General features: G+C 38.6%; 2 protein-coding genes across 3 annotated transcripts; both read right to left on the bottom strand.

The window, feature by feature from the left end:
- Window positions 1-6,441: 6,441 nt before the first annotated feature.
- Window positions 6,442-73,317, bottom strand: CPB1 (carboxypeptidase B1). Of its 2 annotated transcripts, none has more exons than XM_027811831.2 (11): window positions 73,220-73,317; window positions 27,534-27,609; window positions 25,770-25,894; window positions 23,223-23,322; window positions 21,210-21,311; window positions 19,799-19,900; window positions 17,331-17,441; window positions 17,142-17,232; window positions 16,187-16,389; window positions 7,886-7,970; window positions 6,442-6,669 (listed from the first exon to the last, which is right to left on the bottom strand). In XM_027811831.2, exons 2-11 carry the CDS (start codon window positions 27,537-27,539, stop codon window positions 6,482-6,484), a joined length of 1,113 nt encoding a protein of 370 aa, XP_027667632.2. In that variant the 5' UTR covers window positions 27,540-27,609; window positions 73,220-73,317; the 3' UTR covers window positions 6,442-6,481. The 2 variants fall into 2 exon arrangements, with proteins under 2 accessions (XP_027667632.2, XP_005443709.2); XM_005443652.3 differs by lacking the exon at window positions 73,220-73,317 and adding an exon at window positions 27,716-27,820.
- Window positions 51,869-73,324, bottom strand: AGTR1 (angiotensin II receptor type 1). Its single transcript, XM_027811832.2, has 2 exons — window positions 73,220-73,324; window positions 51,869-57,390 (listed from the first exon to the last, which is right to left on the bottom strand). Exon 2 carries the CDS (start codon window positions 57,335-57,337, stop codon window positions 56,258-56,260), a length of 1,080 nt encoding a protein of 359 aa, XP_027667633.1. The 5' UTR covers window positions 57,338-57,390; window positions 73,220-73,324; the 3' UTR covers window positions 51,869-56,257.
- Between the last annotated feature and the right edge of the window lie 48,572 nt (window positions 73,325-121,896).

The following is a 121,896-nucleotide window of genomic DNA, read 5'->3' as shown; positions in this document are numbered from 1 at the left end:
CTAAAGGCTTCAGAGCGTACAGACAGCTGTGACCGCCTTCCGCATAGAGGGTCAGGGTGCTTTCCCTGCATGTGTGGCACTGTAACAAAGCTCATCGTTTTCCTTTTTTTTAATGGTTATGGCAGACGCCTGCACTGTTCAGGAGGAGCATCATTACAGCTGTTAAGTCTGGGAGAATTTAATCTGTTCTGTGGGTATACAGATGGAACTACATGGGGTTTAGTCTGGGTTGAAGTTAATGTGAGGATTCTGGCATCTTTATTTCAGGTTTTGGTATTTCAGCTTTTAATAAATTTGAAGTTAATATTTTAGTGCACATAAAATGCAGAATAGCTTCTCAGTAATTATTTTTTCACTGTTAGTCAGAAGTTTATACTGGGCTATGCAATTTCACAATGAAGTTCTCCTCTGTTAGCTGCTATCATTACAATCCCAAGAAATTAACTTCTTCGTGATTTCCAAAATACACAGGTACCTGAACAAAGTCCAGTGTAAGTATAGTGTAATAGGGCTTTTTTAAAAAGCAAGTTTTAATTAATTTTTTTTAATAATTCTGACCTGTAATGGATTATCTCATTTAGAAAGCATTCAATTCAAATTCAATTTGTGTTGAGGACCTTTTAAAATAATACATTATTTCTACACATTTTTTATTGCTGAATATGCTGTTGCCACAACTGATGTCAGTGACAGTATAACTTACAGCAGAGATACGGGAGACTGAAACTGCAAAGGAATAGTGGTGACAAAAGGTAGAAATAAAGTATCGTTTTCTATTCAGCCTTCCTTTTAAATGGAGGAAAGGTATTCCACATTTATAAGGATTATATTGTTGCTTTTCAGACGTGATTCAAAGATACATATTGAGAGAAGGAAAGTATAAAACATAGTTGTGTCATTAGGAATTCTAGTTCCATTCAAATAGGAAATGTTCTATTTATGATCCTTAGAGAGAGCCTTCAGATCATGAACAGCATTTCCATTTGTGGAGAAAAATGTAAGAATAGTTTTCTGAAGGTCTGTATAAAAGGAACATTCTTTTTTGAACCCTTTATTCATTCGATTTTGGGGCACATTTAAAAAATCATTGAAGAATTAATAGAAGCTCTGTGAAAAATAACATTTAAAACCCTCAGTGAAATTCCAATGTTTTTTTGCAGTATTCACAGTTTCATTTTTAAGTGAAATAAGTTGATTTCAATAGGTCTGAACTCATTAGTTACATATACCACAAGAAGGACCTGCTTTTCCTTTCATTCACTCCAGGGTGGATGAAGAGTGAATTCACAGACCTTGGTGGCATTACTGTGCATAGACCTGGGAAGGGAATGGGTGAGCAGAGTATCTGCTGTCATGTGCAAGGGATATTTTTTTAAGAGACAAGGATCTCAGTTTCTGGATTTGAATGTACTCTAAACCTGGATATTAGAATATTTCTAAGTGTTTTGAACACTTGAACTTCTAAAACATTACATGTGTGAGGTTATTATCTTTATGCATGCTCATCCTATGGACAGGGGCATGAAAATATCAGTGAAAAGTAGGCTTTTTGCATCTCCTACTGTATTTACAGTTTCATAATCTGAGGATGTTGCACCTTTGCACTGGTGGAAAAGGGACCACACTGATGAGTGATGATGATGATGCAACAAACATGTCAACAATGATGTCAATGCTGCATCACAGCATATTTGTCTTTTGAAGTCTTTGAAATATACTAGCATATCTTGATTTTTGTAGCAGGTTGATTAGATTATGGACTAACTCTGGTAGGAACAGAGATGCTCTGACCTGTATCACTTCTGGATGTGAACTGGTTGATCATTGTGACACTGAACTGTACTTTGTGGCCTCACTCACTCATGTCAGCAGCAGCACAGGGATCTGCAGGGATGACACCTGGTTACTCCTCAGCTGTTTTCCATTTTTCATCATTACAGTCTTTATGCTGGTGCTCATGGCCTAATGTATCAGTGTATTAAAAAGAAATGTGGATATTTGATTTTTCCCCATGAAGCTAGGGGAATTCGGAGTTTATTTAAAGCAATGTACTTCATACTTTTTTTAAGAATTGCAGGGTTAAGCATCTTAGGTCTTCTGTTAAACATAGAAAGAAAACACTTAATTGTTTGCCAATAAACTGGTATGCTTTGTTCTAAAAAGATTCGAAGAAAAATTTTTAGGTGTTTTGCAATATTTCCCTATTTCCTGGCTAAGCTGCATATATTAATTTATTAATAGCAAATTCTCTGTTTTCTGTGGTTGCAAAATTTACTGTGAGTAGCCTAGCATCCTTCCTGTAAAGGACAGGGATGCAGTCCCATTCTCAAAAGTGGCGTTCGGCTGTTTCCTCTCCTCTTGTGGTAAAAAACTATGCAGCTGTAATGCAGCTGTTGTGACTGCAATGGGGAGCACAGAGACAACCTGCTTCAATGCACAGCCCACATCTGTCCTTGGAAAAATTCAAAGTGACAGGAAGCATGCTGAGGCCATATGTCAGCAAAGCCGAGTTCGGAACAGGCTGCGTTGTAAGCAGAGGTTTAATTTCTAGCACAGTTTTTGAGGCACTTGAGTCCACAACATTAAGAACAAGTTTCCTTCTCTGAATTACCACTATGTGTCAGCAGTTGGTTGAAAACTTTGAGCAGAATCTTCCCCAGAAGTGCGTGTTTAACTCTCTCACAGCTGTCAGGACTTACGGTACTTCATTCATTTTTGTGTACAAGTTACCTGCCTTGTATGTTAAAGAATCCGGAATGTCTAAGTGCTGCCTTTGCTGGGCCTTTGGAGCTGTGATATGCACTGAAGGGACATTCCTCTGTGAGGGGTCTGGTATCTCCAGTATCACTCCTGGGAGACCTGGCACGTGGACAATACATTGTCTTTAAAACTCTTCATCAGTTCTTGATCCCTTTTGAGTTTTGGAGCACTGAAATGAATTGCTTGTTTGAATGTATTGAGTGAAACAATAGCTTAATATGAGAAAGATGGCAGCTTTTTGATGTGATTCTTAACCAAGAAAACAGAATTCTCATTTTCCATTTATTTAATTAAAGGAGCAGTATAAATCAAATAGGAAAAGCTGAAATTGTTCATCTCAGTCCTTGGCTGACCTGCATTAGGCAGACATTAATTTCACAGGATCACAGAACAGTTGAGGTTGGATGGGACCACTCGTGACCGTCCAGTTCAACCCCCTACTCAAAGCAGGATCACCTAAAGCAGGTTTCCCAGGGCTGTGTTCAGTCAAGTTTTAAAAGTCTCCAAGGCTGGACACTCCACACAAAATCTGTGGGCAAGCTGTTCCAGTGTGTTTGGGCAGCGGCACCGTAAAAAAGTCTTTTCTTGTGCTCACATGGAGTTTCATGTGCTTTAATTTGTGCTAATTACCTCTTGTCCCGTTGCTGAGCACTGCTGAGAGGAGCCTGGCTCTGTCGTCTTTGCACCCTTTACACCATCAGGTATATATACTCATAGATGAGTTCCCCCGAGCCTTCACTTCTCCAGCCTGAACAGTCCCAGCTCTCTCAGCCTCTCCTTGTACGACAAATGCTCCAGTCCCTCAATCATCTTTATGGTCCTTCATTGAACTTGCTCCAGTGTGTCCCTGTCTCCCTGTATGTACTGGGAAGCCCAGCACTGGACCCAGCCCTCCAGATCTGGCCTCGCCAGGGCTGAGCGGAGGGGAGGATCACCTCCCTTGTCCCATTGGCACCGCTCTGCCTAACACACCCCAGGACACCGCCGACCTTCCTTACTGTCAGTGCACGTTTACTGGTATTTCTTTGATAGAGCCTTCCATTCTTCACAAAATTCCCAGGTATGTCCAGGCTGCAGAGTTACTCCCCTGTTGTTTTCATGGCTTATTTTTTTTTTTCATAAACATGATTATGATTAAAAATATTCTTATATGCTACAAAACTGCAGTGTAGGCTTATAGTTTTCTCAGTAAAGACTCAGCTTAAACTGTGCAATTAAAGAAAAATCGAAACCACAGATCAATTGTGAGGTGGATTCTATTTATATTTTAACATTGGTAGAATATTTACTGTTCCTTTACAGATTTATTTGGTTTCAGAAATGAAGAAAAGATTCAGTTTGGAGAACACTGGGGATTTTTAGAATTGTTGGAAAAGCCCACCCTTCACAAATGTCACAATGTACCTCCATCATCTGTATAATATGTTTTTATTTTTTGTGTCTGTCCTGGTTCTCTGTAAGAACTTTTTCATAACTGAGGAGCTGGTTCCAAATAACTACACTGGCGTCTTTGAAAATATGTTATCAATCAGTGTTGCGTGGAGGTTTTCTATGTTTTTTGAAAGCAATGCTCAAGTCTGAAGCATTGTGAGTTGTTGCTGACCCTTTGCTTCCTCTCCATGTTTTCTTTCAGTGTCTCAGCCCCAACAGCTTACCTCCTAGCAGAATGTCCTTTCCTGCTTCAATTTCTCCCATATATTCTTTGTTTGATGTTCCAAGCTGCATGGATGACATATCATGGTTAATTGCTCTTCTTCTCTGCATGTATGTAGTTTGATCAGAGGCGCTAGTGAGACGGCACAGAAAAGCTGCGTATCACTGCTTTGCTGTGCCTTGACTTCGTGAATGTCAGTGCTACCAAATGACAGCGTGTGCCATGTTCTGCCTTGGAGTCACAGTTTTGAGTTAACTGGGGTGGCCCTAACACTGCTGAGCTGCTGGGCGCCGTGACCTCCCCCTCAGCTGCACTTGTAACTGTGTGTTTGGTTGCCTGCAGTCCTACAGAGAGCCTTCCTAGTAATGAGTGGTGCTGAGTATCAACAATTCACCTTGCAGTCGGTGGTAAGGCCTCCGATATCTCTCTAAATAATACAGTTATAATTAGGATAGTCCCTGGGTGGTTGTTAATACTTAGTTAAAATTAGCCAAAAATATTTTATATTCTGAGTAATTTATTTCCCTGCCCTTTGTGACATGTTTGGCTCTGGCCAGTATGTTCTGTTTGCATCCTGTGCTATTTTTAGTAATGCCGATTACCCTTCCCCCAACTTCTGTTGCAAAACAGAATGACACGTCTTTTCACTGGTACGTGCTATTTTCACACAGGGGTTCAGTTTCACCAGTGATCAAAAACAGATGGATCAGTCGTGTGTGAGGACTAGTTCAATCTGAGCACTGCCGAGCTAATTGGAGTGGGCTAGTGGATGTGTTCCTTTCTTTTTCTTATACATGTAAATGAAAGTGTCATTTTAAATATAAGCTTGCTATTATATTTAAAGCTTGTCTTTCTGTCTGCTTCCACAGAGAAGAGGCAAAAAAGAACATGTAGTTTCTGACAGGTCTGAATTTGGTGATTTTCTTGGAAGAACCATTTTCTCTGTAAGATGCGTTTCATGGGCTGTTTTGAGTCAGCTAGAGACCTGCCAGAAACAGTGCTGATTCCAGGAGCATCAACAGGCAGCGGAAATCTCTGTTCAGAGCTTCCAGAAATGGCAGGGAGATCAGCCAGGTTCTGTGTTGACATAAGGTTTTTCCCCATCTTTCTGCAGACCGTGTCCCGTATTAGCCAAGCTCTAAACAGCATTAATAAATGCCAAACACATTTTCTGCAGCTGCATGAGAAAGCTGCCCAGAGTGGCTATTTATCACTCTCACTCACTCTGACCCAATCAGACCCACATTACCTGTACAGAAAATCGATTGGAGGGGGATAATTCTTTACAGCTTCTCATGAAAGAAACAGTTAATCATTTATAACCAGACTTGGTCTTTATGGCTGTTTATGATTCTTCTGTTCATGACAGTAGGAACATGTGGGGCCCCAGGAAGCACCAGGGCGCTGAGAATATTTTGAGAGATGCTACTGTAGTGAGAACCTTAAATGCAGGGTAGTTTATAGCATGATTTGTATCAAGTCTCGGTCTTTAAAACTAATAGTAACTATAAGCTTCAGTGCCGATTTCAGATCGGACTAGCAGTGACCTCAGATCCAAACCAGTTTTCAGTGATGGTGCACATCCAGGGTGGGTTTTGAGAAAATTCACAAGAGCATATCACAGCTAACGTAATTTAAATAGTATATGATGCGACCCTTCCTTACTACTGAGGCCATTAAGGCAATAAATGGTTGGATGTGAATCACCTAGCTGGTTTTGTTTTGGTTTGGTTTCCTTAATACAGCGTTCAGACTGTATAAGTTCTAATGCTTTGCCTGTCTGCTATGTGTACAGATAAGTTTAATTATTAAGGCAACCTTTACCTTAAGTTGATTAAGCTTCTTGTGATTTTTTTTTTTTCCCTAGACCTTCCCTGACCCTATCAGTTGCCTTAATAAAAGATGTAATTCCTCTTGACAAACTTGTAGTTCTGTTGATCTATGATGGACTAAGGAGGGTATGACTGAGAACATTAAGTAAAGAGAAATAAAACCTATGGTTAGGCAAGAATAAAAAGGAAGGCATCTTTGAATAAAGCCTTCTTTAATAGTTTTTAGAACTCCATTCTAATACAAGTGCTCAAGGACATAATTGGCAATGTATTTAACAGCAAGTACAGTCTCTTCACAGGTTGGCTTTATCTGAGATTCAGGGAGAACAAAACCATATCTACCAGTGTCTCGGAGCTCAAAAGTGAAAGAGTACTTGATGCCTTGATCGTAAGCCCAGTCATCAGAGCCCCCTGCAGCAGGATCTGTTGATAAAGAAATAAAATAAAGCTTAAGTGGAAAAGTGTGGCTACGCATTGAAATGCGATATACTTTGGAGTCAAGTCACGTAGCCAGAAATGCAGAAAAGACAGATAAAAAGGAAGAATCAGTGAATCAATTGTTTTTTCCTGCTTATGGAAAAGCTTCTGTGATTTTAGGCCATTTGTGAGCTTTGTTCCAGCTGATGTGTGCAAACTAATGTAAACAAGCTAAACTGCTCCCTCCTTGTCAATATTGTGGGGAGCCCATGGGAGGAATGTCCAGGAACAGAGAATGGCATGCTTGCATGGGTTTGTTTAGATAGATTTGGTATCAGAAGCAAATACCCTCTCTCTGGGTAGCTTTCTGAGATTCATACAGATATGAAAGAACTGCAGATCTGGGATATTAGCTCCATCTTTCTTCTGGACAAATGGTATCCTCCCTTTCCAGTACTTTGGTACAATGTAGAAAGTCTCTTTTGCTATGGAAGGAAGGAGCCTCCAGAATTGCTAAGCACCACCAAAATATTTTTAAAGGAATAATCACCATAATACTCTAAAAAATGGGAGAAACTGTTTCTTAAAGGTTTTTTACATTATTTAAGGGAAGAGAAATAGGGAAAAGAGTAGTTTACATATTTAAGTAAATTAGGAGATCTTAAATACAGGAGATACTGAAGCTCTGGAAATCTAGATTTGGCAACCTCAGCTTGGCTTTTGAACTGCAAAGGCCATATCCTGACAGCTGAGTTTCCAAGAAGGGTAGACAAATGGAATTGTCTTAGACTGTAATGCAAAGTAAAAGAAATAATTATCTGTGTGGCTATAGTAGTTGAAGCCAATTCTTTAGGGTTCACATAATCTTTTCACTTTGACTTGGAGACACTGAAAATGCAGAAAGTTGAGATTTTTATGTTTAAATCTAAGCTGTGTGTGATTTAGGAATTCACGCTTTGCACATGAGTTCCTAAACACTTGGTCACATCACTTTACCTTCCGGGGTGGGGTGGGGGGGCGGCGGCACACTCCCTGGGATCTTTAAGGAATATATCATCCCATATTTTAGAAATGACAGATGACATGTATACCTCTGAGTATATGCATGTGAAGAAAGAAGGGGACTACTTAGGAAGGGGAACAACAGTCAACTAGAAAACTGCATTTGATAGTCTTAGTAGCGCTTAATATAGATGGCTAGTATGTTTAGGCCAGTACTTACAGATTGTTGTAGCTCCTGGGCCATATGTATATTTGGTATTATACAAACTGGCCAGCTGTTTGCATGCAACACGAGCAACAGAGTTCTGTAGGAAAAGGAGAATGATAAATGCAGATTTTCAGAAGCTTTCGGAGTGAATCTAAGCAAATACATTGTTAAATAAACTGAAGAGCCATGCTTGAGAAGTTTTTATTTGACAACTGTTGTTCACCTCTCGGTATGACTAGATCCCAGTAGCTGAGAAGACACAGCTTGTTATGTTGTGAAGAGCTTATCAGTAAAGAACTCGCTCTCCAAGCTTTAATGGAGTATTGTCCAGTCTGTGTATTGCTGTCTCTATGTACAGCTATTGTCCAGTATAGTTTGGATAGGTAAGGGGACAATAGGTAACAGGATTTTCTGTATTTAGAAGAAATTTGTACACGATTAAAACTAAATAAGGAATCTTAATTAGAGATAAGAGAATCTAAGAGAATAGTAGTAACTTCATACAGTAAATTGTGAACATGCAACAGCCTTTTCCTTCTATTCAAGCAGTATAAATTCAGAGCAGAGTCAGCTTAGTCAGTGGAGTTGAACGCTGATACAAGTGGAAGCAGATTAAGGTCTTATAAATATTAACAGCCAGAAAAGGCATAAATTACCCTGGAACCATATGTAGGATCATTAATTTCAATTCATTTCCTGTGCACAGAGGGACTCATTCAACTCCCACTGATTTCAGTGAGGGTTGGATCAGGCCCATCAATAGTACTATGAAGCTTTATATGTTTGCATCAAGGAAAATTACAGACTTTTCTTTGGAACATGTGGTATTTTCAGTTCTTCATTATACAGCATGTTGGTAATAAAACATGAAAACTATTACTAACAGATGATAAATATGAATGATTTTTGAAAGCAGATGTTCAGTATAAGAATAAGCAATGGGTTGCCATATCTTTTGTTATAGCTTGCAGCTGAATGGCTTAATATTCCAGGAATTTCCTCAAGCTCCTTCTTTCTCTGTAGGTTATACTCTGGCTTACTTCCCAGTGGAAGATATATATTGAAAAATATTCTCTTTTCATCCTTACGCTTCAAGTGTTTCTGTGAATTACTTGAAAAGGCAAATTGGACAATGTGTTTGGAAAATCTTAGTTAAGTAAGAGAGCTTTCTCAACTTCTGCAACACAGCATCAAAATGTTTGTTGCATTAGCACTGACCACCTATTTTACTGCAGAACAGCAAATGTCTCCCCATTCCCAAATGTTGGATTTTGAACATCTAGAATTATGGGAGTTTGCTGTAGGAATTTGTGGTCATTCAGCATGCTAAGAATATTTGAACAAGGCAGAGCAGTATTTGAAGCTTGTCCTTCCACCGATAACATTGGCTTTACCTAACGGGGCGCTTGGCTTCTGGACTCTCTGTGGTCCAAACAGAAGCAATTGTAGGGAGAATGTTGTTACTTTGCATTTCACAATGTTGGATTCTGAGCGACTGTGATAGCTGAACTACCAGCTGCCCCAGTGTGGGTTTTTCTTTTGTTTGGTTGGGGTTTTTTAACCCCTTAACAAGCTGATTTTTCTAAAATTCATAATAATTTTTAACACATTTTGAGGGAATTGTAGAGGTTGGAGACTACTGATAGCAATACCATGTTTTCTTTAGTCCTCTTCTGTTTATATCTTCATTTAATCAGCAGCTGAGATTGAGTCAAATCTCTCAATAGTAAATGAATTTTTTAAATGTAAACTAACTCTTCCTCTTTTCAAATATATGTGAAGTGGATATTAAATTTGAAAAGGTAGTCTGATACTACAGATGGACCTGTTGGTAACTAGTATGTGCTCTCTCTTTAGTAAAAACTGTGTGTTAGGGACAATAGAACAGCAGAGCTGCCCTTTTAGAAGAATAGGGCATTTCTTTCACTCAGCTGCCAGATGATGGCTTTAAATCATACCGGAACACATACCAGAAAAAGTATGTCAGGAAATCTTTTTACCTGAGGGGTTTTTTATTATTGGCCAGGTAGCTGTAAAAAGAGGTATTTGTAGAAAGAGCAGTTGAGATTTCCAGCTGTTAAGAGCCTGGAACACAGATAAACAACCTCCTCAAGCTCTCCAGGCTGGAGATCGAGGTGGTATTTTAAATGACCCTCTCTAAGTGAAAAACATGACTGAGCATTTATGACTTCATCATGAAATAAAACTGAAGTTTTGAGATCAGATTTTTTTTTCCTTTAAGTGACTCTCTACCATTTGCTTTTCTAATAATTTAGAGTACAAAACCCAAAGTAAAAAAAAAATAAAAATTCAACTTTATAGGAACTAAAGTCACCTTTAAATAATAATAATAAAAAATATAAACCAGCAAGAATAATAAAAATTAAGTAAATAAGTGTGAGTATAAATACAAAATATGAGGAAAATTTTTTTCTTTTTAAAAAAGTAGTACAATTACCATTTGTAAAAGTAACATGGAGATTTATGCACAGGTATATAAATAATGCCCAACATTTTCCACATGGGCAAGTGATATTTAGCATTTGAAAAGTGGTTTGGATTTTCAAGCCTGTAAGTTATTTGGAATACGTCTGGAAAGAGAAATGTTGGTATCTTTTTGACCTTTGAGGATGTTCTTTTCTGTTGAGTGATTTTCTAGATCTTTGCACAACTGGGTTAAGTGAATTGTTGTGGTTTGTTTGGAGTTTGTTGGTTTTTGTGTTTGGGGGGGAAGTGTTGGTTGTTTTTTTACTACTAATAATACCTTTCTTGCAAGGAAAATTTTGCTGAGAGCTATAGTAGCAGAAAAACAACTGGTGCCGTGAAGCGTGCCCTGAAGTCCTAGAAACAACTCCAAATTAATACCTTGTAACTGGAAGCAGAAATGGCTTTTCAGCTTCTGACTTGCAGCTGAACTGGCAGGGCTGGTCATTTCAGCAGAAGGTAGTATTCCCTGAACTGATCACCCATCTGTGTTTACACAGCAATTACGAATATTTTCCTTGATCTTGTGTACAGAGTGCATGGGCTGGTGATACAGCAGAGTTCTGTTCTCAGTTCCCATTATCTTACATAATTCACAACCTTTAAACCTATCTTCCATTAAAAGCTAATAACTGAAAAAATATGTTATGGCCTCTTCTCACCACATCTGGAGTTTTGACCTAATAAGATAAATTATTAGGCTAAGCATCTTCTGTGTGATAATAGGTAATATTTTGGGGAGCATGTCCCTCATTTTACTCTTGTATCATCAGGCTAGATTTGCCAGCAAATTGCAGCTGTTTAGAAACACTTCAGGGATGTTGATTACACAGCTGCTGCATGTGGACAACTCCTTTTGCCCTCACAGTCTGACAGTGATCTGCAGAAGCCTTTTCACTAATTGATGGACCTCTTGCTCTCTTCCCTCACTGGACTGCAAACTGATTTGCCCAAGGCTGAAAACTGCATTTTCACTTCACCTCAGTCTCATGTGCCACTTATGTGATCCTCAGCTTCCTCTGGAGTGAAAGGCTGTAAATGAGATACTTGCAAAGTTAGCTTTAGCCAAGTGAAGTTAAATTTCTGAGGCTCCTTGTTTTGCTAATACAGATTCCCCTCAAAAGAGTCCAACTGGTGGACTGATGTACAACTTGGTTCCTGATTCTGTTGTTGCTTATAGTTAAGCATATCCCCCAAGAGTCCAGGGAATCCGGATAACTGGAGGACTTCACTATTTTGCTTCTTTTTTCTTTGCAAGCATGTTTCTCTGTGGCAGTCTTACAGAGTATTTAAGAAATTGATCCCTGTTGAGAGGGTTTCCAGTGTGACTTGAGTTCAGGTAAATGTGCCCTACACCTGTTGGAGATTTGTTTTTCAGCCAGATTTGTACATCAGCTTCATCTGGAGGATGCTGCTACTAAAAATCATCCTTTTCACAACTGTAAGACTGTCAGTACAGAACAGTTCTGTTGTGGGACATCTGTTGCGGCCAACTTGGTGGAGCAGCTGTCAAGCTAATTCCAAATACTGTTTTTCTGCCTCCTTTGCAGTTTGTTGTGCTTCCCAGTTGACTTAAACAACATTTACTTGTAACAAGTAGTACAGTCACAGGAGTTTGCAACAGCACAGATACAACAGCGTAGGTTGCAACTCCTCACTGCTATGTCCAAGTCTCTTAGAGGATAGGGTTTTGGCTGTTCAAATATTCTTACCCACGGGTCTTCATGTATCTTAAACATTCAGGACCCTGCTCCCAGGCATCAGGTTAAATAATCAGACTGATATTCAAAAAGTCATGCAATATATTTGAAATTCACTCTTGCAGGCTGCACAGACTCCAGGCATATCTTTACTTTCTACTATATCCTATTTTAAGCACTCAAGAGGAAATGAAATGCTAGACCAATGCAATATGAAAGGTTAATTTCAGTGAGCTGAAACAATAACCAGTGTGGCCAGTATGCATTCAAGTAATAAAAACTGAAATCCTGTGTCTAGAAAATTATCTTGTGTTGTAGATGAATATTCTGCAGCCTGCCAAACTGTAATAATATACATACATTAATCTGGCAGTGAGTATGAGCTGGCTGCAGACATGTATTTGGCACTGAGTTTGTTATTTAACTGGGAGATGGAATTGAACCTGAAAAGGAAGGAAGGGCATGACGCACATTCCTCTGCTCTATCAAATTGTAGTTCAGAGCCAATTTGGATACAAATAAGAATTGATAAAGCTAGATTTGTCTGCTGAGAATGAGGAAAGCATAGGGTGACTGAATAGGAAGCTAAGGCCAAAATATGAACTGATTAAAAAGTATGGGCTGAACTGTTTATGAAAAGTGGGATTAAATACAGAGTTCTTTATTGCCAGAGGACAAAAATGTGAATAGTAAAATGAAGATGAAAAGAACCTTTTTGGGGCGTGGGGAGATACTGGTCTTGCCAAGCACGTTTTTAAATTGTGAAAAGCTAATGCTTTTGTTCTCTGTAGGAGATGGATTCAAGTGTGTGTTCTGTGTGCAGGGTAACACACCAGGGTATAGTAAAGAATGAGTCAATAGGATTATGGAGCAGGGAAGATGTGGTTCACCAAAAGGAGTACATATTTCTTTCAGGGTGTCATCCCAAGAATATTGTGTAACTTCTGAGAAATTCCTGACCTAGATTTTACTGTCTTGGGTGTTTTTGTTTTTGTTGTTCAAGTATTGTTTGGATAACAGTGAAAGTTTTGTGCAACATCTGAGGGGGACAAAACAACAACCCTCAATAAAGGGAGAAAAGTTTTTGGGAAAATCCTTGTAAGCTGTGTGGTTGAGATTGAGGATCCTCTTGTGTCTAAGGAGAAGAGTGGGAAGGAAGGAACATACATGACTTTCATCATGTTTTATACTCCAGAGCCAGGGGTAGTTGAGGGATAGTTCTAATCCCTGACTCAGAGTAAGTTACAGTAACTTCGAGGTTGTTCTGATTTGCTGTAGCAATGCAGTGGAGCATACAGGATGTCTGGGATTTGCAGAGTGCCCTGTTCTACCTGAGAAAGCAAAACCAGGACAGTTTTATGCCTTCTGGTGATTTCTTAAGGCTGTGAACAGCAAAAGTGTTTTGATCTGCAAGGACATGCTGTTCAGTACACTCGCAGGAAAGGGATATATAAGTATTCCCCAGATCTTTCTCTTCAGCAGACTTCGATCTCAAATTACCCAATTTTTGTGCCCTTCTATATCTCAGACATCGGAATGCAGCATAAGCCGCACAATATTATGCTACTTTAATTAAATACAATGGAACAAAATGTTGTTAATAATAAGCAGTCGTGAGGTTTTGTTTAAGCACATGTCCAGTTGCTCACTGAAACAGATAAGAAATTGCAACTATGTTTCCTTTAATTTATTAGATGTGTCAGAATAAAAATAACAGCTAAGATAATGGCACTATACATTTTGCTTCTTCATTTGCAAAATGCTTCATGATCCTTTTATATGCCCAAACAATTTCTGTTAAAAATTGAGATTCTAATTGTTCAGCATTTCTCTAAATTCTGACCTAGACATGAAACACAACTGGCATAAAAAATAATACCTCTTTTTGTAGCTGCCTCACTTCAAGCAAGCACAAATGTTGATTGAAAATCTTAAATTTTCTTTAGTCACAGATTAAATGAATATGGTTTAGTTATTTGAACTAACCTGAAAAGCTGCACTTTCAAACCTGACCCAGAGCCTGTTAAGTCAGTCGTTCTATTTAATTCACTGCCATTGGAGTGAATTAGGCCCCCTCTGTTTAATTATCCCAACTACCGGCAGTGTTGATTGGATGATATCTGATCTCATTCTCCAAAAGAAGGATTTTTGGCAAGGAGTCTTCCCTTGTTAAAATCAGATACTGCACATGTTTAACACCTCTGGGATCCTGCTGTCTTTTTGTTGGGATCACCAATAGAGGAAATATTTTCCCTTAATTAAGATGTGAAAAACACTGATAAGGTCACCTTGTCGTGGTGGTGAGATTTGTCATTACTTTGTAGTAGAAAATAATGGAACTCCCTCTGGGATCAGTGTGCCTGATTTAAAATAGAGGATAAAGTGATATTGGAAAGACTAACTTACAAAGTGAAATCAAATGGTTGAAGAGAACTATATAACCTGCATTCCTGAGCTATTTATTTTTGATGCTGAATGGTAATAGCAGAATTGTCCTGTAGGGCGGGACAGTTTTTATTGATAAAAATTGCAGAACCTTAGTATGGGTGATTCATTAAATTTTACTGTGTTTTATAATAGAACATTGCTAATATACAATTTTAATTTCATAAAGGAATTTTAAAACCTAGAAAAGCACACAGGTTCATTCTTATTCTTAAGGATTGTTTTAATAATGAGCTGTCAATGTAAACTTTTTCCATTTAATACTGTGAGAAACATGCTGTACTTTTAGTTATGTTTCATCACATTTGCTCTTGATTCAAAAAATTGGGCAGAACGTCATGCAAATTTTTAACACATGGGAACTTTGTGATCTTGACAACAAAGCAGCTTCAAGGGGTTTGTGTTGTTTTATTACTTTAGACTGAACTGCAATGTGTGAAATGTGAAGCTTTTATAAAAATTGAAGACAAGAAATTACTGCAGTTCCCTGGCATAGATACAACTAAAAATTTCTGGAAATATAAATCAAGAAAACAAAATCTTCATCTTAATTTCATCCTCTCTTTAAAGCTGTAAAAAATGTAACACGGAACTTCACTGTTGGCCTGAGTTTGTGTTTGTGCTTCAGAATGGTGACATCTATTTGGGAGCACTCATAAATCTGTCAGACCTGCACAGCAGAGCAACACACAGTGTTGTTGCCTTGGACTTTTGGCAGCATTCAAGAAAGCGGGGGAATCAAGACTTGTTTGTTTTGCTATGTTGTTTTCCCTGCCAACAGCTTCTAAATGCTAATATGCCAGAGAACTGAAGTAATTTTATTATTCATGACTGTTGATTTTTGGCCTTATAAAATGTTTATGAATTTTGTACACATTTAATAGTTGTAACCCCTCTCTCTGTTTTTAAAGATAAAAAATATACATTCCAGACCTTTGTTATCTTACTTAAATGGCATTAGAGTGTGGCCTTTCTCTAGGATGAATAAAAGCAGCGTTGTCCTTTAAAACACCACATTAATCCTCTCTTCTTCCAAATAAAAGGTGTGTTTGAGTCCATGCCTGTTCAGAAACGCCTCAGATATGAAAATTTTATCTGGTTTGTGTCTAACTGGTTTTAATTATACTTTTGAACAGAAACTGCCTTATTGTCCTGAACCTGTATTTATAGGAGTTTCACCAGTTTACTTCAGTAAGAACTTCAGTAAGAACTAAGGTTCGGTAGGAAAAGGTAGGCAGATCCTTGTCTACTATTGATGATATCAGTTCAGTCATTTCATAGTTATTACAATCTATCAAGCTGTTAGCTTGAGTTAGAGGGCATAATGTTCTATGTAATGTATTAAAGCTACATACACAGCAACCTCTTCAGTTGGGAAGAAGCAGTGCTGCACAGCATAGTGGATTTCTGTGTAGCACGACTGGAAGACAAACCTGACCTTGTGGCAAATTCATTGTGTATGTGGAAATTAAAAAAGGCTCTAAAGTTTATCCTGTGCTTGAACTATCTTGAAGTCATCATGGTTTCCCTTGTTCTTGCTATGAAAGACAAGGATTTTCAAAAAACTGTCAGTACAGATTCTTTCCAGATGTTAAGGAAACTGCTTCAAGTTAAATGGACCTAAATAGCAAGTGATGATTTTTACTTATTCTTTTCATTATGTCAAAATGACAAAAAGACTTACCAGTTCCTCGTAATTCGATGGTAATTTGTAATTATATGAATAAGGAAACAGTAGCAGCTGGGAATAGGAGTGAACTGTCAAGTATGCCTTGATTGTAGAAAGATGTTCACGAATAAAATCAGCCAAAGCCTTGGTCTCCTTTTCAGACTCAGGTGCAGAGCCACAGTAGGTGGAATCACAGGGGTTTTTTGAGGCCCCAACAGCTGGGAAGAAAGGTGAATTTAGTTAGTATTTAATGAAAAAAGTTGGTTGTTAGGAGAGTCATGTTAAACTGCTTTTGTAGATAAGCCTTGGAAATCGTAGTGACACACATGCTGTATCAGAGAAGAGAATGTTTTATTGCATAGTTAAAACACTGGGCAACATGACATAGCATTAAATAAATATGCCCTCTGCAGTGTGCATAGTTGGAAGAACGTGAGTATTGATGTAAAGTCCTATGTTATGTGACTTGGGATACCGATTTGCTTCAGTACTTCACAGCCTGCTCCTTGCGTATCTCCTCTGTTTCTAGGATGCTTCCAGGAAACAGCCAAGTGGAAACCACTCGAGAGACCCCTCTCCCCATAGTGAAACCAACCAAAAGGAAACTCTTTTGGCTTCTTTTCTGAACTCAAAGAAGTGTGTGTGTGTGTATATATATGTGTATACATCTGTGTAAGTGTATATAAGTATAAGTGTATGTAAGTATATATAAGTGTATATGTGTGTATATACATGCATGTATGTGTGTGTATATATATGTTCATAGAAGTAGCCATACCAATGACACTAGTCTGTTTTTTGCCCAAAACAGCTCCAAGAATTGAACACCAGCTACTCCACAATGCTATACTGGCGGTCTTGACTCAAGCTTGAGCTGGACCAACCATCAGGTAGGGAAAATCCATAATTAAGTGTTTTGGCTATTACATGTCTGTATGATCACTTATAGATACTGTTAGGAGACACTTACTGCACCAGCCAGCATTAAAATTCCTGTTGGGATCTGTACCAATGCAACGCCTACCAGCATTTTTAGAACGTGTCTTTCTCCACATGCGGTCCTGAAATAGAATGGTGAAACATAGATCAAAACTAAGAGAAAGATCTAACGGTTGGCTTTTCCAGCAATACTCTTCTTGAGAAAGAAGAACGTACTTACATTTGTCCAAGTGTAAACGTAACCATCAATGTTAAAAACAGGCAAAACATAGAAGTCCAATCTGTTGAGAAGTGTGGTCATGACAGGATCTTTTCCATAGGTCTTAACAGCCTAGTTGGAGAAAAGTAGAAAAAGCTGATGATGCCTTCAGAGATCTGTATCTCCAGTGTGTATTTAAAGGCCTGGGTCTGGATCAGGAATTAGTGAATGGGGTGGGCAAAGTCATCCAGGTCACTCCATCACATGAGATGACAGCTTTGTGAAATGGGGTGGGCAAAGTCATCCAGGTCACTCCATCACATGAGATGACAGCTTTGTGAAATTACATATACTTAGACAACTCACAGTGACCCAAACCACATTGCTGTTTGTTAGAAAGTCATCTCATTCTGGTAGATATTATATGGTGAAGCAATGTTGATTTTGAAGAGGATAATAAATCACTGAAAAGAGATTTCCATCAACTAGCTTCTTGTTTACAGAGAGCAAAGTTCCTGTCCATATGTTCTCCCTACATTCTGTCACCTTAAAGGTTTGGGTTTAATTTATGCAAGAAGGAAAAATCATTATATTATTCCCATTTTTTAAATTTGTTTTTCAGAGAAATGTCATCAATGACCGATTATAGACAATAGTTCCAAAATACATCCTTACACATTTCCAGTCATAATGCTGTGGACGCACATATTCATAGGGAGGCAGATTTTCCCCTGCACTTTTCCAGACATATATATTGAATAACAGACATAAGAACTGCTTCCATAAACCTGTATATCCTGATTGTTCATAGCCTGGCAGTTTGTATGTTTGTTCACAGATACGTATCAGTGTCAAGGGAGCATGCAACGATCATGGGAATTTGCTCTAAGTATGTTGCAGCCATGCTTCCTTTACATGGACGTGAAGGATAACACAGGGAGCAATGCAATGGAGAAAGGCATCTTTTGTCCTGTAACTAGCAAGTGGGAAGGTTGTGTTTAGAATCTAGAAGAGCAGTTTCAGATCACTAGAACTTACTGTTTCCTGGTTTTTTGTTGGTTTTTTTTTTTTATGCTTGGGTTGTTCTGTTGTTGGTTGTTTTTTTTTTTTTGGTTGTTTTTTTTTTTGAGATACATATAACAATCCATGTTGCTTGTGTTTTTCTCTAGTTTTGCTTTTCTTTTATGTCTAGAAGCAATCCCAGGTGAACCGCTGATGACACTTAGAGGACTATGCTTTTAAAACACTTCTGCCTGTCCACACTTGGATCTATTGAGCAGAGCCCACTGCTGGTGTCAGGTATACCCATGAGTTAAGTGACCAGACAGTGAAAATGACAGCTGTAGTGACGTGAATTGCTAAGAGAAAAATGGTAGCACATACTGTCTGCAGCCTTATTAGGAGATAATGAAATCACATTCCCATTGACTCCACTGAGATGTCACTTCCAATTTCCCCTCCTTCCTACGCAAAACCACATGGCTGTCTGATAAAACAGATTATACTTGCCACCGATGGCTCTGCCAGCATGGCTCACTCACATACTTTGGCTTTCCTTTACTTGGGTTTTAAATTCCAGCTGATGCCTCTGGTTTTGTTTTGGTTGGAGTTTTTTGCTGTTGTTTGGATTTGTTTTGTTTTGTTGATTGTTTTCATCTTCAAGCAGGAATTCTTACAAAATTTGGGATTAAATCAATGAGTCATTCTGCTAAACTGAATGATCTTCCCCTGCTGAGGGGGAATATACCTCTTCTCTGTAGAGAAGACTATGCAGCATTTGATTGGTCCCACCTGCTTTGTATTGATGGTGAGGAGAAGGAAAAGACAAAGGAGATAAAATTGTTTAATTCAAGGCCTAAAGTATCCCAGCTTGAAGTGAAGCTAGTTTTACCTGTGCAGCTCTTTCCTCAATATAGTTTAATGTTTTAGAAACTATTCCATACAATTTGAAGTGGAAGCTCAAAGGGGTGTATATGCATTTCACTCTTCCTGAGTGGAGTTCAGGGAGCTTCATCTATAGTCTTCCTTCTCTCTTGGGTACATTTCCTCTGTGCACTCTGTGCTTAGCTGAGGGTAGGTTCCCACCCTGTCTGTTGTGCTGTTGAATTTCCTTATTCCCTACTCCTTACCACTATGTAAAGGACATGACTATGTTTATAGTGTTACTAGACTTCTTTGCTTATCTCTCACCTTTCTCTGGCTACAGGTGTAAAAAGGAGTTTATAGACTGGTAATAACCTTTGCAGTGGTCAGTCCCTCTTACACGTGCTTTTACATAGTCTTAAGCTGCTGAAAGATTGCAGGTCCAACCACTAAGATCTGGTTTAACTAGTTACACCCTCACCACCTGAGGTGAGAGAAGGAATGTGCAGACAGGTATTTAGAGGTAAAAAAGCAATCTGCAGTGACCTCAGCTTTTGCTGCTCACTAAGATTTTCTTAAACATAGTTGCAATTTGTAAGATTTTTTTTATCATTAAGCTTACTGACTTCTTTCACAAACCACTGGCAGAAAGCAGGGGAGATCCACTCTCTTGCATGGAAACCACAATCCATAAAGATGGCTTTCTTATTTGGATGACTTTTTCCCATCTAGGTAAAAAGACAAGAAAGAAAACAGGTCTTGAACAAAATAATTTGTATTCAGAACAAGTCAGCTTGCTGACCTAACCAGTCAAACTTTATACAAATACAGCATTCCTTGATTAAATGGAAATCTATAGAGTGTTCTCAGCTGTAGCTGACCATGATATTCAAGCTAAAATAACAAACTTCTAATAATTTCATTTTTATTAATGTAGATAAGCTCCCCCCCATCCCCTCCAATTATTTCATTATTCTGCAGTGTTGATTTATTTCCTGTAGTGTTTCTTAAAAGCTGATCTTGTTTGCTTCAATAATGTATTATTGTAAATGCTTATGCAATTTTGGGCACGTAATCTTTATCCTTTTGCCTTTATTTGAGGCATTGTATCTACTATATTTGTAAGACTTATGCTAAAAAAATTGCCAGGGTTTAACCCCAGCCAGCAACTAAGCACCACACAGCCACTTGCTCACTGTCGGCCCCCAGCAGGATGAGGGGGAAGAACTGGAAGGGTAAAAGAGAGAAACCTCATGGGTTTGGATAGGAACAGTTAAATAATTGAAATAATAACAACAACAACAATAATAATATCAAAGAAATAAAACCCAAGAAAGACAAATGATGCAAATGAAAACAGTTGTTCACCATCAACTGACCGATGCCCAGCCAGTCAGCCAGCAACCGTCCCTCAGCCCACTTTCCCCTTAGTTTATTGCTGAACATAATGCCATATGGTACGGAATATCGCTGGGGTCAGCTGCCCTGGCTGTGTCCCCTCCTGCTCCACTGTCAGGGTGGTATGAGGAGCAGAAAAGCCCTTGGCTCTGTGTGTAAGCACTGCTCATCAGGAACTAAAACATCCTGAAACACGAACGCTTCCCAGCACAAATCCAAAACATAGCCCCATACTAGTTACTATGAAGAAAATTAACTCTACCCCAGCCAAAACCGGCATGAAATTACATATAATGAAGATGCAAATTCGTTGCCTATTGCTAGAAAGACTGACATTTATAGATCTTTTCAGAGTAAATGGGTTTACAAACAACAGATGGAAAGAACATAAAGGTCATTCAAATAGCTCTCGGGAGTGTGGTTGAATTTATATGACTGAACTTCGAATAATTCATTATGCCCCTTTTTAGAAAAAAAAACCTTAAAGGTTGAAAAAAATCATAGAAGTAGTGAACAAAATGTATTAGATTTTCTGCAAAATGTATAATACTATCTCAGCATCGTTGGTGTTTTAATAGATGTCATACTTTTGTGAAGGTTAATAGAGGAAGTCTGTCACAAAGAAATGAAAGCACTTACTTTGAGAAGGTACATTGGCCGTCCTTCATATGTTTCCCCAATTACACTGCGAGAGACAAGGTCTGGGTTCTGAGCAGCAATATCAGCAGTCCAAGCAGCTATCTGTTTAATAAAGAGGTTAAATTTAATGAATCTCTGTTCCTCAGGTCCAGACTAATTGATTCACAGAATTCAAGCCAGAATGGTCCTTCAGGGCATCTAACTTGACCTAATATTTAATACAGTTTGTAGATTTCCAAGAATTATTGAGTGTACCCTCAGCAAATTTGTTGATGACACCAAGCTGTGTGGTATGATTGACACACTGGAGGGAAGTGATGCCATCCAGAGGGATCTCACAGGCTTGAGAGCTGGGCCTGTGCAACCTTCAAGAAGTTCAACAAGGCCATGTGCACACATGGATTGGGACAATCCCAAGCAGAATTACAGGCTGGGCAGAGAATGGATTGAGAGCAGCCCTAAGGAGAAGAACCTAGGGGTATTGGCTGGTGAGAAGCTCAATATGACCTGATAGTTGCACTTGCAAGCCCCGTATCCTGGGCTGCATCAAAAGAAGTGTAACCAGCAGGTCGAGGGAGGTGATTCTCCCCCTCCACTCCGTTGTCATGAGACCCCACCTAGAGTAATGCATTCGGCTCTGGGGCCCCCACCATAAAAAGGACATGGACCTGTTGGAGTAAGTCCAGAGGAGGGGCATGAAGCCATGAAGATGAGGAGAGGGCTGGAACACCTCTCCTATGAAGACAGACTGAGAGCTGGGGTTGTTCAGCCTGGAGAAGAGAAGACTCCAGCAAGACCTGGAGTCACTCCTTAAACTCTCTTAACAAAAACTGATTTTCTTTTTAAGCTACGTAGACCGAGTGTCTTAAATCTTCTACATGTTGTAGTGTTTTTCAGTGTCATGGCTCTTTTATTCAGCATAATTTTTGAATTACTGACAGAAGTGCTGGACAGGGATTTATAGGAACTGTTCACTAATGTCAGATACAAAATAAAGAATATCTCCTTCATTCTATTTAAGGGAAGTAGTAACAGCATTCATTATCCTAATATTGGACCAGATTCCCTTTGTTATAGGGGCCTTCAGGAGCTCACAAAAAAGTTGTCACATCCACACATAAAAGCATTCCATGCCCAAACAGCTATCTATAAACTAAGGAAAAGGCAGGAAACAGCAGACAGATCTAGACAAACTGGCAAGGAAATATTAGAAATAATGGTTGACATTATAGATGATGGTGGGTTTTTGCATGCCAATAACCTCTGCAGAGTCAGAAGAAGTTTTGTTCTTATTTTTAAATAGCCTTGTAAAAGGAGACTTTTTCTTTTTTTCAGAGAGTTCTAATGGAAGAAAATTGATTAGTTCTGTATATGTTCTAAAGATACCACCTGGAGACGAAATACAAATTTTGTTGTTTGCAAATGTAACAGGTGCTTAGTGGGCAATGATCGGCACAAAAATGAGAGTTTTTTGCAAGGAAAGGCATGAAAGGGAGATCGTCATACTTGCAAGTATAAGAACTGTGATGCAATGGATGATAAGGAGCCACTGCAAAGATGTGAAGAGTGACATGGTCAAGATGCTACATGTCAGGAAAAATGAGCATGGCTGTGAAAAAAGTAGGGAGGATTGGAGAGCTTATGGTGGAAGATGAAGGCTAGCATTGGGGCAGGGAATGGTATCAAGATTTTTAGCAGAGAAGGTGGGAGGAGTGAAAAGGAAAGAGCAAATCAGTACTGAAGCATGGCAGCCTGGTCATTGGATTTCTGCTAGTTTCTTTGCAGCACTGTGAGCAGAAGTAGAGGAAATAGGTGTAGGGGGATGGGTTATACAGATTAAGTCAGTAATGAGCAATATAGGAGAAGAGGAAGGAAAGTTTAGAGAAAGAGTTATCATATTGATGGATGGAACAGAAGAGGAAAAAGAAAGAGGGCTAGAAACATATCAGAAGCTGTTTTTACTACAGAGGTTAAGGTACCAAGCTGACAAAGTGGTAAACTTCTAGACTTTACCGTTTCCCAGTTGTTGTACTTTTCATAGCTGTGTCTGGTGGTACGAGCTTTGCTGTCAAACTGGGCATCCAGTGCAGCCTGCAGGTTGTCAATCAAAACTCTGCAAGGCACCAGGAAAAGCGTAAAGAGAAACATACAACTTACTAGCAGGAAAGGAAGCACCAGGTGGACATTTCAGGGTCTTCCTGGAATTAAAGCTGCATGGATTGTGAAGTGAAATGCCGGGGGTGGGGGATGGTGATGGGGTGGTCTGTTCTATGCATTTGAAAATAAGATATATTAGGTTCCAGTTTCAATGTACTTCCTGCCTCAACTTTGCCACCAGAATGATCAGGGAGCAATAGATTCCCCCTAACGAGCACCTGCCTACTTACTCCCATACTAACAAACCTCCAGGGTGGCAACAGTTTGGTTTAGGAAGAATGGCAATGCTAAGACAGAGTGCGTGCAGAAAATGAGCTCTGGGCTGACCTTGTATTGCCAGGTTGCTTCTGCCTCAATAAGAAAAGGGGCTCTCTCTTGAGCTTATGGCACTGAAGGAGAGTTAAACTGCAGCAAAGTAACAGTCCCATGCAGCAACCCAGCAATGTTCGCCAGATTAAATTCTCTGTCAAACCAAGCTTCCAAATTTTAGGTGTGGTTGGACAACTCTGTTGCAGGTGGCATTATCCATCCTCCAAACTACTTTACTGCATGTGAATAGGGCTATTAAATTAGAACACACAACAGTGAGAAAACACCAGCATCCTGTCTGGAGTGGCTGGATCTCTCCTGTTCACCTTTCCCTGGGGCTGACACAAAGGCACAGCTCATCACTGAGCATGCTCTTGAGGACCTTTTGCTTATATTTTAACCTTGGCTATCAAAAAATGAAATCCTCTTGTTTTTCTTTGTCTTAACATTCTTACAAATCTTACTCATCCAGGATATGTCCTTGATAATTTCTGATTTGGATAGAAGAGTAAGAGGCCTTTTTGTGAGGCACCACCAGCCTTCAGAACAAACAGTGCAAGTGACTACATTGACATGATGTCAGGGCACCATAGCTGCACTTCAAAGGAGTTGTAGCAGCTTGGGTTGTCACAAGGACGCTCCACTCAAGTTTGTCAGGGACGCCTTCCAGACATTCTGGCCTTTGCTGCAATCAAAAGATTTGTGCATGGACCTGAGGGAGTTCATGAGTATTATAGGAAAAACTAAAAACATGTATAGTAACTCCTCCTTTGCCAAAGAGGAAATTCCACTGAAATCGGATTCCTGTGCTGTATGTGGGCTGTGACATTATTGAACACGATTTCTTCTAGAGTGTTTTTAGATTCTGTTCCCCCAGCGGCATCCAAATCAGACATGGTTAATATGAGGCCAGTAAATTTCGGGTTGGATTACCCTTGGATTTAGCAGATCATAAAAGTTATGTGTCATGAGATCTGTGTGGTGTCCAGTGAAGCGTTTGATCTGGTGGCAAAAACAATGGGGCTGGAAGACAAAACCTCTGCACTCAGTCAGTTGAACTTGTGAGACTGCGATCAAGTCACAGTGACTTTCAGTGTCTAAGTACATGATGATAGAATATCCATTACACATCAAAGAAGCCTGATGATCAAGCTGGGCTCAGCCAATTTGCAATGCTCAGGTGAAGCTAAAATGAAGACAAACAACCCCACTCCACCCCAGCCCAAAGTCAACTTCTCATTCTCAGTTAATGCTTGCATAGTGACTGGAAGATATGAAGTATAAGCAGCTGCCTGGTCCTGCTTTTTTCTCTCCTCACTATTCCATTAGTGCTATTCACCACACTGTTTCTGTTCCCAGGGATGTGTAATGTGGCAGTGTAATCTGTTCCCTCCACTTACGGGTAGTTGTATTCGGTTGTGGAAACTCAGGGCTTTCTTCTAGGTAATATATTTACAAAATATTTAAGCTAATTACGAGCTTTCTCACTGGAGAAATCCTTGCCATGCATCTGCTGTGCAACTTGAGTAAGCCCAAGGCTGTCCTGGAAATCTGTTCTCCCTACCCCATTGGCCCTTCACCTGATAACTGTCTTCTCTTTGCCACCAGCTGGGCGCTTTGCTCCCCTAGCTATTATTCTGCAGTTAGAGGACTCAGTGGGAAGCCCCTCATGGTGGCCCTTGAAGCTCACCATTTTCTGACTTCAGTTCCCCGATACTATATGCCAACCTGTCTGGTGTACTTTGTGGCTCTTTCTAGACCTTTGCTACATTTCACCTTTAGTGGGAAATCTTTCTCATCCCCTCCATACTCCAGCCTTTGTACTGCAGTGAGCTTCCACCTCTGGGAGGTTCCTGGTAGTAAGCCTTTGCTTCCTGCCTCTTACCTCTGTCAGCATTCCACCCCACACCTTTAACGTGGAGCACCTACAGTCCATTGGAACTGCCTGCCATAGGGAAGCTGAACCCAGCAGAGGCATCCACAGGAGGGGTGAAGTTTGTGACGGGAGGATCAGTTGACCAATACAAAAAGATCAAACACATTTTCCTCGTATTTAATTTCTTATTCAAAATAAAGTAGTGAGAACAAACTTACCTATATTCTACTCCATTTTCTTTCAAAAGACCTTCAACCTCAAAGGACTTGTCAGCTTCAACTCGGAAATCAACTTGCATTTTTGGCCTTACCAGTGTGACAGAGTCTGGCTGCCAAAAGTCAACCTGAAATAAGGTCGATAAATAAACAAATACATACGTATGGCTGTGATTTTTAGGTGGGTGTATGTGTCATGGTGATATTGATTGTGATTAATATACCAAATTTTGTTCCTATCCTATTACACTGACCTGACTGTGCTTGCTAGAAGTATCAACCTAAATTTTAACTGGAAAATGATTAAGAAGATTTTATTAGGCCCTGCAATTTATATGGCAGAATTCTGGAGATGGCAGTGACAGTTTCACAAATGTCAAGTATTCTACAGCGTCTGAATGCATACACTTATGAATATTGTAACTATCCTTACAACTTCTTTCGTTCTTTGTACATATTTCAGTGGAGGCTTCTGTCTCTAAGTGTTAGACAGAGACAGACTCCTGACTCAGTAGCAGAGGGATGCTACATGAATACTTCATGTCAATTAGCTGGGAAAGACTGTTGTCTCTATGAGTACTTTTAAGACTCAGTTCACTGAAGTTGGTACAAGGAACCTGTGCCTTTCAAAGGTGTTTAACTCTGGGTGGACAAACAACAGTGCTATTGCCGTATCACATATTTTTGTTGAAGTCAGCTTCCAAACCTCTGGATTTAGCGCCCTGTTAAAGGCCAATGAAAGCAAAGCTGGTTTGCAAATCTAGTGCCTTTTAAGCCTTTCTTCTCGTGAATGTAAAGGAAATTGGGGGCTGATGGGCATATTCAAGAACTACGTGTCTTCAAGTGAGATGACTATTCCAGAATATACTACTATATCAGTCCTAACTGATTCCTTTATATAACAATGGTAGTTCAGGGATCTTTTCTTTACTTAAAAGAAAAAGAAGACAAGCAATCCTTTTATACTACACACTTAAAAGCAAGCATGGTATGTTAGCTTTCTTAATAAGGGTAGCACCATTCCAATAGTATATTCTTCTACAGAATACTGTTCCAGCATGCTATGCTAGCCTGTTGATGATAGTTCTCCACATCTGTACTTCGTTAAAAATACCATCCTTTCATCCTACAGATAATGGTGTCTTTTTCACCAACAGCTATTTTACAACATCAAAGCTGAAGAAAAATATTGAAAACATATTTGCTATCTTTATTGTTTTTCCTTATGTCATTGTGTCATCATATTTCTACATCAAGGTCAGTAAGAAACATGCAGCTTGGTAGGAGAGAAAGGAAGCTTTAAAAGAAAGTCAGAGAAGAAAACATGACATGAGCAACTAGAGGCCAAAGAAAAGTTCAGTTTGTTGGGAGTGTGGAATTTTAGATTTATGTGAGCAAAATGTTTTGCCTACAATGGTAAAAGTTCTTGTAGCTGAAATTTCCATGTTTTATCTAATATATTCTTGAAAGTACCCCACACTGAATACAGCATTTCAGATTAGTTTATTAATAAATTCTGGTAGGCCCTTTGATATTCAGACTGGGTTAACTAGCTTCTAAAAAGGTATCGTAATGTATTTGTATAGCTCTAGCTTTATCACCTTGTCCTGTTCCTTCTGAAGAAACACTACAGCTTAACTTGAATGGAATCAAGATTAGGTCTTTAATTCAGTTGCATGATTATTTTTTTTTTAGACACACATTAGTTGAACAAGAGGAAAACCATTCCTTTCAAATACAATAGAGTCCCTTCCCCAAGTTCTTTACCTGCATGTTGCTGGCAAGGGAATTGATGATTTCCACCTGCTCATCATTTTGTGGAATCACACGAAACACCTTCTGCCTGAAAGGGGAAGAGAAAGACGGGGTTTGAAACGGGTAAGTCAGTTGGAAGGTTCTGCTCATGCAGAAGAAATTGTGCAAATATGAAACTTGATGTCTGTTCTTACCCATCAAAGGCAAGATTCTGCAGGTGAGCAGAAACAGCTGCAGCACCTATTAGAAGTAAGAGCACCCACATGTTTTGGTTTTTTTTAAGGAAACCCCCCCAATGTTTTTAGCTCTTCCGTGCTGCTTTTATAACCTGTTTTGTCCTGCTTTTTATCAGCTATACAGCAGAACAGCTCAGTGATCAACTGATAGATGACCTTGTTTTATTTGCATACCTTTTATAATGTGTGTTTTACTCCACACCTGTGAAAACAGCTGAAAGTCTCAAGGGGGGTGGGCTGGCTGAAGGATCTTGCTACTTGAGTTGCATAAACACTTGACATGAGGAAGTGAATTTAACTTACTTTGTTCTTTTCTGTTGCATGTGAATTTTGATTCATTTTGGGTTTTTTGCACTCATTTGGTTGCTGGATACTTTATTGTTACATTATGTAATGGTAGATGTCTTATCAGATGTTGTTGCAGTATAACTGGTCTTAATGGCACAGTATCGTCTCTCTTGCTGAATTACATGGGGCTGACAAAGCAAGAGGAAACCCAGTCGGCATGTACCAATTATCTTTTATTCCCCAATAGAGAAGTACTGGACTTGTTCTTTCCTCAGTCACTTCACTGAGACTTATGAGTAAGGCAGGTGCCTGCAGAACTAAGAGTGTAGAAATTTCTAGTAGCAGCAGAGTTGTACATATGCTCCACATAATACATTCATTGATCATGTAAGGATCAGAGGTAAATATCTTTAAAGTTAAGCACTACAGTGGGCATTATATGTAGGCTAAGAAGATCAAATGAAATATAGTCATGCAAAAGCATTTTTTACTTTACCTTTCATGTTTTGCCTAAACTATCTGAGAAATGGTAGTGTGTTTGCATCACTGCACTTGCATCTGTTTAGTTTTCATTAACAAGTACTTGGCATTAAATGTAATATTAATTGTCTATTGATGCTGTGTCCTGAGGTGACTGATGTTTTCAACAGGGAGCCTCTAAATGAATCAGTGTATAAATATATAAAGAATTGAATTTATGAGCTCAGTTCTGTTTTCTGTTGTGCCTAAGTGACCAGACAAATTAAGGGGCTCAGGCACAGATAATCTTGAAGATGTTCTTTGACTCCATGTCTGCTATTTTGCAGAAATATATATATATATATATGTGTGTGTGTGTGTGTATCATATAATATGTAAAAAAATATTGGAAAATTAATGTATATTCATCTCAGATTAAATACACAGTTACAGTTTCAAAGTGCAGAAATTTGAATTATCAATGACCATTTTAAGCATGAATGTGGCATTAGACTCTGCACCTGATTTTTTATGAGGTTCTCTGGAGTTAGCTCAGTAAGGCTGTAGCAGCCTTATATACAGAATACCTAGAAATACATTATTAAAATAAAGGTACCAAAAATGCAGCAATTTATACTTAACAATATGACCCATGACGAATATGTTCCTAAAAGGAGACTCCAAAAATGCACTGAGCCTATTTATCCAAAACCGTCTTTGCCAAACCATAGGGTTTGAACTTACTTTACAATTAATGACCTAATTTGTAGCACTGCAGGCTCTTGCCCCGCAATAAACTTACTTTGAGTCACGTCTCCTAAGAAGGATGACAGCAGGAGTTATCCTGACAGAGTGCCAAAACAATACTGCAAAGTCTTCAGAAGTTTTAACTTTACGATGATGAGGTCTACAGTATCAGATAAAATAGTCTGATCCCATGAACACTGCTAAGACAATAACGTGGAGATGATCAAGCCCAGATCTCACAATGAATAAATGATCACAAGAAGTAATCAAACAAATTGCAGATGTCATCATTCCCTGTCGAGCACTGAGAAGCATCTTGGAAATAGTAGACTGCCAGATTTCAATGCTTGAGCTTACTTTTAAGAAATTCTTTGCTTTTTCATGCAGTTGGAGATGATGGGATTTTTTTATTGTATGTATGTTTTTCTCCAAACAATCACTGACACAGCATTACTGCCATCAACGGCTGAGCTGGCAAGCATTACTGAATACTATAATTTCTAATGACAGTCGTTGCTGTTTCCATCTGTCAGAAAAAAAAAACAATGACCTGGAATCCTACTTAAGTGATTTATTTTACATCTCAGGATTGATGGTTATTCATCAGATTAGCTCATAAACTAGCTCTAAGCATTGTCTTGTTTTTCTAACTGTATAATATAAACGTTTAATATTTGTATGATAAAGGGGTAGCATAAGGATAAATAAAATAGCAAATTAAATTTGGTTAAGCCATCTGTTCTTTTTAGCAGCTGATTACAAGCCAAGAGCACATCAGTTGGCCATGGCTGAGTAAACCTAGGCCTTTACTACATGATACTGAGTGCAGAGGCTAGTATTACCTATCTCTTTGAAGAGATTCAGAAGAAAAATTTAATTTTTTTAATCAAAAAAGTAACAAAACCAGCTGAATCTCAAAAGGAGAGTGTGTAGTAATTTCCTTCAGGACATGTATTTTGAGCACAGCTGAGAAAAAGCAGCAGTTATTGTAATTTTGTTGCAGTTGTTTGCTTTTTTGATGATTAAAAATAAAGTTTTCTATGATGTTGTCACTCACAAAGAGTATTCCCTGTGTCTAGTGACATGAGCTCTAAAATGTTTTGATGCTAATAATTGGCTATATTCCAGCTGAAATTCATTTTGGTAGTAATTTCTTATTTCAGTTTTAGAAATAGAAGTAACTCTGGTACTCCACTTTGAAAAGCTTATGAAGGCTAACCACAGACTGATAAATGGAAAAAACACACATCAATGTTAGCATTTCAGAAGCCTCCTTTATCCTATGAAGCCTTTCATCCCATTTGTTATCAAACCGAGTCCAAAACTCTGAGGATAAATAATGTCTTTTTCTAGGAGTTTCAGTAGATACAGAATTCCTGAATAAGGTAGTTTGTTGAGCTATATTTTAAAAAGTCTGCTATCTTTTAGTCACAAAATATTGCCAGTTCTCATAATCCTTGATTGACAATTTGATCTTTTCAATATTGTTTTATATTTATTATGACCTAAAAGATCAGTGAGAAGCTGCTCAATTCCAAATCTTAACACTGCTTATGTATGTAATATAGCAAAATCCTAACATGTGCCCCAGACCAGACACATGTGTTTGAATTGTGAGGACCCCCTTATCATAATTCATTTGTTAAGGTAATATGTTCTAACCTTAGTTTTGAAGATTAATACTATTTAATATATTCTGAAGATTTTTGGCAGTACTTTGAAGAGGTCAGGATCAGCAGAATCTGATATCCAGCATGTGCTCCAAGCTTTCTTGGTACTTTTTTTGCCTTTATATATTATTAATATTGCATCTTTTAAGTCATCAAAAGCTTTTTCAGCTTTAGTGCTCTGGGACATGTTTATATCCTACTATTTTTGTATCTATGTGTCGGTATCTTTTTTTTTTTTTCCCCTCCACATTTGCGGATGCTACTTAATGTGTGTGAACAGGAACTGGATAAGGAGAGGAAAGAATGGGAGTGATAAGATCTAGGGTATGGAGCAAAAAAAGGTAGCTCTCATGACTCTGGGATGTGTTTCTACTTCTGCTATTGACGCATCAGGTGAGAAACAGTGAAATGTGTAACTGTTCTTTTGTAGGGTTGGTGGATCTTGCCAAAGTATCTCCTGTGAAATAGAATTATAGAATCATTTAGGTTAGAAAAGACCTTTAATATCAAGTCCAACCATTAACCCAGCACTGCCAAATCCACCACTAAGCCATGTCCCTATGCATCACATCTGTACCTCTCTTTAATAACTCCAGGGCTGGTGACTCAACCACTTGCCTGGGCAGCCTGTTCCAATGCTTGACAACCCTTCTGGTGAAGAAATTTTTCCTCATGCCCCATCTAAACCTCCCCTGGTGCAATTTGAGGCCATTTCCTCTTGTCTTATTACTTGGGAAAAGAGACCAACATTTATCTCACTACAACGTCCTTCCAGGTAGTCGTAGAGAGCAGTAAGGTCTTCCCTGACCCTCCTCTTCTCCAGGCTAAACTCTAGACCCTTTACCAACTTTGTTGCCCTTTCTTTGGACATGCTGTAGCACCTCAGCGTCTGTCTTGTAGTGAGGAGCCCAAAACTGAACACAGCATTCGAGGTGCGGCCTCTCCAGTGCCGAATACAGAGGGACGATCGCTGCCCTGGTCCTGTTGGCCACACTTTTGGATACAAGCCAGGATGCTGTTGGCCTTCTTGGCCACCTGGGCACACTGCTGGCTCATGCCCAGCCAGCTGTCACCCAGCACCCCTAGGTCCTTTCCCACCAGGCACTTCCCAGCCGCTCTGCCCCAGCCTGTAGCGCTGTGTGGGGCTGGTGTGACCCCAGTGCAGGATCTGTCACTTCTCCTCATTGAACCTCATACAACTGGCCTCGGCCCATTGGTCCAGCCTGTCCAGACCCCTCTGCAGAGCTTGCCTGCCCTCAAGCAGAACAACTTCCACCACCCCCACCCCCACCCCGACAACTTGGTGTTGTCTGCAAGTTTACTGAGGGTGCACTTGATCCTCTTGTCCAGATTGTCAAGAAAGATCTAAAATGGAGCTAGCCCCAGTACTGAGCCCTGGGAACACCAACTGTGACTGGCCACCAACTGGTTTTAATTCCATTCACCACCACTCTTAGGGCCTGGCCATTCAGCCAGTTTTTTACCCAGCAGAGTATCATTTTTTTACCATTGATGTCTAAGTCATAATTAAGACTGAGTGTATTGCAGCTTCATTACATGATCAATGCACAGATGCTTAGTGTTTAGAAAGTATTTTATATCCCTAGCTAGAAGCTGTTGTAATACCATATACATTCAGATTTTTATTTGCTTGAAAAAAGTGTGAAATACACTAAAATAAAAGCAGTGGATAAAGGTATTGGCAGTCCCAGAATTGCCAGAAACCAAGCACCAACAATCTGTTCTGTGCCAAACAGAAAAAAAAGATATTTAATGAAGCAATGAGAAGGACTGACCTGACACAGGACATCTGCTTAATTAGCTTGTTCTTGGGATGGGCTTTCTGTCATGCACAAGTGTGGCAGGTTCTCATACTCAAGCCTATTCTGTGGCATCTGTAAGGCTAGCAGGGTCATGGGAGGACTCAGCAACAGCTCAAAGATGCAAAAAAGCATAAGGTCCTTCCCCTTACAATTTTTAAAGCACTGAGATGAGCACGTGGTAGTTAGTGAGGGATCACACCTACAGGAAAAAGTTTATAATCTAAAAAAGTACATGAGCAACTAGACACTGGCTATTCTAACAGAAGCCAGTTAAACTTTAAACTCTCATCTTCATGCAGTATCTGATGGGTGTAGGAGTTTCTCTTCTGGTGTAGATCAGCACATTTATGCCTAGATAATGTCTCCAGCAATGCAAGAACCAGATGCTGCTGAGGCAGTGCTAGAACTATTCTGTAATGAGATACAGGAGTATATGCCCACTGTTGAGGCCTCTCCAGGATATCAAATATGGGTTGTTAGCACATTGTCATTCTCAGTATTCCCCTAGTTCCCATTCTGGACTCTGCAGGGGCTGAAGGTAAATCAGGCTGTCAATGTGCAATCATTCACCTCCAGTTTTAACAGAAGGATTTAGACAGACAGATGAATCTCCATTTCATCCAGCTAAATATGATCCAGATAGTGATGCTATACTAGAGTTAACACAGCACAGCAGGATCACTGTGAGTGGGACTAAAGACAGATGACAACAGGAGAGTCCAGGTCCATAAAAAAACATCAGCAAGTGGACTGAGCAGATTGATTCCACACTTTGGCCTAACTGAAATTTCTTTTACAGATTGCTGGATAATCAATCTGTTCTGTTTTGGGTTTTGTATGTGTTTGCCTTCATGGATCATGTAAATGGTGAACGTTCTTCTCCTGCATAGCTTGTTTTTCATCTGTAGACTTGAAGTTTGAAGCTTAGCACTTGGATAGTAACCTTCCACTCTGAATGATTTTGATATCTGGTGTCCTTTGCTGAGAGGCAGGTTGTATCAACTGCTGTTGTACCTGGGCAAAGGTCAGATAGTTCTGCCATTTCAGAAAAACAAGACCATTTAGAAATGAATAAAATTTTCAATTTAAAATTATTCAAGTAACCCAAATTCACAAGCTGAAGAAGAACATAGAACTCCACTATGATCAAGTAGAACTTCAGCTAAATCTCTGCCTTCCTCCCCAACAAAACATATATATTAAAACATCATTAAAATTAATTCCTGTTTTACTTTCTACCAGATTTTGGAGTTACATTTCATGTCATATTGTAAAAAAGGAAAAAACAACAAAAAAATCATGTAAAAACCACCAAACCAAAAATTCCAAACAGATTAATCGGGTATTCTGCACATCAATTTGTTCATGTAACACTTTTCCAGAAGACTCATGGTTCTTAGTTGATCAGAAGTATTCATAAAACTCTTCCCAAAGCAACTGGACTATAATCTATGCTTGAACAACATTATTAAAACACTAATTGCAAAAACTATAGGGAAAGCTCACTCATTATGAGTATGGGGTAGCAAATTAAGTTGAACGAATTAATTTTGGCACTCTTTGTTTCTCTGTGAACACGTAATAAAATGAAGTTCAAAATGAGTGGAGAACCTGTCTGACTTAAGCAAGTGTATTAGCTATTTGTGAGACATCACAGGGAAAAAATAATAAATCAAATGCATGCTACTGAAATCTGTGGAATCAAATCTGACTGAGGCATGGATATTGTCTACGTGAAAAGTTCCTTTTATTCATAGAAGGAAGTCAAATGATTAAACATGAAATTGGACTTCTCAAGAAATTAATAATTTTCTATTTCCATAGAAACTGGACTTCTCAAGAAATGAATAATTTTCTATTTCCATAAATAGTAGGTTTCACGAAACAAAGAAAACCATACAGAGTGCAAACAATTTCATCATGTAGCCATAGTCTAATCTCACTTTCATGAATTTATCTGAAAATTAATTGTTGGACACACCTCTGTTAAACTTGTATGAAAAGGCCTTGACGAAGCAAAAAAGCAAGCTGCAGAACATAAACTAACACCATTCTTGGAAAATAATTTTGTCTGTACACATGGAAATGTTTAGGCATCAAAGATAAGATAGCTGCTTTAAACTCAGTGTCCAGATTCTGCTGTTACACCCATGCAAGTCTGGATGTTTAAATTCAATCATTTTGCTTTTTTGCTTGATAGAGCATGATCAAAACAGTATTATTTTTACCAACTTGATTGCAACCAGTTTGTAAAATTAGTTTGTAATACAGGTATTTCAAGCACTGGGACCATGCAGGTCCAGTTTTAGACAGAGGCTTTTTGCTACTAATTTATGTCTCCTTCTTACATTTCTCTGCACTTCTCAGCTTCCAACCCTGAAATCAGATCTGCTGGGAAGGTGTGAAGGAGGAGGAGAGAGAGAGAGACCATGCTTTGATCCACTGCCTCCTGAACATCACAGCTACCTGAAATCCTTACATTTTCTGTGAATTATTTAAAACAGGTTAAAAAAAAAAAAAGATATATTTTGATGTGGAAATGTTGCTGTAGTGCTTCATGGAAATGGTAGAAAAGGTATCCCAAAGCCCCATGCTGTATTCTGCAGTCAGTATATCACACCTGTGATGTTCAGTGATGACTAAGGACTCCTGCCATGCAGTGCAGCAGCTTAGCTGCTGCTTTGGTGTAATGTCATCAGAGGATCTGGTCCAAGAGCCTGGCCAAAGAGAAGAAAAATGATACTAAAATATATAAAATTACAGAATATAAAATCAATTTTATATGTATAAATACTATTTTTTTCTATAAAACCCTGTAATACTCCTGCCTTGAGATGTTCCATAGCAAAAGGTGAAGTTCCTTCCCTGATGTGATTATATGGGTTTACTACTGTGCAGCAGAATGTTTGTAGAAGGGTTGGGGAATTTTTTCCCCCTTCTTCTGCTGCCAAAGGTCTTCCTACCTAAGCAAAACTGCCTCTTGGTTTGTTCACTATGTTGCTCACATTTGACTTTGCTTTCTCACAGGAAGGCTTACAACAGAATATGTAAAGTTTAGGATTTTGCTTGTTTCTGATTCATACATAGTTTTTAATTAAATATTTTGTCTGCTTTATGGTGCCTTTGTCCCATCCTATTTTCTGAACTAGGTAAACTGCTGGCACTGCTCACACATTTGAAGAAACTGGTAATTATTATTCAGTCCAGGAAAATAAGAACAGGTCATGATGTTCAGTACCTCCCCTTCACTGAACAGCAAGCTTCTGGAGCTTGAACTGAGAGGTTTTGTCAGGGCTAAATAATAAAAATGAAACCCAGTAAGGCTGTCAGCCATATCCCAGAACCCTTGAAATGCAGAAACTTTCCCCTTTCCCTCTGGCCTTTTTAGGGTCTTTAGATGGATGTTAGAGCATTTGCTAATGGGAAGTTCTGTTCTTTATTATTGATCCATGTGGAGTAATCCAATGGGGTATACATTATATGAGATAGACTATGCTAATATTTAGTAGGCATGAAAAGTATCCTTGTTTATGCAATCCCAAAATAAGCCTTCTAAATTATGCTAAATGTAAAGGTATTTAAGATTAAACAAGAGGTCTTTTTTTTTTTTTTATTACTTGCTTTACTGGTGGTTATTTGATTTAAACTTGGAAGTGCAGAGTTGATTTTGTTAGAGAGATTCATGATACTTTTAGTTAATAACACATGCAAATAATTTATTAATGGAATATATAATATTTGGATTTTAATTTTAATTTAATTTTTTAAATTTATGTTTAAGATTTACAGTTCTTGTGATATATAGGCAAGGGCTGTTATATACTCAGTGGCAGTGTAATTTGTAGGAGAGGTTTGGCTAACAGCACTGCTGGAAGAATATCTAGGCCCAAGAGGAAAAATTCTGCTGTTCTCTGATTTCTATTTTGGATGAAAAATCCAGTAAGGATTCATTGGTTCTGCAGTGCAGAACTCCATGATATTTCATGATATTTTATAGAGGAGTGGATTTATAGATTTTCTAAGACTTTTTATAGATAGAAAGCCCCCAGATGTCCTCAAGGGGAGTTGCTGTTTGTACTTTCATGCTCGGTAATGTTTATAGGGGTCTGTTGGACTGTTGACATTTCCAAACCCATTCAAACCCTTGGCACTAACAAATGGAGCATGGAGCAGTGTTGCCTGATATTTCAGGCTCTTGAGCTCATGAGGCTGTGTGGCACAGGCAAAGCAATGCAGATTTGCTAGCTTAAGTCCTGATGCAAGCTTGCTGCGGGTTTTTCTGCAGATTCAGGGTAACAGATAACATGCTTGCTGAAACTGATATATTAAAGGTTGCTGTAATATGCTCTCTCTGCATTTCTGTTCTATAATATGGCAGAAGTGAGACAATTACTCTGACTGAGAGCTTTCCTATCAGTAAATGAGGATATCTGAGCTGAAAAAATGCTGTTTGTGAAAGCAAATATTTTATGTAAGATTTGGCATCAAGGTATCAGCAGCGTCATGGAAAAGCAATGTTTCAAATTGGATGGCAAAGCAGTTCAACCAACGTGCTGAACAGAAGTTAGAAACAGTCTTTAAAAACTGAGGCTGCTGAGTTCTACCCAGATTTTCTTTATCTCCTGGCTGATCAGATGTAAAACAGAGATAAGAAATTTTGAAGGTATGATAAAAAAAAAGTGGGAAGCCAGGTTGAGCATAAGAGACGATAGGGAGACTGGAATTAGAAAAGTCTCGTTCTATCTCTACTGCACTATCAGCAGGCTTTCGATTTATTAGTAGATGCAGTTCAATCTAAAAAATTTGGTTGTCATTAGTAAAGATTTTATATTTACATGCTCAGATACCCTGCAAGGTATGTGTGCTCACTTTACTTACTGTATGTCTAAATATTATTTAAATAAATGCTCCCTTAAGCTGCCAGAACAGAGTAAAAGCAAGAAAAAAATTTAAATTTATAGACCACCAAGATGTTCACTGTACACTAAATTTGGTCTTGTATCTATTTCTCTTGACATTCCAGTTTAATGAATGTATCAAGACCAGGAGCTGTGTAATGCAGTTTGCCAGGGGAACAAGATCTTTGTGCTTGAAAACCAGGTTTGCTCCTTGCTTGCTCAGGCGTCACACTGTTACTCTGTTCACAAACATATCAAGTGCCACCTTAGGTCTCTTCAGCCCAGGGACCCCACTACTACTGCTGGAAAACTGTTTCTGATCGTCACGCTTCTGATGGTTGGAAACTGCCTTTTAATTTATAACCTTAATTTGTTCAAGATAAGCTGATTCTCAATTATTTATGTATCAGCATTATCCCTTAGCTTTAGAAAAGCTTCATTTTTGTTTCTGTGATGTATTTATGAGGAATAATCCTATGTCATCTTAGATTTTATTTTGCTAGACTAAACAAACTGAAGTATTTGCTGGATTAAAGAAGCCCTTTTTAAGAGGCGTGCACTCCATTCCTCACTGTCTTGCTCTGTGCTGTTTCATTCTCAAGTCTTGCTTCTAACTGTAGGTAACCAAACTAGCATTCCAGAGGAGGAACCACTGGAGACTTTGCTTAATAGCAAAGTGCTTTCCTAACTCCTGACAGCACTTCATGTCACACATTGTAGCATTGCAATGGCTTTTCCGTGATGGCATTGCACCAGATGCTTATGATCAGCTTGTTCTTGACCACAACTGAAACAAGTCTGTTTCTGCAGAACAGCAACTTGATCAGCTGATAGAGAACATGCAGGGCTGAGTGCTTCAGTCAGTCTTATGCTTTAATCTTTTCTCTAGTTAACTGACACTTTGCATAGCTCATTACCTCAATGAGCAGTGCCACTGGTTGCTTTCTGACTTCCATTTTAAAATCACATGGATACATAAATGAAATTTCCTGGAGATTTTGAGTTTAGGCTTGAGAATTCAAATGCAAAAACAACCAAAACATTCACAATTATTGGTACCAAGTGAGAGCAATGGGCCTTGAGTACTTCCTTTATCAAACATCTGTTTAAAGGTGCGTATATATTTCATTATGAAAAGTGAAAAAAAAAATAATAATACAGCACTTGTAGGAAAAATGTTTGTTTGTGGGGTTTTGGTTTGGGGTTTTGTTTGATTTTTTGTTTTGTTTTGTTTTTTCAGATTTACATTCTCAACCTCAAAGTTCATGAAACAAAAGTGACTAGTTTGCCTTACTGGAAATAATTCTAGATCAAGTAAAAAATTTTATGCAGAATGAAAGATGAGAGAATGCTCTTTTCATCAATGTCCTCCTTCATTACATTCTACAATGTGACTCTTAACATCCAAAATAGTTAAAACTGTGTTCTGTCTGACTCCTGTATTTCACTAAATTCTGATGGCATGAGTGGTGAGTGGGTGGGAGCTGGATCACTTTGTTACAAGGAAGCTTCATCACATTTTGCAGGGAAGTTGCTTGGAAGAAAAACTATTTCTTTTGAACCATTTGGTAGAACTTATTCTTTGAAGATCATTCTAGTTTCTTCATAGCCACAAAAGAAAGGAAATACCTGCTTGTTCATTCTTCTCACACACCTGCTAGGTAAGCAAATCCTAGTTTAGTCATTGCACTCTGCTGCAGATGCACAGGAATGTGTGGTGGAACTGTTCACTTAGATGTCTGATTTTACTGCTGCTTTTCCTCTGGGACCAAAGAACCACAGAAAATATTGGGAAGAGAGATTGGAAGTCAGAGACATCCCAGACAGTAACAGCAGCACAATGAAAATTGGAGACCTTGGATGATAATAAAACAACTGAATTGGTAAAAACTCAACTGATGGAGCTCTCATGTGGAACATACTGTGTCTACAATGTTACAGGTCATTTCCTTTGTCTTTCTCTATAAACATGTTTTCCAAATTGGTTTCAAGTTGATCCAGCTGCTTCAAGCACAGTATATTGAAAGCATATTAATATGACAGATAACTAGCAGCTGTTGTTGGAAAATTGACAAAGCAAAGGGTAGATGTTGCTTTGGAGGAGGAACTTGTGCTTTCAGGCAGAACATCTTCCTTGATATTTTGCTTCTCTATGAGTTTTTCATTGCAAAGGCTGGGCCAGTGATACTAAGAGATCACATTCTTTCCACATTTACTTCTAGCAGACATACCCATGCCTTATAGGAAACAGATATGCTGCTGGACTCATTGTTCAACGCACAGAATGACAAAAGAAAAGGTTTTCTTAGTCTCTCTATAATTGATCTCTCTGTTAAAGAGAGAGTGTCATCTATTAACCCTGCCTCTGATCTATTCGTACCCATAGAAGTGTTTCCATATTGAAGATTTGATGTTTAGCAATACACATGCTCCTGGTGAAAGTCTGTGTTCCAGAGGTGATCTAATCCATTTAACCATGTCCTACCTCCTACCTCTTTAATTCAGGCTTTGTTTTAAAATTATTCCCCCCACCCCTCCCAAATACAGTTTGGTTAAAACACGGGGGAGCTGCATTTTCATGACTACAAGAAATACCGTTTTCCTTTCTAACCATTGGGCTTTTTTGTTTCTTGTCTAAAACACTGCATGCTTGGCCTGAGAAGGAGAGAAAAACACCACAATCCATTTAACTGGCAACATTACATTCTTATTTTGTATTTAAATCTATCAAGACACATACTGCTTCAAGTTTATTGCTGTTATGATCCTACAAGTTTCACACAATTCACATTGCCTGTAGCTGTCAAATACCGTGCAGCTTCCTTAATAAGAAAGAATAAACATTCACATACTTTGATTTACTTCACTGCCTCAAAGTTTAAAATGCACTCTGAGAGCTTTTAATGGGATTTCAAAAAACAGTTATTGAGAGGAGTAATTATGAAAGTAGTAATTTTCTCACTGATGTTATTTTTCTATAATTGAGAGTTAGGTGGCAAGAGCATGGTGTTTCTTTATATTTTTTTTCCCCACAGTGTAATATACATGGACTTTTGATTTATACCATTTTTCTTTTATAATTCACTCTGCCCTGAGGAACTGCAGTCAGCCAGAAGGCTAGGAGACTTGAATAATGCAAACAAACTATGGAAGCATATATAAGCACCCTGACAAACACAAAGCATTAAAAAAAAATATAAAAATTTGCATTGCAAATAGACCTGCATCAGGAGTTCTTAAGCTTGTTTCTGGGCTAGGCCACATGGTTAGAAAAAGATTGCCTTGTGTAGTCTGTTTCCACCCATTCAGAAATTGTGCTGACCTTCATTCCTTTCATAATTTTCTAGCATTACAGAAGCAATTACTTACATGGAAAAAGGGTTTAATGTATGTTACACTTCTTTTAATGCAGTTTAGCATCTGGCAAGTTGGAGGAAAGATTCTGCTTCCTAGGGACCACATTTGAGAAATGCTGACTTAGGCCACAATCCCATGCAGTCACAAAGATGAAGCTGTATGGAGCTCTTTGCAGATTATTACAGGGGGCTATATAATGTTACAAGTTGATTTTTTGAAGTTGCATTAACGCTTAATATTTTGGGTACTTATTTGCTTTTCCCTCCCATTTGTCCCAAATTGCATATTAATAAAATAGCTGTTTAAGGTTTGTGCCCATTTAGGAAAAATGTCATCGTGTTGTTAAGAAGTAGCCTTGCAGTTATGAAGTGCTGAGAAAAAGGAAAAAATTGTTTATTTTAAAAGAAAAATTGAAGTTCTCTAAATAACAGAAGTGAAATCTTTTTTTTACTTTTTTTTTGTCTTAGATCCCCTGAAGTCTTGTTTCAGTATCATTCAGAAGTAAATTCTTTCAGATTGTTGTTTATAACTCTTGTATGGATCCGGAAAGGAGTAATTTCTGATTTGTTTGCCAGCTAGACCAGGTTTTTAGGGCTGGAGGAGTGAATGGAGTTACATATTACATGTAGAGTCAAATAAATCACATTTTTTTTTAATCTAAGAACATTCTTCATTGCAAATCTGCAAGGTTTGAAGAATTTTATACTTTTTTCAGGTCTCTAGCATCAGTGTTTCCAAGGTTTTACAAGCTCTGCAGGGAAAATGATGAACCTTGTAAAGCACACCTGTTCACAATACAAATGGTTCATCATAAATATAAGTCACTGTGACTCATGCCTCTTTTAGAATGTACAAATAACAGCACAAAGCAGAGTCCCTCCTGCCATGTTTGTACTGTATATCTTGCTATGAGAGTTTGTAAGCTGTCTGGTGGGAAAGACGGCAAGTTCTGAAAGAATCAGGGGTAGTTCAAGAGTATTGCTCTTAAAGATTTCCTGTGACACACCACCTATTAGAGGAACACCATCCCAAGGGACAAGAAGCCAAAAACCATCTCCAATTGTGCTGAAGCTCTGCCAAGGCCTTTTCTAATTGTTCCGAGCTTATCACAGACTTATTTGTCTACTGTGTATTAATGTTGTTGGTATCACAAACCGCGACCTTAGCACAAGGCCAGCCCTGTTTCTAATAAATGGCAGTGACTTTGCCTGCTGTTGTGAACTGCAGCAAGAACTAAGAAATCCAGAGCTGATGTCTGATAAGTGAGTTATTCCATCACTTTGCTGTCTGCCTCAGAAGTAGCCTCTGAATTGCTGGAAAGTTCCTCACGAGTTAGCTAGTCCACCGCTCTGACCCAAAGCTGGATAAACTGTGCCATGCCCGGTAGCTGCCCAAACCACCTGTTCTTAAAATTTTCCAGGCTACTGATGCCAACATTTCCCCTCATAGGCATTGCAAAAGGTAATGGTAACATTTTGACAAAAAAATGTTAATGTATGGATAAAACTGGTTGAACTTTGAAACGTGGAAATGGTCTGGTTTCTGGTCTAATGAGCACAGAAGAAAATGGTCAAGGAGCGGAGCTACAGGTTCAGGGCTGCGAGCGCCCTGCTGGACCTGCCTGCTGAGGGGGTTTATCACTAAGCCAAGCCAGACTGTGCTGCACATTTCTTCCCTGCCTGGTTTTTTAATGCTTATCAGGTGGACTAGGTTTAGGAGAAATGTTTGGTTTATCTTAAATCACCTTAAATCTCCAACTAAACTCGGGCTTGCCCCCAGGGGAGACGCCGTCTTAAAAAGCTGCTAGATGCTAAAACAGAATGAAATAATTTTGGCAATCCCAGCCAAAGCCCCCACCTCATTACGAATTCTGAAGTGTGGAAAACTTTTACATCCTGGTCTCTACTACAGCTGGCTCTGGGCCCCAGAGACCACGACCAGAATAATTTCAAACTTCTCAGCTTTCCTCTTTCAGGATGGGCCTGGTGAGGGCCCCGTGGCCAGACACAGCCCAGGATGGCCAGGCAGGGCCGTGGACATGGGGGTAGGCAGGGGGTAGGTTGGGCTGGGACAGGGATGGAGACCAGAGTCCTTGAATGTCACTGGGGCTGGGACAGACGGCTCCAGACTGGGCTGAACCCAGGTCCTGGGCCAAGGGTAGGGCAGAGACATTACAGGCGGTGCTGGTCAGGGCTGTTAAGGCCCTCAGGTTGTGAAGGTGCCCTCTCAGAGCCCTGAGGTAGCTCTCTCAGGTGGTGCTTGTCAGACTCATTAAGGCACCCTCTCAGGGTCCTGAGGTGGCCTTCTTAGGAGCCAGGCTGCAGCAGGCTGGGAGGGCTTAGTACTCAGGCTGTCTCCCCTCTGTGGTGGGCACTTGTTTGGGCTGGGGTCTCTGTGAGCCCTGTGCTGGGTGGAAAACAAACTCCTTGTGCTGTGGGGAGTGGAAGATTGGTGTAAGCACATTCCCCTTCGGCTGCAGGCTCGTGCCAGGCCACAGGACTAAAGCCGCAGCCTTGGTGGCCACTGGCTGCCCAGCAGTGAGAGGACAGAACCATTTTCTGGGGTAAGCTGGTTGTTTGGTGGGCTTTGATGTGACAGAATTACTAAGAGATCCTTGCCCTTTGTGCTGATAAATGAAGTGAACAGGCAGTCTTATTTCATATTTTATTGGTCAGTGTCCTGGTGAGAAGCAAACGTGCTCTCTGTGAGCCGTATCCAATGCAGGGAACGTGAGCTTTGCCAGCAGCGAAGTTACGCTGTGGCCGGTTTGTCCATGCATCTGTAAGAATTTATATTGCGAGGATCATGCTTGTTGGGCCCGGAAAGAAAGTATGTGGCCAAATCCTGATCTCAGTTGCACGTGTGTGGCTCCCAAGGCAGTAGGGCTGCATCCTGGCTCAGCACATGGACTAATGAGGTCTTGCATGATTGCAAATAATGTGGATGGCACACTGGAGAGCGAGCGAACAACTGTTCCTTGTTTTGCTGTGCTCTCTGCACTGCAGCATCTGTTTTGCTTCATCATTTTTTAAAAGAAAACCACAAATATTTTTCTCTAGGGAGCTGATAAATAACAGTACTTACATTTTTTAAAAAGTTTTAGGGGGGATAAAAGTGATTCTTCTGGTGTATAAAGTCCTTATGTTTGGATTTGAGCATTAATTCACAGATTGTCTCTTATTATTTTGTTCCCAGCTAGGGAAATCCTATGGGGTATTCTCCCTCAGGAAATCACATGGGGCGATGTCTTAGCTTGATTTATTTTTATTTGTGTATCTAACTTTGCACAGAATTGTCTTTCACAGCAGCATTTTTTTTATGGAGTTTTGTATTTCTTGGAAAATTTGGCAAACTGGGAAGTATTTAACAATTTGTCAACGAAACCTGAAATTTGTTGTGACTTTGGATGGACTTGATGCTGGGTTGATGGGTACGATGTAGTAAACTAAGCAGCCTATTTTAAAGGTTGTGGTTAAAAGATTATATTATGGTTTCTTAGTCTCAAAACAGCTGCCTGAGAGGAAATGTATTCTATCAAATGGCAGGCTACATGTATAAACAGAAGTAGGGTTATCCTGAGTCTAATCAGTACTTCTCTAATACTTTGTACTTCTGTAGTTCTTTCTGTACTTGCTTCTAAATGCATGTTTCATGTGGTAGATGACAATCCTTGTAGAGAAGTAGTTTTACCTCTTCTGTCTTTTCTGTTCTTGAGATGACAGAAAAGGTTTAAAAATAATCTATCAAAAAGGGTATTTAAACTGTGGAAGGGGTCTATATAAAAAGAAATAATCAGAGGTTCATGTTGACTTCAAAGTTATGACTGAGTAGGTTCTGAGGTAAACTCACTTTTGTAATAAGAAATGATCTCTTTTTAAATATATATTTATATCTAGTTTTCCAATGGCTCAAATACAAACTGTCTTTTTTCTGAGTTTCTTAAGATCAGTTTATTGTGTTGTTGTTTATCCAGCATCTTAAATATACAAATGAATTTGCAGAGCAAATGGATGCACTTGTCTCCCTTGCCTGCATAACATTTCATTTTAAGGTGAGACATAACAAGGAGGTCAACAACAAAGCAGGGGAAACAGGATACACATGTCACTTGGAGGACAACAGAGAAATCGGAGCGCTTTGCTCCGGTGGGGCTCTCTATCAACTCCATGCAGCTCTGTGCCCTCACTTGGAAGAGCAGAATGGGAAAACCCTGCTCCTTGTGGAAATTGGTGGCATAAGCACAGGAAGGTGGTCACCTCTTCTAGATAGGGAACGTGGCCAGCAATACTTGCTTGTTTGACAGACGTGGCTGGTTATTTGGGATGGGGGCTGCTGTATTTTTACCTGGCTTTATGGTTACGTGCTGATGGTGGGCTCTGAAGTGGTGTTTGGAGTAAGCTGGTCGTCTAAAGTTTTGAGCTATTTTTTGAAACAATTGGGTTGGGATTGGACCTTTCAAAGTTTACTGAAATAATTTGATTAAATCAAAGCAAAGATCAAGAATATTAAAGAATACTAAGACAGAGGGCCTTGTCTGGGGAAAAAAAGGGTTATACTTAAATAAATAATAGATTAATTGGAAGAGGCATGTGAAATGGAGAATGACAACAGACCATGGGATCTGTGCTTTTTCTAAATGAGAAACCAATTGTAATAAATGCACCCCCTCCATGTGCACACCCCCTGCCCACAAACCAAACCAACAAAAATTAAGACACACCACCACCACCATTTTACTGATGAATTTACAAAAATTGTTTCACAACTCTTTTTCTCCAATAATTCCTTCACTATAATTGGATTGTGTATTTTCCATGGTTGTGCAGCATAATGTAAGTACCAGGTACTGAAGTACATGTTATTACTTTAAAAACCCTGATCGAGTGACAAGAATTAATTAAAATTACAAATCATTACATAAGTCCTCTATTCCACAGTGGGCGCTTCAATGAAATGCTGGCACTGGATAATTAGCTGGTGCTAATCTGTGTGTTGGATAGTCCAAAGATTTGATGTTTCCTTTCCCGAAATAAACAAAACCAGCTTCTGAACTGTCAGAAAATAACAGTAGTTCTTAAGGGCTAATCATTACCAGCCTTTGTCATGGGGTTGTAATTGCTTCATGAATTCTGCTTCAATCAGGGAAAAATATGCTTAAGTGCCAATAAAAGTTTTTATGCTGCTATGATTTCCTCCGGCCTCATCTTCCTCCTCCCAATTTATGGCTTTATTCCACTGTCTCTGTTACTAAGCAACACTGTACATGTTTTTAATGCAAATGATTTCAAACTCTCTGATAGTAAGGCAGAATAACATCAGGTTAATTTCCTGATTAATATATGCTACGAAGAAGTGCTGTACACTATAAAAACCAAAGAAGGTGGCTAGGAAGCTGCCTCATAGCATGAAAATTAAATACCTTATTTCCTTTTGTATTTTCTAGATTCTTGTCGGTATTTAAAACCACCTTTCCAAGCAGATGGATCAAATTCTTGGTTCCGTCATTTTGACTTAATCTATTTTGTGCTGAGCTGCCCATCTGATTGCACAGTGCATATGCCATGATGATGCAAATAGTTCTCTTGTGGTTGCATGCTATATTTTAACCTCTATACAAGAGGAAATAAAATGATTGTTCAGATGCTATTTTTACTCTGTTTCTAAAATTAATGGTAGCATGTGAGACTTTTTAGAACGGAGTGTTATTCATTCAAGCCAATAGTAAAATTCCAGCTGACGTCAGCATGAACAGGATTCAACCAGTGTTCATGCTTGTTTGATAAATTTCTTTTTCACCACAGTACCGCTCCCTGTATTCTTAAAGCTCTTCAGTATTGTTGCATGTGATTGCATTTTTCTCTCTTCCCCCTCTCCCCAATCTTAAAAATGTAAAGTCTCAATTAACAGGCTAGCAATTTATAATCCTGTCCATACAGCAATACCATTTTTGATGGAAATAAAACAGATTTCAGTACTGCACTACAGAAATCTTAGGAGAGGTGTTTGGACTGCAGTGTTTGCTCACACGAACAGCTGCGACAGGTTTATGGCCAATGTTTGCAGAACTGCTTTGACTTCTCTAAATCAATGGCAATGGTTGCTATTAAAAGGTGGAATTTGAAAGTCAAAATGTAGAATATCAAAGGATTTAAAGTGTACTTAAATGCACGCTTGCAACTTTGATTCTTGTAATGCCTGAGGATTTACACTTTTCAAACAGCCTGCAGTAATATTGAGCCTCCAGACAACTTCTGCCTTTTAGATAGGTTCTTAGTTTGAAATCTACCCACTTTTAATGAAAGTAATAGTGTGTAATGCAGCTCTAGGAACCACACATGCATTGACCCATCTTCAAATATTTCTTGTTCTGTGTATTTTGTGATTTCCCTCTACTTTTTAAAAAAATATTTTATCTCCTGTTACTTAGAGGTACTCTGAAGGAGGAATACATACTGAAATGACTGCCAGCAAAATCCTGTCAAATGCACAGTCAGCAGAATGAATAGTAGACCAGAAGTCTAGTTTAAATTAAAAAATGTTTAAATCATGATTCGGAACTTGTGTGTAAGAATGTTTGCTTGTTTTCAAATTTGGTAGAGACCTCCTGAGAGAATTGCACTATGGTTTTGGGAAATCAGACATTTCCTAAATGTAAACCATATAGAGAAAGTCTTAGATTCCTTTGTTTTCTGTGAAAACACACATTTAACAACAATGTGGGATTAATGTGGTTATGAAGTGCATCCTTAGCACTACCCATGTGTTTTTCTCCACTGTTATAGTGAACTTAAAAGCTATGCATGAAATATCCTCTGTGAGTTGGGACAAGAACATACAGTAGGAAAAAAAAGTTAAATGTAGACATGGTTAATTAAATACAAGGCTTTGCCAAATAAAACAACCCATAGCGTATTTTAGTGCATATTTGCAGCATGCTGGAGTGTAGCAGTGGCACATATCGTATATGTGCCGGATAGCAGTATTATGTATTATCAGTAAACGTAATACTGCAAGCATTTCAGGTATTTCATTGTGGGGGAAATTTAAGGATGTCCCTATCTACAGTAGGTTTTTTTGGATATCTGTGCCTCCATGGCTGTATTGGGCCAAACGAGTAAACTTTGTTTGCAGTAAGTGAAACTGGGTTCATTAACATGTGCTGAGCACACTAATATTCTGTGCAAGTTTGTACGTTGGGGGTGATGATCTGCTTGTAGCTGGAAGTTATGGAGCTTTGCAGTGTTGATCAGCTTCTCCTGTGATACGGGCAGATCATCAATCAAATGATATCGCAGGAGAGAGAAAGGCATGTTCTGTCATGGAATAACCTTGTCAAAATACTTGAATTAACTTGACAGAAAATTTAGCCGTTAAACAGCTCCAAGATAAGCAGTGAAGTATAAGGAAAATTTTATCTTGCACATGAAGTTTGCGGTTGTCTTCTGGGCTGGAGGTAAGATGTCAAAATTGGAATATGCCTTTAGATTTTTATTTTTTTAATGTACTGTATAATTTCCTAGTGTCTTGACACTATCGTGATTCAGTTCCACGTTTAAATCTGATGTGGACTTGTGGATCACAGTAATGAATGTTGACATTTTGGCACTGATCTGTCAAGCTCTTGAAACATTTGAAATGCACATTAGTGAGTGGTGAGTCCCACAAGAAAACTGAAGTTAGGTGCTTGGAGACCACAAGTGAAAGAACTATAGAAGCATATCCCTTCATAGAATATTATCTAGACTTATTAGGAATAAGTACAGTATTTTTCCAATAGACATTTAAAATTTTCTTTAATTAACAAAATATTGAGTCACAAACCTTGTTTGATCAAAACAAAACTACATGCAACTTCAGAATTTCTGGGGCATGAGCTGTGCAGATAATTTACATTTTCATTTAGAATCCAGTGTTCTTGTCAGACTTTGTTCTTTTGTTCCTCATCAAACCTACAAATAACTATCTAACCATATGGTGTGAAGATTAAGTTAACCCAACCCTTACTGAAAGTTATTTTGGATTGTTTATTTTTAGTATTTCAAAATACTATTGGTCTGGTGTAGATGTTTCTTGAAAAATGCTTACTTTTTTTGGCACAGTTATTCTAGACAGAAACCTGTCTAAAATGTGATAGTTTTTTTTCTGAAACAGTGGTGCATATCTACTGTCTCTAAGCAGAGAAATTCAAGAATCCCAGACACACAATTTTGCTATATTTAACAAGTGTTGTATAGTACAGTCTAGTATATAATGTAAAGCATGCCTTTCTGCGTACTACTTTACATTTCCATCCAGAGTAATCATATCATAAAACTCGGGTTCAACATTAAAAATTCTCTAATAAGTGAAATTACATCATGTATACATTTATTTATGCTCTGTCTTTGACAGGTATCCCACGTATCATACGCATTCCCTCACTTTATAGGCGCTCTAACACAGAGAAAGGGCTTTGGGTCTGCAAATTTTTATCATACTTGGGAGTTTTTTTGCAGTACAAAACTGAATCCTTATAAAAGCTTAAAAAAGCTACTTAAATTAATAAAACCTTGTGAAAACAAACTTTAGATCCCTTAGTGTTTCATAGGTGTTCAGCAAAATTAAATATACATAGCACTACTATAACATATACTATATTTCTGTGAAATTATTCTATTTTTGTTTTGGTTTCTGGTTTGTTTTTTTAGGGTGGTTTGGGTTTTGTGGGGTTTTTTTTTGCATTTTTTTGGGGTGTATTTGTCTATCTTGCGATAAACTAAGCATGAGGAGTTCAGGCTAGGTAGGCAAAACTCATGGAAGCCTATATGCAGTCCATTGTCTTCCTTTTCTGGGCATGTAATTATCTCATGGGTTTCTAATGCATAATTTCACTTTTTTTTTTTTTTTGAAGGAAAGTTCAACGGTGGCAAATCAGCTGCTAATCACTTATGTGGCCACTGACTAAACATTTGTGGTTATTAATTCAATTTCATAAAAATGGTCAAGTTTAAGTTTGCTTGAGAATATTAGTTGGAGATGCTTGAAAGTCTCCGTGTGCATGTGTGGGGTTGTTCCTAACCCGTAACATAAAAACTTTCAGTATTTTCTTTTCTACTCTTTTTGTTTTCTTATTGTCAATGAGAGAGAAGCTTTTTGGCTCACTTTAAATTAAAAAACAATTTTATTTTTTTTAAACTAATGGCAGAGTGAAATATCTTCACAGTTTTGTATTTGTTCAGCAACAGTCTTTGCTTTCAACCCTATGCTAACAATTGTCACCCTCCAGTTAGGCTGCAAAGCTCCTTGGGATTGTGTGTCTGTCAGGGTATGTATACCTCCCCCTTTACTGGGGCCTGTGCTTGAATGTAGGATCACAGCACTGCCAATATATAAATTTTGGGAATAACTAAAATACACAGAAAATAAGTAAGGTATTCAGTAGATAATCTATAAGAATTTCATAGACCCAGCCTTTAACTGTTTTTCACTTTTTCCAGTGTGTGACACTATAAAACAGAGTATGAAGTAGGGTTTACTAGGGATATGCAAGATTAAATTCAATTTTATTTTCATACAAGTTCAAAATGGAAATATGTGATCCATTTTACCATTCTTCTGACAAACAAAAAAGCACTGATTCCCCTCTTAGTATGCTGGAACCTGATCCCATTTCCACTGAAGCCCCTGTACAATGTGGCACTGCATAGAAACACCAAAGCTTATTCCAAGTAAGTAGTTATATTTACAGCGAACGCCCAGCTACAGGCAGCCTGAGCCTGGCTTTTCAGGGTCATTGTTCATAATGTAGCATGATCCTGTATTTGACACGATATTCTGCGTAAGTCTGTTTCTAGAATTTAATTTAGCTTCTAAAAAGCTACACCTAAATTCTACTTTAAATTCTAACCTGTATATAAGAAAATTAGCAATTTGTTAAGTATCCACTCAAAGGAAACTTCAGCTTAGCCAGTTCTGGCAAACACAAGTGAATTACTGCACTGTTGTTCTACACATGGTTTTGGAGCTAGCTAGGTATCCTTTCCGCTATGAATTGCAGACACAGCCTGTTTGTCTCAAGAGTTTAGGTGGAACTGGGTTAGACTTTGAATTAAAAGGAATGAGGAATGGTGGTATAAAATATTACAGAATTAAATAAAAATAACTTGGTAAGGATGTTATTGCCTAAGATACATAGCTATAGATACACTGATAATAGTGTAGATACAGTAATACACAAACATATCTCTTTGCTTTGGAGTCGAGATGGCTTTCACAAAGACATCTGTTGACGATATGTATGTTTTTAATAATACTTCAGACAATAAAAGTTCTTATATAATAGTAGTGAACTTCTACAATATAAAACTATCTCTACTGAAATAGAAAACATTAACATCTACCACTTCACAAACGATTCTGTGACTCTATGATAATATCTAGTTCTTGTTACTTAATTTACCAAGTACTTCTAAAGCTGCAGGCCATGGCACTACTCCACTAAAAAGATCGCACAATGCTGTTCTTAAACGTGATCTATACCTATTTCTTGAGTGTCTGATCACATCTGCAGAACTTGCCAGTGACAATGAGCTTGACAGCTCTGCCATTAACATTGAGGATTTGTTAGTTCAGCCTTGGCAGTGAGGTTGCTGTTGAAATGGACTTGATTGATAGAACAGTCTGACCACTTTGCACAAGCTGGTGGGATGATGGTCTGGCCAAGCCTGTAATATCATGTAGAACAGCAGAGCTGGGGACCCTGACCTTGTGAGTGGGGCAAGAATGGTCTGATATGTTCTAAACTGAGCAGGACATTGTTAAGAAACTTCAAAAAGCCTCTCAAGAATTTCTGGAAATTTTTGCTACTTAGCTGAAAAATGTATTCTTAGGTTCTTTTTTTCTTTTTTTTTCCCTTAAATCTGTTGCAAAACTAAAATTAAGTATTTACATTTAACACTAAATATTTCCAAAATCAGTAAGTCCCTGCTTTAAGCCTTCTTCCACACCCTCCAAAGTATTTGTTTCTCCTTTCCATGTCAAAATTCTCCCTGGGAATACTTGCACTCTACTGAAAAAGGAGGTCAGTAAAAGGTAAATCATTGCTGAAGCTATGCAAGCAAAACTAAACCAAACCTGGGAATCCTACTGGATTCTTTGCTGCTGTCACAGTTGCAAGTAGATGATGAAAACCATCACCTAAATAGTAATTCGGTTCAAGGACTTTTGGCCTCAGGCTTACTCTGCAGTCTCTTAACCATGTAAACGTGAGGAAATTTGTAAAACTGAGAAGCCAAATTAAGCCCCATTGTAACTGTAATGGTTTTGTTGGAATTTGGGTGAACCAGTGCAGATTATATAGTACCCTTTAGGACAGGCATATAATGGGCAAGCAAGCAGAGAGATGAACATGAATCATATAAAGTACTATCACACAATAAATATAAATAAATATTATGCATGTCCATGTCAAACATAATGTGATTTAGTAATTATTCTGCCAGCAGAAAGAAAGTATTCATTCAAGCAAGTCAACAGAATTTAATTGTGACAGAACAGGAACTGTGGTGCCTGTATTTAGGGCTATATGCTGTCCCCATTAATACTAACTTGAGTTCCTCACACCAGGAAAGCACAAGGACAGATTAAGGATTCGTCGAGTACTTTTATTTTGCTCACCTTGAGAATGAAATTGGATACTTTTAAAAATAACAGCACACTTTTGCATCTTAATTAACTTTATGTTCTTCAAGATAATGGGAGTTTGTTCATAGCTAGTTCTTATTTTGATATTGAGAGGTCTCAACCTGAAGTTGCCCAAAGGTGGCAAAGTCATACAGAGCCAAACCTTATTCCTTTCTCTGTGAGCAAGGAGTAGGTTCTTGCACCAAAGGATACTCTGGCCATCTCCTACCTGCCCCTCAGTTAGGGACCTTACAGCCAAGGGTCCACAAAGGCCAGATCCTGTATTCTCTTACACTGCTGCTCTGCATACCCCATGCACAAGTCTCTCGTACAGTATTTTCAGCAGGCAGGTGGGCAGGGGCATCTAATGTGCAGCAATGTGTTTCTCAGCACCTGCACTGGTCACAGGTAGATGCATGATGGAAGTGGTGTGGGTATGCAACAGGGACTCTTCCATTAGCTGTGAGGTCGGGACTCTGTGGGGATGCCTGAAACTGCAGGATGTGGCTGTACACAGTAACTCTTCGCTCCAAAAGCATCTGCTCTCTGCTGCTGCCCAGATAGAGCTGTTGGTGAGTTTTATCTCTGGAAAAAACTTTTTCTTTTTTTAGGAAACACTAAATTAGGATCCAAATTATTTGGCAGCTGATGACCTCTTTCCTACCCCTTAGGAGAACAAAAATGTCCCAGCATTATTTAACAGCAGCTTTGCCTTCCACTTTCTTTGCCTGTCAGCTCAGGGTCAGTCTTGCCTTCAAAGCACACCAGCTGCAATCCCTTCCTACCTTTCCTGCAGCAACCCAGCCAAATGTGCATGCTCATGCTTTTTCCCCATGAGGCAGACAGGCACAGGTGGCACCAGCAGCCTGGGATACAGTCTCTTAAAAATGCAGGATCTGGCATGAAATGATCAAAACCACTAAGCAATGGATTCTCTGCTGTAATACAGTCATTTTTATTGTTTGTGGTCACTACTGGTTTTTGCTGTTTCTTCTCGGTGATAAATGAGTCCTTTCAGCTAAATACTCAGTTATCACTTGCACAAATACGCTTTGATTTTTATTTTTATACTTACATATATTTCTTCCCTTTGGGATGGCTTTTGTAGTAATGCAATCAATGTTTTGCAAATGATCTACTTCTGTGGTTGCTGGGGACACTGGATTTCAGTGACCAATGGGATCAGCAGGTGATGAGGAAATGCTAGCTTAGCCCCTGTCAAGGAAGTGTAAGTGCCTCCCAGATGGCCGAGTTTGTATTTCATTTCCACAGGAGTTTTGCCACGGGTAAGGATCTCCAGAGCCATCAAGAGGCAGGGGAAATATTTCTATCTCTTTCTGTAACAAATTTTGAGATGAGAAACAAATTTGTGGCTGCATCCAGCAGATGGCAAGCACAGCACGCTGCATTATGTCTGAGAGCACTGTTTCTGCCATGGGAAACTCCCGATGCTGCTCAGCATGTGTACGCAAACAATATCATACAGATAAATGGCAAGCTCTGTCAGTCCATCGTCAGCTTACAGGGTGCTGAGACAGTGGTACTGTTCTGTATGCGACTTATAATGCATGTGATTATTGCCATATTCATTTTTAACAAATGGCTGTCTCACATGTAAGAATAGATGTAAACTACATATAAAGCATTCTATATAATAATTTAACTGTGTCATTAAATGACACCTTCAGGTTTCAAATTCTGAGATGCTAGCCTGCAATTAAATTAATGCACTTTCATTAAAGGTTTAAAGTTTTTTGTAAGATACAGCTTTAGAAGTCTTACTGAATCCTCACAGTGCCTTGTGACATATATAAATAAAGATTGTTCCAATTTTGCAGCTGGAACAAAGGCAAAACTGAAGACACTTGCCTTAAAATAAGTGAATGAAAGAGCAGGAAGAGGCAAAAGATTCCCAGACACTGCTGTAGTCTTTTTTTTTTTTCTTTTAAAATTATTAAACTATAGAAATAACATTTTTGTTGTTTTGATTTAAAATAATTCCCTAAAGTAAAAATAATTTAAAATATTTGTGCATATGCAAGAGACTGATAATCAGAAAATATGGATAATTCAACCTGAGACAGAGACACATTAGATATACAATTGTCTAGATTATAAATATTGCAGCGTCTCAAGGGTCATGAAGTTGTCTGTATTCTTAAGTTTTGTTATGGTAAAAAGCATTTATGAACTCATCTATCTTTGAAGACAATAAATGAGTGTGACTCAAGAATAAGTATTTTCTGGAGTTCATTATTGGAGGTAAAAAGGATGTATGAGGATATCATTAGTTGAAACTTCCTACAGTGCTTATCACCTTCCCCCCCCTCATTTGTATGGGTAGTTTGAACCAGACTTTTGTTCTGATTTATGCTAGTATAAATTTGAATTTTTTCCATACATATAAAAAAAGGTTCTACAGGAAGCAAATTCTCTAGGCTTAGTTATGTATAACAGAGAGAAATTCCATAAATTCGAAGAGTAAAGTTTGCTCTCGGATGTTTTGTGATGTGACTAAAAGCATTATTAGTTAAACCACAATGAAAGTATTGTCACAGTTTTGCTTATCATAATGTGAGTTTATTAAATGTCCAGGAATTTGAAAAATTGAGTAGTATTGGTTAGCTGGTAATTTCTCTCATTGAGTGCCCTGGTTATTATACAAAAATAGTTTGCAATTTTCTGATCACCTCTGTCCCAGAATTCAGTTTTCAAAAACAGACTTTAATTCACACAGGGTATGGAATCAACCCCCTCCATAAGTAATGTTCTTCAAAGTCAGCATGGCATATTATGAGGAAAGGTTGAGTGAACACCATTTTTGTGTGTCTGTGTATATATATATATATATATACTTTTTTAAACCACTATAAAAATACCCACTGGGATATAAATGTAAATTTATGAAGCAATGGTTGAAATCTATGAGTAGGAATATAAATCTAAAAATATCTTCTATATTTAATAAATATGCATTTAATGGAATATATTATTATGAAAAAATTGTCATTTTAAAAATGAGAAATAGTAGCATAAATCAGAATAAGACCAATTTCAAGGGCCTTAAATGTCCATTTGAGTTCAAAATTGGGCCCCTCTATATGGCATACATTTGAAAATATATTATAAATAAGATATTACATTTATGTCATTAAAAAAACCCCAACAAAACAAGCAGCGTAGCTCCATCAACTCCTTGAACAAAATTTGGAATATCTCATGTAAGTGCATAATGGGTCACTTATAACTCATGTAATTTATACAAGCTTTTCCTTTAAAAAGACATCTGAACTTAAGTTAGGAGTTTTTTCTATTCTTTTGTAGTTCTGAGTTAACAGCAGGATGCTGGCAGAAACTCTGGCGTGCCTGTCCACCATTATAAACAAAATGAAAACCAAGCAATCCTCTTCACAATGTAAAATAAAAGGCCACTGCTAAATCTTTACAGTGTGATTTCTCTGAGGTGATCTGATGTTTCTGTAATGAGCAGTAAGCTGTGATGGTCAGGGCTGCAGATGAATTTTGTCGTTCTTGCTGCTTCGTTCACAAGGTTGTCAAAAAAAAAAAAAAAAAAAAAAAAGTATGTTACAAAACACATCACTCTGTGTCGAAAGGCCCAGCAGTCTTTTTAGTGTGCAAGCGTATATTATCTGGTGGCCTATATGAGAGTGAGCTCATTTTTGTTGTTAGGCTTGGATGTGCACTGACATTTGGTGGAATGTATTTTATTAGCTGAAGAAAGTATTTTTTAAAGTTTTTTCCAAAAAAAACATAAAAAAAAGGATTCAAACAATTGTTAAAGTAAGCGATGCAGATGGTGAAGGGCATAGCTGTATCCACAATATCAGTGATTTTGCAGTCTGTTATTACATGTAATTGAATTAATACATCCAGAAAAGTGAACACTTGATGAGGAATCCAGGAAAAGAAGAAGAAAAATACTATTGCTACAATCATCTTAAAAATATCATCATTTCTGGTCTTATGTTTTTGAATTTGATATGCCTTCTTCAGGGTCTTCCAAATTAAGGTGTAGCTTGTTAATATGATCAGAAAAGGAATTAAAAAGCCCAGCAAATTTTTGGATAAACCTAACCCCACCCGGAGCGTTGTGTTATTGTTGTCATACCGAAAACCACAGACTGTCATGTTCAAGTTCTCCGCAAAGAATATATTACGGTGAATGATGACGGGCAAACTGGCCACACCGGCAAGAAGCCAGATGGCAATGCAAGTTATTCTGGCAACAAACATGGTACGTCGAATTCGGGACTTCACTGGATGTACTATGGCTAGGTACCGGTCAATACTGAGGCATGTGAGGAGGAACACGCTGGCATACAGGTTGAAACTTATCCCTGCTGATGCTAACTTACATAAACAGTTGCCAAAAGGCCACTGGTACTCCATGGCTGTGTAGGCTGCCCAGAGTGGCAGAGTTATTAAAAAACACAAGTCGGCCAGTGCCAGGTTTAAAAGAAAGATGCTGGCTACTGTTTTTAATTTCATGTAGCAGTAAATGACAATAACGACCAGGCTGTTCCCAAATATGCCTATGATAAAGATGATGCTGTAAACAGTTGGAACCATAATGTAGATGTAACTGTGCCTTCCTGAAATGGGACAGTCGACATGGATTCTTTTAATGTTTTCTTCAGCAGAGTAATTTGGAATCATTTTGATCTTTTCAGCTGTAACCTAGTTTCAGGGAGAAATTATGAAGTTTACACCTAGGAGGGGAAAAGAGGAAGAAAATATTATTCATTACAAGGATTAAAATTTTTTAAAGTTTCAATTAAATGTCAGGTTTTTGTGTTTAACGCAATGTGTCAATGTCTTTGAATTTAAGATATTAATTAAATTAATTAAAGACTTGAAGCCAGCTTCAAGTGTTTTCTTTCTATTTTAATATAGACTTTGCAGAATAAAACTGAGGTAAGAATGTTATGTATTGGCTGATCATCATTCCATTCTTTTTAACATAAACAAAATCAACAAAGTCCTTTCAATTAACAAGGTTCTAATTTAAAATAAGACCGGTTAGTGAATGTGTGTCATAAAATAATAGAGATTCAAAATAGCAGATAACTAAATTCAGAAGAGTCTTTAGGTTATTTTCTTTCCATAAATAGGTGATATATATAATGAGCAAAGTTACTCAAATATCTCAGAAACTAAACTTATGCACTCTGAATACTATTTCTTTCTGTAAATGCAAAGTGTAATGCATTAAGAGAATAAGTGAATTCAGGTTAGGTATGCATTTTGATCTCTGATGTGAATCACTATAAATTATTTTTTTAAATATTTACCTTAAGTTTTTGAGACTTTTTTTTTTTTTTTACAGTGAAGACACTCACACAATCTAGTGTTCTGTTGTACCACAAATACCTTAAAGATTCAGAAGTTACTTAACTCCCCATCTGGCTTGGAACTATGGTATTTAACTACTAGTGAGGGAAAAAAATAATCTGTGATGTGCTGATCTGCTGCATATTAATAACTGTAGAAAGAGTTTAAGAAGGGCACAAGGGGGAACAACAATTCCTCTTACCTGTTCAGTTACCGACAAAATTTATGTATCCAAGAGTTTTAGTCTTAGTGTAGGAAATTTTTTTCTGAACTGTATTAAATGAATGGCAACAGTATGAAACCTCCTTTACAGGGCAACTGTTCGGTTTGCCAGGCCTTGTGTGTTCTGCAAGAACGATTTCCTTATTAATGACTTCTGACTTTAGGAAGAAGGTAATAGGCTGTGAGTCTGATACTAAATCTTTTCCAGACTCTAAAAATAGACAATCTTTTCTCAAAAATAGTGGATATTTAAATAATAATTATAGGGAGTTACTATTGCAGTGTTTATTCCTGTCTGCAGGATCTTGACAGCTGTCAGACAAACCCAGCTCGTGCTGCCTCAAACAGAGATGAAATGAAATACAATTGCTTTAAAAAAAAAAAATCAACAAAACCCCCAACAACAAGCAAACCCCTTATAAATGTAAGTCACTTTTATATATAGATAAATATACACACCCTAGGACCCTGGGTAGTACAGATGCATTCGGTCAGAAAAGATGCCTGTCATTATAGAAATATGGGCTATGCTGTTATGGAGGTGGTGGCTCATTATTTCTGTTGTTCAGTACCGATGTTCCAGTTAAATGCAGAATGCTACTTTAAGTGTCTGACATGTTCTTGTTCTGAGACAAACCTTATTCCAAATGGGTTGACTTTTTAATAGGGAAGAGGCATGGATATGTCTTGGCAAAGCCCATGCAGGAAGTCTGAAGAGAAGCCAGGAACTGAACCCAGAATATGGGTTGAAGACAGCACCTTGTGAGCAAGGTCACCTTCTGGCTCTAAATTTATGGTTTTAAAAGACTCAGTATTTCTCTATCTTAGCTCATGTTTTATTACCTGTTTGCATTAATAACCTGAGCTTCATAATAAATGAACAAAAATAATTCGTTTCCATAAAGGTAGCAGGGTAATTTCAAGATTTAGGTTCTTGATAATTCTGTCAAGTTAGGAATATCTATTGATGCAAGTTTTATTAGTTGCATTCAAGATGTGCAACACAACACATCCTAGTCTCTCCAATTAATTCTGTGAATTAGTCTTGTTGCCTCAGTTGGTACAGATACCTCAAAATGACATCAGCTATTTTTGCCACGTTTATGAAGTTAACAAGTCAGGCAAATACGCTGTCACACATGATCAGAATGTTGTACATTTCTTAGTAATACATCCTGAGCAAAACTTCCTAGCTTTCAAACTGTGACAAATCTAGAATATATGGTGTTTGGCTCTGTAGAAGATCATGCTATCTGTAGGACAGGGAGAACAAAAAAAAAAAAAAAAAAAAAAAATCAGGATAAGTCCTCTTATCTCATCCCTTGGTTGTGAAAGTACCCACAGAAATTTGACAGTGACTGATACATTCTGCAACATCAAGGTCTGACAGTATTTGCCCTATCCCAGCTACATACCAGTGCTGCATGGTCTATTCATTATCATAGCCTTCGCTCACTTACATACCCACTGAGATTACATGCCAGAGCTTTGCACTATGAAACTGTAGTGAAGTCTCTACTAAGAAAATCACCACTGCAAGTTAGACTTGCAGTAAAGTAGATCAGGGCCCAGTTAAGGCTGAGCAAGACCTTTCTCTGTGACTAGATGAACAAGCTGGTGGTGCTATTTGGCAAGTGCATCCTGCTCTCTGTGTACTACCTGGCAGACTCAGTTGCTAAGACTAATGTAGCTGATGGTGAATATTCCCCCTTCAATGGGACTGTTTCTGTGCAGTGCTAGGTACCAAGGCACTTTTCTTGGCCAATTCATCCACCCTTGGTGTAGTGTGTTTCATTGTCTAACTTCCAGTTTCCCTGTTCTGCCTACATGGTGGCCTGTACTTTTTTTGTGCCAGTAGTAGCTTTAGTTGATGCAATTAATAGCATATGTACTTTCAAGAAAGTGTAATAATGATTATATTATGTTTTCAGAAATGTGATAACTGAGTTGGGTAAACTTGTGTCTGACACTCTAAGGTATTGAATTCCCTGAGCTTATTTTAGAGTGCTTGGGAATTAAAAAAGGCAGAACAATTCCCATGAAGAAACAGAAAATTGGTCAGGAAATAGTATGATACTTCAATTTATCTGTGTAAACCTTCCAGAATTAAAAGTTCTGGTAAAACACTGAAGTCTGTGGAATTGTGCACAAGATGTGTTTTTTATGTTTTCAGTTTTAAATTATACTAAAGAATTACAATCAATAAAGAAATTATCACTATTTTCAGCAAGTGAAAAGGAAGCACAAATGCATAATGTAGTTGCTTTAGTGTAAATAAATACAGATTGCCATATGTATATCTGAAAACAGCTTGAATGTTACTGTGAGAATGAACCTCATGAAAGCCCTACATTTGAAGCACAGTGAGGAAGGCACCAATAATCCCAAGCTGAATTTCTAAATTTCCTGGAAATTTTAAAGTTTCAGAGCTAGCCTCAGGTAGATCTGCTGCCTTGAGGATATCTGTGACTTCACAGCATTAGGAAAAGCTTCAACACAGGAGAAGTCATCATTTGTTTTGGAAGGCAAGGGACCATAGCAGTGCACAGTGGTGCGACAGGGCAGCCATGGTGATGTGAACTCCTTACAGGCAATGATTTCTTTTCTATACCACTGTCATTTTTGCTGTTATTCTCACTTGCCACAGCTTACCTGCTTGTCCCAGGATCATGGTTATACACATTTTATGCAAAGCAGATACTTCTACATTGGAAGTACACAGATTGTTTAAAAACATTACAGAAATAGATGGCTGGTACAGCTTTATGCTGCCAGAATTCACCAGAGCAGCTTAAACCAGTTAAATGCAAGTTTTGAAACTGTGTGCATTGATAATTCCATTTAAAGAATCTCAAATGATCTGAGTTAACGTAATAATAATTGGATCATTTTAAGGCTGATACACATGGAGCTTTTTCTAGGAGGATTGAATTGATGCAACCGTGAATGATGTGGCAACATCAATCTCAAAGCAAATTATCTGGTGAGCAGCAAACCCCTGTTGTACGTTACTGTCCTGTTTGACCTTTTATCTTTTTTAATTACAATGATTATAATAAGTCACTGATAATGAAATGCTTCAGACTGCTCTACCAACTATTATTCACCACTCTGTTCATTGCTTCTGTTGGGTGAACATGCGTCCTAATTAAACTGCCTGTGGAAACGACAAGGGATACTGAGCTCATGCAAGGTAAACAGCACTTTGCCTACTGAAAGATAAGACAGCACTGATTGTGGCTTTCTGTGAGAGCTTAATCAGCTATAAATAGGTAAGCAGGTGTCACAAGTCAGATTTTAAACAAAAATGTGGTTTTGATATTTGCTTTGACAAAGGCTAAATAAACTCAGGCTGAGCAACCCTGCCACAGTTTAGCCACCTCGCCATTAGGTAATATGAGGATTTTTTATTTCTGATGGTAGGTGGATTATTTGCTTTTCTTACAGATGAGAAGATATTTCCGTGTTTGAGGACGACTCATTCTATTTTTATATAAAATTACTGCACAGGGAGAAGAGAGGCTGAAAAATGTTTGGAACAATGTGTTCAATGTATTAGCTATGTTTATTTCTTTCTGGTGGCATAAGCTTTTTTCCTTTATCTTGAGAGTTTAGTCCCATCCTCCCTCTTTCCCAATTTCTTCTACCTTCTTCTAATTGCTGAGAAACTAATGACACTTCCCACATGCTTTATTTCACAGCCTTTTTTATTTTCCTATCCAGCAGAATCACCCCCTTTATCCTCATTGCCTTAACGATTATAACTACTTCTACTTTGTATGCCTATTTCAGCATCATCTCTGCTTTTCTGGAGTTCCTGAGCAGTACCACTGTGAAGCCATAAATTTACCTTTCTTCTACCCCTTATTTCTGCTGCCTCTCTCCTTCTAACAGTCTGTGTTCCCCACTCACAGCTTTCCTAAGTGTTTTTAGTCCAGAGTTGATAGGTGCATTGTGGAGGGTGAGAGAAATGCAAACACTTGGGTAAAAAAAGGCACATAATTCAATCTACTGTGGCCTTGCAGTGTGCTTAGGCCTGCTGCGTTCACTGCCACTATCTTCCACAGAGGTCAGTGTCTGACTTCATGGTAAACGACAATAAATCAAAATGTTACTGAAATGGAACTGCAACAGGCAGTATAGGACCAGAGCACTGTCTGTATATCAGGTCATGAGCACCAAGAACGGAAAGCGAGCTTCAGAAGATCTGTATTAGTAACTGTCAAGCTGGCTGTTGCTTTTCCAGTTTTGGATCAGGAGGTGGTCTGACATGAGAACAAACAATTTGCAGGACCTTGTACTGGCCTGTGCTTTTTCATTTAATAGCTGTCCTCCCGGTCAGTCTTCCAGGAAGCAACTGCCAGTCTATTGAAATTGCTGTTAATTTTGTGGTGTAGGTTTTTTTGTTGTTGTTGTTGTTTGTTTGTTTGTTTGTTTTTGAGTAAAGTATTTTATCTTTAATTCTCTAACCTGTATGTGGATTCTTTGTGCCTTCCCCTTGCAAGAACTGAGGCTGGCCTGCTTTGTTTCTGCTGGCTCTTTATACCTGGAATATAAACTGCCTATGTTCTTTCTAGGATCTGGTTCTTCTATAATATCAAAACTCTAAATTGCTTATTAACTTATTTTGTGCTACCAGAGCTAACTGCTTTATGTACTCTGACCTTCCTCCAGCATACTTCAAAAGAGTCTGTCCTTCTGTTTATTTGTGGGTTTGACAAACCTTCTGTGGGTTTGTCATTTATTCTGAAAAGAATGAACATCTCTCTTGTGTTTGTTTTCATAGACTGCTCTCATTAACTTTCCCTTCACTTCCCAATTATCTTTCAACTGTACTCAGTTTGTGTCATAACATTTATGTGAGAAAAGGACAGATGAAGGGGCTTTTTCCTCTGGGAAAAATCAATGCTGGTGGGATGACTGAACGGTGGAAGTGTGTGTGTGATTTTGAATGATGGGGGCGGGGTGGGGGGAATGTAAAGGAAAAGGAAAGTAACACAGTTAAGCACAGTGACTTTTAAATCGCTTGGGTTTAACTCATATATTTTGACCACTAGAGGTCTGTATTTCCTATTTTAAAATGATAGATTTGCTTTATATTCAAGTACCACCACTTTCAAAATATCCTCTTCCTTCGAGATTATTTCAGATGCAAACACAAGGCAAAATACCCACCATTGAACTTCTACATTTATATAATGTACTGGAATGAACTATTTTAAGTTTATTTTAGTATGTACTAGCTTATATCTAATTTCCTTTATTCTAGTGCATTCCTGGTTTGGCTAACCTTCAGTCCAGTTCTTGTACCTGTAAGTCATGGAACAAGTTCCTGACATTTTTTCAAAGACATATGCAACTTAACCTCTCCAAAGTTTCTGAGCCAAATTAAGAATATTTTAAAACTAACTAGGCATGTTGTTAATCATACAACTTTTTTTTCCCCAAGGATCAGCCAGGGAGTATTCTTTAAAGTAATTCTAGGCAAGTCTAGGTTAACTTGACTCAAACATGTATTTCCCTTTTTGGAGGAAGATACTGTTATTGTTAAAAATATAATTTCAGAACTACTTCTGATCCCTGCCCCTCTTCTCCTCCCCCCCACCCCCCCTGCCTTTTTAAAAGGGATTTAAGGAATTTTTGGAAATTGAAAGGCAATGTGGGCCTACACATTTTTTATCTAAATTCCAAATGGTGATTTTTAGACTTCAGGTGCTGTATATATTTCATGAATTGTACATAATTTCACAATTGGAAAATATAAGCATCTCTAACACTTTTAAGCTCTCTTCTTCTCACCTTTTTTACTAATATACCTGAGTTTGTCATTACTCCTTTGGTCAGTGTCTGTTACTCTGTCTCAAATTATTTTTTTTTTACCTAAATAGTTCTCTGACGCTAGTAAAGGCAAACAGCTTTCAATCCAGATAGAGAAGGCAGGTGTTACTGTAACACTGTTATGGTGACATTTATTTTATTGAAACTAGTAGATGAGAAAAGTAGAACAAAAAAAAAATTATATTAACAATAGTCTTGTGCCAGACACGTAGATATAATCAGTGTCTTGTCCTATATTTATGTCAAATGGCTTCTACAGTGTCAGCATATCTATGCACTTCAGGGATGTTTGAGTATGAGCATATGACATTTGTATCTTGAAGCTGCTAAAAATAGGAGCATTTACAGGGAATAGAAGTGATATGTAGAAATAGAAAACTAGCAGGCAGTTGGCTAGATTTAAAATGCAGAATAAAGAAAACAAATCTTCGCACGCTCAAGGACTTTGTGTTAGAAATGGATGTGGCAAAAAATGGTGTAAAGTGAAAGGCCATCTCTACAACGCTAATTTACAGGGCTGTGCAGAAATAACTAAAATCTGAGCACTTTGGGGGGACATTAAATGCTAAATAATACTACAATGTAACACATGACAAAATTTTTGCATGCTCTTTGTAACAGCCCACAGTGTAATAATGTCACAGTTAGAATTCTAGCAGTTGCAGCAGCAGTGAAAGTTTGGTAATTTTTGTGTACTCTCTGTACACACTCTCATAGTACTTACAGAGTCCAGACACATTGAAAGTATTTCTTCCTGTTACTTAGCTCTTTTGCCAAAGTTAACTCTGCCAATTCCCTTCTCGTGTATGGTTTCTTTTTTTTTTTCTTCCCAGAAATCCTTGGGAAATCCTGATGTACATATTGCTATAAAATTTTACTTGCAGATGTTAGTGCCAAGGCAGGATTGCTCAACCTCACTAGAACTTAGGGGTCTAGTGAATGCTAGCATACCAATGATTAAGGGTTTTTTTGTACAAAGATTTGTTGACTGGTTGATCCACACAGCACGCATTATAGTTAGCCAAAAGTCTTTCAGTTGACAGTAAGTTCCAGTATTTTAGTTTATAGGTTTTATATTTCAGATCCTTTAGGTCTAAAAGTAAACATTGTTTTCTGGGAGTTTTTCCTCTATAAACATGTAATTTTTTTCTCTGCTAAGGGGATGAAAAACATTCTTAAGTTCAATAAATGTAGAACTGGACTCCAAAACACTGAGGGATTAACCATTCTCGACACGCTGTGTATTTATCTAATGTCTTGGAGAAGATCGGTGAGGTGGTGGTTTTAAAGATCACTGGTTCTGGCTTGACAGTGTACCTGATACTCCAGATATCTTAGATTTTTTTCCACACAATTTTCTGGTCTCTTTCTTTCATGTTTATCCATCAGAGCAATCTCTGTTTTCTTTCTTTGACCACAGCTGCACAAATGCGTTGCAAACCCTCTGGTGTTTAATATGTCTTAAGAAATGTGAACATAAAATTATCTGCACTGCAGTTAACTTAAAACTGGAAAGATAATTAAACAAAGTAAAATATATTTCTAGCTTAATATTTCTAGTTCAGTACTTCTGAAACTGGACATGAAAACACTGAGCTTCAGAAAAGACTCCTGAAAGGTGAATCTCCACGTGATATCCCCTTGTGTCAGTCACATCAGTTGCTCTGCCTTGACAGGAATGATGATCGCCTTTTCCTTATCTAGGTTATTAAACCTATAGCTGAATGAGGTTTTTAAATATGAAAATTTGTTATATCAGGATGAAGTTGCTCTTCTTGTTTATACCCCAGCATAAAGAATTGCCTCTTTCTCAGAGGCTGAAGACACTTGGACATATTAAGACTTTGAAATGAAGGCATTAACGATTATCATCAATCTAGCATGGATTTTTGCAGCTCTGTTCTAGCCATTAGCTTTACCAAAAAGGAAATTTATGCCCTCCTAGGTGATAAAAATGATCAATAATCAGCAGGCTATCCTAAAGTCTGCCTACCAAGGACATGTCATCTCCTCATATTGCTAACAATGCTATTTATTGCACATTAGATTCCAGGAAATAAAAGATAAATCTATTCCAGGTCAAGGTCGGACTAGAATTTCTAAGGTTTTTAGCACTGACATGAAAAGCTTTTTTTGAAAGACAACACAATACAAGGTACTGTTTTATTATGAATATACAGCTTACTGCACATTTGTAACTTTAGATTTGATGCTTGGTTATGTAGTATCTTTAGGGTATTTGGATGTACCCAAAAGAGTTAACACTTAACAAGAATTAAGCCATCAAGTCCCAGAACGAATAAAAGTGAGATTAGTTTGAGCTGTGAAAGGTTACGTGCTGCATGGTTACTTTCTCTGAATGATAGTAAACAAATGGATTAACACATTTCCTTTATTGCAGCTGGAATTGCCTATATAAAATATAGTGTGCCCCATGTGATCATTTTTAATAAAAGACAGAAATCAAATTCAGGTTTGTTAAGCGAGTGAAATAATTTGATGAATTTTAAGTTTCTATTCTAATAGCTTAGTTCCATGGAATAAGAAGTTTTAAAGTATCCTTTTTTTAGTTACACAGCAATGTACACAAATGTAGTTTCTGGATACCTAACCACACACCCAAAATTTCTAGTGCTCCCATTTTTTCCATATGGAATGAACCTTAAGCTTCTACTGTGAACTCCTCCAACCTGAGAATAAGGGATTTTATATTCATTCTGCGCTTGATCCAAATCTGTATTGCAGCCTTTTGTATTAAAAAGGCTGTGGAGAGGGAAGAGAGCAAAAATCTTACTGAAATAAAAGGCACTGCTGAAAGCCCTTATGCCCTCTTTAACAGAACAGATTGGATACAATGTGTGAGATATCTTACCTCCTTTCAGATGATATATAAAATCACCAGTTGACCTACTGGACATTTCATGTACCTATTAATCTGCCTTTAATGTTATACAGCTGTCTTCACTGAAGCTTGTGGGTGCCTCCAGAAGTATACCAAAATAGCAGTAACAACTGTTCCTCCTTCCCAGCTTGTAGGAGAAATACTGTGTTATATTACTGTGATTTCAAGCACAGAGCTTAATAAGGGGTTACAAGACATTTTCCATGCTGTTTTGTCTCTGGTCATTCTTATTTCTTGCTGGAGTGACTGTCTTTGTGCAATCAACACTGAAAGAGTTCTTAGTTTCACTGTCCAGATAATCTCAGTATTAGTCAATGGCTTCACCGGTCAGTAGAAGGTAGCTATCACCTGGAGAGTGGCCTTTTGAGAGGAATAAAGTCTGTCTCCACTAACTGCTACGAATGTAAGATGGACCCCTTCTCTTCTGCTGTTCAAGGAAGAGGTGATGCTCTGAGCAGCACAGAGATGTCTAAGCAATTAGCTTGTTGCTTTACTGGTTTTTAACTACATCTGAATTTATAGAGACAAGTTTCAGTTCTAGATGCAATTTGTGCTAAGAACTGCTGAAGTACTGGCTTTGACAGGATCAAACAGCACTCGCAAATAAAGATCCTTTACAGAACTGAGGATCTTTAGTTTTGTAAGCCTATTTTGAAATTCAGAACTATTGAAAAGGTGTCAATATGATTATCAAACTGAGATCACCTCCAGTGCTCAAGGAAAGGCAAGGCAGGTTTCCTGGATTTCTCTTCTTATAGGCTGATCTCCTTCTGTGATTAAACCAGCCGATTTGTCTGTACTTCAGCCACTTGTTCCCTCTCTAGTTTCACTGAGGCATCAAGACACTTGCCTTGCAGCAATGCTGGGGCTAGCCTTTTGATGGAACATGTTCCCACTGCGAGCTTTTTATCTTTAAAACTTCTTGAAAAGCGTGGAGTGTACAAACGTAAAAAATCCTCTAGCAGAAATGCATCATTTCTGTTACCAAAAGGCACAGTCTGTTGTAAAAAGGAATCTGCTTTTGCTAACTTAAAAAAAAGCACGTAGTTACTATGTGTTTTTACCATGTAGATGTTACAAAGCTCCTGAAACTCGGCCAAACTTTGGGAAACCTACCCTCAGTGGAGAGGATGATGCAGCTCCTACTAAGGTCACTACAGACTAGGTCAGGCAAATGCTGGAAGTCTCTCATGTAGATTGTTGCTCTTCTGGTGTTGTGTGAATGAGTTTTCAGAGAAGCATGATATTAAGGGGATAGGCAATATGGAAGATGCAGACAGAACATTTTGGATGGGTAGAGGAAAGAGACTGGGCTTTGCTAAGGAATCCAGACACAAAGGTTTTAATGAATTAGATGCATTAGGAAAGAGAGAGTTAGATCATCTTTTGTTAAAAGACACAATGAAAATTCACAGAATATGGAAATTATTTTTATACAGTAGAAAGAAGTGAGAGGTTGGTAACCTCATGAATTATGTATCTTACTTTTGGGAGCCAAATGAAATCCTTGCCTCTGTAGAGGTTATTATTTGGTTATTGTTTGCATTCTGGGATTTATCATTTGATGGTCACAGTTATGGTGTAAGTAATGTTTTGGGATATTGAGAGTAACAGCTATTTACGTAGACTATGGCTTACAGAACTGAGACCCAAAACATTGTGTCTTATGGGGAATCCTTGCTCATAGACTGTTACCGCAGGACATGAAGACATGTGTACATATTGGCTCTTCCTCCCAGTTTTTGCAGCATATAAAACTCTAACATTGTATTTTAAGTTGAATGCTAAAATATTAGAAATGTGCATCACTTAACATGGCTATTGGCCAAAGCAATTTCTGCGACACAGGCTCTTCTTCTACAGGGATGCGGTGCTACTTCCACAGGCAGCTGTGAGAAGCAACAGGTACACAGTTCACTTCTCTAGACTCCACTGCCTCCCGTGATGAAGACTCTCCATACTCACTGCTTTTATTGATTGAGGTAAGCCAATGACAAAGGTAAATGGTTATATCTTTTAGTTTACTATGGGTAGCTGTACTGCAATGGAGTGTGTCTGAAATGAAACACACTGTGCCATGAAACCTGGGCCTCTTCTGCTTTTTGGTCCAGGGAGGAAAAAAATGCGGTGAAGGATAAAATGCCTCTAAAATTATGTTAAGAATGTAAAAATAACAAAATTACATGTGCCATTAAAGATAGAAAATAAGTATAATCATAGAGAGGCAGACAGAAAAAAAATAAAAATACCAGTGTAGCCCGTTAAGGACTGACTGTAAGAAAGGGTCTTACAATCTACTCTGAAAGTCCAGGTACTGAGTGAGGTCAGTAAGTATATGCTTACCAGCCTCTGGGTGAAAACAGGTAAAATTTCCATAAGTTTACACTCCTGGATACATTAGTGGTTGTTGATAATTTAGCAGAAAATGGGATTTCATGCATCCCAATTAGAAATGATAATGTTCTAAAATGGTTAATGCATGGTGACATGCTCACAGCAATATCCAATCACTGTCAGAATCTTATCTTTCACTAGCAGAGACCACAATAAAAAAATGTAACAGAAAGGCCAAAGCTGCAATTGTTTCCTCATGAAAGAAATTGCCTATTTCTGGGACAAAAGGATTTTTTGTAATCTTTTTCTATTTTATAGCTTTACTGTGAAGGACTCAATCAGTGGTGTTACTAGTATAAAACTACTGAAAGTGATGTTTTAATTAGGTTTCCGCTGCTTCTTCTAGGCAAAGATGTTTGTAGGAAGAAGGGTATGGGACAGTTAACTACTTTGTAGACAAAGATGGGAGGTGATAGGACTTTGTGGAACTTCAAGTTAGTCCAAATAGAGGCTTCCTTGCTTTGTCCTAGTAGTTCTGTTTACTCAGGGACAAGGGTGCTGTCTTGCCTACTCTCCCACAATCATGTTACTCTTCTGCTAAGCCAGAAGATGCAGACGCAAAAATTAACATTATGTATGTAGCTTAAGATACTGAACAGCTTTTCTTAGTTAAAAGTGAGATAATAACCTGACGAGCAATGAACTCTGCAAGGTAACATTACTTCTGCTTTTCTGGTACAAGGAACTGCCTTTCCGTACTTTCTTGTAAAATAGTAAGAAAGGTGCTACGGGAAAGCTTATGTACATGGATTTGCTCCAAGTTGTGCAGCAAATGGGTAATGTTTTGATGGGCTTAGAAACATTCTGATGTGTGTGAGGCCTTACCTATACATTAACCCTCAAAAGACGTTTTCCTGCCATGAAGCCAAATCATCAAGGTGGAGCCACGATGCACCTAAGTGGTCTAGAGGCTTAATATGTAATCTCTTCTGCAGAATGTGCTTTTTATTTTTACTCCCCCACCCTCCCGCAAAAATAGAAGGCAAGTGTAAATTAATGAATAACAAGCTTTAGACATGCACTGTGCAGAGCAATACAGTTAAATCTGCCAGAAAGTGAGAGAGAAAAGAAACACATAAAATTCTCTGCTTCTGCTCCCGGAAATTGAGAGATCTGTCTCCACAGTGTTCTACTTTCTAACCTAATGGAAATTAGATGAGTTGGATGAGAGTAGTTCATGTTGCACATTGTGATCTAAAAACCTCTAACAAATCACATCCCTGTTTCTTACCTACCACCAATGTGGTTGAAGTGACTGATAGCTTTTGTTCCGAGTAATGAAAATGTTAACTGAAAAAGAAGCAAACACACAGATGCAGCATGTCTACGTGGACACAGACACACCAGTGTCTAAAGTATCTGTCATGTTAACTAAACCAACTAAAGTGGAAGTTTTATCATTACATTTCTAATACCATGGCTAGTGATTTCCACCTAACTTCTCACTAGCCAAAGTGTTATGGCTTTGGGAAAAATCAACTTCATGTTGAACATTTTTTTTCTTTCTTTTGACTTTGTACTGAAAAATAGCATTTGGCTTACTGGGGAAGCAAAAGCAAATGTATTGTGGATTTGTGCAAAGAAATGGATGTTAGGTTTCAACACGTTTTGTTCAGAGGAAGCTTTGTCTTCCATGTGTCATAATTCAGCCATACGTAATAGGATTTGGTTCACTGTGTCTGATTGAAACACTTGATTACTTTCCTTTTATATAATTAATTTAGGTATCCTTACAGTGGGAAAATATCACACAATGGCAATACGCCTCAGAAAAGACTTTTCTTCCTTGAATGAGAATATTAGGAACAGCCTGGAGGGAAAAGTTAAAAGATTAAAAGCAAAGGATCAGCATGGAGGCTTCTTAATGAATACCTCATTAGGGTCAGAGAAAGGGAACCAAAGGCAGAAAGGAAAGAAAACAGCATGAGTAACTGGTAAAGTACAAGAGTTTATTCAGACCATCAGACCAAAAAAAAATCTTTTAAAATGGTAATGCAGCTAAGCCCAAGAGAAGTTAGTATCATTGTAACTGTTAGTAAGTATAACATGGAAAACAGAGGCCCAATTGTGCTTTCACTTGCACAAAATTCCTGTTAAAGGCAGATCATTATGAAGAATAGAAGAAAATTTGAGTAGCCAAATATAAAGACAAACAATGTATCTGACTTTTGTACAAGTCAATTGGACTAGTGAGATGCTAAGGGGTTAATCAAAGAGAATGAAAGGTCAAATACAGACACCTTAATCCATGTCAGTGTGAAAGGTATCACCCATGGAAAAAACAAGACAGTGTGATCCTTCGTGCTTCATCTGGAAGGCAGCACACTTAATAGAATGATACCAAAATAGATTTTCTGTCAAATTTGTACAGCTTGCTTCCTGTTTTTTCCCCAAAGTAAAATATATTGCTCCAGTAAAATAAAATTTATTAGTGTGAACCCTCTTTACTGTCCTGGCTCTGAGACATTCCTTGTGGATACTAAGGACCAGCAACAGAGGAAGCAACCCCCCCCCAACTTTGTTAAAAGCCGGAGTGTGAGCTAAGCTATGATACTGTAAATCAGTGCATCCCCAACGAAGTGCAGTCTTAATTCTCAAGCAAACTGCACAGATGCCTGGAAAGGGTAACATGGTGCTCTCCAAAAGGTGCCACATGAGCTTTACTTTAATGCTAGGAAAATTACCGACTGAGCTGAGCAAATGCTTGGATGTATGGCTGTCCTGTCCTGACATTACTTTTTTGGATGGTATGTTTAAGAACATGGAACAGCATTATAAAATATATCTGAAAGCAAAATATTTTTGAACCCTTTTAATTTGAAGTGCTTCTTAGGAAGGCCATGGGTAAAGAAATATCTTCTACCTGAAATAAAGCCTGATTTGAGAAAAAGAAAAACTGTCTTACCATGGTAAGCTGCTAATAAGAAAGCCAAAAGGAAAACACTATAGACAGAAATCTAACAGCAGAACAAGAGTCCCACTCTGAAAACACATGTTGATTCCTGTCCTATGCTTTTCATTTCTGATTGTTGTACATTAAGCAAAGAACCTGAGGAGGGAGGAAATCCTGAGCGATGTGAGTGGTAGCAGCCTAACTCTTAGGCTCAATGTACCTCAGGGCTGGGGGGGTGGGGGGAATTGTAAAAATTTTTAGGCTTGGATAACAAGAATGAGGGGAGAAAGGAGAAAAGGCACAAATCAATAGAAGTTTATACAGAAGAACATTAAAAGGTACACATCCTATAAACTTGGATTGGGAGGGGTATGCATGGATCCTCAATAAACAAGTTCAGGCTGCATCTTTGTACGTGCTGCCTGCTTCAAGTGAAGAGTCTGACCAGGCTGTACTGATGCTAAAGCAGGGTGAAATGGAAGATAACTGCCAAAAAAGCGTCTTTTAAAGGAAGTAAACGAGTGAATTTTCTCCCTTGAATAAGCCCTCTAACATAAAAGTACAGCTGTTCAGTGGTTTTCTGTAATGTGTTACTATTTGTTTGGGTCCCTCTGAGCTAGAAATGCTAAGGCACAGTACTCTCATTCAGTGTATCCCTCTCAATTTTCAGAAAACTGAGGGGACTCAGGAATGGTGTTTTATTTTCTATTTCTGTTCCTATACTTCATCTAGTGAGCATTCATTCCACTAGCCAACAATCTATCAGTAACTGACAAACTTGTATGACCTAGAAGTAAAGAAAGGAATAGGTGAATTAGCTGAAATTAGGTGTTTGGTTAAATCATTCTTTATTCTAGCCATAACTCTAATTATAGCTTTCAACTCAAACAGTGAAATACAGTCTAAATGTTGACCTTGCCCAAATTCAGTACCAGTTTCTTTAGATATTGCCAGTTACCTTTTGCTGTAGCCCACTTTTTGTCTTGTCTTCAATCATGCCACTCACTGATGCATTGCCAATCTGATCTCGCCTTCCTGCTGTGAGGTCGGCTTCAGTTATTACCCATTTTCTGTACCTGTAAGAAAAATGCTACTCAACTACAATAAAAGGAGATAAACGCCACAAATAGTAACCAAGCATTCCAGCTAGCGTTGTTATATAGCAGACACCTGGACGGTTTTGCTATCAAACAAAACCTAAATGGAATGAAAATTGTAAAAGACACCTGACAGCCCAAAATTTGTAGTTCTTTCAGATGATGGTGCAACAGAGAATACTAACAGCATGCCATTTGGAGCGTGATATTTTCCTACCTTTAGTTGCAATTCACTTGAAAGCTCAAAGTAATTTTAGTATAATCCATCATTTCTCTGAAGATAAGGCCATAAATTATTAGACCAGCCATTCTATTTCATATGTGCTTTGTCTCAAACAATCACTGCTGTTAGGACTTAGCCAAGATAACCTCTTTTCACTTGTTTGTTACAGCTGAGGTAAAAAAAAATATCAAGTTCAAGTATCATAACTCCCCTTGTTTGTCAGATTTGTTAAATTCCCTAAAATGTTCATAAATGACATAGATTCTTCTAGGGTACATCTGTCAAATTATTTTTTAGAAGATGGTACAGAACATGGTACAAGTGGTCTGAGCACAATGACTGTCTATTGGTGAAAGTGATCTTAGGAGACAAATTGTTGATGGAAAGGGAACTAAAAGAAATATTGTGGTTAGCAAAAGCACACTAGCTTGCTTTTCAGACCAGAAGGAGAAGACTGAAAATGATACTGTGATAAGTAACTTTCTGTGCAATTGTGGCTGTATATAAGAAAACAGCTCTGCTGGAGCCTTTCTGATCTTCAGGCTGCAGCATCTGGGCCTCACGCATGAGCTCTATACACCTTTAAGATCAAAGAGTAAATGACATTGCCACCCACTCAAACTCTCCAATGTATTTGAACTCGCCTCATGTATACATGCCAAAATTTTAACTTTACATAAAATTTTAATTCCAGATAAGTAGCTGAGGTTTAATTATCGGCAAAGCAACCTGTTTATTCCTGTTAGTATGGTGGAAATTAATACCACATTAGTGAACAGAACAAAGTAAGTCTTACTTCCACTTTCTTTTCATAAGTGATCCATGTTTTCCATTTTGTTTACCGAATCCCACAAGAATTCTAAAAATTTATTTGTGATGCTCTGCAATTTTCCCTTACCCAGGTTTTCAGACTTGATCCTAACAACACAGAGGCTGATTTATTAAAAATACCATAGTCTCTCTTAGGAAAAACTGTCCAAAAATCAGAACTGCTATCCAAGAATACTGCAAAATTATTAATTAGTATTTGAGGAACACATTGTAGGTAGAACACAACATTTGTGTCACTGTGCTTCTGCTGGAATTATTGCACAACTGAAAGCATGAGGCACAAACACCAGCAGTAAACTAAATAAGGCTTGAAAAACAAATTATCCAAAGGCTAGAGATTTTGCTAAACATGAATTGAGCCTACCCCAAACAGACTGCTGTGGGCCTGTAGTGGCCAGGCTATACCCTGACCCAGTTCTCCCAGCTGTAATCTGTAAATCTTACTATGCTTGCAACTCTGAAAGGATTCCGATATTATACTTCCCTTTCTGGAGAAAGATGATAGTTCCTGAGTTGCTACTGTTACTGTCAGAAACAGGTGAGGCATCTATTTTTCATTGCCATCTGTCCCCCCTCCCCTGATTTAGCTATTCAGCAACTTTCTTTGGTGTATCTAATACACTGTGCAAGCAGTTCTATTCATATGCTAATGAATCTTGATAACCACTTTCCTCAATTCAGTTTTAGGTATAACATACCCAAATAAAATTTCAGTCTTTCTCCTCTTACTGATGTGCCTCCCGGAAGATAACCATTACATTCAGCTAAAAAAAGCAGATCAACCACCTAACTTGAGTCAGCCATAGTATTTGAATAAAATAATGCATAAACATCCATGTTCTCTATCCAAGTCAAGACAGAACATGATCTTTCATGAACTCACCAAGGCAGAAAAGGAGACTTGGAGTGAAGAGAACACAGATACATGCCAACCACTCAGAAACAATTGGATGCTTCTCCCAATGTGATTAGATGCCCTAAAATTTGGGCAGTAATAGCCATGGGAGACATTATGTATACTCCTCATGACTAATAGTTTTTGGACCTCAAGAAAGCCCAGAGAAAAAGGAGAGGTAGTGAGCAAAGGAGAGTAATTTATGACTGCTTAAACATTTCAACTAATATTATACTTCTGTATAAAAAAAGAGTTTAACTAGAACAGTATATTGAGAGTTTGTAGCTTACATAACTTTACATTACATATTAAATACTGGACCTGTGGTAAGGAACCATAGGCAGTGCCAAAGAAAAGGACTACCTAAATGTATTCCTTTAACAAACACTGAGGATAAAGTTACCTTGCAGAAAACTTAGGAGTGTAAGAAAATTCAGTGAGTGCCTATTATCTGAAATATTTTTTTAAAAACATGCAGAATTAACTCTGACATATATCTCCACATCTGCAAAGATAGTCCATGCATTTCAACAGAATTATGCTAGAAAGTATAAATAATCACCATGTTTACATTCTGTATCTGCCTCTGTTTTTACAGTATTATAAATGGCAAAAAAATGCGATAAATTTTCATATATTTAATAAAGTTACAGATAATATTCATTCAGTGGGTAACACAAATAAAAATCATGCATCTTCTTATTGTAGGATGACTGTAAAAAGCAGGTTGTGGAGTTGTGACATTTTAAACTGAAAGGCAGCACTCCTCACTTCTGCAGTGCTGTGGATACTGGCATTTCAGGCTGGTATTTACTGCCTTTTAAACCAGTATCTTCTCGTTGCAGTTTCATGTGCTGTCCAACCCAAACAAGGTAGTGTTTCCAAGCAAGAAGGCAAGACACCTCACACCATCAAAAATGGGCACGCTTCTGCTCTGCTCCAGCGTGAGAATTAACTGTTTCTCTCTACTACCTTGACACAAAGTAAGGGGAGAATGAAACCAACTATATTAAAATTTAATGATAAACATGACCTCTCTTAATTGTACAGGGCCACTTTGCTTTCTCAGTTTACCAGCATAAACTAGGAAGCACTCCATAGTTGTAACTGAGTTTTCTCTGCTGTGTAGTTCAAGTTGTAGAGAGGAAAAGCACACAGAAACCACGTTCTTTCTGGAAAGGTATATAGTTAAAATTCTTAATACATCAGTGAAAGCTTAATTTGTGGGCACTTCATTGTATTTTTGAAAGATGCTGTAATTTAAAAGATTATTGTGGCAACAAGTAAAATGGATTGTGTATTCCAAAGTGCGAAACATTGGTCTGACACTAAAACAGAGCTAGAAGAGCCTTTCTAGATCACCATGGTAATTACCTGCTTCAGGCCATACTCAGTCCTCCTATTCAGGCAAAAATCTAATCACGTTGGCAGAGAAGACATCCCCTCTTAACAAAAATCCCTCTTTAACCCTCATCCTTTTTGGGGGCTTGTGGTTTTGCTGAGCCCATTTACTAGCCTGTCCCATGCCATGCATCCACAACACAAATGAAACAAATACTGCTACTTAATGGAAGAGATGGAAATTTAGAGTCAACTGTAGCACGCTCTGGACAGAATCCTGCTGTCGCTTATTGCCATACATCTAATTAATTATAGTAGGTTTGCAGAAATAGGGAAATGGGCGTAACTGGTAACTGGTTCCTGCAGATATACTGCTTGTACACAGTGTGATCTGATTGACTTATTTAGTTACTGATATGCCAGTTGACTTGCTTGGAAGAATACAGGGCTTGTGTGCCTGTAAATAACTGATAATATTTTAAGTGTTAATGCATGGAGAATGGGAGCACAGTAAATACATTACAGGGTTTCACCTGACCATGCTGAAGAACTTCTAGTCTGGTTTCGGTTTTAAGTCCAAGCTAAGTTTAGAAGCTGGCTGATGTCAGGAAGGGAAAAAAACCACAGAAGGGCATTTTAACTAAAATTTAATCTCTGGTTCCAATCCCTCCAGTTTTTTCTGCAGAAAAGGTCTAAGTGTGGTCATGGAAGGTGTATGCTACACAATTTTGATGAAACCATTACTGGCTGCTAACCGGTGGAAGTTGTACTGCCTGTTAAAACTGACAAACAGAAGCATCTGCACAAGTCTCAAAAGTCATCAGCATCACCTTTAGTGATTTTTGATTAATTTATACCATTTGCTTAGCACAGTAATGAAAACTTCAAGCGCTCATCTGATCTTGACCAGAGATAGGAAGGCTGCCTCTCCTAAGCTGCCGGGAGCCTTGGTGGTGGGAAGGTGTTGGTGCCCCGAGCGCCGTGCCCTGCCCCCGAGCGCCTTTGCTCGATCTTGCCAGGCCCCCAGAGCCCGGCCGTCCGGCACGGCCCCAGCCTGCGGGGCTGTCGCTGTCGCCGGTGTAACTCGGCCGTCTGGGCTCAGCGAGGGGGCCTCGAGGGGCGAGCCGGGGCACTGGGCTTGTGTGCCTGCCCTGCGCCCGGCACCGCGGCTTCCTCTGCCCGCGCACCTAAACCAAGTGCGAACGGAGCAGGAGGCGCCACCCGGCCCCGCAGACACCCTCCTGCCCCCGGGGCCTGGCAGCGCGCTCGCGGCGCGACGGGGCCCCGGCGGCAGAGCCGGCGGCAGAGCCGGCGGTGGCCCCGCGCCCGCGGCGGCCCCGGGGACGCGCCTTACCTGGCTCGGCGGGGCCGGGCTCGGAGCGGCCGCAGCCCGGCTGGGCGGGCGGCTCAGCCCCGACGGCGCTGGCCCCGCACCACGCTCCGCTCGGCTGCGCTCCGCGCTCTCCCTCCCCGGCCGCGCCGCTCCTCCCGCTCCGCTGCGCGGCCCCCGGTTTATAGCGAGGGGCGTTGCGGCACAGCCCAGCTCGCCCGCTGTCTCCCCACCCATCTCCCGGGACAGACCCCTCTGACCCGTCTCCCGCCCACTTTCCCCCGCCGCTTTCCTACACCCCCGCCCCGTCCGCTGGCACGCCCGCAGACGGCGCCCCCCCCCTCCCCCCCCGCCCGCCGCGGTGCGGAGGCAGCGGTCCGCACGGCTCCGCCGGCTGCGTGGGGGTCCCCCAGGCGGGTGACAGGCCGGGTGTCTCCCGGCCCTGGGCAGCGCAGCGCCGGCGCCCAGGGACTCGCCCAGGTTGCCTGGATAGTGCGAGGGATGGCTGCGGGATGCCCGCTCCTTCCTTTTGCCTTCAACTTTCTGAAGTAGGGGTCGCAAGCGGTGTACAAACGTTTTCAGTTTCTCTCGCAATCCCCTGGGCTGCCTGTAAGCACAACTGGAATGTTCAGAACATCACTAGTGAATGTTCTAACTAGATCACTAGCGAATCACTAACTGTTGCAATATATGTAAAACTGCTTCAATAAATCCGTCAAAGTTTATTCTCTGGGAGTAGACGGGAGAAGAAAACAGCTATGTTAAATCCCCCTTGGAATACATGTCCTAGAGCTGCATTCTTCATGTCACTGCTGGCTGATGTAAAAAAAGGACTTTGTGTACAAGGGATTGTGTTGGATGGTTTGTTTCTCTTGGTCTCTTAAACAGGAGGGGAGCAACTTTTCAGGCAGAATTTCTGAGGCTGTCATGCTCATCAAGAACAGGATTTCGGAAGTTCTGTTTTATTTTAGGGTCATCTTGACCATAGTACCAGACAGAGCTAATGCTTCCAATGGGAACCACAGAACTGCAGATTGCTGGCTAATCTTTTTATACACCTAGTTGTGTTTTTGAAGGCCCTTTTAAGGAAGACACCATGACCTTGGATGATAATATCTTTCAACGGTTGGTGGTGTAACTTTTTTGTGACTTAGAGTAATTAGGATCTACTTAGTGTTAGGAGAAGTCAAATGAAGACGAAACATTTGGATTCTGCAGTAGAAACTTCAGCTGGAATAATAATTGCTTTTCAGCATCTGCACACGTATAATCAGTAGGGTCTTGTTTGGCTATAATTTGTTTTTGAAAGTCTGTTAGCTCAATCAGAGGCTCAGATAGAAATGCAGAACTGAGGCACATGATACAAACTTAATTGTTCCAGCCTGTGTCTGATGGGCCATGAGTGCGTTACGCAGACACACTAATTCACCTGTGACATAATCTTTTGCCCTGATCTTATTTGTGTCATGTCAAGAAAAATGATCTGCGTTTTCATCAGAACAGCAGTCAGGATAGAAGCAGTCTATATTGGCAGCATGCTACCCCCTGCCACTTGGGGAGTTTGTAACTGGCTTCCTTTCTGGAGAGATCGTGCTGAGATATCTTCTAATGATGAACTATGTGCGTGTTCACAGATTTATCATGACAGGGACTGGAAGCCACTTGCCAGTAAGTACTACTCAGGCCTCTACAGTCCCTGAAGCTGGCTACAACAGTGTGCTCTTTTATTCCCATGTATGTTGTTGGTTGTATTAAATGCGGCTCTTGACATATGGGACATATTTATTATATCCAAACAATTCTTTTACATGTGTGACTGATTACAAAACTCTACTGAGCATCAATGCATTTGGCAGTTATTGCACAATTCTGCCTCAGGCTGTTCTATGGTAAAACCTGCTGGATGGAGCTGACAGGGAGGAGATCTCCATAAGGTGATGCTTGCAGGGTTTTGTCCTCTAGTGATCTTTCAGTTGTTTCAGAGCTGAGCTGAAAGAACTGAAGCCAAATCCCAATGCCAGCATCAGACACAGACTACTTAGAGACACAAAATGCTTCTGGATGTGTGAATCTCTGCCTGGAATCAGTTCACTTTATTACCTTCCATCATCACTTCTCTTCAGGAAAGGGATGCAGACAGTAGATGATAACTGTATTTTTAACAAGAATAAAATGAAAAAATAAACTTGTTTTTTAAATTGACTTTTTTAAAAGAATCATGTAAAATTGAATTTGGGCCTTCATTTCTCTGTTGAGTTCAGTCTGTTTCTGGTGGATGTGCATAAGAGAGAAGAAGTCATTTCATGTAATTTTGGGAAAATATCCTCATTATCAGCAGTTTTGTGTCTGGAATCCCAGTAACAGATTTGTAACATTATGACCATTGAAACATGCACTCACTATAGAAAGGTGATTTACAGGAACATCCAGTGAATAATAGACTTGATGATTAGAATCCTGTTTTCATTGAATTGCTGTAAATAAAGAGGCTTCTTCCCAGCAGAATTGATTGAGGTGTCTATAATGAAGAAAGGGCTTCAGGAAGCAGGTTTCGTTCTACTGCTTGTGTTAGAGCAAACGGCTATCATTAAGAAGGTGACTGGACTGGGCAATTTTATTGCTATCAACTCAACTAAGTATCTCTTCTAATAGTATTGTTTATTAAAATCAGTAGTACTATACTTAGAATAAATCGTTGAAAACAAATCTTCATTGGGACCTCAATATCATATTGCCTTAGAAACCCTCCGATTTTTACTAATATGTTTGCAATGATTCACACCTGAACCTTTGGGTTGTGGTTTTTTTTTTTTTCACATTTTCAAGATAATCCTTCTGCAAGAATGAGGAGTAGAAAATTATTTTCATTGTTGAAAGCTAATGTTCCATATGTAGATGCCTCTGGGTGTCAAGAGCCAGGCCTTAAGGAAAGCACCGCAGGTTGTGAGATATGTGGCATGCTGTTTCTATTCATTGTATTCAAAAGAACATGCATTTCTGATGCATTTTCCCACTGTTGCCTCTTTCAGGAAATAGGTTGGACTTTTGCACATGGGATATAGCTGTGCATTTGCTTAGATGTAAGTCTTTGCCTGTAGTGGAAAACTGTACATGTCCTCGTAGCAAGGCGATTTGAGTGTGCTAGTGATTTGCCTGAAGATAAGAAAACTTACAAATGTTTATTTAGGAAGACTTGTCAAAAGACTCTCCTTCTACCATAATGAGTATTTCAGTCATGTCCTGTTTACATATCTATATCTTTTTTTTTTTTTTTCTGAGAAAAGTACAAAGAATCGATCCCAAATCAGTGCATCTATTATTTAGAAATTTTTATCCACTTTTGCCAATGAGTTGTGTTTTCAGAGTGTGTTCTCTTCTTTCATGTCTACTACAACTGAAGGTTACTGGAAAATATTCAGGAAAGAAAATTCTGAAAAAAAGGTTAACATTGTAATTCTCACTGCCCTGCTTTTGATCAGCTGTAGGAATAATGTTAGCAGCTTGTCTTGTAGGAATAGAAACATATATTACTGTTGTCATCCGCTGTGTATGTGAGACCATAAGGTTTTGCTACAGCTAGCAGTCTCTAGTAAGAGTGATACGTATTTGTGTATGTGACAGAAGGAGAGAAACGGAGAGTGAAAATTGTCTTTTGGGACAGGCTAGGGAGGTCATATGCAGACCTTTGAGCAGCAGTGGTGCTAATATCCACAAGGTCTGCTTCTCCAGAGCTATGGAAATTTACATTATTATTATTACTTTTTTTTTTTTTCTGTTAAGGTTCTTGAATAATTAAGATAGTTAATCTCTTTCCAGGAAACTATATGCTTTAACTTGTAGTCTTCCTCAGCTCACATGTTTTAATTGTATCCCTTATAATCATCATAGCATACAGCAAAAGCGGAGGCTGGAAAATATGAAGACTCTAAGGAAGCCAATGTTTCAAATCTCAGCATTTTCTAAACACTTTAAAGTTTAACTGGGTTTATTTTGATAGATAAGTAGTAGATTTTTTGTTTGTCTTCTACCATGAATTTAGGAAGCTGAACTGAGTGAGAAGGGTGTGATGCCTTCAATTTTAAAGTTTATAAAACAGGTCAATAGAACCATATTTTTAATCTAGATTGAATTTTTCTAGGTCATTAGTTTAACAACAACAGCAACTGCTTTGGGGATTTGGACTGTTGAATTCAGTGGCTGATATAACATGTGTAATGGGGCTTGGAGTGCAGGGGTTGCTGTGCAGGTGGCCAGCACAAGCACGCTGGCTGCCTTCTAGGTCTGGGTTGCCGTGAGACTGTACCAGACCTGTGGGTATCTAGTGGGTGCAATGCCTCCAGCCCTGCATGGGCATCTGCCGTTACTAACAAGGAAGTAGTATTTGATGGTTCTGTGGGCAGAGGAGGGACGGGGACTTAGACTCCTCTTTATTCCTAGAGTTAATCTATGCTTGATGAAACTGTCAGGTCACCATATCGATGCAGAACCCTGACCCTTCTCCCAGAGCTCTTTCTGCAACAGGAGGATGCCAGCTGCCTCGGTGCAAACTTTGTGTCCCCCTATAGATGTTTTTTGGGCTCCCAGGGGAGTGAGAGGATCTGTAGGAAGCAGAGGTGACAGAGCCATGTCATTTTCTCACTGTCCAGGGAACCGAATGACGGAGACCAGCATCTTTTTGAGGCAGTGATCTCCACAGCAGCAGCAAGTACTGGGTGCTGTGCTGCTGGCAAGCAAGACCTGAGCCAGACGAGCCCAGGCTGGCAAGGCAGCATCCAGGGGCTGGGGTGGGCTCCCTGAACTGTGCTTGCACTGCTCTGCAGTCCACAGGGTTGCAGTCAGTGTGCAGGCACAGGCCAGGTGTGTGGGATGCAGACAGAAAATGCAGGGAGGCCAGATTGCTGCTTGAGTGCTACTCCATCTGCATCCTCACAGAGGCTGCTTGCAGGACTGGCAGTTTCTAAAAGCAGATACCTGTCTTCCTGTGTGGGATCTGTGTCCAAACTGGATGTAAAGTAGACCCTGGTTTGCTGGACCCATCGTGTAGTTTAATATTAAAGCTGACAGGAATGAGGGGATTTTCACTGCATGACGTGTTTCCTTCTTTTGTATCCTTCCTTTTCTTTACCTTCCTCACTTGTCTGTCTTGCTCCTGTCAAAAATCTGCTGTTTGTTTAAATGAACGAAGAGCACTCTTGATAAGGCTGCTCATGCTGCCTTTTACCTGACTGGGGCAGAGAGAGCTAAGAGCCCTCTTTTGAGTGCCTCAGAGAAATGTCAGGCTGGAGTTAAAAGTATGCCATTTTTGGGGAGGAGGCAGGTATTTGGGATCCTTTGTTTATCAAACATATTGCTATGCTTTTGGAAATCAGCCTTTTTGCCTCAGACTTCCAGGCTTCGCTTTTTAATAAGTGCTTCATCGCAGGCACAGATACAATTTAGCGTGGTTTTGCTATTTAAATCTGGCCTTGAGGTGTTCACCCATTCTGCATGATCGTGGTGGCCATGTTCTTTCTGGGAACTGGCAGCAAAATTTTATATTTCAAATGTGTTTTTTAAAATGATAGATACCGTTAAATAAAATATTACACAGATCATGTTATTAAAAAAAATATTTTTACAAAATTCAGCACAAGACAGTGAACGCTGAATGTGATCATGATCAAAAAGTCTGTGAAGCCTGGCTCCCATTTCTGTTACTAGCTGTCGTGCCTGTTCCAGATTCAGCTCTGATCACACAATGTCATGCTAGTGGCATCATTTGTGCTTCAAGTGATATAAAGGCAGAATCTGAGCCAAGAAAGTATTCCTGTAAAAGGAATTATGTTTAAATTCCTTAGAGCTGGAAGCAGTGATGATGGTGGTAAAGTATGTTTGGAGAGGCTGTGTGATTTATTCTCAATATGTGGTGCTACGTGTGAACTGAATTGAGTACTGTTAGTGGGGGAACACATTGTAGCCCTTTGTTTACCCTTCCTTTGAGTAAATTCATCTATTCTGAAGCAAACTTTAAGTAAAAATTATGTTCATGGTAGCACTGAGTTAAAATTTAGAAGCAACATTAAATACTGAAATAAAGAAATCTAAGTTGTAAAATTTGTGACTATATTTGCTTCTTTTATTGTGCAGTAGAACAGGATGGTTTGGGCACCTTCTGTTGACACATTAGTGATTTAAGGCTCTTGCAGGTCATAAGAACTATCCCATTTAATTTTTAACCGATCATAAAATTATCAGTTTCTGGAAAAGGCTGTGGTTATGGCAAAGAAAGATGTTGTTTGAGTTGCTTAATCATTTCTGAAAAAATGGGTTTGAACTAATGTGTAATTAGTAATTTTTAAAATGCCTTTTCTCAAAACAACAAACAAGATTTCCCACTGTGGTAAACTTAAATACAGCATGTATTCATAAAAACACATTTATACTTTGGAACAAGACGAGAAACAAAAATTGGTGTTTGAGCTGGCCTCTACTTTTTGTTGAACGTAATCATTGTGATTAAAATTTAATGGAGAGTGTGCAGTGTTATCAGTGTTAATTACTATGTGAAAAATTCTTTTTTCCAATCTAACTGTGGAAGGACTTAGAAGTCAGTTTTTACTTTTGGAATTCTGTACATTTACCAAGAATTACTGCTATAATACCTTCTTAACATTATTTACCGTGTTCTTTGAGCTAAACAGAAGCACAGAAAGATTGATTTTCCTCTCTGTGCAGATTGCTTGGAGAAAAAAATATTTTCTAGTTAGAAGGGGGTCTTGCTGTTTCTGAAGAAGAGATGTAGTAACAGGAGAGTAAAAGATGGTATTTTTAACGCACAGGTATTAAGCAGCTTCTTTTGCTTCTCTATACAAAACTATCCTCCCCCCCCACCCCGCCCCTTCATCAAAGCAGTTAAAAGTGAGGATAATGATTATTGTCATTGTGGCTGAACACCCAATTGTTCCGGGCACATACTGGGCAGAAACCTAACCATGCCCTATTCCTGTGTGATGAAAACGAACAGGGCAGAAGTACTATTGTCATCATCTTATAAGGGAATTAGGCCATTTAATCACTCTAACTTGCTGGAGATCCTCAAGAGGCTTATAGCAGAGTGAAAATTCAAACCCCCTACTGTCTCAGCCCCAGAGCAGTGCTATGTGCAAACCACTATGGTCTGAGAATCATCACTTTCTAATCAAGTTATTATGAATAAGAGCAAACATTTTCTAAAGTAAGAGAAAAAGCAACTAAATTCCAATACACATCAGAATGATCATGTTGATAATAGGTGTGAGTTTCCAACTATGCAGTGGTACCTGATTTACTGTGGAAGTAACCCTTCCTCGCAAATCCATCACTTCAGTCAAGATCTAATCAAAGTACCCAGTATGCTACTGAAAATGTGTGTAAGAACTACAGAATCAAAGAGCTTGAGTCTTCATTGCCTTATCTCACTACTTACATCTACATATGGGCTACTATGTCCTGGCAGAGCGAAAATAGAGGCAATTAATACTCAATGTGAAAATGTGTGAATGGCTAGAAAATGGGAGCTGCCATTTTGCAGGAAATCTCCACGTTTCAAAATGTGTGTTCTGAATTGGAGCAAATAGTTGGCCTCTCCTGTGAAGGGAAAAGTTTGGAAAAGACTTGCCTAGAACAATTGGATTGATCTGAAAGATGATATAAAATAGATGTTGTGGTAAAAGTTATACACAATAGTATGCTGTGTTATTTAGGACAGAATGAAAACTAAGGAATATTTTTACCTTTAAAAATACACCATTGCTTCATTGCAGCAACTTACCTGATCAGAATGATTCTATCATTGGACGAGATCACTAATGAGAATTTCTATTCTAGTGTTTCAGTGCACATGAAATACTTGATTTGTTTAAATAGCATATGACTGTAGCATAAAAATATGAACTTGGAATAATCATCTTGGATCCTATCTTTTTTTCAGGTCCTTTATACTTTCATTACTCCTGTGAATAGTTTAACAAGTATCCTTGTTGTATCACCTTTTGCAAGACAAAAGCTAACTTCTCAGTATATTGTATTGGTGCTCACAAATCTATATTTTCCAAAAACTGAAAGTCTAGATCAGCTTGTAATTTTCAAACACTCCACCAGTTTGGAGCGTTTGCACTGGAGGCAGAACTTTAGTTTTGCTCCAAATTTCAAAGCATAAAATCTACCAGAGATTCACAGGTTTACACATTCAGCATGCATTTTGAAGTCCCTCCATTGCGGAGTTGGAAAAGCACCTGGGTGAACAGGCTGTAGCAGAACCCTCCATCTCCTGTATCTGCTCATGTAGCAGGAGCTTATCTGCAAGAGCTCTGGGTGACAGGGGTAAAAGACGTTTCTGCTGCATTTCTTTCTCCCTGCTTTTCCACCACACATCATAGAGGGTACTGCATTAAAAAGCATGGGGAACACTGCTGGGGCAGAGGGTGGGGGAACAAGGCTAATTAATGGGGCTAATTGGAACCATCTTCTTTCATGTTTAATGAACGTCTAGAAGACCTAGTTGTGCTAATTTTGGTTGTTAATGATCCGAAGAATTGGGACATATCTCTGTATGATTACATATGATTTAAAAGTCCAATTTAGGTGGCTTCTTGGCCAGGGCACGCTGTTATCCCTATTTGTAAGTCATTATGTCAGTGCTCTCAGACAGCCTGGCCAGGCCAGGGTGTGCCTTTGTCACTGGTTTCACTGCCTTCAGATGTTATCTGTTTTCACTCTATGGTTTTTTTCGGGCTGAGTTGTTTATCCAGACATTGACTGTTTTTCAAAAAAGTAAAACTAGTTCCTAGGCAACCTTAATGAATGGTAAGAACATGTTAGCTTGTTCATAATTTAGATGACTTCAGCTTGTTTACTGTGATGTTTGGTTTATTGCGATGGGCTGGCTTAACTGATTAACATGAACTATGTAAATATGAGGATGAGAACAGCAAACCAGCAGAGGATCACAGCATGGTTACCAAGCTTTTTTTCTTTAAAGTGCTTTTATTGAATAAGTTTATATTATTAAGTTTTTAACACCAAAGTGTAGCAGCATTTAGAATGCTTTGGTCTTTAGAAAATATGAATTACAGAAGGTGAATAACTTCCTGAAGCCTTTCTTAGTATACCCACAAAGAAACATAAAAATGTATAGACGTGTAAGCATATCAGTCTATACTTACCCAAATTCTCTGTACATTTACATAAGCATATATAAAAAAGAATGCTGTGTGTTATAATTGTCATTCAGCTTCTTTTTTTTCAAAGTACAGATCTGTGTTTTTGATGTGGTTGCCCTTTATAGTAGAAGCTTGGACTACTAGGCTTAGGAGGACAATTCTGGTCATAATGACTGATGTTCTTCATTTTCTCCTCTGAAACACATGTAGAGGGTCAGAATCATTCTGTGTTATGAAGTCAGCAGTCATTAGATGTTGAAATCATCTAATGGGTGATGTCAGTATGTTGAAGTATTGCTAAAATCAAAATACTAGCACAAAGACACATAAATCTTTTAGAAATGTACTGAATGAAATGTGTGTGCTTCCTACAGGTACTTGGGGAGTGAGGCTGTATTCATGAACACATTTAACCATTAAGGTCAATTTTCAGAACTGTCTGGGAAACAATGTGGTTTTGCCATTCCCAGTTTATATTCAGGCCAGAGCATGTTTTCCTGACCAATTTGTGAGGATCTGGATACTGTTTTCTTAAGGAAGAGCTGACACAGCTCAGCTGGAACAGTCTTTTTATCGCTGAAGGAATGTAGAGTGCTTTGAACAACTGGTGGAAGACATGCTTACTACCTCCCAGTTGTGCCATGTAACTCTAAAATATAAGCACATAGAAATCTTGGTGAATTGATACTACCCTATAAACCTGTCTGAAAGTGTGAGGTACATGTCTTTGTTCATATTTCAATAACTATATATGGGCATTAAGATTATGCATGTTTTTCAAGAACTATTGTTTCCTTTGCAGTATTTGGGTTTTTAGCTTTGAGCGTAGGGTTATAACCACAGGACGTTTACCTCAACATTAGGGCAAGTTAACTGCAAACAATGTCTGTTCTAGTTTAATTACATTAACCCAAAACAAGAGAATCCATACAGGAAAGTGCAGCTATGTAAGATTATAACTCTTTGTCAATTCACAGGATCAGCAACATTCTTGGTAATTTGCCTTGTATCTGAGCAACATGAAATCAGCACAGTATACTTTGTTCTGATTTTTTATTTTAGAGCCAAAAACATACCATTCTTTTTCTCCCCAGACTGTATTTTCTTTTCTAGTTTTCATATTTATTTCTATGTGCTTGTTCAAGAAAAAAAAACTAGTCTTCATTTGGAGTGAAGTGGGAGAACCTGGTGTCAGGAAGATAGGCTTTTACTTATCTAGAAGTTACAGCTATACAAACTCTCCAGAATCACATGTGGAGAAGCTGGCAGTACAAAAGCTATCTGGCACATCTGGCAGGTCTCACTTCCACTGCAAACTTTGACACTTATGAGAACCTTGATTTTAAGAAAGTCACAGAGATGGGAGGAAGAACATTTGTTGCCTCACTGAATAATATGTGTACAACAGATTTCAAACTATGAAAATCTTGGGTCAGACTGACAGTTGTGTTGCAATTTAGGATGTGTCTGTTTCTTTATACCAGACTACCAATAGCACCCAGGGAGAGATTTTCATAGCTGGGAAAAGAAACTTGCCACATTGCTCCTGTGTTCTTTATGCTGTGTCTGAAGCAGGGATGAAACAGAAATAGGCAGTGATGGTTTTCAGAAGCTGGAGTCTCACAGAGATCAGCCTCTGGACATTCTGACAACGTGGCTCTTGGGCAGGCTGCTCTAAGGCAAAGCAGGACCTGGCTGTGCATTCCTCAGACTTTCCTCCATAGGTATCTTGATTGAAGGCTGCCTGCAACCAGCTTACTACATTGTCTTTTGTAAAAGATACCCCACCTTTTAGCAGTGATCATGTCCCATCTCTTTTGTTGTCTTTTTGCTCTCCTCTTCCATTAACTGTGTTTGCTTTTTCTTCCTCATACTTTTGCTGCCTTAGCACCTCCAACCCTTTCTTCACTGAAGGGAGTCTTACAGGGTTTCTCTGCCTCTGCTCATTGCTTTGGGATCTCCTCTGCTTGTGTGCTTTGAAGAAAGTAAAAGCATAAGGTTGGTTTGTTTTTAAGAGCTATTTCAAGAGAGCATTAGCATTGTAGAAAAGCCTGTCATAATCAGGAAATGAAAGAGAAGGAAGAACATAAATTCACAAGCAGGTATTTTGCCTGTTTCCATGCACTCTCAATTAAAAAAGCCTTTTGGTTTGTTTTAATTTTATTGTTATAGTACCCCGGTATCTTAAAGCAGCATTAAGGTCTGTGAATCTAATGCAAGTTTTTGAAGTGCTCATCATTTCCTTCTATATTGTTGCCGAGGAAAGAGAGTACGTGCATCCCAAAACCTAATACAGGGATGATCAGGTTGAAAATTGGTAACCAAATACCAGTGTCAGGTGTCTTTGGATTGCCCCCAGATGTATTAAATTAGGGTAAATGAAAAGCAAATGGCTTGGGTTGTTTCAGCTGAGTGGCAATGTGCTTTCTTGGAGATGCGGTCTCTCTGTTACAGGCAGATCACAGAGATAATGTGAGGAAAATACAAGGATTAAAATCCTGTCTGGTATGTTTCTTCCTGGTTTTAGTGATATGTCTATAGCTTGTTGATAGTGGGGAAACTTGTAGTAAAAACAAGAGTTCAGCTAAGTACAGTAGGATGTAGATAGTAGGAACTCATAGTAAGAGTTTAGGACACTTTTTTGCTTGTGAAGGAGGAGCAGACCCTGATAAGGAGGCTCTTTAAATCAGAAATTATTACTATTATTTTTTCTCTCCTTGGCCATGTTTGTATTTAATTTTGCTGAAATATCACCGATGCTTACAATATTCTATCTCCAGTATCTCCAAGGCTCATTTTGAGCCTTTCATGGAATACATTTCTTAAAACAGCCAGTGCTCGCAAATGCATTTGGACAACACAGTATTTTCTTATCTGTAACTTGGTCTTGTTTTATTTTGTTTCTGTTTGTTGTTGCTGGGGTTTTTTTTTTCACATTCCTGTATCACTTAAAATATGACTTAGAAAAAACCAATCTGCTTTGAGGTAAGCTGTTAATTCTGTTTAGGTTAAATGAAAGTGGAATCATGCAGTTTAATTGGCCTTACTAGTGAAAGTCGTAAGTCTGAATTGAAATGCTGCTGTAGGCAAAACTGAATTCAGTAGAACAAAATTGGCAGAAACAAATAGCAACAGGATTTTATTTAAAATGTTTTTTTTTTTAAAAAAGTGGTGGAATTGAATAAAATATAAATGGAAAAAGAACTGATCAGAAAACCAAAATATTTCTGGAAAGAATATCTGCCAATTCAGACACCCAAATTCTATCATGTCTTTAAATGCAAGGGTTATATGAACATGAATACTCCATATTCCTTTTTCTTATGGTATGATTTTATGGAAAAAAGGTGTGAACTACCTGATGTATTTCATGCTGTCCTGTGTTGTCTCTGGGGTGCCTGTAGTTACTTACTGGAGCTCACAGATAATTTTTTTTGTTTTTGTCCATTTGATAAGTTGCTTTATGGAGAAAGTGGGAGGTTCCTGTAGTATTAATTTTTTTAATGTGCCTCAGCTTACCAGTTTGCTGGCAACTATTTGTGTTAGAGAGACATCATACTAGAGCTATACATTAACCCAACAGGGTAAGTGTGAACAAAGAATTGGGATAGCTCAATTATCACATCCAAAAGGCAAATCACATGGCAGCTTTTGTTTGAAGCTTTTCACAAGCTGAAAAATTGCTTACAAATCCAGAGGAATGAATAAACCTGTTCTGCTTAAATACAATGAGAGGACACACAGATGGCGACTGGGGAACAAAAATGGTTGAAATGCATAAAAGGTTACAGAAAAGGTTTGGAAGATGGTACCTAGAGGGAGTCAACACCATGCACCTGGGGAGGGCATGCTCACTCTTCCAACCCCATGACTATGTAAGTAAACAAACAAAAGCTAACAGTTTCTAAGAGTCATGGGCAGAACTTCCACAATGTTTGAATCTGGCTACTGAAACTCCTGTCTGGGGGAGCTGAGTACTTAAATTCTGTCGTTAGCAGGGACTGGAGTATACATGAGGTACGGTGGGTCCTGTCACGCGGTGGGAAGAGTCCCATCTGGTGGAGCAGCCAGATGAGATGGCTTTCTTTTGAAAATGATAAACCAGCATATTCCGAATGCTTAAAATGTAGCACAGCAAAGTTATTTTATGGAAGAAGGAATAGGAATGCTAAGACCCCAAGGAAGCAGCTGATACAGTTGTGGAAAGATGGGAGAGAGGGCTAAATTGCGATAATCTCACCAAAGTGCATCCATGTGCCTCACTTAGGAGGAAATAAATGGATGGGAAAGAAGAGAAGAACTTGGTGAGGACCTATTCTGATAGTGAAAATAAGAGGAAGTAGAAATCAGCCATAACTAGGATTCATTAAGGAGAGTAACTGTTGTCAGCTGTAGAAAAATGGAAGGACCTCTTCAGGGTTAAATCCTCCAGCTCATGAGGGGCTTGAATGGGCTGAACTCCAGCTGAATGATGAGGAGCCACAGCTGCAAAACTTGGGTGATAGAGAGAAACAATGACTTAGGGGTCAAGCATCTGAAAGAAAACAGGCTTTATAAGGAGTAAGCATATGAAATGCCAGTTCTAGAGTGGGGGAATAAGTAAGCTGGAAAAAAAATTGAAAAAGGTAGGTGGCTGGAGGAAATGTAAACATGTATCTGACTTCAAAAAGGTTTGATACTGCTTGTAGTGTGTGTCAAAAGCTACTCCCTCAGCAAGGCATAAAGTTATTAAAAACTGGGGCTGACCTGCAGAAATGTAATGAAACTCTTTCCTTAAATACAATCAATACAAGAAAAGAATTCAGGTGGTGCATAAGCACCTGGAGAAAAATGGATGTGGTGATCCAGGTAAGGAATATGGAAATGAACAAAATGTGTTACGGTTACTGTTGTGGTGACTTCCAGAAGTTAATTGCTTTAGAACCATTAGGTATCTGGAAACTTAAAATGTAACTAGTGATTGAGTATGTAAATTGTAGTTGTGTTTCCAAAAGGTAGCCAAAGAAGGAGTGGCAAAAGCTAGTTTTATAGGCTATGTAGCAAATTGATGTGCATTTGATAGAGATGTTAGGAAAAGGCCTGGTTAACTTCTCAGAAATGCAGTAGGTAGGTGGTAGGAAAATGCATTTTCTATCAGCCTTTTTAGGCAGTTTGCATTTTGCCTGTGTAGGGGTAACCAAGCGACTGAGGTCTTGGGGTATAGGCTTGTAGGAAGTTCAACTTGCTATCAAGTCCAGACCCCGCTATCAGCGGCAGCTGGATTGTATATTGTCTTACACAGTCTAATTGTATTCCTTTGTAAATGTCTGGGGGTTTTGATTTGTGTTGGAAAATGCTTTATACAGTAGCATCTTTCTTCCCTATAGCAATATTCTACCTCTGGTTTGTATCCAGAGTTCAGAAGAGAGGCCCTTGCCAGTGTTTGTACTCTTGGAGTTTAGGAGCTGTATAGAGTTATAATGACTCATGTACTCCTGTGTGTGCTGAGGTTGGTCACCACCTGTTTGAAATGAATTATAAGCATTGCATAGTGTCAGCATTTGTTCGGCTGTTTTCCTATTCTGCTTCCTAAAAATTATCAACAATTTTGATATGTCCAGGAGTGGCCGCCTCCTGTTTTTAAGCCTCTCACCTGTTTTAGAGCTTGCTTTTTTCTTTGTGGTAATGGCAGTCATCCATTCAGGTAGATGTGAAAGCATGAATCGCAATATTCAGCTAGTCTTCAGTATGTCTGGATTCCTCGTGTAGGCTACAAACAGATTCTGAAGCAGACCAAAGTTAGTCTGTTCTATAATGATTACTGGGAAGCCCTGAACAAGTCAGGGTTTGGTCAGCAGATATTTATCCAAAGCATTTATGATGTGAGGCTTGCCATAAGCCAGATACTACTGCAGTCAGTCCCCTCCTTTCATTTGGGACAAATCTAAACACGCTTGTTTTGCTGATTAAAATTTACATAGTTCAGTTTATCTTCCTTGTATTCTTTCACACTGGTGAGTGTCATATAATCACCAATGCTTTGTTTGCCTCCCTTCGCTGTTTCTCCTTACCTACACATGGAATGAAATGTGTCTTCTGAAGGTCTTCACAGATGTGTGTCTTATTTACTTTATAAAAAACCCCACCACTTAACATTTCTGTTAGTTAATTAAAATGCTCTAGTTCTGCTGCACATAAACTTGTTGAGGCTGGTTTTGCATCCTTAGATTACTTGATTATGGTACTAGTCCTGGAAGTTTACCTTTGTGAGGTTTCCCTTTATTATTTTGTAGATGAGGACTTCATAGCTGCTGGCTCATACAGCCCAGGTGCGTGTTCTGTCACTGTCTGGAGCTCAGGGGACTTACCCAAAGCCCACCAACATAAAGCAAAAGGTTTCCGTTAGCTTTGGATCACAAATGCTTGCGCCCTGAAGGGTATATCTGTAACATAAACAACTAAGATGGATTCAGGTGTGAGATCTAAGTAATATTGAAACTTATGTGGAAAGAGATGTTAACAGTGTGATTAGTTAGTGTGATCTGTGTTATCAGCCGTTATTTCAGCAATGGTAAGTGGCAGATTAAATTCTCAGTGGAATTTTCCTTTCTTCTTTCAGGCAGCACTTGCAGCATGCACATCCCCTCTCTAAAGGGGATATTTCAAAGAACACATGTCACAGTTCTTCACAACAAAACTGTGATTTTTTTTGTCAAATGTTATGCCATATAATGTTCCTATTAAAAGGGAACAGTGGAAAGAAATTGGTAGAAGAATTCCCCCTCCGCTTTCCTGAAGAAATTAATGAGCACTGATAACAACTGTTTTCCTACACTTACTTAGTCTGTATCCAAGATATTGGAGTACTTTACAGATGTTAATTAGGTTTTACAACAGATCTAAAAGTAGAAAAAAAAATTTTGTTCACTTCTAAAACATAGCAAGTTCTGAGTGGAAAGTGATAGTTGTTTTAAAGCTAATTGTGATATGATGAAATAATCTGAGGGAGGAAATTGCACATATTGTGACAACTAAAATTTTGGAGAAAATTAGGGAGGAAATTGGTTATTAATTAGAAAAAATTGCTTGAAGCCTGAGGTTAACAAACATAACTTTCAGAGAAATCACTACGAATTTCATAGTGACTACATGCAGAACTGCCCTTCAAAAATTTTCCTTCTACCAGCAACAGTTTTTGTATGTTAACAAATTGTTTTATAAATTGACTCTGAGATGTAATTATAAATATGGTATCTGGCACAACAACCTAATGTTGCCTTGTAGCACTTTTGAAAGCAAACAAATACCACATTCAAAAACAATAGCAAGATTAATCTATGCTGTTCCTACAAAGTCAAATGATTATAAATGTTCTGTTGGCTTAAGGTAAAATCTTTTTTGTCATTGTGCAGTGTGCTAGTGGCTGATCAAAAGGTGCAGGAGCAGAGGGTGTTTTGTGAGGGTTAAATGTTATATATTACACACTTTAATGCTAATCCTAAAAGAAGCAATCAATGCACTGTCTGCTTCCACCTCAGCATCTGTTCCCTCTCTTAGGGGCCTTGGATGAGGTGGTGAGAGTATGAAAAGGTGCATTAGCTCGCACCCCCCATGCAGCAGTAAATGTGTAATAAGTAGTGAACTACCCCAACTGGGGCCCCAGTTAGCTTATAGCGTGGTCTACACTCTGCCATCAATGGAGGGATTGGTTTTAATTTCTGTAAACTGTGGGCCAGGTCTCCAGTGTTTAAAAACAATATTGGCTGGGGTTTTTTTTCTTTAATTTTAATACATTGAAATAGATTAAAATGTTATGATTATCTTCCCTGCAAATTAAATTTTGTTTCCAAAAGGTCTTAATCCTAGCTGGAAGCTTTCTGGAATAACAATATTGAATGAATGTTAATGGTACTTAAAATCCATGCAATTAATATACTTAAAGACTTAGAATGATAGATATTGTCTATAAAGTCTGAAATTGGGAGAGGATTATGTACACTTTAGTCCATGTTTAACTGCATATATTTTAATAAGATTTTAAATTTCTGGCTTGTGTTTTTATTTCAAATAACAAAACGATCATGTACAAAAGGGATTTATAAACTTAAAAAAACCCAACATATAAAATTCACAATGTGCACTAATGCTTATTATCCTAATTACAGTGGTCCCTTTTGAGGCATGCTTTGGTGTAAAATAATTAATTTTGATGCCTGCAGCTCAAGATGTGTAACTTGCTTCCGCCAGTTGTCTTATTGTAGAGCCCACAAGGGTGGAAACTGATGCTTAAGTATATTTTGTTATTCTAATCAGTCTTTTCGTACCTTTAGGAGCTCTATCTGCCTTTGAGAGATCAGAGCATACAGCGTTATTCAAGGTTAATATGGATGTTCCCAGCTAAAAAGAAATGTAAGTGTTCCCTAAAGCATATAGGGATATAGAATTGGATTAATTTTGTATCTGGCTGGCTAACTGATGTTTGTATTTTCAACTGCATAACTACCTTCTTTCCCCAAATCTGGCTTAGTGTGTTACATTTGGCTGACTTCTGTACACTTGCTCTAACGTAGGTTTCAGAGTTGATCTTAGAAAGGCATTATCAATTTGAAAAGGGCTTCAAGGCACTCATGGTGATTGTGATTGATGGGGATAGATAGCAGATGATTAAAAATGCTTGAATATTGGAAACAGCTTTGAAGTAATGACAGCCCACCTGGGGTTAATGAGGTGCTGTGAGTGCTGTTAGCTTCTGCCTGCCCCACCTGTGAAAAATGCCAAACACTGGAAGTGGAGGCTGAAGTAGGAAGAGGTGATGCAACCCAGGGTTTCTTTTTCTTAGTGTGGTAATTTGTTGGTTTTGGTGTCTTTTGCTCACTAGTAAACTGGGAGGTTATAAATGTGGCTGGGTACAGCTCCAACATTGAACACCTCGCAACCTGGGCTGTCTGGATGTTGCAGGCAGAACTAGATCATGTAATACCTCATGATATACTCAGAACACTGAAATTAAAGCAGCTGGCAGAAATGTTCTTGATTAACTGCTATGTATTTGTCTTTGTTAAGTCTGCTTCACAGTCCTTGTTCCCTCCAGCCAGAAATTTCTCAATGGCAACCTGTTGTCTCAAGACCTTTAAAACTGCAGAGAAAGGATTATGCCCTTAGTAAGGCAGATGTGGTCCACTGGATTAGTCTTGCCTTAGGGAGCTCACACTTAGCTCAGTGCTGGTACAAGAAAAAACATTGTCTGACACTGGCAGGGAAAGCAGGAAACAAGGGAGGCAGAAATGAAAGCTAATGTTCCCATCTATAAAAACGGATTTGAAGGAGATTGTGGTGGGCATGTACATATAATTCTTAAATGCAGTTTCTGCCAGAGAACTTTGTATTGTTTGTATGCTTTTCTATTAGTGAGGAAATAGGCAGTGTGATTTTTTTAAAAAAAATGTTTGTAATTTAATTTGGCTCATCTGTGAGGATAAGATGCCATCCTTAATTAGTCTTTTTCTGAGAGTGGCTGGAGAACTTTGGGTCTCCTTTTCTCAGAATATGTACTTTCTCTTACACCTTTATGCATTGTGAAACTTGGACTGAGTAAGACCTGGATAGCTGAGTATGTATGTGCAATCACAGATATTTTAGCCTTATTTTAATTTATTGCCCTTCTCATTTTCTTTTCACGCATTCTTGGAGGACACAATGTTACTTAAAAACCGTAGTTTCCTTCGCCTAGACTAGCAAAATTCTAAATCTCTGTAAAATGAATGATGTGTAAAAGTTCAGATTATTACAAAAAGCCTCTCAGGAGGAAAAACTAAACACAATAAATAGGAGTTTAGAGAGAGAGCTTTTGTTTCTAACTTTGATGTCAGATTTGGGTAAGTCTTCTGGCTTTTTTGAGGTGTTTGGCTCTTTTGTGTGCTTTCAGGGTTAGGAGCCATGTGGGTAGCAAGCTGTAGAGTAACTCATGTTCTGCTGGAGGACCTCACCTCATTGCTGCCTCCTGGAGTAGGACTCTACTGAAAGAATAGCTAACTTTGACTTGAAATAAAGCAACTAATTAATGTCTTGTTACGCTTTTATTTGTACCTATGAAAAGATTAAAGTGCAATTACTTTTCTTGCACTGTAAGGTAAAATTTGAAGGTTTTTATCTAAAAATTTTAACTTATTAGCAGTGCTAGACAAGTGTCAGCTATCTAGAAGACCATCAATCCTTGGAGCCTTCATGTGGCTTATAGAGATATGATGGTCTTCTCTACTGCTAAATGTTAAAGAGAAAAGCCATTGAAAATTAAATCTGATTTTTGTTCCATAGTTTAAAATCTGTATTATTTTCATGACTTTGGATGAACAATAAGGGACTGAAGTTACTGGATTTGACAATTCCTCCCAAAATTAAGACTTCAGACTAGATAATACAAAAAGACCCCTTCAATGAGGCTGATAAAGAGAAATGTCATTTGTCTGACACCTTCAAGTTCTCTTTCTGTTGCTGGCACACAGTTGACTTTGAATAGCTTTTTATCTGATGTTGCTCATCAGTGAGGACTGTAAAAACTGAAAACAGAACTGCAGATGCCCATATGGCCATCTCTCCCAAAGCGTGCACGTAAATGGCCTGTGAAAAAAATGAAGCACAAGGTCTGGCATGTCTTGTCACTTTTTGTTATAACTGTGAAATTAAGTGAGCAAGATATGGTATCATGCAGGAGAGGGAGAGACAAGGATAGTTTTCTGTTTGGTTTACTGGAGTGGTGAAAGCACAAGACCAATAGCTAACTTGTCCTTTTGGTAAAATTGGAAGTGTTGCAAACGTGGGGTATTTAATTAAAATATTATCCCAGATTGCCTTGTGATGAGTTGCTGGTATTTTGGTTGAAGTGAACTTCACAACCTAGCTCAGTATCAATGAAATGGTCAACTGTTTTACTTGATGCTTTGTAGAAATACATTTGAGGCAGGTTGGAGTACAGTCTTGCCATGTCTTGTTTTGTATGTGGAAAAAAATCTCAAATGTGGTAAAGTGCACAGCTGTTTATTTTGCAGTAAATGATAAGAAACCTCCTTGTCAGTGTCTGTCTTGTGTCTGGCCTCCTACATGTTTCTAAGTTTGCTAATTAAAATGGATAAAGGACACACACATATCTGGTTTTAATTATGGTGTTTATTGCATGATAAGTAGCACATTCCTCTTAGTCACAACAGTTTTGTGAAAACATATGTTGCATTGTTCTTTTACTGTGTGAATATATGCAGTGGTCATAGCCACAGGAGCAGACATGCTTGCCAAGGTGGTCAGTGGCAGCACCAGCAAAAGTCGATAGTCAAATAAAAGATCCAGTGAGACTGGTTCCACTTTGAGAAATACTAGCAAATTCAAAGGGAGTAATACTGATAAATGAGATCTTGACTAAAGTTTAGAAATGCATAAACAGTATTTGCTGTGTTCTGTTCTTCAGACTCAGAAAATTAATACTCAGCCTCAGTACCTGAATGAGTGTGGTTCTTTACAATGAATTCTGTCTCCTGTGCAAAAAGTGGATCTGGATGCACTGTAAAACTGCACTTCTGTGGAAGGTGGCATGTCACAGATTATTGCTAAATCTTCTGGTCATGATGGAATGATGAAATCAGTGGTAGGAAAAAGTACTTCTCACTTATGGAATGAATTTTTGGAAGATGCACCTTTCACAATGTTGTCCTGAAAATCTGTTCCATATGGAATTGCTCAGTATTTGGTTGTTCTACAGTCCCTTGCACCGAGAACACCTTGTCAATTTATGAAAGTTATTTTGTGTTAATATGTTAGTCTACCACGCATGGATGTTAACTTTGGATACTTGTGTATTTGATTAATCCCGTCCTTTTTGTACCTGCTGTGATGAATCATTCTTACCCCATCGTTTGTCTTTTTTGATAACAGTGTTTTTTAAATATAGGGCTCAGTACATATTTTTTTTAGCAAAGAGCTGTGTGTTGTGTTGTAAGCTGTGAAGCCTTCACTTCAGGTCACCCGAGTCCTTCCTCCTTGCAATTACTTATCAGTGTTTCAAAACTGAAACACTTCAGTTGTTGTTCAGTTAAGCTCCCTCCCTCTCTCTGGACTCCTCTCTGGTCTCCAGTTGCAGACTGTTGGGTGAGTCGTTTGGTTAATTATCTACCTGTTCTGGCTTGTCTTATTAACATATTTCTTCACACTTGACCGCGGTCTTCCTCCTTCAGGAGGAAGAGTGCAATGCAGTCTCATCCTGGACACCTGCCTGCCAGCAGAACTTTAGCTTGTCTGTTTTAAACAAAGCAAAACCTGACCATTGCGAGTCCTGGCTTTCCATGAGCTAACATGGCCTATGGAGCCTTACTTGCCTTGGAGTCCAAGGTAGAATTCGATGTTCAAGCTTAGCATCAAGGTGGCTGCAGGAAAATATTCAGACTTAGCTTCTGGCAGAGCTGTGTAACACAGATGGAAGCAGACCTCTGTTACTGCTTCAGATGTCTCTGGCTTTGGCCCTTTCATCAGTTTTACTCTGGGAATTAGATTCTCTTATATCCAGGAATCATAGAAATACATATTAAAGAGAAGTTGTCTGCCTTCCTTTCTTCCTTGTGTGATGCTTTGCTGCTGTTTAACCATCTGCTTCCTAATGTTTCTATTTGCAAGGTGAAATATTTTATCTGCAGGCAAGCACTGTGTGGTGTTTACTGTTCTATATGGAGAAGATCCTGATCTGAAACACACCTGATTTCCTTCGGCCATGCTTGCTTTTAGGATTTAGGTTTCAGAAAATCACAATGCGTTAGTGAGTTTCTAGCAGAATAGCAAGTGCCTGTCTGCCTGAATCTTGCGACATCCCGTGTGCTAAATAATATTTTTGCATGTTTTGGTGCATTGACTGAAGGACAGTTGCCCTGAAGTATAAATGGTCTGAGTATGACATTTAATGTATATGTAAGTAGTGTTGATAAATTCTAATTTTACTAGATATTAGCTTTATAAATAGTTAAAATATGGCATTTGGCTCCAAAGTGAATCAGGTTGTATTCTGGGCAAATTCTTTATAAGATTATATCTGCTTTAAAAAAAGTTTTAAAAAAACCCTAACCCTCATAAAACAATTAGCCTTGCAGCATTCTCTGAATCTGTCCTTCCCATGCATGCCCTCAAGAGCGGTAATTGGGGAGAACTCACTTCTCCTCGTCACTAATATCTTTTCCTTTCTTAAGAACCCATTTAATCCCCCTGAAATACAATGGCTGACCAGCAGATTATTCTTTTTCCCTGCTGTTGGATAAATTGCTAGTAAACAAAAAAGCAAAAGGTTCTTAGCTAAAAAATATGATGTCAAATTTTTCAGAGCGTGATCCTTATCAACTATTCTGATTTTTATGAGAAGTCAGGAAAGACTGAATACTATCTAGATTTGTGACATCCCAAATTTACTTTTATCAGACCAAAACACCAACAAGTATCATCTTGTGTCCTGAAAACTGTGCTTGGAAAGTAGACAGAGAAGGGAGCATAGCTCTACGAAAAATGAGAATTACTTTTGTCTGCCATTTAGCATTGCCTAGTTAAACGAACAGTTGTGTTTTTCTGCATATTTTGCACAGGTTCTGTTACTATTGAAGAGTGCATTACATTTATACTGTTAGAATAGTACTGGGTTTTAACTGGTTGTTGATAGGAGTGAGGACTATGGGGCTGGTCTGTGTGCAATCAAATACTGACTTTGCAGGAGATCCAGCATGTATGTATGGTTTAACAACAATTTTTAGGCAGTGCTGGCCCTTCAGAAACTTCCAGGTCATTTTTCTGCTGATAAATGTGCATCAATCTGCATATTTTTGTTTGGGTTTTTTGTGGTTTGTTTGCTTGTTTGTTCCCTGTGCTTGCAACAGAAAGTAGTACCTTGTGAGCTGACAAATATCTTCCCTTATGTTATGCAGGACAAAGAGCATTTTGTTTCTAACCCAAAACAAGTTGTTATTGATTATTTTCTTCAAGCTATGTAGTATTTTAAATTAATGAATAGGTGACGATACAGAGCTGTAATCAACTGCTTTACACTTGAGGAATCATGTACCAATGATTTTGCTGGGTAATGAAAATCAGATGCATTTTGGTGAGCCTTATATCTTGCACTCCATCTCTGGCACCCTGTGCATAGTTTCTCCCCTCACAAGAGAAGGGACTTAGTGGTACCTGAGGTAAGAGGTCCTTGAGGAAGAGACACTGCACCTTCACTGAGCAGTCCCAGTGGTGCTGCACACTGGAAGGCTCATACCTGAGCTGAGCAAGGCAGCACATCCCCTTTTTGTGTATCGGGATGTGTCCTTCTTGTGTGATGAACTGGGCAGCTGTGCCTGTCCTGTTGCCTGAGGTGCTGGTTCCGATAGAACAGGAATAAATGAAAAGTCTGCCTGGAGGAGAGCATGGTTTCTCACAAGTAAGCCTGGTTACTTCTGTGGATGACTGGGTCTTTATGGCATTTCTAAATTTTCATGACCTGGATTGTTTTTGGAAAGACCTCACCAGAGAGAAGGGATAATAGAAACTAGAAAAGCTTTCCTGATACTTGCTCCCCTTCTGTGCTGGATGTGTCTTTTGGGATTTCTGGCAGTAGATTTTGCATGACCGTCTTGTTTGCTCGTATTCCACTAGAAGCTCTCAGTGGTTTCTTTGATGTAGTCATCCCAGCTTTGTTGTGTTGCCCTGTTCCCTTGTCAGCAATGACAAAAGTTTCTAATAGAAGAAAAAGGCTCTGATTTTTAACTTCCTATTTACTCACTCAAATAGAATTAAATATACAGTTGCTCTAAAGGAGACCAAAGTAGGGCCTTAGACCTGCATTTCAGTACCTAACAGCAAGGAATAATATATTATTAGACCAGCTCTAACCATGCCACTTTGGTAATCACACCACAAATCAATACTGCTTTCCCACCTGGGTAGGGAAATCCCCAATGCTTGTAGGGATGCTTGCTCCCTGGTTTCCTGTAACCCAAAGTGATGCATTTTGTGCAGCACGATGTCTGTCCTGGGGCTTCCTGGAACTATGATGTATCTTCTGTGCTCATTGAGATATAAGTCTCATTACCTCTTGAGGACAGTGTGTTGTCATTACTGTCACATACACACATTGTACTGCCAAACAGCTGTTAGGAATGCGAGATTCATGTACTGCTACATCTATTTCACACTTCATACATTTGTTCTCACCTCCGAAGTACTGCATGGTGCTGTGTCTAATCATATTTTCATTTGCGGGGAAAGGAGATTTGCAGAGCAACTTAGAGCAAATGATTTACATTGCTAATAAAACAACTTGGTAGATTTGAAAGGGCTGATAAACTGGCTTTACACGACACTAATAGACTAAATCCTAAATTAATAAAGATTCATAACTCATGACAGTATGTTGAAAAAAGCTGTTAATGCAAAAATTTAGGTGCATTGTGTGTAGATAATATATAATTTTTTATACAAAGTATATAAAAATCCTTGTTATATATATCTTCTGCATGTATACACATTCACTTCTAATGCAACTCAACAGCTACTGTTTGTATAAAGAGCTACTATTTATATAAACAAAATTACAAGTAAAAAACCTCATAATAATAATTGGGTAGGGCCTGTTTGCTTTCAATTGCAAAGCATCTTAAATACCAGTGACTCAAGTCCATTCTGCTACATGCTGTGCTAGAATCTGATTTGTCTGATTTATTTAATGAATTGCTAAACAATTTAGTTCTGAAATACAGGAGACGCTGTGCCAGTAACATTTCAGAAAGCAGAGATTTTAAATATGTTGTAATACAGCAGTATTCAACGTTCTGTAAAATAAGTCCGAAACACAAAACCTAATGGTAATTGGACATTATTTAGGACTATAACTCTGGACATTTTTATTGTGTAATCTGTCTTCATTTGTGTGAACAGCTCCATTGGTAAATAAGGATTTGATTTCATTTAACACTGATAAAATTGCTGATTGCTTTGAAGTTCAGCAAAATTAATCCATTTCCAGTATGGTGAAGGAGGAGATTGTGGGTTTTTTTTTTTTGTTTTTTTTTTTTTTTTTACTAAGAATGACTTGAAGAGCACCTTCCTATTATCTGAGTTGGATAGCAAAAGGGAACTGCTGGAGAGGGACCAAGAGATCTCCAAAATAGATACAAGTACTTTTCTTTAAAATTCTTTGAAAAAATTTGCAATATCGACTGCCTTCTATGGCTCTGCTCTGTGCTTCAGCATGCTTGGTGTGAGAGAGCAGGCTTGCTGTCTTAAGAGAACAGCAAGTGAGAGGAATCCTTCCTTAGGAAGCAAAAAGCCCCCTGCAGCTCTGCTGGCTCCTTTCACTAGCATAATGGCTGTGCCCTTCCAACGGCACAGGTGCCGCAGAGATGGAGCTATAAAGTGCTGTCAAACCTGATACACTGTAGGTCACGTTCTTGATGCTTTGTTGCTTATGGGGAGCTATATCATGGGACGTGTATTTGACCCTGCTTGGTCTTAGCTGTGCGGTGTATGAACTGCTGCCCAAGCTAACTCTAGTGGTGCAGAGAAGTCTGGCCAAAGTCATGATTTAGCAATTAAAGCTACGTGTATGTATTCACTGTGTAAGTAGCTGTGGAGCTGGTGCTACCGTTCTTTTTTCAACACAACTCAATGAAGTTTTAATTTATTCCTTCAACCACAAGTCCTAGTTACTTACTGCATGAAAGGAATGACTATATTTAAATTCCTAGTTTACTAATCTGAATGAAAAATATAACAATAATTGCCTATTATAACTCTAAACAAAATTCTCATTTTTAACCGGAATAACTCCTTGGATTTTAATTTATCCATTTTTACCACTCAGTTACCAGATATTACTTGATGTGTCTGTGATATGATAGCACTGCCTTGAGTTTACTGACTCTTAGAGCAGATAGGGAGGAACTCTACAAAACTACATGGACAAAAAGGTGGTAGATAAGATTCAGCATAAGCAGTGCAGGTAATGCATTGTGGAGGGAACACACCTGCATGATCTTCGACTTGGAGCTGGCAGTTAAAACTCAGGAAAGTCTTTGAGCTATCATTGACAGTTCCCTGGAATCATTGTATCAGCGTGCAATGGTCAAAAAAGCCAACAAAATGTTGGATGTTCTTGGGAAGGCTATTGAGAGGGAGGCAGAGACCATTGCCCATATCTGTTAGGATGCTAAAGGGAATAGGCAGAGATGTGTCCTCTGGCATTCCTAATCAAGGTAAGCTGTAGATACTGCGCAAGGCAGAGTGGCTGCAGAGACCATGCTGATGTACTCTCCTCAATAGTTTTTCTTACTGCTGCTGTGTGGAGTGTGTGTGTACAGTACAATGTATGCACAGGGACCTGGTCCAATCCCTCACATAATTAGTCTAAACCTTCCTTTTGTCTTGAGTGGACAAATTGGAATAGTCCCTCAGCTGTTAGGTAGAATAATTTTGGAGCCGTTTTGTCCATATTTGAAGATAAGAGTTCATATAAACAAACTGAGGTTAATATGTCACCTCTTAGTGTATTTCCCACAGTAAGCCGGAAACATATCCTTAACAGGAGATGCCTTTTATATTTATGAAAAATGGTTAACCACTTTTCTGTATCATCATTAACATTCCCCTTGGATAAAATCCAGTGATGAACAACTTCCTGATAGAAGAGGTCGTAGCTTTTCCCTCTCCCATAAGTATTAAATGTCAGTAATATGTTTGAGAGTAGTGATGCAAACAAAGATTTGGAGCCATGGGGCCAGTGGCATTAAAGAATAATGTGAGCTGTCTGTCGAGGCTGCTTTTAAAGGAGGTACAAAGAACATTTGTTATCAGGAACAGGTCAAGAGACTAAAATTCTTTGGATTTCTTGTTGTACCTATGGTACTGTAAGCACAGTACAACTTCTACCCATGTATGGGAACTAGCTGGTGAAAGTGAAGTTCTGTGTTTGTGCTGTGTAGCCATGCAGAACAGTGGCATATCAGACACAAGATGTTAAAAGTACGCGTAAACCTTGAGGTATGCAATCTTGCTTGTTAGCTGAAAGGTGCAGAAGTTTAGTCAATTTACAGACCTTATGAATGGCCCATGCTAATGAGGGTACTTCAATCCTTCCCAGCTAACAGCAGGATGGAATCCATGCTGCGGCTTGCAATGCCCTGTAGCTGGTCTGTGTGCATGAAGGACCACCTTATGCATATAATGCATTTATAGCATCACAAAGTAGTTGATCTTCTCCAAATTCTACACTCTTGTTTCCAGTAATATTATTTGAGCTGTAGTGTGGCTGGACATTTTAATTTGGATAAGGATTTTGGCTATTGTTGTACTTGTATAGTAAAGCAAAGTACATCCACCTCTCCAGCCCCCAGGAGTTCGTTTTCTGATCTTTTTTTTTGGTTGCTATCAGGGTCCTATAATAATACTTAATTTTGATTCATCAAAAGAGAGATGTTGATTTTTACACTAAAGACAGCCTCATAGGATTTTTTTTCTTGTGTTAGTAGTGGAAACTGTCATTTTTTTAATAGCTTAAATTAAAAACATTTCTTCCATTTTTAAATGAAACCTATGACCTTTATTAAAGCCTCTGAAGGAAACATTTTGGTCTTAGAAAACACTGTAAAGTTCAATTGATGCTTTTTCTTTGAGCATCAATCAGACTTGTGGTCATTTCCCCTTGGCGTCAGAGCTGAAGTATTATGAGATTTGAGTTTAAATGTGTGAAAAATGAAGGAATGAATGGATGATTCAGGACTCTTGTTATCCCTGAGACAGGAGAAAAACAACTTTCAAGAAAAGTATCTGGATCGATTACTAAATTCAGTAAGGGGGATGAGATTTAGAAATCAGAAAGTGTCTAAATTTAATTCAGAAAGTAATATTTTAAAGCTTTCTTCTTTCCCAACAGCACAATAAAGCTGGTGTTTCCAGGGAAAACCATTTAGCTCCTGAATGGGTATGTGGGGTAAATTATTCTTATTTTGTGATTAATACCAGATGTTGCATTTAAGAGAAATATAAATGTCTTGCTGATTGATAATACGAGGCGCATTTGAAACATTCAAGACTTTTTTAAAACAAACATCCCCAAGCTAAACTGAGGCCAGAGAGCTATGTGAAGAGTAGCGAATTGGGAGTTACGCCGCTGACTTCAATAGGATCAAGAATTTGGTCCAGTTGACAGTAAGTACCTAATGAATTATTGCAGAGCTGGGACTGTAGGCTGTTCTTGAGTGTTTTGCAGTACAGATCAAAAGTTGGATGTTTGTTTCCTGTTACTCTTTTTGGATGGTTACAACATTGCTGTGTCTTGGTGTGCTCTGCTATTTTCTGTAATGGTTGCTCATCTGAAACTGAAAAATTTTGCAAGCTTTTAGTCAGAACTGTGTATTGAATTTTGAGAGAATATTTTTTCTTTTTTTTTTTAACAGGAGGGTATATTTTAGAGAACTTTAATATTAGAGGCCCTATGCTTTGGAGCAGGATATTTCTGCATGAAAAATGGCTTTAGTCACTTTTTGCACATGCTGTTTTGTGGAAAAAGTCAAAAACGCCGGCTTTGTGAATTGCTCATGTCTGATGCCTTGCATTTGTGTGTTGGGTCTGAAGGTAGGGAATGTGTGGTCTGATGCTTCATAAGGAGAGCAGGGAGGCCATGGGTGTATTGCAGCTATCGGTCAGCAGTGCAAGCGGGGATTTCTGTGTAGATCTGAAAATTCCAAGCTTTCTCTGAATTGTATTCTCTGTTTTGTGATCCATGAACTGCTTTTCTCTTATGCGTACATCTGCAAGCTGCTGATAAACAATTTTTGTTAGTTGATGAATTTTCTGGAAAAAAATAATTGCGAAAAGCTGTTGCTAACAAATGTTGGAAGAGTGGGTCCAACCACTTTTACCTGTTCTTTGTCCTGGGTTTATAAAGCCAACCTAATAAATGTCAGGAAGCGGAGAGGCAGTTAGGTGTTTCAGCTTGACTTCTACTCTAGAATAAGGCATGGTTTAAAGCTTCCCCTCTTTCTGGGAATATACTCAGTAATAAAATTTCTCAAATGCTTGATTTCGTAAACATTACATTTTGGCCAAAATCCATGTTACAAAAGGAAAGCCTTTGCTCTACTCTTGCTTGGAAGGTGAAGTGGATTACATATGTGAAAGTTATATACCAGCCCTGGAAATATGAGACTGACATGCACAGCACAAGAGGGTGCACTCTGTTCTGCAGTCCTACAGTGCACCTGTACTTGTGGTGGGTTGACCTTGGCTGGATGCTGGGTGCCCACCAAGCTGCTCTACCACTCCTCTCCTCAGCAGAACAGGGAGGGAGAAAATAAGATGGGGGGGTGGGGTGGGTGGGTGGGAGAACCACACTTGTCGGTCAAGATACAGTTTAATGAAGGAATAGCAAAAGTTGCACACGTGGAAGTGAAGGAAAACAGAAGATGTTATTCTCTACTCCGCATCAGCAGGTGATGTTCAGCCACTTCCCAGGAAACAGGGCTTCAATATGGGTAGCGGTCGCATCATTAATAACAAATGCCTGCCCTTCCTCCTCCTTTCTCTTAGCTTTTATATCTGAGCAGAGATCATATGCTATGGGACATCCCCTTGGTCAATTTGGGCCAGCTGCCCTGGCTGTGTCCCCTCCCAAGACCTTGCCCACCCCCAGCCTACTGGTGAGCAGCCCTGATGCTGTGTGAGCGCTGCTCAGCAGCAGCCAGACCCTGGTGTGTCACCACCACCGTCCCAGCTACCGATACAAGCACAGCACTATGGGGGCTGCTGTGGGGCTCAGCCAGACCCAATGCAGTACTCCATAGCATACAGCCAACATAATTTTCTGGCTAGCAGACCTTTTAAGGGGTGTTTATATGTGCTGAGGTAGTTTCTATAAAAACAGAGCTTAAGTGTGGTGTGGCCTTTGAACATACATGTCTAACTTTTTCAGTACTGAATTATTAGATCTACTTGCCACAATATGTATCTACGTATAGTGATCTGCCTTTTTTACTAAACTCTTCAAAACCAAAGACAATGTAGAAATGGTATCAAAGGATATATTCAGCCTTTTATGAAATGGTTCTTCCTTCACTTGTAGTCCTTGTTGCTGTGCAATAAAATAGTTAAATCTAAAATCCATAAAGTCAACTGAAACGTTTTAAAGATGAAATTGCATCTGGTTCTCTTAGGCTTTCTGCTTTACTGCCTTGTGTTACCAATCTAAATCTGTTTGTGGAGGTTTTGCTTTTAGTGATAGATATATAAAATAATCTAAGAGGTATCCATGGAAGTGTTGTAGGAGTTCATCAGCTAACAGAAAAACATTCACCACATGGTAATGTTATGGTTTTCTGCCCTCCCCTATCCCCAGTCTTTCATTTAAGAACAGTCTGATTTGCAAACTGATGGAGTAATGCAAAATAATCCTAAAAAGGTCTTCAAAATGGAGCTCTTGTGGAGCAGTGTCACGTGGTTGTAATCCTGGTGTATCCAGCCAGCTCCCCCTCAGCACAGAAGCAGGAGGAGGTTTGGCACCGGTTTGCTTAGGCTTATTCAAGTGCTTCTTCCAGAAGTTATTTTGACTGAGATATCTTTGTCTGTGAAACAGCATCTGATTTTTATAGTGGAGTTAAAACACTTGGAAGGAGAGAGGGGCATAAACATTTTAAAAAAATAATTTATAAGGGCATAAAGGCAACCAATAGAAATGGCTCAGAGAATACCTGAAAGGTTTTTTGCATTGCAAATTCAGCTTAACTGAAGCATATAAAAGGGACAGAAAGATTTCATTCTTCCTACGCTGTTGACATCTTTCCAAACCTGTATTCCATTGATCTGGACAACTTTGAAATAATGTGTTTTCCTTCTTGGCACAACCGATCTCTTACTCTTAGTTATTTGGAAAAGGCATTCTTGGTGAGCTACATTCTCTGAATAAGCGTAGGCAGCATTTCTTTTTTATAAGTTAATGGTGGCTTTGTGTGATTAGTGGTATTTTTTCAGATAACCCTTTTTTTTTTTTTTCCCCTCCTCCCCCCTTTCCAGGCAATTTCTACAAATTTTACATCACTTATATGACTTGCTTGCATGACAAAGGGCATGTCCACCCAGGGACATCCTGAGGCAGTAATTAGTATAGTCTTGACCATAGGATGAGACACCCAACCTGAAGCTTGAGCTCAAAATAAGACTGAGGTGCAAATCCTCTCAGCTGCATGGTAACAGCTGATTTAATACTTGCAAAGGCATTGGTATCTTCTAAGGCATCATGTCCAAAGCAAAATCCATTTGTTAATGCACTGAAATGTTGGGCAATGAGCTAATGAAGTGTTTTGACATATGATATTTTAAAAAATGATTGCTGGACAAAACTTACCAAACTAGAACCAAATTAATGATTTAGTTTCAGTTCCTATGAGAACGTGTTTTGGGGTTTGTTTTTGTGTGTGTGTCCACTTAATGTTATAATTTGCCATCACTGAGTGGTTTCTATGGACTGTGTTTGGTATAAACACAAAAGGCTGTTCTCTTCTGTGTGTGTTATGGGATTTTAGTGCCCAACCTCCACCTGAACTCTGTGGGAGCTGAATCTGGCTTCCCTTGAAGTAATGGAAAGGCTCCCTTTATTACTTAAAGAAATGGAGCAACTTAAAGAGTAAATCTCTTAGTTCCTTACTTGAACTCAGTCAGAATGCTTTAGTGTTCCAGAACTGCTTTTTCTTTTTTCTTTTTCTTTTTTTTTTTTTTTAAAAAAAAAAGAATTTTAGTGAAATCTAATGAAACTTTGGTTCTTATGCTGAAAAAAATAACTATCCTTGCTAGTAAGGGCAAGTGCATGGTGATTACTTTATATTGTCCTAATATTTTCATTCTTAAAGTCCATGTTGGTGCTCTCTTAGCTTCTGTCCAGAAGCAAACATGCAAATTTCTTTTAAACTAACTACTGGGAGTCATTCTGCTTTTTTTTTTTTTTTTTTTTTTTAAGGGATGTCCTGGTTTTTGCCTCTTTCAGAGGATATGCAACCTCCCATGCATCTCCACAGATCTTTAAGCATGTTTTGCCAGTCTTAGTCTGTCCCAACCCTCATATTCATTTAAATTGGGATGTATTTCATCAGATATCATGATGTGCGAGGATATCTGGACTCTCAGGTACACCACTTAAAAAACCCAAACATTTAATCCATGAAAGGCAAAAATAATATTTTGTTCCTATATATGTTTAGAATAATGGAGAATTAATAGGCCAGGTGCTGGCCCCCACCCTCCAAAGGTTAGAGTGAAATCTAAGCATCAATTCATGAGAGGAAAAATGTGATATGGAAAAAAACGTCAGCATTGCCAGCAGTCTTGCTGGTTCCTGGCAACATGGAAATATGAAGGGTGGCAGGCAGGCATGCCTATGTAGACATTGAGTACTGTCTGTATAATCTGGTCAATTTTCTACTCTAGGTTTCGACACTTTGTAATGTGATACAACCCTGAATATGGGTAAGGGGCTTGGGTTAATTGAGTAAATGCTGTAAAGGAGAAGAAATTATCACCAGTCATCCTGCCCTTTATCAATATGAACAGTAAAAAAGTCTACAATGTCTATTATTTCTCCTTTGTGGATTTTCTTCTGCATATAATTAGTCATATGACTAATTACTCGGAGTAATAAAACTAACAAAGCTTGGCTTCCCTACATTGTGTGTGGTATCACATTTCTCCTGCCTATGGACAGGAGGAAATACCAGGGCTGTGCATATAAAGACTGACCTGCCAATGTTCTTTCAAGTTTGCTGCTTCTCCTGACTGCTTGGAAAGTCTGTGGAAAGCCCTGACTCTTGGCTGCTGCACTTGAAATAAGTGGCTTTAGGGACACCATGGGCCTGTACAAAGCCTCCGGGCATTTGCTGCAGAATGTTCTTGTCTGAAACCTACAGGCCTTTGTCAGATTTGGTTGAACTTGGGCAGTGTGTTCTAAAGTTAGTGTGAGGTGCTGATGTGATCATGCAAGAATTACTTCCTTGGAAGACTGCTCAGAAGAGTGGGGTTTTTTCCATCTTTGATTGCCAAGCTCCTCTTCATGGTGACCTTTCTGGTCTGCTTGTCTTCACTATAGCATCCTTCTCACATTCTGGTTTTCACTTCATGTTTTTCTTAAATGAAACTGCCATGGAGAAATACATTTAGGGTGTAGGTGTGGTAAGGACCGTGAAAGGGCAAGAAAAAAGACCAAGCACCTCTTTGCAGCTGTAATGCGCTGATTTTTTGTGAACAGTTTAACTGAGAATGTTAGTGGCCTGATAACTAGTTGAATACCTCTTTCTTCTAATGACTTGTTACATGAACATTTTTTTTTTTTTTGCCCTTTGGCTGTCCCATCTGTAAACAGAACCTAGTTATAATTTTCTTGCTTTTCAGAAGCCCTTTGAGCTCTGTGAACAAGAAATAGGTGTGGAGGTGTTGCGGGGTATCTAATCACTCTCCAAGTGAATGCAGCTCCTCTCCAAGAGTGGCAGAAGTATGCTTATGGTGAATTCAGCATAATATTTTTACACTTTCTTAACAATTTTATGTTTGTCCATTGTATTGTTGATCCTAATTTTAATTAAATAGCAATCCTGATCTACATCTAATTATGCTATTTTTTTTTTTAGCACGCCTGACTGGCAAATATCTTGTAAGGAGATCTGATATACCCTATGACTGGAGCTGAGGACTTTGTCATAATAATTTGACTTGTTATCCGTTGAATAACTTGTTCCCCCTTGTATATTTGTGGTTTATTATGAAGTTTGAACAGACAAAACTTAGTATGTTGTTTCTTGTGTAATGCCAGTGCGTTTTAGAGAAACTGAGTGACAGTGCTAGAAACAAAAGTAGAGCACAGATTTTCCAATTTCCAGGTGTCTACCTGCTAAGCCACTTGGTAATCATACCATCAGTTGAACTGGTAGAGATAAAATGAAAACAGACTGTAATATGCAATGGCACGTAATTCTTCAGTTACAATTCAAGCTATAAAACCCAAGCAAAAAAATTTCTCCCACTAGCCCTATTTATATTAATTTAAAGGACAAAAAACCAGAAAAATACCCCAATAACAATTTGTAGACAAAAAATAGTAAGCTCTGAATCTGCTCCATTTTTACCATTTAAAAATATTTTTCTATTAATAGAACTTATTTGTTTTGAAGGTGCCTTTTTTTCCTTCCCAGGAGATTCCTTTAACATGGGAAAATCAAAAAATCCTTTAAATGAAATACATGATAATTTCAAAGAAGTTTTGTCAAGACAGTCAAAATAAATAGGGATTTACAGTTTAGATTTATTATTCAGTTGTGGAGGGGGTAACCATCTGCGTTATCTGGTTTAAACATAAACACAGCAAGCAATTCTAAATACAAGATAGACAAGCAGTACTCAGTATGATAAATATTGCGGTTTAGTGCATATACCCAGTATAACAGGCAATTGCATGGAAAAGTTAAAACACATTGTAAAAATATGCTATAATCTGTAACAAATGGAACGATCTATTTTTCGTTCTCTATTCCTTGTTTGTAGATGATCCCAGGCTCGGATTGGTTCTCTGTTCATTTGGCTAGTATTAGTATTTTCTCTCTGCAGTCAGAATAAGAAAAAAAAAAAAAAACCAAAACAAACAAAGCAAATATGAGACTAACATATAGTTAGTACATCTGAGTCAAATAGAAACATCTTTCACTGTAAACTCCAAAGCCCTAGTCAAACTTCAAAATGCTTTGGATCTGGTCTTAGTGAAAGCCTTGAGGTTCCAAAGAGAAGTGAATCTTCCATGAAATAGATCTTCATGTGGGAAAACCATGACTTGGCTAATAAAAAAAGTTTGCAAGTCAAATAAAGCTGTATAGAGAAGCTGCAGTGTAGGTAATAAGGATTTACAGGTACGTTTTTTTGCTAGTTCATATGGAAATCGCTTCAATATCAGCTTATTTCAAAGTAGGTAGATTTTTTTCCTTTCCAAAAGCTTCATTTGGTAGCCATTCGTCAGAGACAGATAAAGCAACATCAAATGGAAATTAAAATAGGGATCAGAATAAGAGATTTACACGACTTAAATGAAGGAAAGAAAAAATAAATACCCCCTAGCTAGAGACAACATCTGTGTCTCAATAGCTAAGAATAACTGACATTAAAGATTGTACAGGTACATTCATGTTTGGATCCATGTTTGTATAGCTTTTAAGGGGGAATAACACTTGTTCCTTTGTGTCAGAGGAGGCTGTGTGACTTCTGAACGTTTGGTTGTCGTGCACTCCGTATTAAAAGTTTATAGCCTGCTGGCAGCTGTAAATTCTACATGGAAGTTCCTGTGTATGACAGAATTGTTCCAACACCCTCACTTTTAAAGCTGGTTCTATTAAAAGAAAAAGAAAATGTTCTCTTTTGTCCCTTATTCTCTTGACATTTTTATTTACGTTTCATATTTCCAACGTCTAGTACCTGTAGGCCACTCAAGTTCCTGTAACAATGCTGGAGACCTACTTTTATGCATATTTGCTTTCACAAAGGAAATTTATTTGGGTTTTTTTATTTTTATTTTAAATAAAGCTAGATCAAGGAGTTGGAACCAGAAGAATGGCATTGCCAATATTTCTAAGTTTTTCATCTGAGAAAGACTTGGAAGCTGGGAAGATGATGCTTTGCTATTGCTTTGATTAAAATCATTGCATGACATATGCTTTGTATACAGTTGAGTGAATGGAGCTTTGGAACAGGGCTGGGATACTGCATTCTGTTTCTAGATCTGCGACTGACCTGCTGTGTGAAATGTAGGTAAATCTTTTAATTTCTTTTTGTCTGTGTTTCTCTACCTGCAGAAATAGTATTTTTGCAGAAAAGAAACATTTGAGATGAGAAGGTAGAATTATTATTACTGTTAGACTATCATCAGTTCATCTTGCATAATTCTTTCTATACAGATAAAAATACTGATGGTGCTGGAGCAATGTAAGTTCTGTTTGTCATAATGTGCCACTTGTCTGCATGTTTGGATACTAAAATGTAAAGGATATAAATAGGCATATGCAGATCACTAACTGCTGTTCTGGCTGCTTGTGGTGAGAATGGTGGCAAGAAGGGTGTTTATTCAATCTGCTCAGGATTGAATAAAATAATAAGCAGTTTACTTCAGAGTCAGAGGCTGACCACAACCATCTGTAGTGTCCTGCCAAAATCCACTCCAAACTGTTGTGAATGAAATCGGTGTTCCATTTCATTTGTACTCTTGAAAGTAGTTGGGAACGTTACAGTTAGCCAAGTGGTAAAGTCTGGATAAAGTAAGAAATCAGACAGCTTCCAGTTGTTCCAGTTTCTGTTAGTAAGTACTAGCGATATGAGACAGCCCGCAGCTAAGATCCTGAAATATCTTGTGCAGCACATTTTTTCTTTTTTTTTCTTTCTTTTTTTTTTTTTGTTTGTTGTTGGTTTTGTTTTGTTTCATATACAGTTAACAGCAGAAATGTCCTTGTTTATTATCTCCAGTAGAGTTCACTCAGTTCACTTCTAAATGCAGAAACAGAACTGTGGTCACTGCACTAATGAACTTCATATTTAAGCCATTTTGGAAATTGAGGATATCAGAAAACTCTGACATACAATATAGAAAGGTACGCTTTTCTATAAATATGGCTTAGTAAAGTACAATGCCTTGTCCTTGACGTGGGGTAAAATAATATTTCCCATTTTTGTACCTTACATTCTATGGAAAGCGTCCACTAAAATTACTTATATGAATTCATATCTCCTTAAGGTACTCTAGAAGCAGTTTTAAAAGTTAATATTAAAGATACTACTTGTGCCATTAGATGGTGCTTTCAAGCTTCTCTAGCACAAAGACAGAAGCAAAAGAAGCACTTTGTGCAGGACGTGCTTTTGCAGGGTTGCGGAAGATGTGATAATGAAGCCCAGTTGTGTTGGTAACAGGATACAGCCGAGGGGCTGTGGGAGAAGGAGGTGGGTGAGGCTGAGATTTGGCTCATGAAAAATTTGATGGGGGAAGTCACGTGTGGTATGTGTGTGTTGTAAATCTAGAAGACGATTACGAGCCAAAGAAGTTAATGAGATTAATGCTGTTTTGTATTAGCTGAAAATCTGGCTGATTGCATGCTGACTTTGGATGCATGCTAATGTCTTTAGCTTTCTCACTTTGCTGATGGTTGCCTGCTTTGGTATGCTGCCATATTTGTTTAGAATGAGACTAAGCTCTTCCACAAAACATCCACACTTCTGTTTCCATGAAAGGATTTTAAAGGTGTATATGGGCTTTGGTGAATGGGTAGGAGTATCCTGACGTCCCAGTTTTACTGGGATTGGTCAGGCCAACTCTTGGCTCCTGAGATGCTCTCTGTTCATGAGGAAAAGGAATAAAAAGTTGAATTTGAGCCTGTTAGGGCAATTTGGTGATAAATATTATTTACCTACGTTGTTTTCCAGGTAGTGTTACTTGGGTGCTGATGAGAAGCATAGGCACTTTAGTATCTTGCATATGATGTACTTAACTGTTCATCGTTGTATTAAAGGGTGGGCTGGGAACTGGGCAAGTAGTATTGGTGCTTGGGTGATCAAGACATAAGTAGTAAGGTATCTTTGAGTTCCTTGATAAGGTGGTGTCCTTCTGCTCGGTAGGTCTTCTGAGGTACCTACTTGGGAACTCTTTCCTTGATTGCTGCACCTGTGATACACTAAAGATGCCAAATCCCCCTACTTCATGGTTCTCCTACCCTTTGTATTGACCATATGGATGGAGAACGAGTCAGTGCTGAGAACGTTCTTGGAATGTGTTTTTATCAGTGGTGAAAATGTAGCCATTGGAATCAAAGTAAGAATGTCTATGGACAAACTAATCTGCAATTGTTAGTTTGGGGGATGATGGCTGCCTCTGGAGAAATGCTTAAAATCAGTCAGAGGCAGTATGTTTGCATTGTTGTGGTCCAGATCTGATTTTATATAATAATGTTACTTTTTTTGTATGTATATATCATCCTTGCTAGTCTGTGATTGGGACTTAATGACTACAAATTATTATTGATTCCTTTATTCTGTTGTTCACCCTCACGTATTTTTGTTTTTGGCAAAGCTCTATCTTTCAGGATAGCCAGCGGCTCCATCAGCTCCTTGCTTTACAGAAATCTTGTGGTGACAAATTCTCACAATACTATAATGACCAATGACCACATGTAACATCCACTGTAATACACTGTCATGAGTTTATTTCCCTACAGAACTTTGTGCTTTTGCACCTTTTATTTTCTTTTTCAGTTTCCATGGAAAACTAATTCACTGGTGTTTATTCTAATGGCTGTTTTTTGCTACTCATGCTGTTTCTCTTTTCATGGCAAGACCTGACTTGGAGTATTTGGTTAATACTACAGAATAAAACCATCTTATTTTTAAACCTAAGTTTAAATAAGATAGGTATTCTTTTGTCCTGGGTTATTTTTAATCTAATTCCTAACCTTCTATTTCTGTAGACTACTTCTTGTACTTTTTCTGGTATTTGTGGCTGAGATCCCAAGGACCACACAAGAAATCATTTAACTTATGGTACTTTCTTACATATTTGCAGCAGTATTTATATTAAAATAGTACTGAAATAATTTATTGAAGATTGGAATCCTTTTCTGCAAGGTACTGTAAACATATAGTAGGAAAAATATCCTCTGGGACTCCTCAGAAATACACTACATTGCAGGATTTGAGCCTAGAGACCAGTCAAAAACCAGGAACAATGAAGTATTGCTCCAGCACTATAGAGGAAGAAATGAAACATAGAAATAATATGTGATAAGTGTAAGAATATGCAAAAGGACCAAGAATCTCCATTACATATTTTCATTATAAGTTGGTAGGATTTTGTTATTTAATGGATATGTTAGGTTTTAATGAAATTTTATTTTTAGTGGAAGTCTGCTGTTGTGTACGGTATTCTAGAAAGTTGGATAACAGAAGGTAAGCAACAGCTTGCCAGTATTTTTTAAAATAGTGAAACAGTGGTTGGAGTTTTGGAAAGTTACTGATAACAAGAGAAACCATTACAAAAATAATTTTAAAAGGTCTTTGAAAGAGAAGCTGGGGGGCATAAGCTTTGATTGGTAGAGGGAGTGAACATGCTTCCCAGTGATGGGAGAGCTAAGGTAGTTTTGGAAGAAAAATGTGAAGAAGCAAATGGTGAACCCCAGTCATTCCTGAGCAGGAATGGATTCCCAAGGAAAGGCTATGCAAATGAAACAGCACAGCACAGAATTTTTTTAATAGTTTGCAAGCCCTGGGGTTTTTTTGTTCACAATGTTGCTACCAGAAATTCTGTGCCAAGCTTTCTTCCTGTGTGCAAATGTGTTGGGGTATATTTATGCTGTTGATTTCTGAAGAGTTAACATTTAGCAAGAGATAGACACCTGTAGTGAGAATTTGCAAAGAGGCAGCTGTAATGGGGGCTGGCAATAGATGTTGTCATTTTGGGTTCCAGCTGTCTGATAAGGATGTGATGGACAAAACTTGACTTAAACTGTTCCTAGAGATACAAAGACTCATGGAGCCTAGGCTCTGACCAGGCTCCTAGTGCTTGCAAATGTTGGAATTTTAGGTGGCTGTATCCCTGAAAATCAGACAGTTAAGGGTATGAAAACTGGGGCATTCTGTCAAGGACTCTTACAGCAAAAACTGCTATTATTCTCTGAGCTTGGGAAACTGAGTTTAGAAATCGATTTCCTGGATCCCTTGTGCCGTAACCTCTGTGGCTTTCTGCTAGTGCTGCTAAAACCAGAAACTTTAAATTCGTTGCCAAAGCCTTGCTTTATTTAAAACAGTCTGTTGGTCTTTAAAGCTGAAAATATATGAAAGACCTCGCACAATCTATTTTGGAATTTGCTAATGGATATCTCTTGCTTTTAGCAGCCTACTGCAGAGAGGACCTCTCAAATACCTATAGCATTTAATTTAAAAATATTTGGAACCGCAAGAGATAGAGGCTAAGGACTGTGTTCCAGCATTCCCACTCCACGTGGCTAACATTGTCGTAGGAACTTTTATTACCTTAGGAAATGTTATCACCTACCATGTGTGTTACTTCCATGCTGCAGGTGCAGTGCAAACATTTTCATGCATACAGTTGGAGACTGGGATGAATCTTGCTGACTTTTAAACTTGTAAGGTGTGAATATTAGAAAAGATGCAAAAATAATGGTGAATGAGTAAACAAATAGTGAACTGGTGGACCAAAGTACTAGTCTCAAAAATAATAATAAAAAATGGTTTTGAGTTAGAACATCTAAGAAATAAAAAAAAATCTAGGAAATAACTATGAAATATAGTTTATTCAGGGAACTGTAAACCTGGGGGGAGTTGTTGTTGGTGGTTTGGTTTGGGTGGGTTTTTTGGGGGGTGGAGTGTTCTTTGAGAGAAGCTTCGGTTAAATATATGAAGACTGCTGCTTTATAGGAAGTAAATGTTTGTAGAAATGTGTGAGTTTTTTTTCAAAAATAATTCCTAAATGAATACAAAATTACTCTCTGGATTTTGTGTTCATAAAAGTTTGAATATGTAACTGACAGTTTATAAATAGAGCTGACCATAGTAAGGATTCATAGCACAGCCTTTTCAGACATACTGATATCTAATGGAGGCCCTTTTAAGGAAGGATGAAATTGAAATACAACATGGTTTTGTTTTAGATAATGCAATTCTCCTTGAAAAATCTTTAACTCCATATTGTAGAAGTTTCCTGCTGGAACTCTCTGAGTTTTCTGCTGGATGTGATGGATATTGTAAATATTCTTGCAAGTTTGGTTTCCGTAGTTGTCTGCTCTTTTCAAAGTCTCATCGGAACTGGGATCTACATCTATTTTTGCATGAGGGAAAAGAGAATAATTCACACCCCATGGGTCAAACAAGAGAGTTAATATTTTCAATGCAGCAGTTTATGGAGAAATTTTAAATACTTTATACTTCACTATTCTCTGGAGTCTTTGCAATTTAAATCTAACACTGGGAAACTATTAGTTAGGGACTGGGAGAAATAATGGCAAATTATTAGTTATGATGGTAAGTGGTAGAAAACGTACACAGCACATAAGGAACTGCTTAAAATATGTCAACAACTAATAGTTATGAAAAAAAGATTGTCTGGATAGAGATTACTTATTTCCTCAAGGATTGTCTTGGGGAGAATTACTTTTGTTCTGTGTTTTTTATTAATGACTTTGGCATAAACAATGGGATTATGCTGATGAAATCTATTGATGACAAAAATTTAGGAGGGACTATAAAGACAGTTATTTTGTACTATAAAGGAAAGAACAGGACAGCCTTGGAAACCAAAGTAATAGAAAATCAATAAAATAAACCCCAAGGCTGGGCACCTGGGAATCAATGTATCTCTTCTGGAGGCTTGCAGCTGGAAGTAGTCACAAAAGAAGAGGATCTGTGTACACTGATTGCATAGTCTTCCTACACAGGAAGAGTATTGAACCATCAGTGTGACATGGCCATGGAAAAAATGAAATGTGTATCCAGTGAAATACTCTCAAAGCGTGAGTACTGATACTCAAGTTCAGGCACTCAGGAGACCTCTGGGTATGTTGTGAGCAACTCAAATCACTCATGATCGAAAGATGTGGATCCAAACTGGAATGTCCAGCCAGGATCATCGGAAGAAGGGAGAACTCCCTGTACAAGAGGAGATGAAGAAATATGACTTATTCAGTGTCAAAAACAAAAAGCTGAAGAGGCTATTGTGACTGTTTATATCAGGAAGGAGAAGAACTTCTTTTTGTACTTCACCTAATACTGTCCAAATGGTACCAAATAGCCATGCATAAATTTAGAACTAATTCTATTTCTTTTTTAAAAAAAGTTTCTAATTGTAACAACATGAATGTTTTGGAATTGTCTAGTTACTTCAGTATTTTTTATTTGTTTTTAAAAACAGAAGGAGAAATTGAAACATTTGTTAATGTTATATGTAATCACCTTCTCTTCAGACAGTGCATGGTGAAAGGTATTTTTGAGACGGGAGTAACAAACTTCTAGATCTAATCCCAGGTTGACAGTAGTCAGTGGATGAATGCTTTCAAAGCAACAGTTGTTTGAACACTTTTTGTGGGTCGAAGCTGAATCTCCAGATTGGTGGCCCAAGACAACTCATTTACCTAATCCTTAATAGTGCAGCATAAAATGGTTTGGGAAGGAAAAAAACTTATTCAGTCACAATGAAATAAGCATTTAAAAGTATTCAGGCAAATATTTCATCCTTATAGATATAGTTTGTTTTTCATGTCCGAGAAGTTCTTCACCTCGACTGTTTCACTCCTTTTGTGTGAACACCAGATCGACTGCAGATTCTGTGATCTAGCTGTCTCTGTGGAGTAAGCTGCTGTTTTGAAATCCTGTATTACTGTGGTTATGATTTTCTGTTTAAGCTTCAGTAGTATATGCGGAGGAACTAATGACTTGATTCAGTATGATTTGGCAAAAACAATTCTCCCTTCAGAAGATGCCAGTTGTGGTCAGCTGTCCTGATATTTCTGGCACATTACCATCCAGGTTTGAATTACAGCTAGGACTAGGGTCTGGGACAGAAAGGAAAATAAAAAGCTAATTCAGACTTGATTTTAGTTTTTTCTGCTTTTTGCTTTCCATGAATTCACTGCTGACCAACCCTCACTAGTGGTCTGTGCATCAAGTTACACGTATTATTCACAGGGTCTTTGTGGAGACCTCCTATATAGAAGAATTTTCTTTAATCAAAGAATGACATGGAATGTACATGTAGAAGTTTAAAATGAGATTTTTAGTCACAATACTAATAGAGTACAGAACACATTTTGAGGATTGTTTAATTTTTCCTTTGACATGTTACGATCACTTTCTCTTTGGGAAGCCATACAGTGAAAGTGCCAAAGCAATACCACTTAACTTACCTTGCAGGTATAGTTCAGGAAGGATCTGCAGCCTAACAAGTATGTGACAAGAAACTGAATTTTGAAAAAAAAACCCAATATATTTTGTACTTTAGGTGCAGGAAAATTACAGCCAGAAAGAACTGACGTTCACTCTATACACTAAATGCCCTACTCGATTTTTAATCAAGAGTCAGAGTGGGTCTTGCCTGGACCTGACTTTTCCAGGTAGCCTGTGTATTTCAAACCTGGGTCCTGGAGTTTGAAACCATTGAATCCAGCTCAGAAAGACACTCCTGCCTTTCACTTCCCAGCCTGTGTAGCTGTAATAGTGATAAGTGTTTTAAATCCTTGAGTATCTCACTGTTAGGATGATGTTTATGCCTTTTGGTTGAATGGAAGTCTTGCTAGCTTTGAAAGACTTTAGACTGGAGCTGTAAAGTTGAAGTTGGTGTCACATGAATAACTCTATTCATTAAGTCATCAAGATATTTAATTTGATGGTTTCATTTTTCCTATGATCACTTCTTTTTTAATTGCAGACAGACAAGACAGTAGGCTTTGCTTTTGTCAAACGAGGACTGCTGTTTGATACTAGGGGTTGTATAGAGAAAAAATTTAGTTACACTTACAGGTAAGATGATGTTCAGCTCTGTGCTGTGGCTAGCTAAAAGGGCAATGGTAGCAATTTAAATAACTGCAGCTGTCAAGTTGTTATTCTGGTGCAGCTCAGAAGTGTCTTTACTGATATCAAATGGATGTTATACCAATAAAACCTGCACAGGAAGTTCAGCCTCAAAACCAACAACATTA

The sequence above is a fragment of the Falco cherrug genome, chromosome 11 (genome assembly GCF_023634085.1).
Source record: "Falco cherrug isolate bFalChe1 chromosome 11, bFalChe1.pri, whole genome shotgun sequence".
Taxonomy (NCBI): domain Eukaryota; kingdom Metazoa; phylum Chordata; class Aves; order Falconiformes; family Falconidae; genus Falco; species Falco cherrug.
Note: the sequence above shows the minus strand (reverse complement) of the source record. Positions and strands in the feature narration are given on the sequence as shown.

Bases quoted from the DNA above. Each gene is read 5' to 3' on its own strand.
- CPB1 (XM_005443652.3), bottom strand. From the start codon at position 27,786: ATGTGGGTGCTCTTACTTCTAATAGGTGCTGCAGCTGTTTCTGCTCAC. The intron at 27,610-27,715 runs GTAAGAACAGAC...TTCCCCTTTCAG, and splicing joins CAGAATCTTGCCTTTGATGG to GCAGAAGGTGTTTCGTGTGA. The intron at 7,971-16,186 runs GTAAGTCTTTTT...CTTTTCCTACAG, and splicing joins CATCGAATTACGAGGAACTG to AACTCTGTTGCTCGTGTTGC.
- AGTR1 (XM_027811832.2), bottom strand. From the start codon at position 57,337: ATGATTCCAAATTACTCTGCTGAAGAAAACATTAAAAGAATCCATGTC.